Source organism: Ammospiza caudacuta, chromosome 3 (assembly GCF_027887145.1).
Source record: "Ammospiza caudacuta isolate bAmmCau1 chromosome 3, bAmmCau1.pri, whole genome shotgun sequence".
Taxonomy (NCBI): Eukaryota; Metazoa; Chordata; class Aves; order Passeriformes; family Passerellidae; genus Ammospiza; species Ammospiza caudacuta.
Genome location: NC_080595.1, coordinates 45,272,214 through 45,416,392, shown reverse-complemented (window position 1 = coordinate 45,416,392; position 144,179 = coordinate 45,272,214). Strand labels below are relative to the sequence as shown.

The 144,179-nt window shown below is 41.3% G+C and overlaps 5 protein-coding genes across 5 annotated transcripts; 2 read left to right on the top strand and 3 right to left on the bottom strand.

Moving 5' to 3' along the window:
• The first annotated feature begins 8,281 nt into the window (after positions 1 to 8,281).
• CAPN9 (calpain 9) lies at positions 8,282 to 31,858 on the top strand. Its single transcript, XM_058800867.1, is given in 20 exon segments — positions 8,282 to 8,494; positions 13,324 to 13,393; positions 13,811 to 13,929; positions 14,513 to 14,646; positions 14,999 to 15,167; positions 15,670 to 15,753; positions 15,994 to 16,079; positions 17,824 to 17,901; positions 20,253 to 20,413; positions 21,222 to 21,379; positions 22,000 to 22,208; positions 22,861 to 22,897; positions 23,998 to 24,078; positions 24,585 to 24,647; positions 25,219 to 25,278; positions 27,488 to 27,556; positions 28,931 to 29,009; positions 29,649 to 29,765; positions 30,815 to 30,873; positions 31,661 to 31,858. Coding segments are annotated over 20 exon segments (2,073 nt in total). The 3' UTR covers positions 31,688 to 31,858.
• Positions 31,859 to 48,597: 16,739 nt separating this feature from the next.
• Positions 48,598 to 69,834, bottom strand: C3H1orf198 (chromosome 3 C1orf198 homolog). Its single transcript, XM_058801829.1, has 4 exons — positions 69,422 to 69,834; positions 62,203 to 62,253; positions 52,955 to 53,506; positions 48,598 to 51,045 (listed from the first exon to the last, which is right to left on the bottom strand). The coding sequence occupies exons 1-4, from the start codon at positions 69,767 to 69,769 to the stop codon at positions 50,989 to 50,991; spliced, it is 1,008 nt and encodes a 335-aa protein (XP_058657812.1). The 5' UTR covers positions 69,770 to 69,834; the 3' UTR covers positions 48,598 to 50,988.
• Positions 69,835 to 71,995: 2,161 nt separating this feature from the next.
• On the bottom strand, positions 71,996 to 111,724 carry TTC13 (tetratricopeptide repeat domain 13). The gene is made up of 23 exons (XM_058801780.1): positions 111,517 to 111,724; positions 107,833 to 107,927; positions 104,984 to 105,059; positions 102,157 to 102,227; positions 99,826 to 99,891; positions 98,246 to 98,338; positions 97,076 to 97,192; positions 96,133 to 96,243; positions 93,649 to 93,731; positions 92,399 to 92,540; positions 90,994 to 91,168; positions 90,418 to 90,574; positions 90,016 to 90,146; positions 89,580 to 89,712; positions 89,002 to 89,094; positions 84,795 to 84,878; positions 83,282 to 83,366; positions 80,881 to 80,987; positions 79,416 to 79,551; positions 78,658 to 78,737; positions 77,462 to 77,540; positions 75,870 to 75,949; positions 71,996 to 72,706 (listed from the first exon to the last, which is right to left on the bottom strand). The coding sequence occupies exons 1-23, from the start codon at positions 111,722 to 111,724 to the stop codon at positions 72,583 to 72,585; spliced, it is 2,526 nt and encodes an 841-aa protein (XP_058657763.1). The 3' UTR covers positions 71,996 to 72,582.
• A 190-nt stretch (positions 111,725 to 111,914) lies between these two features.
• Positions 111,915 to 126,718, top strand: ARV1 (ARV1 homolog, fatty acid homeostasis modulator). Its single transcript, XM_058802005.1, has 5 exons — positions 111,915 to 112,061; positions 121,149 to 121,268; positions 122,897 to 123,050; positions 124,235 to 124,459; positions 124,941 to 126,718. The coding sequence occupies exons 1-5, from the start codon at positions 111,963 to 111,965 to the stop codon at positions 125,045 to 125,047; spliced, it is 705 nt and encodes a 234-aa protein (XP_058657988.1). The 5' UTR covers positions 111,915 to 111,962; the 3' UTR covers positions 125,048 to 126,718.
• Positions 126,719 to 137,613: 10,895 nt separating this feature from the next.
• Positions 137,614 to 143,795, bottom strand: FAM89A (family with sequence similarity 89 member A). Its single transcript, XM_058802425.1, has 2 exons — positions 143,541 to 143,795; positions 137,614 to 139,574 (listed from the first exon to the last, which is right to left on the bottom strand). The coding sequence occupies exons 1-2, from the start codon at positions 143,793 to 143,795 to the stop codon at positions 139,416 to 139,418; spliced, it is 414 nt and encodes a 137-aa protein (XP_058658408.1). The 3' UTR covers positions 137,614 to 139,415.
• Positions 143,796 to 144,179: the final 384 nt, after the last annotated feature.

The window sequence follows — 144,179 nt, the reverse complement described above, 5'->3', positions numbered from 1 at the left end:
AAAATGCACATGATGAGTGGGCAGCCTGAGAGGTGACTCAGGTGGAAGGGCTGGTGTGGCACGGTGCTCCCTCTCCATGTGAGAGGTGCCCTGGCTGAGCCAGCTGCCTGGCATGCCCTCACCCTGGCAGTGCCACAGATCCTCCCTGCTGGAGGAGAGAGCATCACCATCTTGCCATCTCTTCCAGCTTCCCAGGAAAACTTGTATTAACACTGGTACAATCAGCCTAAAATTTCATTTGGTTTGTCACAGCTTGTGTTTGCATGGCCTGAGAGTAAAGATGGCTTCGAATTTTTGTAGCCCTATTTTTTTTATCTGTCCCAGTGAAAGTCGCAGTTTTTAGAATGGTCTGTGCACAGCTTGCACATGCACACAGAGGCATGACAGTGGGCCCACTCTGTGTGTGGGCAGAGGAAACCTCCTTTCCTGAGAATCTTAAAATACTTTTCAGTCTAACAGTTACATCAGCAACCTATAATTGATTTGGGTCCTTTCCTCTGGCACAGGCTGTGCCTGTGAGGAGCAAGAGACAATCCCAGACCAAAGCAGCCAGGACAGAGCAGCCTGTCCTGAGAGTGAAAGTGGACACAAAAAGGTGACATGAATCACCTCCAGTCATGCAACAGGTTGGCACCATCTCAAGGACAAACAGCCAGGTTTCTCTACTCCCAGCCCAGTGTGTTTACCTTTTTGATCTCACTCTATCTTCATACAGTCCTGTGAATAAGGCAGAGCAGCAGGGATGGCAGCACCAGCACAGCAAAATGCCTGCCTGAAAGAGCTGGTGCCAGCTTTGTTATCAGAACTCTGGCAGATGCCTTTGTGTCAGGGAGGGATTTTCCATTGTGCCAATATTTGCCAGCTGGGTCAGCCACTGAGGTCTTCAAGCTATTACCCAAGTTGAACAAGGGAAGCAGCCAGGTGACCACTGTCTGGGAAATGCCACAAAATTCACTCCAAAAGCCTCCAGCACCAAACATCTGGCTGCCCTCAGTATTGCAAATATGCTGCAATAAGATCAGTAGTGATTTACTCCCCGGGGATCTCCTAAGTGATATGTCTGGTGGCTGATCTTTTCTGCCACTACTGAGGTTTTGAAAGTCTGGTTGTAATTTTTGTACCCCAGCCAAATTGTCCACAGGGCACTATGAACAATAGTTGTTGTCTCCTAGAGAAAGACCTTTAGAAGATGGGATATCCATGCTGCCTGCACAAACTTATGCTGCCCTTTATCTTTTGCCAAGCCTCTCTCAAAATACCTCCACCCTTCCTCCTGCTCCTCTGCCTGGATGGGCAAATAGTTGCAACCAGCAGGACTCCGCAATTTTGGACACTGTGTGGTGTTCCTCTGAGCAGACTGTCTGTGGTGGTCTCCTGCCTCACTCGAGGGCTGTTTCTAATGATATGCAGTTTGTGCAGTTCACTAGTGAGAAACAGACTGGCTCCTTCCTCACTGCAGGCATTATGGGACTCTTCCATCTTCTGGAGCTGTAGCAGCTCCCACTCAGCCAGCTACAGGGGCAAAACTGAAACTCTCTTGGGACAGCAGCCGCAATTTTCAGTGCTCCAAACACAATCTACAGACCCTTTTGCAACCCGAGATGAGGGCAGGGCTGTCAGGTTGGCGTTAATTTGAGGGGTGCACAACTAATGAGTGTTTGGCTATGCTGGACTCTTCCCTTCCCTTCCCTTCCCTTCCCTTCCCTTCCCTTCCCTTCCCTTCCCTTCCCTTCCCTTCCCTTCCCTTCCCTTCCCTTCCCTTCCCTTCCCTTCCCTTCCCTTCCCTTCCCTTCCCTTCCCTTCCCTTCCCTTCCCTTCCCTTCCCTTCCCTTCCCTTCCCTTCCCTTCCCTTCCCTTCCCTTCCCTTCCCTTCCCTTCCCGTCTCCTTAGCCGAAGCTGCCGCCGTGCGGAGGCTCCGCCACATCGCTGCTCCCGGCGCGGCTGTCTCGGCCAGGGACATCTGGAAATGCTATTACCGTACTGCCTTTTGGTAAACCAGTAATTCTGGAAGCAAGAGGAGGGGAAAGTTAAATTTGTATTCAGTAATTTTTTTTTTTTTTCTACAGGAAATAATGAAAGAGCTCATAACTTAAAGTTTCTGGGGTTTCAGTAGAGCGGCAAAAGTCAATCTCCAGGCAGATCAGAACTTCCTGCTCTTTTGTTTTTGCTGGATATTTCTTAAGCAAAGGCTTACATGCTGCAGTTTTGGGTTCATTTTTATTTTTACTTTTCCTTATTTTTCTACTTTTTCTGTTTTAATTGTAAAAACGTGAAATAACAATTCAGCTTACTGCTTGAGGGATAAATCAGAGCAACACTATTACTGAGCCCAGAATATTCATGATGAAAAAAGGATTAACATTGCCTTCTGGCAACATACCCTGATGAAAGCCTTTGAAAACCATAACTCCTGACATTAAAAAAAAAAAAAAGTGAGTGCTCTTGCAGCTATTCTGTTAGTCCCAGGAAAAGCTGAGGTCCCTTAGGGACTGCCTCTGACTCAGGGAGCTGAAGACATACTGCAACTTGGCTCCTCTCCCACACTGCCACTTGGTGTTTCACAGTCTTAAGAAAAAGAATAAAAATAATCTTAAAAGCCCTCTTTTGTTTGCAAAGCTGCCGCTCCCCCAAAGTGATGAATTAATGCAGCATTGTGTGCTTAGCTCTGACAAAAGCCTGGAACAACAGCTCAGAAAGCTGTGCTGTTTGGCTGGGTAAAGCACTTAGATGGCTGTCTAATGATGATATTTCAGCTGCCAGCACAGATAATGTTGTCCTTACTTATCCAAGCATACAAAAAGATGTTTCACATTTCTGGGTGTGTAAAAGGGGTGGCAGCCCATCAGAGGGGCCGAGCACAAAGGGAGCAGGCAGAGCAGAGCTGCCTTCTGGCACTGCAGCGCTGTCGGCGTCAGGGCAAGCTGGGCAAGGTGGGCTGTGATGGGGGAGCCACCCATGGTGACAGCTCAGTGCCCCCTGCCCTCAGCCCTGCAGCGTGGCTGGGCCACACCAGCATCTCTCAGCCAGCCACAGCAGTGGGCAGTGACAGCAAAGCTCAGGTGGTGTGAGCACACATGAATCCTAAGACCACCTCTGAGACTGATGCCTCTTTAGGAGAACCTACTGCTTTTGCACAGCACAGTGAAAGCAACCAGACTTCTTACATTCACTGTTATTTTAGGATCCTCCCTTGAATGAGATTTTGATATCCTGCAATTCCTCAAAGGTATTTCTTTTCCGCTTAATTTGCCAGATTTTTAAAGGGCACTTCTTAAACACCCTCCCTTTGATTTTCTGTACCCTTTTTCTCATTGCTGTCTAGCCTTTTTCACTAGGTTGTCCACAACATTTTGTAGGGTTGTCCAGTCCTCAGATCAGAACCCCTAAAGCTGTCCTTTCTCATCTTCCTTCCCTCTGCTTCACTTCTGCCTGGAAATGAAGAAGAGGAGGATACTCCAGCCCCTCTGTAGCAAGCTATGTCTTCTCCAGAGAAAGTATTACTTTACTTCCAGAAGACAACACACATTTCCTTAAAAAAACAGCCCCAAGCTGGGCTTAATTTTAGCTGGTCTCTGCTGTTGTTGGAGCAATAGAAGATGTCCCCAGTTAGCAAAGATGTCTGCAGGAGCATATGTGAAGCCTGCCAGGCTACTGGGCAAAAGTCCATGCACTGCACTGAGGCAAAGTAATGGAAAGTATCAGAAACAGCGTGGTTTCATGTGACTGTGACTGTGGCATTTGGATTCAAATCAAGGCCAGGATCAGAGGATGCCAAGCAGTATGAAGTGAGACTAATCTCAGAGACAGAACAAAGATGTTTTATGTAACTTCATACAGATCTGGAGGAGGAAGGACAGTTAGCTGCTGAGTTTCACAGGTGGTACCTCAGTCCATAAAACATCTCCCCTTAAACCTTTGCAAATATAAGGAGAACAATATAGAGACCTAGACAAAACCAGTTGTATCTCTCAAACACTGTCCTGGTTTAGGGAGACCTAAAGAGTCTGGAGAAAGAGTACAAAAATGAAATATTCTAGCCTAAACCAGTCCTTAGAGAAGGTCAGATGACATTAAAGGGGCTTAGCCAGCAGGTAACAAGCACTGGAGGACATGGGATCAGTCAGGCCAAAGGCTATGGATAAATCCTCCAATGTTAAACTGTTGACAGGGCAGGAAGTGTAATGACAACAGGGTTATGAAAGACTTTAAGTTGCTGTCATTTGAATAACCAACTTTATATCCTGAATGACCAGTCTACCTGATGTTAATGGGGAAAGAATTACATAAGTGTGACTCAGAAAAAGCATGTGCCAAATGCTGAACAGCAGAGGATGAAAGCCAGAGCTATAGCATGATACTAAGCAAGGAGGCCAAGAAATGGAAACCATAGTTTCCTACATCAAGCCTTTGTGTCACTTTCTATCCCATGAATTATGCTGGAAAGTGAATAAGGGTCTCTTCTAGAGAAAAAAATTACTCTATAAAAAAATAATAAATTACTCTGTTCCTGTTAGCAGTAAGTGTGCCTCTGCTCTTGGCAGAGGATGCGCACCCTCTGCCAGAGCACTGCTTCTTCTGCACAATGCCCATCTGGCCCCCTCTCTTGGTGTCATGGCATGAGCAGTGTCTTGGCAGGAGGGCAGTGCCTGGGGGCAGCTGCAATTGCACTGGTGTTCACACTCCCTGAGTGCTTTGCTCCCATGGCTGAAGGTAATGGATAAAACTCCTTATGTCTCAGGAACAGGCATTGAATGATGGTACCCAGAAGAAAATGGTGCTCAGCTTTAACATATGTTGCCAGCCTGTGCATCACTCATGCTGTCATGCTGTCACCTTGAAATCTTGCCTGGTCATGTGGCTTGTAGAGAGATCTCTGCAGTCTGCAGGAGCCTAATGGTGTCCAGAGCAGTCCCACTAGGAATTAATTGCATTCAATCTGACAGCTCCGTGTCTGCCAGCAGCACTTTCACACGCTGGCAGGCTCTCACTCACTGCCTGCACAGGCCAAGGACAGACCAGCTCCATCCCCCTGCTGGGACAGCCCGGTGGGCTGCAGACCCACAGCTCCTGAGGCAGTGGAATCCTGGAGGAAGGACTTTATTACTCAGTGTGACAAGTATCAGTACTGTCTTGTATTGTTTAAATGTCACAATATGTCTGCTGGGACTGCGTCCCAAATGGAAATGTACACAGGCTGGTGTCACAGCCTCTCGCTGTCTGTGTTCACCTGCTGCTCCAGGGAGTGTTAAAATACACCCTGCTTTTACCCACTGAGCCAGCACACCAAGGAGCAAAGGTGCTCCAGGTCAGTGGCTCAAGTCCTGCTGACCACTCCCCTGAGCAAGTAGGATTGTGCTGCTGGTGTCTGTCCATAAGAGACCATCACAGGACGTGTTGAATTTCCCTCCCAGACTGAATATCTGCAGAGAGCACCAAGTGGCAGGAATAACAAGTCATCTACGGGGAAAAATGCTCTCCCACTGCTTCCAAAAGGAGATTTCATGGCAAAAGAGCAAAACTGCCCAGTCCTTGTAAAACTCTGGAGTGGGGTAAGCATGTAGGTGATACATAGATTTGTTTGTTTCCGCCCTTCAAGAGAGGAGCCTGTGATTCTTAACATATGTCAGGCAACGTATTGTATTTTCATAAAAACTGAGACATTTTATAAGTGTTTTCTGCTCGCTCCTCTTTTTTCCACCCACACTCCCCAGACACCATCTCTCCTGTGCACTTTTAGTGCCTTGACACCAAGGCTGAAATCTCAGAGACATGAATTTTCCTGCAGTGCCATGACATGAAGCAGCAGGGCAAGGAGAGGGAAAGGCTGTCCCTGCCCTCTGGGAGAAAGGCTACAGCATGAAAAAATTTCTTATTGCACACCAGAATGTTCGCATAGGAGAAAATCTGCATGCACTCCCCTGCAGCAGGACAAGCCCCTGTAGAGCTTAGCCCACACATTTTCATCTGCAACTGAACTCTGAAAGGAAGAAATTTCCTGAGGTGATACATGATTACCCTCCTTGGGACACAGCACGTGTGCAGTCTGTGTGTCTAGGGAGGTCTAGAGGAGGAAGGTCTCCTTCCCCACTAAACATGTTACTCTGGTGTATGAGAATGTGCCTTGCCCCACACAGAGGTGTTGTGGATAAAGTTCCTGGTTTTGCTGATGGTTGAGTATGAGATTTTGGGTATTTCACATCCCTGGGCTTGTGTTGGCACTAAAATGCCTTTTACCTGCCTTAACCTATTATCTGGTATTCCTCTCACTTGACTCAGTGCATTTGATATAGGCATCTACCCTGAGCTACCCCCCATGAGGGTCTGTCTAGAGGCAAATGAAGGACACAGCCATGTCCAGAGGGATCTCAAGGTTGAGTACACAGTGAGTCACTTTCTGGAGGTTTTGGTCTTCTCAATGGCTGTGGAAAAAGCTCACATGAGTAACTTGGACTCTATTCTGCAAACCTAAAGTTTGGTCAAATGACGGCCAAGTTTGGAGCACCAGGCCTGCCTCTTCTCACAAATTTGGACTGTATCCACATATTTGCACAATGGGAACTTGGTCTCAGCAGGAGTCTGCAGATATCAACAATGGATGCAATTATGGGGAATAAACATGGGAATATATGTTCTGAAAAAGAAAGCTTTCCTCCCAGCACTGCTGTGAAAAATAGCAGAACAGAGAGGAACTAATTCTGTTTCACCTAATTGCTCTCCATAAATCATCTCTTGGCAGCAGGCTAAACCAGTCCACCAAAGGGCCAATTAAAGCAAAGGGAGGCAGAGTGCTGTTTGTACTCAGGGGTGTGTTTTATACTACAGGAACTGCAATTTGTTCCAAGAGGGTGGCATCTCCTCCCTTTCCAAGCAGAGAGGAATGTCTATGTCTGGCTCTGAGTGTTATTTCTTCAGTGCATCCACGGTGCATTGTCTGGCATTCTCTCCAGCCAGTGTTTTAGTGTCCAATGTGAGATACAATGGTGCAGGTGAATGCTGGTAGGCAGAAAAATCACAAAATCATTTAGATTTGAAAGGACTAATAAGATCATTGAGTCCAACCACCAACCAAGCACTGCCAAGTGCTAAACCACTTCCCTGAGCACACATCTGCACATCTTTTAAATATTCCAGAGGATGGTGACACCACCACTTCCATGGGCAGCCTGTTCCAATGCTTGACAACAATTTCCATGAAGAAATTTTTACTCAGTATGTAATATAAACCACCCCTGGTGCAGCTTGAGGCCATTTCCTCTTGCTCTACTGCTTGTTACCTGGGACAGGAGCCTCACCTGGCTACACCCTCCTTCCAGGTGGTTGTAGAGAGCAATAAGGCCCTTCTGACCTTCCTCTTGTCCAAACTAAACAACCCCAGCTCCCTCAGCTGCTCCTCATAAGACTTGTGCTCCAAAACGTTCAGATGAACAAGATCATGAAACCTGGAAATCAGTGACAATCAGTATTTATTTTAAAATCACACCATACAGTGCACACTCCTTCAGTGTGCAGCGCATCAGAATCCCTCCTCAGGGATTTTCTAATGCTCTTGCTGTGTACGCCCAGGATGTATCCTGCTCCAAGTCCTCCCCGCTAGCTTTGCACACTCCTCTTGTGCACACCCAGCCCTTGCTCTGCACCCTGCCAGCAGAGCGGCCACGGCCACGGCATCTCTTGTCGCTGCTGTCCCTCCTGCATGACGTCCCCCGGGATCAACACCTGCCCGCCAAGGCAGCCGGGCCACAGGCAGCCCAGGCCGCTCTCCCGCCCGGGAGAGAGAGCCAGGCAAGCTCGCAGCCCGCCGTGGGCTCTGGTTTCCCTCCCAAGCCCAGCCCAATGGCCCAGGCTGAGCTCTGCATACCTCGGAGCCACCCCGGGCCGTGGCAGCCTCCCGCGGGCCGTGCCGGGCCGGGAGCGGTGCCAGGGCCGCGCACACCCCTCACACCCCTCCGGGCCCGGCAGCCGCGGGAAGGAAGGAAGGAAGGAAGGACAGGGCAGCCCGGGCCGCTCCCTGGGTGTCCGGGACCGGCCGCCTTCCCTCCCTGTTTGCTTTCAGGGTGTTTGTCTCTGGTGCTGTGCAGGTCAGTCTCGCTCAGCAGCAGCAGCTCAAGGAGGTGACACGGAGGAGGCTGGAGGATACTGCCGGCTCCCCCACCACAGAGCCCTTCCCAGCCCCTCGTCCTTCACAAGGCACGTGAGGCATGCTCGCTCCCCTCTCTTTTCCTATCCGTTCTGTCCCCACCAGCGGCTAAGCCTTGTCTCTCGGGGCAGGTGGGAGGCAGACATGCCCTACCTGCACCAGGACTCGAAGCCGCGGCCGGCTGCGCATCCCGGCGGTGCCCGAGGCACGCACAGCTCGGGAAAGGGCTACGAGCAGCTGAAGCAGGAGTGCCTGCGCAGGGGTGTCCTCTTCGAGGACCCCGACTTCCCCGCCTGCAATTCATCTCTCTTCTTCAGTGAAAACCCAGCCATTCCCTTCGTCTGGAAGAGGCCTGGGGTGAGTATGCCCTTGTATTAGCGCCTCCCGTCCCGCCCGAGGTCAGGCAGCTGGGCTGCGGAGGGCACCAAGCACCCCCTGTTCAGGGAGATGTGGAGATGAAGTGTGGGAGTATGGAGGGGCTTGACAGCTAGCCTGCAAGCAAAGCTGAGTTAATAGAAAAAATAACAATTGATGATTTTCGGGTGTATCTATAGCAAAGGAGAAGAGAAAGCTGTCAACATGTAAACTGATTAGAAAAGATACATGAAAATTTTGTAAGCTAGACTACATGCTTAAGTAGATGTGTATCTGTAAAACTTTTGCCAATTATATTGACGTTAATTGCTTTACACCAATGAATATAATAAGTTATTGTAATGTAGTTAATGAGTTAAGATCACGCTTTGTTAAGAGTATATAAGCTAGATAACACGCAGAATAAAAACTTTTTTCTTCTTAGACCCTGATCATGTGTGTGTATATCATGTCCAATCTATCAGTGACATGGGGAGAAACCCTTCCCACCTCAGGAGCAGTGGCTCAGGATTGGGATGCCCCCCACAAAGAGCTCAAGCTCCAGGATGAAAGGGCTGGAAGGCTTCACCCCATGTTTCAGGTGTAGCTCATTGTACAGTCACACTTATGCATGTGTATTTATGTGCATGCATAAAGGACTTGTAATCAGCTTCTCTCTTACACTATTGCCAGACAAAAGATGAAAGTAAGAGGGCACGCAGGGAATTAAGGGTAAAATACATTATGATAATGTTCTAACTGTGTAAAATTGAGTGTTGTTAATGTAGGAAATTCATAAGTGAGATCAACTTCAAAAATTCAAACCTTTTAACTTTGACTGTACTAGAGTCTTACTCTTACCTGCTCACTTCCATCAGTGAACACTGAGAGATTACAATTGCATGCCGTGGTTACTGAGCCATTCAGCAGTAGCCAAGGGCTCAGTGAGTTTCTCTTAATGCATCTTGCATAACAGCCATTAATAACACAGTGGGAGCCTGAAGCTGTACCAGTCATATGCTCTCAGATCATAAACCCAGCATCACTCCAGGTTCCTTGTTCTCACTTCACCCTGTAACTAATAACCACAGAAAAAATGTGGCAACATTTCATTTCTTTGGTAAGGACTGATGTTTATTCTGGGTTTTCTTCATAATCTGGGAGCTGCTTCCTTTATAAAAAACTTTTCTTTGGTGATAGTGATACCAAGGGAGAGAAAGAACAAAGTAAGCTTAAAGAAGGGCTTAAATTATCTTAATTCCCAGTGATAAGCATTCAGTGCCTCAGCATCTGATAGTTAACATAGTGCTGATACAGAGCAGAATTAAAGCTGTTACTCCTGGACAAGTTTCAGTTGTGAAAAAAATTGGAGATCCCAACACATGCCAAGTGCAGCCCCCACAGGCACTGCTGCCTATGTGTGCTCCAGAAAGCCAGGTGTTCTGTGGGGCTCTCTCCCAGCACAGGAGAGGCTGTGAGGCTGAGATGCTTCGGGTGTGGTGACACTAGAGTGCTGAGAGACATCAAAAATGGACACTAAATCTTAAAGAATGGTTTTACTTTGCCCAGCTCTCAGGTGCTAGTTTGTCTTTTCAGGGCTCAGAATAGTTAAATCTGGTGTAACATGTGACCAGGAGTGGTTGAGAGTTTGTGTGCCCTTGTGTACAGTACGCAGAGGCAGTGGAGAATGGTCTGTTTTCTTCAGGATCTTTGTGTGCTGAACTGGAAGCATTTCCAGGATGAGTAAGTTACCTCAAATGGCATCTGCCTTCACTCCAGTTCCCCCCACGCACTTTTGTGAGCTGCACAGCGAGAAATAAAACTCAGGGGAGGCTGAGAGGATGTGTAAGGACAGGGTATTAGTTATGCTCTGCTCTGGCTCCTCACCATTTAAACTAAATCAGTTTCATTTCTATTATCCATCAGGAGCAGCAGCAAAATAGAGGTGGTGTAACAATTTCAATTTAACACATTTTACTTTGCAAAGGGAACATTGGCCTGGAGAATGTGCCAGGTGAGTTGCCACAGCTGGAGAGGCTGAGCACAAAATCATGGCCTCTGTGCAGGGTATCTGTATTCCAGCTTCTTTCATGGTGACTGGTTTTTACTGCATCTCCCACCAGTATTTTACAGGAGCTTGGTTGAAGTGTAGCACAGTACATGAGGGTGATTGCAGGGACAAATAATCTAAATCTTCTGATTTACAATCTTTAGTAATGAGAGTAGAGAGTTTAATCTTTAGTAATGAGAGTAGAGAAGGCTTTCTCATTACTTTGACATGCATATATCTGCATATATACATGTTTGTAGCAGCATGAACAAGACCTTCAACTAGCACTACTCTGTAAATCTCCCACTGCAATCAGTGAGCTACCTGGATCTGCATCAGAAGAATATCTGACTTTCTACATAAGTGAAGTGCTCCCAGATTCAGACAGGTAGTGATTTTGTTTAGCAATCCTTTTAAATCCTTTTTAATTACAAATTCAAACTGCCCTTTATCAAAATTTTAGAACAATCTGAAGAACATAAGACTCTTTTCTCACTATATTTCCTTTCCTTAATTCAACAGTTCAGTGTCTGGGTAAGTAGACATATGAATTGAAGAAAGAGAAAAACCCAACCCATAAAAGGGAAGACAAAAGGGTTTTACCAATTTCAGATGAGTCTATGGTCTACAGGAGGAAGTAAGAAAGAAATATTCCTAATATGAACAGCCATGGACAACCAGTATGACAGGTTGGGACCAGGCAGAGAAATGTAATCACAGGAATCACCTAAACAATCTCACTCCCAATGTGCTTTAGGTCTCTATGCATCCCCTCTACCAGTGCAAGACAGGCACTGGGATGCAATTTGTTTTCTTTTGGGTTTAAAGAAACATAGCTTTAATGCAGCATCAGGACAGTCACAGGTCACTGTGTTTCATCTCTCTGAAGACTGCATGTTCCTACTTTCAGGCAAAGTCTTTGTGCAGGTGAAGCCTTAAATTACTGCATGCTGTGTGTGAATGCTGGGTTTTGTCCTTTAACATGCCAAAAGTCCTGATACATTATTATACCATCTGAAAGTCCTTTTAAAATTAACATTATTTTTGCAACACCCACTCAAAAACTATAGTGTGTTTTCTTTTGTTCCGCAGAGAATGTGGCACAAGTCCAGTCAACACCCTTTCAATTCCTTTTTATTGATTTTTTTTAAAAATTATTTTTGGTTTCTCCAGACACAGGAGATTGAAAACATTTTTCCATGTATGAGTTACAGAGATGTGTTACAAACAATGAGTCACAAATCAAAGCCATGTCAGTGGAAAGGATTTTTATCCTGTCCCTTGCTAACACACAGGGCTTCTTGGTAACAGCTAAATGCTTTAGTTGCAATGAGAATTACATCTCCTGAGAGCAATGGAGATAAAACAGTGTGTTGTTGAACATCAGCTACTTTATCAGCCATTGCTATATCAATGTCTCAAGGCAATGAGCTGTGGTTTTATTGTTCATGCCCAGCCCCAACGAGACTGAGTGTATTTAACTAGCAGGCGGGCCAGGTGAGGAGGAGCTGTTGTTTGCTTCCCTTTGCTCCACACTCTGGGGACATGGTGTGCTGCGGTACCTCCTCCCCAGGCACCTGTGCCCGAGGCACAACCTGGCCACCACCTCCTCCCCAGCAAAGGCAAACAAAGATTATGCAAACCAGTTTCCTCCGGGATGTTGCCTCTGCAGGGGGAGCTCCACAGCAGCGGTGCTGCTTCACTGAGGGGAGTGCCCTGGCTCCAGCAGCAGGTGCTTCAGCAATAAGTGCAGGAAGCTGAACAAAGCTATCAATATTCTGCCCTATGGTCTGAAAAAATGCAGTGATATGAACGCAAAGCAGCTCAATTTAATCTAGGCAAAGGCAGGGATTAAATGACTGAATGTGCTCCTCTATTTCCCCCGCCCTCCCCATTAATTTGTTTCATTTGCCACTTAGGCAGAAGGATCTGCTTCATGCCACAGGGTCTGCAAGAATGTATCAGGGCAGGCTGATTAACAGCAGGCATATTCCTCCAGTAATATATTAGATATTTTCCTCTCCCCTTTTCCATTCAGTTCAATCAATTTCATTCAATATACAGTTCATGGGAAAATGGAGAAGAATTCCTGCCACATTAATTGGTTTATCACTATAATTTTTCTATCCAACCATGGTACTAGTAATTGAACTAAACCAGTCTAATGAATGCTTGGGAACTGCTGTAATGGCACCATGAGCACCATTCCCTCTGACCTCTGACCCCATGGGGTGGGTAGTGTTAGCTCCTCCTAAAAATTAGCAGGACTGAAGCTGTCCTTGTTGTTTGCTTTTTTGAGGAGGAAGTTGTCTCATGGTTGTCAGACACTGTAGGTTCCAGGTATTACATGCAAGTAAATAAAAGGCTTACTAGTTCAGTTAAAAGTAAATTGCCAATTTTATTGTTTTCAGCCATTGGAGGAAAGCAAGCTAACAAAAAGCCTTGTTAACCAGGGCTGCAGCCTGACATCAATCTTCTGGATGAGTTTGTGCTATGATATTTTAACAATTGCCTACAGATGAATAAAGAATGCCAGCCTTTCATTAGCAGCCAACTAATTATGAAAAGTATGAGGATAGTTGATTCTTTAATTGCTCTACACTGTAATTAATTAGCAAGGATTCCCCATCTTGTTTTGTGGTGGCAACACTGCTGCAGGATAGTACAGCTCGTGTGGCACACAGGGTTTGTAAGCCCTGCTGGAAGTCTGGTTCAAAGTGATGGTGATATTTTCCTATTTTCCTTAGAAATTCTAAGTAATTTCTCTGTTTCACTGTTGCAGGACATTGTCAAAGACCCCAAGTTTATTGTTGGAGGAGCCACCAGAACTGACATTTGTCAAGGGGATCTTGGTGAGTGATTTCCCCTGGCTGGATGTGTTTGTGTGGAGCAGCAGCAGCAGTGTCCTCACAGAGGAGGGGATGTTGTCCCTCTGGAGCTGGTGGCAGCAGTGGAGCTGGAGGTCCTGCCCAGGCTTGCCTGGCCCACGGCTGCTTCTTGGATAGATCCCACCCATCCATGCCAGGGGCCATCTTGGTGCAGTGGGATTCAGGGTCAGGGAAGGGTCTTCACTTGGTGCTACTGTGACCCCAAGGGAGTCTTCTGTCTATCAGCTCCTCCAGACTGAAGCACAGTCTGCCCTGGCCAGGCAGGGACAGCCTCTCTGGGGACATGCAAGCTGTCTTTTGAATTTCAGGGGAAGTGGCAGCTAACTGTCTAACATCTTCTCTGGCCCCTTTTCCTCCTCTTTCCCCTTTCTCAATCCACAGGTGACTGCTGGCTTTTAGCAGCCATAGCTTCTCTCACACTGAATGAAAAAACACTAGCAAGAGTGGTGCCACTGGATCAAAATTTTGGGCCAGATTACGCTGGAATATTTCACTTCCAGGTAAGGTAAACATCTGTCACAGAATGAACCCATCTCTGTCATTACATTTCATGGTCTATTTTGCAGTGAGGCTGACAGGTACTGCAGAGGAGACACCAAAAAAAGTAGGATTTACGAGTTTACAGTGTTGTTCATGTTTTGAGAAACAAACTAGAAGGCTACATCAGGCTCATACAGGCACAAACACAGCCACTCTTGTTATGTGAACAGATACATAGCTTTAGAAATAATTTCATATTTTCCTGGGCACACACACCTCACTTAGGATATAAATCCTTAAAGGAGTTGAACTGGTACCTGTAACACACATATGTCCTGAAGGAGTTTTGAATTATGTGGTAAACACTGGTGTGATTGACATAATCCAGGCAAGGAGCTACAGTACAGGTCTACACATTTAGCCTTGGTGTTTTCCTAAGACAGATCACCCTTCCTAGAGAGCAGCTTTGCAGAGCAGAGCAGAAACAGATGGTTTACAAGTCATCTAATCAAGCCTTACCATTAGAAATGCTGGGACACCAGAATCTTGCTCTCAAGAAATGCTGTGCTGTCAGCAAACTCATGCACCATCCTTTCTAAACAGTTTTGGCAGCACAACGAGTGGCTGGATGTTGTGATTGATGACCGATTGCCCACCTTCAAGGGCCGGCTGGTTTTCCTGCACTCAGCTGAACTCAATGAATTTTGGAGTGCCTTACTAGAGAAAGCCTATGCCAAGTAAGTCCCACTGCACATATATAATTTGCTACTTGTACATACATTATTCACAGTTTGTTCATATGGTATTCACAATTCTAGTGAGCAGCTTCTGGCATTTGCTGCTGCCCTTGCCAGCCTGACAACTGGCACTAAAGAGAGAACACCCCCAGGCCATAAAGATACAGAGAAATGAATTAATTAAAAATACAACTAAAAATGAAAGCAGAAAATCCCCAATACTACTGCTTGGGTACACTCTGGGGTGCTTGTTTTTGACTTCAGTGCTATTGCTGCAATTCTACACACATGTGAGAAAGCTCTCAGACCCATGTCTGAAAAGCAGTCCTCACAGTCAGTGTGTGTTTTCCAGGTTGAATGGCAGCTACGAGTCTCTGAAGGGTGGCAGTACAATAGAGGCCATGGAGGATTTCACTGGGGGCATAGGAGAAACATATGATGTTAAGGAGGCTCCTGACAATTTCTATGAAATCCTAGGAAAAGCCCTGAAAAGATGCTCAATGGTGGGCTGTTCTATTGATGTAAGTAAGAAATGGGGTCTCAATTTCTTGGTGCCCTCAGCTTTGGACTTCAGTGTTTTCTGGTTTGAGTTTCACGTTTCCTCCTGATGAAGTTTGCTGCTTGCAAAGACTAGTTAAAATTTTATTGAACTAGGCAGTGTGATACTCAGCTGGCTGATGGCACCCTTCACCACCATCGCTGTCCATCAAAGCCTTTTTACAAGAAATGAGACAGTCTGAACACCTGATCTCAGTCTGGAAATGTAGATGGTGCTGAAACAAAATCAAAGGGCAGAGAAGGAATTCCACCCTGGAATAACCTCATTTGAAACAATGTTTAAAACCTTCCATATTTTTTCCCAAAAGGGGACCACTGCACCATGGCTGAGCAGAAAGACAAGTTCCCTGTTTGTAGTATGGGTTAGCCACTGGTTAGCCTGGTGCTTAATAGAGACCAGGTGGCACCATTTGTGATCTCACTCTGAAGAGAGAGGTTAATTCACATTTTTTCCCCCTATTCCAGACCAGCAGTGCTGCCGAGTCAGAAGCCCGAACCCCGTTTGGCCTTGTGAAAGGCCATGCGTACTCTGTTACTGGCATTGAGGAGGTATGTCCAGCAGCATGGGGCAAGGAGACACCTGGGGAAAAGATAAGGGAGTGTCCCCTCAGCCTTAGGAGGAGGTTATCCTGGGGAAGGTATCCAGATTCCAATCCAACTCTCCCTCCCACACCTCCAGTGGCACTCTGCACCTTTTGCCCAGCTGTTAACACCAGCCTCTGCACACTGGGGAAGCCTTGCTCCCTAGATCCTGGCACTTGATATTTTCTGCATTTCCTTTTTCCCCAGGTGAGCTACAGGGGCCAGCAAGTGCAGCTCATCAGGGTAAGGAACCCGTGGGGACAGGTGGAGTGGAACGGCCCTTGGAGTGACAAGTGAGTGCACTGTCCCTTACACACTGGCCTTGCAAAGGCCACATCCCAGCTTCTGCTCCATAGCTGGCTTCCTGCAGCCCCAGCTGCTCCATGGGAAATCAAACCAAGAGTTTGCATGTGCCTAACAGTATTTCTGCCCCACAGCATCTCCCCCTCAGCACATTCAAAGCAGCACAATGCAGGGACACTGTCAAGGTTGTTTAGCCCCCAAAACCTAGAATCAGCAGAAATAATGCATGAATATAAATGAGATAAGTTAATATTAATACACTCCCAATTGTAAAAGTTACACATTTTATTGATTAAATATTTACAAGCCTGTTGCTGTAGTACTTGAAACACAACATCCATAGTTTGTCCTACTACAGATAAGCTGAAACTGATAATGTATTACCCCTTTGAATAGCTTGCATCTCTCTGTTTATTGTTTGGGGTTTCTTAAACACATCAGAAGTAATACCTTAATAATAATAAATGGCCATTATAGTTGTGGAAGGACCCCAAAATACAGCAGGGTTGGTCTGAAAACCAGTCAGGTTTTACTACTAATGGTAAACAAAGTGCAAACAATACAAAATGACAAAAATACGTGGTTAAAATTCAACACTATGTTCCTCTCCAGCACACACTTTTAAGTATATTTTTTCACATATTCATTGTTTCATTTTTGTTTCACTTTTTCTACTGAGGTTTTTTTTAATTCACATAGATGCAGAGGAGAGGAACCATAACCTGCCTGGCCCTTTAATATTGCTGAGACATGTAACTAACCATTTGTAGGACTACTTCAAATTTCCCTGTCCTTATCATGGCTCAGAAGTAAATTAAATATGTCCACATCAGCTCAGATCCTTTATCTTGAAGAAAAACATGGATAATTGACGTGTATAATGAGTTCTTAAGTCTGAAAAAGATGGAGAGGTTATGATCAGGACAGGCATCTGGCAGTTTATGCTGTTCATCAAAAAGACTGTCTCTGCAAAGCAGAGCTCTGACTCTGCACTTGGGAAGCTCTCTGGAACTCAGGGTGCAGAGGGGCTTGCAGGTCAATACAGGAGCCTGTATTAACATATTGCAGTGGTTGCTGGAATTAAAAACCACAACACAAGGGGTCTTCTACTCCTTAAGTTTGTTATGTCAAATTGGAAATACATTAGTGCACTTCCACATTTCCTGAAAAGATTTATCAGGTTTTTGTTTGGTTTTGATATGCCACAGCTGGAGTCGAAGGGGTGCATGTAAAGGAGGCAAAGGCTTAACCTGGAGCCACAGTTACTCCACTGAATCTCTCTGTGCAGTCAGTTCCCACTGACTCAATTTTGAAAAAAACATCTGGCCCTAAATTAGCAACAAGAGTGAAAAAGATGCTGGTGCTACAGATGGAATACAGGTTTAAGGAGAGTGTTTACTTACCAACATCTTGAGGTTTACCAATAGCCTTACTGTCTCCAACCCAAACACCTGAGACCAGTCCCAATGTCAATAACTCATATTAAGACCACTCTGGAGCAGCTTTGGGATTTTTGGCCTGATGCTGCTTTTGGCTGCATTAATTGGGTCTCTGCAACCATGAGTGCCAGCAGGACCAGGAAACCTCTTAAATGCAACAGTGTTTGTGTAAGCTGCACAAATAAGACACATGTGAGAGAAGAGCAGCCTGGTGCTATGTCCTGCCAGTCATTCTGAGACAGGGAAAATGGATTGCCACATGCCTGTAGTAAAGCTTGGTCTTGTTTTCCTGCAGCTCTGCAGAGTGGCGCTCAGTCAGCCCATCGGAGCAGAGACGCCTGTCTCAGGCAGCACGGGATGATGGAGAGTTCTGGTAAGACACAGGTTCTTAAAGTCTGGGACTCTAATCAGAAATCAAGGTGCAAGTGGCCAAAACAAGCAAAAAGGAAGAAACCTTTGCATGATGAAATTCTCAGCTTCTACCTGCCTAAGAGAGGACAGGTAGAACGCTCCCTTTGTTTTCTGTGTTTTCTATGTGCCTATACCTGTTTTAATAACAAAAGCCCTCAAAAATCAGTTTAGTTAATGGCGTTGGTATTTCAAATACTGTGTGTCTCCCATGAATGTAACACCCTTTAAATCCTTCCCATGAACAAAGGCAGGATATACAAAAGGGAGCATTGTATGGCACTGTATCAGCTAGAAGATTCATTCTGGGCATGCACTGGGAGAAGAATGAGTCCTGAGAAACCATTCTACTAGTTGCATAAAGTAAAGGAGCACCAAGATATATGTGAAATTGTGGAAAATTTGAAGAAAAGATGGAATGGAATGGAATGGAATGGAATGGAATGGAATGGAATGGAATGGAATGGAATGGGGAAAAAAAAAAGAAACCAACATGGTGGAAATTGCTTTAGAAGTGTAAAGTGTTCTTCATGCCAAATTCATGATCTGAGACAGAGCAGATGGCTGACTTGCACATGATCCTCCCCCACACCTTATATTGATCGTGACTGTGTTGGGTCACATCTTCTAGGGCCAGATGCTCAATTCTTTTACACATAGGTAAATCTAGAGACGTATGCAATGGAGCTGTTCCAGGTTTTGCCTGTGAGTTAAACCAAAGTTCAGCTTCAGGCCTGAGAAGTTATTTGAGATAGACAGTGCAGCACATTAAGTCACACAAGATGTTTTATCACAAATTTTGATAGCTGGAGGGAAGTAGGTCCAGTGGCTGTTCCGTTACTGTATTTTAACATAAGATATTTTGAGTGATTTTCTATTGACATAGCAAATGCTTTAGGGCATTTGCAGCTTTTTCAAAAAGCTTTTGTGTTTGTTTGGGCTTTGGGTTTGGTGGGATTTTTTTGTCTGTTTTTGACTTGTTTACAGCTGTAGTTTATATGGTGAGTGTAAAGGAGACAAAGAGTTTACATGGAACCCAAGTAACTCCAGCAAGTATCTCAATACAGGGCAGAACTTAAGCCCTGACCATGTGATGGAGGTAAAAGTGTGCAAGTAGGCATCAAATAAACTGTGAAATTAATGGAAAAAAATCCCTTTTTAAACCCTTTTGTCCTTTGGACTTGTGAGAACTGAAGAAAATCTTCATGGTGACAGGCTGAGGACATTTTGACCTCATTAACTACCTCAAAGATGTTTTAGCTACGTATTAGCATTTTAGATTGGTCTTGTCCAGGTGCTTCTAATAGATGCAAAGGGGCATCTTGTGATTGGCTAAGGAATCAGCTTCTTAGTCCTAGTCCCTTCCCTCCTATGACCAGAGGGTCAGAATCTTCCTCTCCCTTCATAAGTACAAACCCAGAACAGCTCTAGGGAAATCAGAACAGGTGTTTTACCTCCTTGAAGTCAAATCTATAAAGGGCAACCCCTTCCTCTGCTTTGCAGCACATTTCCAAAGAGCCCAAAATTGCATTGTGTGGCCAGGAAACCAAGCCATTTAGAGACAGATTTTGCTACGCTGCTCCTGCTTTAGTGTCCTGAGCATCAGAGTGAGAATAAGCAGTGCCTAGGGCTAGCAATATCTGGGAATAGCTGACAAGAAAGGGCAGAACTCAGCAAAGTAAACCCTGCTGTTTCTTTTCACACCAAAACCAAGTTGTAAAATGGCCCACAGCAAGTGTAAATTAATACCACCACAGATATCTATTTGTTATGAGGAAGAAAAATTGAACTAGCTCTGTTGGATGAGGCACATTGGAGGCTTGCTGGATCCTGTCTGCCTCTGCCACAGATAAACTTGCATCTTGGAGGGCTTTTGCTCTCCTGCTACTCCATTTTGTTGTTAGGCATCTGCCACAGGAGGAAAAGGATAGTTACAGAAGTTATCCATTTCTGTGGATGTCCATTTATGTGGATGAGGAGATCCATTTCTGTGTGTTATTTCTCTGGTCCAGGGAGAAAGGGAGGCTCTTCCAGACAGCAGTTCAGAGCAGAGAACAAATCTAGATGTCAAATTACCCTCATGAAGGCCTAATGCATCAGCTCTTTTACAGAGGGAAGTTCAGACTACCAAGGCTACCCTCAGGCTTAGAGTATAAGTGAGGGAAAGCTAGTTGCTCTCCTGCTGACATATATCCATGGTCACCAAAACTACTCTGCATGAACTGGTGATCTGGCCCTGGGGGGGATAAATACTTCTGCTGGGCATCCTTCACAAAGATGGATGGCTGCCTGTTCCTTACCACTTCTTTTGCTCAGGATGAAGTTTGAAGACTTCAAAGTGCATTTTGACAAAGTTGAGATCTGCAACCTGACTCCAGATGCCCTGGAAGACAGCGCTGCCCACAAATGGGAAGTGGCCATCCACCAAGGAAGCTGGGTCCGGGGAGCCACCGCAGGAGGATGTAGGAATTTCCTAGGTAAGTAAATACCAGTTTGAAAATGAGAAGCAGACAGTGAAATCTTTACCTGCCCTCAGCTATAGCTCTTCAGAGAAGGAGCTCTGTCGCCAGAGCTGTGGGTGCAAGGCAGTGCAGCTGACAGGAACCAGCTAAAGGGACAAATGAGGAAACTCAAACCACTGTGTGGTTTAAGAGTGCTGTACTTTAATGATAAGGCCTTTCTGTGACTGGCTTTTTCGAATGAACAAACCAGCAATGAACAAAATGATAAATGTTCATATAGTCCCACTTGAGACTTTGTGGTGAAAGACTTTGCTTATTTTGCTCTCAGGTTCATTGGATCTGATTTACCTGTTAATGACATTTGTGTGAGCAGCACAAAGTTCAAATTAGCCAGTTAAACTGCAGCAGCAAGTTTAAAATGAGACAAAAAGCCCAGATCAGCCAACATGTTTATGTGCCTCTGAAGCTGTGTCGTGGGTCTGAACTCTGTTAGTGTAGAATGGCACCAGAACTATAGGATCATTGCAGCTATGAAATTTTAACAAAATTTCATCTCACAACTTCATTTGAATTATAGTAACTTAATTAATTTTAGGCCCCAGGCCTAAAATCTTTCCTACACCTAGTTCCATGAAGGACTTTTGGATTTGGCTTATTTTTTGCAATGCTTAGTGGAAAGAAGTATAACGATTAATGGAAAAACTAAGTTTGAGTGAAACCTCATCTTTATTGTCTTTTTTGGTTTGTGGGGGTATTTTTGTAGTAGTAGTGGAGATTTATTATTCTGAATCAAGAAACTCTCTGGTGTTCTTTACATTGGCAGAGACTTTCTGGACAAATCCACAAATCAAACTGCATTTGACAGAGAAGGATGATGGACAAGATGGATGCACATTCATAGCAGCACTGATGCAAAAGGGTCGCCGTAAGCTCAAGAAGCTTGGAGCTGAAATGCTGACCATTGGCTACTCTATTTATGAGGTACTCCTTTGCTGCTGCAGCACAGGAGCTGCACTACTGCTATTTGGAACTTTCCCCTGCCCCATTTTTGGGGCCCTTGCACCTAAAATAACCTTTAGTGAGTAACCTAACAGTTATATCACAGCCTGTGGAGGATGGAGTCCTCTCAGAGGAGAATTTAGGAGTCCCCACAGGGCTATGGGTTCCTTGAACAGACACCTCAGCCATTCTGTTACCCTCTGCCTGGCTCAGGGAGAGGGAATATTGCTTCTTCTGAGCATCCTGGGGCACATCACACGCTGATGCCTGTCCCCGAGTGAGGTTGAGGTTGGTGAATCTGTTGTCACTGCTCTGTGACACCCTATCTGGGATGGTGGTGTTTAATGGCAGGGCATGTTTAAGTAGGAAGACAACATCCCAGAGTACTCTGAGACTGCCTTCTGGGTGAGAAAGGACAGTGGTAGTGGGTCCTTGCCATAAGTACCTTACTGTAAGTACCTGGGAGAGGGAATGACAGTCAGGATCACAGCCTGGGTTGACACTTATGCCAGGCAGAATTTGTCTCTGTGATTAGGAAGGGGGTGAGTATGGCTTTCAGCACACCCTGGCCTGTGCAGCACTGCCTGTTTTTCCCCTCCTAGAGCCCTGGCACAGATGGACACTTGGGCAAAGACTTCTTCAGGTACCACGCCTCCAAGGCCAGGAGCAAAACCTACATCAATTTAAGGGAAGTATCCCACCGATTCAAGCTGCCACCGGGTGATTACATTCTCATTCCAACCACATTTGAGCCACACCAGGAGGCAGATTTCTGCCTGAGGATCTTCTCTGAGAAGAAGGCCATCACTGAGTAAGTCAGCAGCAAGCTTTGGGCCCTCCAGTGCTCCCCTGCACATGGGGTTGTTGGCTGCTGGGGAGAGTGTGGCTGCCAGGCACCCAGCCCTACAGCAGAGACCCAGCATGGCAAGCTCTTGATCATTTGGGGGTTTTTGTTTGTACTTGCCCATTTTTGCTAAACCCAACCTTATTTTGAGAGGAGTTGAGAAGGTGGGAAAATAGGGTGTGCCATGATGAATCTGCTGGATGTTTGACAGGGAAGAGTTGCTAGCTGGCACTGTCTGGGTCTCTGTGAATACAGCAGTGTTTGCTTCCTGTTTGTTTCCTCCCAAAGTTTGTCCAAAAGACAATTTTATGTTAAAAAAGCATACTGAGGAAAAAATGTGTTCACAATGAATAATGAACAAAGAATAAGATTAATTCTTTAGCAGATGACATGCACAGCTGTGTCCTCCCTGAATCCTGCCTAATGTCTGTTCTAACGGCTTATACCAAAATTTAAACAGTGTAAAACTCTGCTTGTTTGATGAATTTTAGCTAAGCATAACCTGTTATGTTAAAAAACCCATTTTATCATTCACCTGGGGAAAAGGTAATTATCAAGCTTCCACCCCAAGCAGATGTTGAATACCTTCAGATACCAAATAAGGTTTTGTTTTCTCCAGGGATCTAGATGAAAACGTTGCCATTGATCTTCCTGAGGTAAGTCTACAGAGTTAAAGTAGCAGGGGAATAGCTCAGCAGAAGCTGGCACTCATTGCTTTTGCTGTCTTTGGCTAAACCATGTTCATTTCACAGGAATGTTACACTACTGCCAGCTTTGTGTATGTCACTGAAATGCTAAGCTCTGCTTAAAAGAGCTGTAACAATCAAAATCATAATTGTTATGCCTCCCATCCCCTTGAAGGCAGTCAGTGCCAGCCAGCACGAGAGGTGGCGTCAGCCACCGCACGTGCAGTGAAAGCACCACCCATTAGCACTGGGAGCCACACGGCTGTTCACATCTTTTAGCATTTTATTTACTGTGAAAAATAAGGAGCAAGAGAATGTCCAATAGACCTGAATTAATTTTGCATACAAATATCTTTATTTTACTTCTCAGTATCCACAGGACTTGAGAGGGAATGCTTACACATGCACATGCCTACTGAAATGATTGAATTCTTTTTGCTTTTCAATGGCTTGGTCTGCCTGCTGAGCACTAATTGCAGCTGGGTCTGAGTCAGCTCCTGCTTAAATGTATCCCTGCAAATAAGCCATTAATTGTGGTGTGCCTTTCTATGGAAACAAGCTAAGCCAAGATCTAATTTGTCCCTCTTTAGTAAAACTCTTCTCCAGGGACCCAGCAAACAACGACATCTTCATTTCCGTGATCTCAGGGCCATATTCTGTAGCAATATAAATCTGTGCTGGGTAACATGCTGAAGTGAGCCACCTCTGGCTGCTGCTCTCATCATCTCAGAATGATGCCATGAGAGAGAGCTCAACAGTGCTGTGGTTGTTGGAGGTCTGAGGAAACAGAATGGTGCAGGGTGGGATGAGAGGAGAGAGAGGTGTTTTGCTCTCTTGGTGCTCTTGGTTTTTACCAAGGCAATGGCACACTGTACTCTTGCCCAGGTGAAGGAAATGAGAGGGTGGGGACTCCCCTTGGGCAGAGAGGTGGCTGGAAGGCCTCAGATCTGGCAGAGTTCAGAAGCATGTGTACCCTTATTTTAAGATGTACATTGGTCCGGGGTGCACATTTGCAGGAGAAATGTCATGTTTTACAATTCTTATAAGGACTTGTGTGGTTGGTGTTGCAGCCTCTACATCCAACTCCAAGCTCACAAGAAACTGAAGAAGAAAAACAATTTCGGGCACTGTTTGAGCAGATTTCAGGAAAGGTGAGTGCAAAACACTTCGGGTCAGAGCAAGATGTAAAAAGAAGGGAAATACTTCTGCTCCTCTACAAGGCCGGGGATACTTGTAGCAAAATATTTGGGAGTATGCTTAGTTGTAGTGTGTTGTTTGGGCACCAGATGTCACCATGCCTTATGGCTCGATGGATAAGGGTGCAGTCCCTGGTGAGCGAGCAGGAGGACCAAAGCTAGAACTCAAGCTCTGAAGAAGCCTGCCTGGTTTAGTGTTCAGTTGCAGTTGAGTTTTCTTTGAATCAACAGCTCCCACTTGAGATCTCGTTCAGGCAGACTTATGCACAGCAGCACTCCTGTATTTACCTAGCCCTTACATTTTTTAGCTTTTTCTGGGTTTTGTATGGTTCTCTTTTGTTGAGTTGCAATAAAGTACAAATTAATGATGTTTGTATTTTCTGGGGTTTTTGGTAGATCTGATTACAGAAACATTAAAGTAATAGATGCTTCACTTTCTTTTTTTTTTTTTTTTTCTGCAGGACCTGGCGATATCTGCAGAAGAGCTTGAATATGTTCTGAATGCTGTATTAAAAAAAAAGTAAGTGCTGACAACTTCTAAGTTAAGGGTTGTATATAACTTTATAAAATCTGCCATTTAATTCATTCACATATAGAAAATTCAGGGCTGTCCTATGACCCCAGCTTGGTGTTCTTGAGCCAGAGAGGGCAGAGCCAGGAAAGCATGTGGTGCATGATCTAACCAGGAGTTTGCTCTGCCTCCAGCATGATCCATGTGAGCTCAGTGAGGCCAGCTCTCTATTGCACTGCCACTCTGCTGTGGAAGGACAAGCCCTAGAATGGGACTTTTAAGACCTGGATGTAGCTCATGATCCTGCTATGAGCCCTTTGTACAGTGGAAAACATGTCACTCCCCGAACCTCATCTTCTGATTTACAAATCAAGGGCATTATTTCATGTCTCCAGTAATTTCATCTTCTGTCTGGACTGACTTCTCTGTGGTGAGAGTTGCCTTCATCTTCCAGTTGACAGCCCTCCCACAATGAGGACTAAGAGTCAGCTATCTCTGTTCATGAGTCCTATTTTCTCCTTTCTGCTTATAAAAGACAGCTTTGCCCATGATTTCTTTCTTATTATTGTTCTTTTTCAGCAAAGAATATAAAATTCAAGAACTTAAGTCTCATTTCATGCCGAAATATCATTTCTCTTATGGATGTATCCTTTCAAATAAGTGCCTGTGAGGCTAAATGAAGAATGAATATAATTGTCCATAACATTATATGTCGTGGATGTCAGAAATGGATTTGGTAATGTCATGGCAGGTCACTACCCAAAGAATAGAAAAATACGTGACTGTTTTATTCTGATTTTTATTTTAGAAATTTAAGGTTAAGAGTTTCAGCACAAGCTATTTTATATTGCAGACTTAGAGGCAGATGCTTTAATGCTGACCACCTTTAGAAGTAAATCTTAAGCTACTTCTGAATAGAACAGTGCATTTCTCAAGCTGTTGTTTATTTGAAAGAGACCTAGAAAATTTAACTCAAGAAAAGTCTGTTGTCTGGAAGGCTAAATTCACCAGGCAGAGTTGTACATCCAAGTTATGGGTCAGAAATTAAGGATCAGCAGCGGTGAAAATTGCTGATATCAAAGCTCTTTTTTGACAGTCAGTTTAAAAACTGGAAAATCTGGTCTTTCAGCTAGCTGCTGGGACTCCAGGAAACAGACATGTGGGTGAGAGTTGTCTGTCCAAATTTAGGCATTTGTGGTGTAGGTGTCTACATCTAAGCCAGCTTTCTAGACTTCTTTTGTAGATAGCAAAAGGGGTGGTGTAATTAATTTTTCTGGCTGTACCTAACTGAGGGGTGATAAATGACTGCTCAGGCACCAGGTGAGGTGAATCACAGCCCTGGTGCTTCCCCACCAGATTTGTCCTTTGCAGAGTTCTGGTTCCTGCTGAGTTTGCTGAGCATGGCTTCTCCACAGATAGAGCTGCTTTTGCAGTATGCTTTCCCAATAAACAGTTTTGTTACACATAAGACAAAACAGTCCTACCAAGGCAAGTATCTAATATTTGGCAAGTATCTAATATTAAAACTCAGTGCAGATTAATCACTCTACACATGCAATGAGAAATGGGACCAGTCCTAAATTTCCTTGCTTAAAAACCAAGGCTCAGTAGGGAGCTGGTCCATGTTCACATCTCATCCTTACATGGTATTGGCACAGAGCCAGGGCCTGTGCCTGACCCTGGAGCATGGCAGCAGTTCTAAGTTTGCTATTTAGGATACAACTGAATAGTTTCCATGATTTGCAATGCTTCCAAGCAAATCTCTGCATAGTTTTGAATAAATGGGGAGGAGACATCTCTTCCTCTGCTTTGGAAGCACAAGGAATGCAGACACAATCATCCCACTCTGGCCATGCTATTTGGAGCACAATGGAAGAGCAAAACCATAAAAACGAAAATCCAAGTCAATGCTGGCACAGTCTCCTCTGTGTCACATGCTACTGAATTCCCTGGCAACTGTCACCATGGGGTGGTGAGGAGCAAGGACGGAGTTCTACATGATCCTGGGAAGAAGAACCTGGCTGGGTAAAAAAACCCTTTGCAGAAGTGAGAATGTCCTTGGGATCTGTGGGTGCCCTCAATAATGTCACCAGCTCAAATAACAGCAGGTGATAGCCAGACCCCGTTTGGCATGTTTTGGCCTTTGTGAATGCTCACTGAGCCAGTGTCCATCTGAGCAAGGGCTTTGTCCTGGCAAGATGGAAAAAGGAAGGAGAATGGGACCATTCCTTATTTAGCATTTCAGAACAGGTGCCTCATCCTCAAAATGAACTGTGCTCAGTTCATCAGTAACTCAGTGAAATAAGTCCCTCGCTTCAGGCAGAGGAAAGGCCAGGCAGATCTAATCATTGCCTCCTAGAACTGCTATACAGGCACTTATTTCAGACCACAAGGACCAGATTTTGCCAGTCTCACCCCACTACTCCCATGAATTTTTCGTTGAGCCATTGCAACAGAGCCTGGTCTCTAGATAAAAATACTGAAGAGCACATTGATTGACTAACTCCTTTGGGTACAGTAGCAATTTGTTTTAATCAGGTAATTTAATTCTCTGAGTCATTTATATCCCATTTACATCCAAAACTGTTCTTGCCTTAGAATAATCTTTCTTCCTCATGTAGTGCCTGAATTGCTCAGCTGTGTTTTTATATCACATAATGTTCCTCCAGTATCACAGCCACAGGCATGACTGTAACTGCTGGAGCTCTACCTTTTGAGAAATTCCAAAGCCAGTTTCAGCAGCACCATAGGCTTTCCAGTCAACATTTTCTTCTTAAGGGACCTACTCTGATAAGTTCAGACTGAATCTGGACTTTCATATAACAAGTCCTTTTCCTTAGTTCATATTACCAGACCAATGGCTATGGGAAACTGGAATTCAGTGAGTTCAAGGTTTTCTGGGAAAAACTGAAGAAATGGATAGTAGGTGACATTATCCACTGTAATTTTTCCCCTATTTCATTAGCTACTTCCCAAACAGTTTATTAGATAAAAGCAGACAAAAATGGAGACAGGAGTGTGTTCAAGCCATGAATTTTAACACAAAACAAATGTTTTAAAAGCATGGGGTTTGTTTTGGATAGTCAGAGCTTTCCATGATGATAAACCATAATGGTTTTCTGGAAATAACTGAGATTTTTGTAAACGAATCAACTATGTTTGGGATAAAGAATGCAGTGGGCACTAAAAAGCAAGCCATTCAAAAGGAAACTTAAGGAGTTTACATAACTGCTGTTGTACAGAAGAAAGTGATGATTCATGACTAGTAGGAAACAATCATTTCCTAAGCCCCTGCATTTTCATTACTGATCTCTCAGGAGTCAACTGTTCTGAAGTCTGGGAAAATGCTGATTCTAATTTTAAACATATTTTTCTGCCACTGTATATGGCAGTAAGACTAAGTAGGCTTGCAGAATCAATCACAGACTGAATATTCAAATAAAAGACATTATAATTGTTTCCTTATGGCCATTAATAGGTTTTTCTGAATTCGCGCTTCACCAAAGCATTCAAAATATGCAGTTGTTTGCTTCTCATCTGGCCCATCAAAAATGGCCAACACTTTTTCTGGTTACTAATGCCACATCTCTTTTAACAAAGGACACATTGTGTTTCAGTAAGGGGCTTGAGAAATCATTGTATCCTGTAGGAAGATTTGCACATATATTTGCTGGAAAATTTTAAGCTGAATGTGACGACAGCTCCAAATAACTCATATTCCAAAGGAGAGTTGTATTTGTCGTCTCAATAAAAGGAGGGAATTTAACTCCAGCTTGAAAACTGCTTAATATATAGGTCAAACCTCAAACTGTTTGACCAGTTCTCTTGGTTGTACCATGAATGTGGCTATTCAGCTCTTTTATACTTAAAAGCAAATGAGTAAGTGAGAATATTAACATCATGTTAAAATTTGTCTCTAGTGTTCATAACTATGGAGAAAAACATTAAAGAAGATTAAGAGAATGTGTCAGTTAAGAGTTAAAAGACAGAGAACAATACATCTTTCCAGTTAAAATTACTTTTTTTTTTTTAAATCACGACATTTTTAATCAAGAGCAACTCATTATTTTTTAATGCCTGCATTTGGCAGTACTTTTTAAAGTCACAACAACCTGTTATATGACAAGAGAATTGGTACCAAGATTTGCTCCTCCTTTACAAAATCAGACTGGATCTAGACCAAAGTCTTATCACCTTTCTTAAATGCTTATGCTGTGCAGTTGGAGATAAACACCTTGCATTCCTATCCCTTTCATATGCCAGTACTGAGCTTTCTGTGTGCTCCTTTCATAACAGAGTATCTTCCTTCAATTTGACTTTGATAAATCTGGCTCCATGTCCTCTTATGAGCTTCGTGGTGCTCTTAAAGCTGCAGGTAAGACAAGCACTGCACTTTATTTGGGAAAGCTGTTGGGCCAATCAGTGTGAGTGAAGAGGACAATCAATCACAGGCCAGGTGCTCCTGAAAAGGAAGGAGGAGAACCTGGGCACATTGAATAGGGAAATTTTGCCCCAGTTACCCCCAGTCCTGAAAGGCAGTCAGTCAGAATAATCTCTGTATTTTCTTGAGCTCTGTTAAACTCAGCAGGGCTGCACATGTGTAGTGTTAGACCTTGAAACAGACCACTTCAGAGTCAATCTACATTCAAGAGTTAAAGGAATAGCAAGTAAGCTGCCATGAAGAGAGATCACTGCATTAGTATTTCATCACAACTTATTTTTATCAAAGCAGAATAATTTTACAGAAATCCCTCCGAATTCAAGAAGACAGAATGGTCTGTCATACATCATAGTGTGCATGGACTAGAAACTGCAGTGCCTGAAAAGTTTCTTGTTCAGAGTTTGCTATTCATTGCAGACTTAAGGAACTTTGTGGTTAGATCTCTTTCTGGACGGATGTGTGCCACCGAGTATCCTCCCATTAAGTGGCTTTCAAGATTATTTAATAGAGATCTGTAGATTCCCCCTGACATGTGAGGTTGCTCACCTTTTCTTTATGTGTGTCTTTGGGAAGGATACCAGCTCAACAATTACCTGCTGCAACTGATTGTCCTCCGATACTCTGATGAGCAGTTCCAGATTGAATTTGATGATTTTCTGAACTGCCTAATACGCCTGGAGAATGCGAGTCGTGAGTATCTCCTTCCTCTGGAATTTCATCCCCTTTGAGAAAGAAATTGTTCTGCTTTTGGCTGTTGAGCATGTTGCACAATATCTGAGATGGAGTACAAGGCTAACAGAAAGGAGCTGTGTTTAGCATTTGCATTTAGGGTGGCTTTTCTCCGGTAACATGAAAAATGTTCTGCTGCCAATGGAAAATTTCCCCATGTGAATACAGCTTGCTACATAAACTCTGCAGCAATGTTGAAGGCATGTGAAGAATGCTGGTAAAGTCCATGTTGTAACCCTTCTTGTGGCTCACCCAGGAGCTTTATTTGGGATCACACAAGTTCAAGGTTCAAATATTACTTGTGCCTCATGGAAAGAGAAAATTGACATGTGCTTGGGCAGGTATCTCCTGTACCTTTTACACAACATGTTCCCTTTTAGTTTCAGATGTGGTTCCCTGTACATCAAGGCACCCAAGGTCTCAGTTCACTTCTGGCACAGGGTCACTCTCATTACAAAGCAGCAGTAGTAGAGATTGGTGAAAAGGCTGGATAAATGGCTGCATAAAGTGACCACTAGTGTGGCTGAGAATTCAAATAAAACCCAATTCACTCTATGAGAAGAAAAATCAACTTTCTTCAGTGATTTTTTTTTTGTTTTGTTCTTCTCTTTACTTTCTGGCTTGACTGTAGCAATAGAATTATTAAATTCTATTGCTAGAGAGATAGAAGTTAAATAAGATTTTTAAAGGAATGCAAATTGCTTGGCTTGATTTCAGAGTATACTCCAAATCTGACTGTTTAGCAGAATCAGGACACCTCTTCCAGACAAGTCCTGAAGTGACCCTTGCCTAAACGCCTTCAGTCAGCAAGACATTTCATCTTGCAAGGACTTTGCTTTGTCAGAGGAGCTACCACCACCAAGCAATCCTAAGCAATCTGCCTTTGCACCAGGCCTTCCCTCTCCCTGGCATGGCCACTCGTCCGTCTGTCCGTGGTTGTGGGTGGGAGAGCTCGTGTATGAATATGAATGAGGTGTATTTATAGCACTGCTGTCCCTCTCTCATTGCAGGAGTATTCCAAGCACTGAGTGTGAAAAACAAGGACTTCATTAACCTGAATATAGGCGAGGTATGAGCACAGATTCATAAACACTGACAAAATGATGGGCTTTCTCTAGAGCTTTGTCCTCTTTTAAGAACTGGAGGATTTCTGCATGGCACTTCAGGTGTCCATGAGAGAGCAGGGGGTATCTGCTATAGGTTTCACCACAGCTGGAATTTTACAGCCCACTACAGCCCACTCACTGATTAAATCTCCTCCATGCTATTTCTTTCCTTCCTTGCCCTGTGGCATATTGACAGCTTTCCATGCCCCTTTCTCTGCTTTTATTCCATCCTTGGGTGCCGGGTTTCAGTGGGGAAAGAGGAAGGAGCAGATGGGGATGGGGCGGTCTTTCACTCCCCCCTGGGTCCCCCAGAAATTCAGATCAGCCTCGCCTGTGCATGTCTATCATTTGCTTCTCACAATCCTCAGCACAGGTTTCTTATTTTATTGTGCTCTCCTTGTCTCCCTGTTGCTGTGAGCTGTCTCTCATTTCACACTAAGCCAAAGCTTCCTGGGGTGAGGCACAATGAATTCCCAGGGAAAGGAAATGTGGGAACAAATGTAGACGGCTGGGATGCAAATAAAGTAACTGCTGCTTTCAGCATCTAGTGCTTTGCCTTATTCCTTCCTGCTGGCTGAGGTCTCTCCTTAATGACAGGATGTAAAAGCCAAGTGAGCAAAGGTCCTTTCCCTGCCTGGGGTCAACTCAGAGCAAAGCACTGCTTTGGAAAGGCTCTCGTTTGGGAAAGACATGGGGAGGGAGAAGGGCCTGAAATACTTAATAATAAAGTTGACCTTTTTCTGATACTAGTTTATCAGCCTGGGAATGAGCATCTGAAGAAATCTGATTTGGATGCCAGGAGTTTCTTGCAACTCTGCTGCTGAGACTTTTGCCCCAGGAGCTGAGGTCCCCTTCACATGCAAACTTCACCAGGATATTTCCTGCAGAGAAACATGCATGCTACCTCCACTTTCTGTTCTCCAGCCCTGTGGATGAGTTCAATGTGAGATCATGTGGTTTTGGTAGAGCCTAAAACTGGATTTGGCACTGAGCATTTGGAGGGGGAACACATGCCTCTCAAGCAGGCTGAAACTGTTGTTCCTGAATGACCACAGGTTTTTATGAAATAGGATTGTGTTTAGTTTCAGCATAGCACAGACTACAGTGATTAAAAGTCTTTATTGATGCTTGGCTCCTGATTACTGTAAGGTGCTTTTGAAAATACAAGGTTGCATAAAACTTGCTCAGTTTGGAATTTATTTCCGGGCATAATAGCTGTGGACAAAGAAACACTAGGGACTGTATGGATGAAAATTCACTTCTTAATAGTTGTGGTCCTTCCCTTGGAAGCATGGTTAAGCTAAGGTTTGACATTCATCACTGGTATACTTTAGGGAAGAATTATTGCACCTTACATTTTCTTAGTCCTTCCTCTGCTACCAGCAAAGTTCCTCTGCTTCACATTTTGCTCTGTAGCCAAAGAGTGTCCCACAGGCCCATGTCTGCAGAGTTGCACACAGTTTATCACCATCTTCAGAGAAACACCTGACCTCTGAGACAGTGACAAATTGCATGGGGCCATTTTCCTCCAGGCAGTCTGAGATTGTGTCCCACACCAGCCATGCTCCAGAAGAATAATTATAATCATTTTAGATTAACTAAATGTACCCATTGGTAAGGTCCTGATCTCTGCAGATGCTGTTTTGCATCTGTGACTTACACAGTATTTCTCATGTGATGTGGGTAGCCAGTGCTGACTTAAAAAGTAACAGTAATAGCAGCCAGGGACTTAAGAGGTCTTCACAGGATTTGTTTCCATGATAATCTTCATAACTTGTGTCTATTTTATAATGAATCAACTGTCTGGCTTTGTTTCCTAAAACCTTCCTTGTAGTGTAACAGATGGCCCTAGGCTAGCCTTGCATTCCCTACTGTCTGGGATCACTGAGACAGACAGGGCTTTGTTTTCTCTAGATTTAGACCTAATGAAAAATTCAGGAAAGAAAATCAAGCTGCAGTAAAGGTGAAGCTCAAACAGTGAAAAAACGTACAGATCATGGTGTTTAAAATACCAACTTTCCTTTTTTCTAGCAGTTACAAACTTGTAACTATGCAAAAAATACTCTGGAGCTAGCTGGAAGCCAAGCAAAAGCTGATGGTTGCAGTATTTGATTAACTGAGGTACTCAGCCCCATGATGTGTATTGATTTTCAGATGTGCTGATTGTATGCTCTTTTACAGCACCAGAGACAGCTGTCTAAATTTGTGAAAGTTTGGATTAAAATCTAGACTGTCCTATGAACATTCAGCCACACACTCGAAACATAAAAGAAACAATCCACAGATCTTTCACTGGTTCACTATACAAACTTAGATGTGGATACAAATTTGTTGTAATATACCATTGTTCACATGCCATGCAGAAGAAAAGAGATATCTCAATACCTGGCAGTATCAGTGTAGCTTTCTGTTGCTCTCCACAGAGCTGATGTTGTCTAGAGAAATCAGGATTGCTGTACAAAAATTTTAAGTAAAGATGGGAGCAATGAGGTACAGGCAAAAATCTCTTTGGATTTAAAAACAAAATTAATTCATTTAAGAAAAACACCACCTGAGGAGTTTTCTGCCCACTCGGAGCAGTTGTCTGCTGACGGCACCACAAGGAACTTGGGAGGTAACACCTGAGTTCCTTTGGAATCAGCCTCTTTCTTGGGCAGCCAGCTCTGCAGAGAGCCCAGTCCCAGTCCTGCCTTGGGGCTTACACAGCACCCCAGCCACAGCAGAGGGAGTTAAGCACAAGAGAACTTGCAGGTACAGCTGGGCCGGTCCATGGCCACTCAGACTCTGTAGCAGCACAGCTCCTGTCTCACCACTTTGGCTGTAAGGATGTTACAGATGCCTGTGCTGAAAGCCTTGCCAATATCAAGGTGAAGAACAGTAATTGTTTGTCCTATGTGCTAGACCTGTTCCTTTCTGCGCTGGAGCAAGGCCCACCTTAAAAAGGGAAGAGTAGCTCTGGCAGTAACTTTTGCAGCATGAAGAGAGAATCCCTGGTGAGGAGGGGGTTTTGTGTGCTATTAGCCTATTTGTGTGAGTGAGTGAGTGAGTGAGTGAGTGAGTGAGTGAGTGAGTGAGTGAGTGAGTGAGTGAGTGAGATGTTTGATTTCACAGCCCCACCTGAACACGACTGTCCTTCCCACCCACCTGGTGTTAGAGCAGGAGGGTGACTTTGCCCAGAAGCAGGAGTTTGGGCTTGCTTCTGATTCTTTTAATCAGAACCTTGAAGCTAGATCTCTCTGCCTTCTCTGACATGAGATGAGATGCAGATGTATTTGGCTCTGTACCATTACAGGAGCTATGGCAAATCCCTTCCAGTGCTGGGAAAGCTGGGAGTGGTCCACTCCCTAATGTGGTGCACACAGACCTTGTTAGCAAGAATGGCTCATGCTGGGAAGCCCTGCCTTGTCTGCTAATAGCAACATTAATGGGGAACATGAGAGTCATTTTTCATAATTATGTGAGTGGAAAAAACTAAGAATCACTTAGCTACAGGGTTGCAATCTGAGCATGCTTTCCCACTAGCTAAGCAAATGGAAATCTCTCCCTCAACCTGCTGCTAAAGCCTTAGGTTAGAGTTAGCAGGGGCTGGCTGCTGCCCTGGAGCTGATTGTCTCTCCTCTGCTCCCCTGTGCCCTCTCAGCCACCTTGGTGCCCCAAGATGTTGGGCAGTGCTCTGAGACATGGCACATTTCTGAGTTTAAAGGAACAGCATCGGCTCAAGGCACAAACCTTTGGTGAGGGTATTCACTTGTGGTTTGCCCCAAGCTCCACCACTTCAACCACCATGATGCTGGATTTGGCAATGGCATTTACTACCATGAAAAACTGCCTTAAAAAAATAAAAAATCTGAAAAACTGTGAAATTGTGCTCTGCCTTTTCTCCATACAAACAGAGACAGAAACCACCAGTAAACATTGTGGGCACAAGGGTGGCCAGAAGTATCCCATGCTTCTTCAGAAAGCTCCCGAGGAGTGGCTCAGCAATGCTGCATGTTTGTTTTGGTTTGGGTGGTTTTGTTTGGTTATTTTGTTTCGGGTTTTGGTTGTTTTTTTTTTGGTCGGTGTTTTGGGTTTGTTTGTTTGTTTGTTTGTGTTTTCTTTTGGTTTTGTTACAGACCTATTTAAGTCCCACTAGGTCTTTTGGGAGCCTACAAACTCATGTGTCAGCACAGGTGGTGCACGAGACATTGCAGAGGGAGTGAGGGGAAAAAAAAAAAGTAAAATCTGGCCATCCCACTGCTGGCAAATCCTCCATATTGTGGTGCTGTGATATCAGGTAGGAGAAATGCTAGAAGTGATGTGGCAGCTCACCCCATTTATAACAGTTGTGGTTGCTTCCAGTCATGAAAATTAAATATTTGTGGATAGAGATGAGTTATCTAAATAATTTAAATTTGAACTGCATTATCTCTCCACAAGTCCCCCACTTTCCCCCTGAAATATGTGAGCCTTTGTGCTCTTTGACTTGTGGCAGCATGTGTTTTGAAAGAACATCAGAGTGCTGAGGGCAGTTTGCAATGTTCCCAGCAAGGCTGGAACTTCAGACTTTTAAAAATTAATTATAAATACTTGCTGATTGAGGTAAACACACGAGATGTCAGCAATTGCCAGCAACTATCTTCTGCATGACAGGCACTTATAAGGGCAAGTGTGTTATAAATTGCTCTCCTAAAATCTCTTATTTTCATCCTTTGTCCTTTGCATGACTCTTCAAAGGAAGTGAGCTCCACTGAGCAGGATTTGGCCTCCTGGGCAACCTGGACACCTCTTTGAGTATTATCCACAGAGGCAGAGGACTCAAACAGAGCAAAGATAGCAGCAGGCATTAGATACATGCCTGCTCTTCTTCTGGCCCAAGGAATATATAACTATCACTCTTAATTGCTATTTTATTTTTTTTTTTTAGATAAAAAGCTCAAACCAAAGTAAGATGGTGTATTCATCTCTCCCATGTATACAGCAGAAATGGTGAATAATTTCCTTTTCAGGTACTTCACTACTACACTTGCAGTGTGCTTTTTTTCCTGGTCCTTCAGAGAGGAAAAAGCATTTATCCCAGATCCAAAAAGTGTCCATGTTTCATTTGCCCCCAGGGGCAGATGGAGCTGCCTACACACCTTACCTGCAGTGCAGTGTTTGCCATGCATGAGGGCCAAATTCCCTCACACCTTGGCAGAGGCCCCCCAGGAAAACAAGGACAGGCATGGGGGTCTCCTCATGAGCGTTGTGTGGCCACCTCGCTGGCAGACAGCCCCCCCAGGCACTGCCCTGGTGTGGGGGCAATGCCAGCATTTTGTGACAATTTTATCCAGTTGCTAAGCAGCTGGGTCCCAGGGACACAAATAAAGTGAAAACAAAGTGTCCCGGGGGAGAGCAGGCACGTTGCTCTGGGAGGGCCCTCAGAGCCATGGCTTCCTCTGCCCTCCTGCGCCAGGCCTGAGGGAGGGCATGGCCGGTGCAGGGCTTTGGGAAGGGGCTCTGGCAGCCAGGCTCCAGGCTGGGCTGGCTTCTCTTCTCGGTGGTTTGGGAGCCCATACCTACCTGCAGAAGGCTGGCTGAGGGTGCACAGCTGGCTGTCCCACCCCCAGCTCCAGCTGCGCCTGTGCAGGGCACTGAGCACTGCTGGGGCCAGGGAGAGAGTCTGTGTCCAGCTCTTCAGCCCAGCACTCAGGGCACCAGTGCTGGGATGCAGTGTCTGTGCCCCTAGACAGCTAAGTGTTTTATGGCAAGCATTCTCCTTGTCTGACCAGCAGATCATACTTTTCATTGCTTGCACACTCCCTCCATCCCTGGCCTCTCAAAGAACTGCCCCATTTCACTGCAAAGCAGAGTAGCTCCAGCACAGGGAGCTGAGAAGATCCCAATCACCACAGTCTGGTGTCTCATATCCCAGTGATGGGGGCTGCAATAGGAGATCTGGGCTCAAAACCCCTGAGTAATTCAAATAGCACTTACCTCTCTCCAGTCTCCTCTGGTTGTTAGACACAGCTTTTCTGCATCAGTTTAACACCCAAATTCAAGGCTGTCATTCATTCAGGAAATAGTCTGTGGGACCTTATTTCTCAAAGAAATTGTGGAGTCTCCCTCACTGGAGAAGTCTAAGAACTGCCTGGACACAATCCTGTGCCAGGGGCTCCAGGATGTCCCTGCTTGAGCAGGGAGGCTGCACAAGATGACCTCCCCTGGTCCCTTCCCGCCTGACCCATTCTCTGATGTATCAGCAGGCCATTTTAGGACACAATACCATGCAGCAGAACCATTTATTGTACAAAGGGGAGCCAACACAGGTCTTCAGGGGTGCAATCACATTGCACCACAGCCCCCTTGGTCACCCAGCAGCAGGCTGCCAGTATGGGCACCTCAGCATCTGCTCCAGCTTGAAAGCAGATTATTTGGTGCCAGAGAAAATGGATTTATCATGACTGATCCCATTCATTTCCTAGAGGACATGCCAAGTGTCTGAAATAGAAATGGGGTCAGCAATTAATAGGGTTGCTCTCAGCCACTGTCACCATATGTTGATATGATGATGGCTGGTTTATCTATTTACCTGATAAATAGCTTATGAAAGTTCTATCAGGACATGGGTCAAGGAGAGTGGAGACAAAACTCAAGGGGGCTGTTGTACAGACACTGACATCCTCATAGATTTCTTCTCCAGCATTGAAACTTGCATAAATATTTCTGCCATTTCGGGGAGGGTTTCTTCATGTCCCTGGGGAAAGGGGACTGGATGAGTCACAATCAGCTGCAGCATCAGCTTAATTTTCTGTCCTACCAGGTTCAGCTGGAGACTGACTGACTTTATTCCTTACAGGGACATAATATATTATGTATTTTCTTGAACTGGGGTAGGAAAACTTTTGAGCACAAGAAACAGAGATTGAGAAGTCTCTTAATAAATGTGCCATGTCACAAGGGCAGCAGGCCAAGCTGTGGCTTATGCTGTTGTAGCCAGGAGCTCTGAGACATCTTCAGTCCTGCCATGACAGAGGCTGTTTCAGTTTCTGATCCTTGTAATAAGTCCAGCTTTCTCTGCAGCTCATGGGTAATACCTTTCCAACAGAACCCACAGAGCTCTTTTAGAGAGATGTTATTCTTTCCTGAGGCAGGAAATTTCAAGCTTGTCAAAGCACTTTTCTGAGCCAACAAGAGCTACAGTAGAAAAATTTTTATCAAAAACAGGTGCACAGGCTGGCTGGGAGGCTGAAAAAGAGTCACTGTGCAGTTTGCACAACCCCTGGGGAAAAGATATGTAACTCAGTGTGAGGAGAGGAAAATGAGTTCTGGGCTGAGTGCGGGATGGGGAACCTGCACGGAGCTGGAGGGGGACTGCTCCCTCAGCAGCTCACACTGCAGTCTGCAAACAGTTCACTGCAAGTCTGGCTTAGCTGGGGGGCATTGCAGCTTGCCTGGCCCACTAGGGAGCAAATGTCCTGCTCCCTTCTTCCAGGATGATGAAAGAGTGTAAGACCATAAAAGCCACAATTATCATCGGTTAAAGTCTTGGGAACCAGAAGGAAAGGCTCCATCACCACCCCAAAAGTTCTGAGGAGACAAGACCCATATGTCAGGGGCTGAGTGTCTGATAGAGCTCATTGATGTTGGGGAATGATGTATGGGGCAAATCCTTCTCAGTGAAGAGGCTGCCTGAATACAGTTTTTGGGGACAGGACACTTTTTTCATTATTTTAGCCTATAGAGACATCCAGTAAAACCCTTTAATCTGATTAATTCAACAGCTATGGCACTGGAAGGAAATTTTCCCAGCTGTGTGCAGAGTTTGCATTTAAACTGCCCTCATGCTCCTCAAGGCACATCCTCAAGGACAGCTGCCTAACTTCTGCATTTCCTAAAAACAGATGCCAATTTTTGAGTATAGAAATCTCCACAATGTCAAAGCCCATTTGAAGAACTGCTCACACAGAGCAGCTTTGCTGCCAGGATGCAGCCCCCCTGATGAGGATGGTGTGGGGGGCTGGGCAGGCAGCAGCTGGAGCCCACTGCTGTGGCTGGCTGCAGGGATGTTCCCACAACACCCAAAGCACAGGGACAATTCCCCTGCTCAAGGCAAAGACAGCCCTGTCTTTGTGTCCCTCCACAGACCACAGCAAATTTCTCTACTACCACACCACACGTGGACCTGAGATGGCCCCAGACATGGTTCTTCTGCCCTGCTGATGGCAGAAAGACACAACCCATGGTTTGGGATAACTGAGAAGATGCTCTTTGCCTCATGTGGGGTGGAAATCTGCTCACAATTTCAGTCTGGATTAGAAAGGCGCCTTCCTTGCTGGCAGCCTGTGCAGTTGTGCTGTCAGTGCCATAGAATTTCATTTACTCCAGAAACCTCTGAGAAAGTGAGAATTTTCAGGATTTTTACTGGAAGTTTCAGCTTTTATGATTACCAAGAATATTTCTAAAATGGCATTAGAGCAAGTCTTAAAGCTTCAGAAAACTGAATACAAATAAAGATTAATCCAAATTTATTATTTGTGAAGTCTAAACCCTGTTGATCATTTCAGTGGCCCTAACTCATGGTTTGTATATTTCTTTACATATGGTTTGTACATTTCTTTTCTTTTTGTATATTTCTTTTCTTTCTTTTTGTGTTGTTACTGCTCCTGACATGAAATAACCCTACACTGGCTTTGTTTACAGGCAAGGATTTCCTTCCCCAATGAATGATTGAAAGTGTTGTCAATTAACTCTCCAGAGTCATTAATTTAGTAGTTTCCTGATCACTGACAACCAGTTCTTGAAAAGCATTAACACCAAACTACCCCAAGAGTGGAAATCTGTGGTTTGGACCTATGAAGCCCTAACATCAGTTTTCTAATGCTACATTGCTTGACTGAGGAGCATTCCTTTCCTCTCCAGTCTCTTTGCTCTCAGGCATCTCTCAGATGGGGAGATATGGAAGGGAGATATGGAGATCTACTGCTCCAAAAGCATATTAATATTTATGTTAAGGTAGGCTTATATACTTAATATAAAATATGTAATATAAATTATTATTTTCATATAGAGATATACATGTGTTTTAGGTGCATGTGGCACAGCTTGTGTACAAGGCTTCAGTCACAACTGCCCGTAGCAAGGCAGCTGGTCCCCTGAAGATACTGACAGCCAACTTTGGGTCCACCATCCATGGATTATTCAATTTCACAATTAACTGGGAAAGAGTACCAAAGCCCTGCACAGAAAATTGCCTGTAATCATGGACTCCCCTCTGTCCCAAGGGCAAAATTCTGTTTCTCCAGTTACTTATTAATGTGGAACCCAAAAAAATCTCCCTTATGTTTCATGGACCTCTGAAGGGAAGACATAGGAATGTGCATGTGTATCCATGTGGGAACAGGCTGTGGTGCTGTAAGGAGGAGACCCCTGTGGCCAGTGCAACAAACCTTGTCATGATCAAGGCCTGTCAATCAATCCTGCACCACTTTTTTTGTTTCTAAACGGGAGCCGGACTTCAAAACTCTAAATATTGTCCAAGTGGCAGGGCCAAGCAGGCAACAGAATGCTGAACTCACTGTAAAATGCCTTTTTTTCCCAGCTGGTCCCTTTGCTGTGTAGGTTGTAGAAGCCTCTATAATGTGATTGGTCTCCTTGAAACAAGGAATCAGCTGTCCCTCATGTCCAGCCACAGACCTGAAAGATATTCATCACCCTGCAGGTATTTTCTCCTTATTTCCATGCCTCTAGCTTTCACCCTGCATATACATTGCATACACAGATTTCTTCTCAGTCAAGGTTGCATGAGAAAGCAAAACAAAAATATGCCAGGCATTTTTGCCTTTTCTTCATGCCTCACTTGGTTCACAGTCCCTACAAGCCTCAGAAGCCCTGGGTAATTCCTGAAGGCAGAAACATTCAGCTCCAGTCAAAATGATGTTTAACACTCAGCACTTGGCCTTTCCCATCTGAAAGCAGTATTGACTTTAGTGATTTACCAAGGTATGTGGCAGCTCCAGAGGGCTTTCAGGGCTCCAGGGGCTAAAATTAGATGTGGCAGCTCCATCCTGGCATTGGCACCACACGATGCCCTCCCCTGCTCCAGCTGGCCCTGCTGGCTATCACTCTGGGGCGCAATGCTCCACAGTGGGGTGCCCACCAGAGCTGAGCAGTGTCCCCCTGACCCAAGGGGGGCTGTGAAAGCTGAAAAAGTGGCCTTCAGTGGGACATCCTTAGTGGAGAGACCTCGTTACTGCCTCTTGGCGAAGGGCAGGATGTTTAGCTGTGTTTGCAAAGCAGGTGGAAAAGAAACAAAAAGCTCTGGATCCATGAGTAGAAAGTGCATCCAGCAGCAGCTCCAAAGCTGGCCCCAACGTGCAGCGTGGCAGGCATTGGGGAGGTGCTGTCTCTCTTTCTGTCAGCATGAGCATCGGTGAAATTCTGGCTCTGCTTTCCCCTGGAAGCACAATAAGGCCCTGTTATCCAAGCAGGAAAACTTTTCCATTTCAGGGCAACAACTGCCTGCCAGAAACACAGCACACAGAGATGCGAGGTGAGCACTCTTGCTGAGAACTGGGAACTCTCTAAGAAAGGGCCACCAGCTACACACAGCTGGGATGTGCCAGTTCCTGTCCTACTTTGTGTGAGTGTCCTTTAACACCCATGAGTTATTGAAAGCTGTTTCTCAGGCATGTTTGGCAGCCTTTTCTGTTTGTAAGTGTATTTTGAATTTAAAGTTTCAAAACTTCAATTCTGATTGTAAGCTCTAAATAAACTCTACTGCTTCAGCAAAGGCTTGTCTTTGTGGCATACCAGTGGGTGCCACCTCTGCAGGACACCTCAGTGTGGGAAATTATTTGGGGCTGCTGGTGATAGACTGGCCAGCCACAATTTCATCCCACAGCAGCATTCCTGTGCAGCTCCCAGCATGGAGCCTGTCTTAATGTGGGGACATTTACTCCATCAGCAGCCTGTGTCTCAGCTAGCACCCAGAAAGGCATCTTTGCCACCATCTCAAGTGACTTACAAAGGTTTATTTCTTGTCCTTCCCACCATGAGGCTGCTTCCAAGTGACTTCAGCTGATGCTTTTTGCAGCTTTTCAGGAGTTTAAAATGATGCTTTGAGCTGTGTTCTGGCATTCAGCCAGAGGTGATGCCAGGATCAGAGCCCACTGCTTTACTGGAAGTCTCTGAATGGGAGTCTTGATGTTCTTGCATCATCAAGAGAATACCCAAGGGATTTCAGTGCAGAAAAGTTCTTTGGAATAACTTCAACACTGGAAAAAATGATGTCCTGTAATAACAGAATTAGCATGTTCACTCATTGGGCTACATCTCATGCAGTCAGCTGAGGCAGGGGCATCCTCTTGGCTCTCCACAGAGAAGAACTGTGGGCTGTGGATAATTTGGGAAGGAGAACACTGCCATCCACCACTGGTCTCACTGAGGCTGAGACAGGCCAGGAGAGACATGAGCATTGTCTTTACCATGGTTATTAGCAACTGCTCTGGCAGGAGGTTTTCATATTCTATTTCTATTTCCATTTTCTATTTTATATGTAAAAAACCTAATCCACAGGCCCCCATGCCCTTCATCTCGCCAGTCCTCAAAAGATGACAACAAATGTCAGCGTTGCTGTCCTTGGGCTTGGATGCGCTTTACACACACACATGAGCAGCATCCCTGCAGGACAGCCTGGAGGTGAAGTGAGGGATCTGAGAGCATGCCGAGTTTGCAGGCAAAGACTCCAGTGGAGGTGTCCTGCAGCAATGCCCCCATCACTGCAGCCTGGCTGTCCATGGCTTCCATCCCAGGCCATCCCTTCGGCACCAGAGCAGGAGGAGGCGCTTTGGGGTGGAGGCCCAGCTCTGCTGCCAAAAGGGACAGCAAAGAGCTGGGCTGTGCCACAATCTGCTCTGGAAACAACTCGACAGATGGAGCTGAGTCTGATCCTTGGAGTTTTGCTGAGAGCAGAACCCCTGGCAGATTTTCAGTGTTTCAGTTGCTGTTACAAAGAGTGAGCATTTCTAAGCCCCAGTTTCTTGAGTTTAAAAATATATGTATAACCTTGTTTGTATCCTGTTGACACTCAGTGTCCTTCAGGAGTGTGAATGCCCCTTCCCTACAACCACCACTGGTTTGGAGTCTCCTGCAATGACTGGGCATGGAAAGAGAACATGAGCTGCCCAAAACTGGATCAGCTGTTTGCAAGAGGTCGTGAACTGACCACATTTTGTAGGTAGCTGGTTGCAAGTGCTGAGGCTGCTAAACTCAAAAGCTAAACTCATTTTAAATGTGGCAAGAGTAACTTGAAGCTTATGAATTTTTAAACAGCCAAGCTCTGGATCAATTAAAAATCTTTCAGTGCACCTCTCCAGTATTAATTTGTTTGTGTGCCATGTGCTTTCCCTCTCTCTGTAATTGGGTTATAATCACTCTCTTTACAAAGCTCTATGTGGTGCACACACTTGTTGGGCTTGCCTGCTCTTTTTGAGCCAGTCTGACAGCCGGCATTTGGTCCTCTCATCTCAGGAGGCACATTGCCTCACCAAGGTGGGTTTGGAGCCTCTCAGCCCTGAACAGCTGCAAGAGCAGAGAAGAGACTGAGCCACATCACCTGTGTGCCAGGAGGATGCTGGAACTGTTGGTCCTTTTTATTTCATTTAAACTATGAAGAACCTCAGCCCTCTCCTGAGGCAGTGGGAAGCTCTGAAATGTTGGATTGTCCCCTTTCATGGAGCAGGAAGCTGTTTTGCTCCCCCACCGGTTGCAGTGCCCAACTTTTGTCTCTCCAGGGTGAGTGAGGACATGGGGTGTGTGCTGGTCTGGAAGCTGAGACTCCACAGGTGCTGGCAATCTCCTCTCAGAGTCCTGTTGGAGCCACTGGCAAATGCAGCTTCCCTGGAGCCCGTGTGTTTCAGCTGGGTTGGTTCAGGTTGGGCTGAGCAGCTGCTCCAGAGTCTCCCTGTGATGGACACACAGGGAAGCTGCTGCGGAAACACTGCGTGCAATGCATCCTGCAAAAACAGCTTTTTCACTGCAAGTTTAATGATTTCTTCTCTAAGTATTTCTACTGCCTGGCCAAAGTAAAAGTGTCTCAAATTAGCTTCCCCAGATAAAGACATTTTTGTCATATTTGGTGCATTCCTATCCGAGCACTGAGAGCCAGCTGTTTGGGCAGGGTTACAGAGAGCACTCTGTTTGTAACTGTACCGATCTGGCATTTCTAGCCCTGGAATTAATAGCTTTTTTATCTTTCTACATCCTAGGTTCATTTTTTCCATGCTAAGAGAGCGCCAGAAGAAGCATTATAAACGCTATATAATTAAAACCAGAAGTGCCTCACAGTGAACCTAATTGTAAATGCTAATGGCATTTCTAGCAAAAGTAATACCCTGGGGGACCCATTGCAAATTAACTAAGAAGAACTCAGTGATGTTGCTTCTATGGATTTTAACTGAAACTGTGTAGTTAAAAGGAATCAGAAGATGGATCTTTTTCCATGTCAATTGAAATCCTTATAACTGGGGTCACTGAGTACTGGGTAAAACCTGTGAGACCAGATTCAGAAGCCACCCCTGAGTCTGTTTTTTATTGTCATGTAACTTCCCTTACCAGGACATACAACCCAGTTTTTCCATCTGCTCTTCTGGCTCTACACTGGTGAAAGTCATTTGGCTTCAGAGAGTGGTGCTGGAGAGAGAAAAGAGCTGGGCTCCAGTGTGAGGAAAGAGCAGGGGTGAGGCCGCAGACGTGGTGGTTGGGCTGATGCCAGCAGAGGGACCATGGCTGGCTCTGTACATCTCAGGGCTCTGCTCCCTTTAGTGCAGAAAAAAAAAAATTGATAGAAAAAAAAAGCACATTTAAAGAATGCCCACAAAAATCCAGCGGTCTCTTAATGGCCGTGCTTCGCGAATACTTCTATGCTGATTTTCTGGGCATGTGTGAGATGCTGGCCCAGGGTTTTTTAAACAAAGTGCTTTAGCAGACTTTGCTGTAGCTGGTGAAGCCTTCCTGTGGCCTCTCCACCGAGATGCTTGCAGGGCTGGGGGCTTTGGCAGGATGGCAGAAGACTGGAGAGTGAATAACAGCTCAAGATGAAAGTTTTTTCTGTGCTGAGGGTCATGAGGACTTATGGGCTGCAATGGGCTCTGGTGCCTGGCTTGTGAGCTACTGGTGGTCAAATGCCTCCAAGGGAAATTTTCCCATCCTGGCACGGGGCCCTTTGCTAAGCTGCTGCTGCAGCAACAATCCCTGCTGCTGAGGGCAAGTCCGGGGGGGAAAAACTCCCTTTGAAAGGGCAAGCCCAGGGCTGGAGCAGGCTGGACTGGAGGCTGACAGGCTCATCAGCAAGTGCCCACCTTGCCAGCTCCTGGTTCTAGCTCCATCCATCCACAGCAACCCACGCCCTGAGCCCTGGAGAGCCATGACAGCCCAGACCAGGGACAGGGCAGGGAGAGGCCTCCATCACTGGCTGCAGGCCTGAGGGGCCTGGCTCCATGTCTTGGCACATTCATGCCATGCTGGGAAGAGGGGATTGAGTGTCATTCCTGGTGGACACATCAGTGACAAGGAACTGAGAAGTTAGTTCAAAGCCATAAGCAAGATTTGCTTGTTCCCAGCCAGGCTGGTTTTGAACCAGTTGGTGAAAAGAACATCCAGGAGGGTGCTTTGCTTTTTGCTAAGCTTGTTCCTAGTCACCAGTGCTCCTGAAATGTGACTTGTGAGACCTCAGCGATGAGAGGCTTCCCTGGGACTTTTGTGAGATTTCCACGGTCAGATGATTTGATGCCAAAGTTAGCTGGTTGACTCAGAGCTTGGGTCAAAGCTAGTGGTAGAGACATGGTTCAACTTGTCCTAAAATTGGGCATTCAAAATTATTTTATCTGCGATTTTTTTTCCCTTTCTCAACTTCTTTTAGTGGTTTCTGGAGGAAAAGCAGTTAAGGTCTGCATGAAATTTAACATGCCAAGTGTGCCTCAGTGAAAGCAGATTCCTGATGCCTTGCTATGTTATTAACATGTCTTGCAACTTTACATTTTCTCCCTAATAAGGCTCTGCATGGCTCTCAGTGACTGCTAAACCACTCTCCTGGTGAGATGGGAGACAGGATGGACAGAGGGCAAGCACAAAGCAGTACTCCTGTGCTGGCAGGATGGTGGGCCCAGAAGCTCTCATCTGCCGGTCCTTTAGCAGGGACTTTGGCCAGACAGAGTTTCTGGAGCTCAGTGTGTCAGACTCAGGCCGTGGGCTGTGCTGAGGGCTCAGAGGCAGTGGCACAGCCCCGAGCAGCAGCTGCAGCACCTCAGTGCCTGCAGCAGTCACTGCCCGCTCTGCTGCCAGCCTGGTGGGAGCTCAGAGGTGCCCTCCTACGTGCTCTGCATCACTGGCAGCAGCAGCTCAGTTTCTCCAGGACAGAGAAGTTATGAAGAAAGGCTTTAATTACCAGCCACAAACATTTGCAGTATTCTTGCCCTGGAGCAACTGAGCTGCAGCCAAACGGGTGGAACCCAAAGGGATCAGGGCAACACTCAGGCCAGAGCAGGGTTTCTTAAACACAAGCTTATAGGCACACACCAGAAGTTTCTTTCTTGGCAGATGTAAGGCCTGAAAAATGTGTCACGGAAAGCAGGATGTTCAGTTAGAACTTTAATTACAAACAGCTGTAATAAAGCCCAGGCTTCCTACAAGTCAAAATAAATTTTGCCACCAAGTTAAGTGGAGCCAATGCTCCAGCTCACACAGCTTGGAAATGTCAGGGTAAAGAGGACCCATGTGCTGAATTTTCTCCTCCCAGCAGAACTCTGGTTTTTCTTCCATCACATTTTCTTCTTCTCCCATCTCCATTGGGATGCCACTGCATCTTTTCGTAGCAGCCAGCACTTCACAGCAACAAAAACATTTCTCCTGAGATAATTTGCACCTTGTGAAAGTGGGACATTTTCAAACACTGCCTTCAACTCTGGTTACTGGACTTCAGAGAACAAACTCAGGAGACAAATGACTCATTGAACTTCAGGGTCACTGGCACTCGACACTTTTGGTAAGAAGAGAAGCCAGGGCTCAGGTCAGGCCCTTGTGTAAACCTCTGTTTGGTCACTGAAGTCAAACCATCCAAAAAGCACAGAATTCTCTTTCCTTCCCCCGTGCATTTCATTTTTTTTTTCATTCCCTTGTTCGTTTTGGAGACAAGCACTATAGGAAAAGTACAGTAAGCTATTTTCAGGACAGCTAAATATTTTTTGATTTGTTGGCATCCCAGTCGAATCCTGACTTGCCAAGGGCATTTAGCCCTACATCTTGATCCTGCATAAGGTCCAAGTTTCACAGTCATGTGCCCAGCCACCCTTTGGGGGAAGAACTTTTTTCTAATATCCAACCTAAACCTCCCCTGACACAACTTCAAGCCATTTCCTCAGGCCCTGTCACTGGTCACCACATTATGGTTTTGATCTCACAGTAATATGCAGTAACATACTGATTCAAGTGGGTGATGGGCAAACTTGGACAGCAAAACCCAGGGGTCTGTCTGTAAATAATGCCTACAGAGTTGGGTTTGTCTCCCAGGGACATGGTTTGCAAGCTCTTTGGGGGATGCAGTTGTTGAATGACCAGCAGGACACTGCCAGCTGGGTGCTGCACCAGCACCCACAACCACGACCTCAAAGGTTGTCCCAACCTCAGCAAATACCACCAAAGTCACCACTAAATCAATCAATCAATCAATCAATCAGTCAGTCAGTCAATCACCATTCTTCAGCCACAGCATCTTTTCTACTCTGCCTTTTCAAGTCTTCACTCATACATCAGACCTGCTGGCTCCTTGTGCTGAGACAGTGCCCAGAGGCTGTGGATTTGTCTTTAGTAGAGAACTTTTAAAAGTTGAGAAGAAGCTTAGACAAGATTGAAGCAAATTATATGTAGGCCAAATCCTAAATATAGTTGGAATACCACCCTTAGTTGGCTGTGGAGTCTTTCCAAACCCAATTCTTCTTCAAATGCCTTTTTAGCTGCTGGAAATCCAGCCTGAGTACAAACCAAATTGTTTTTCCAAATACATTTCTGGAAGAAGTAGATGTGAGCATGCAGAAGAAAAACTATCCTTGTGGCTGCACATTTGATTCTCTTACACTTTGGGAGCTTGCTGCACATCACAAAAGGCAGGCAGTGAGACTGCCCAGTGGCCTCTGCTAGCACCTTCCTTTCCATGAGATGCTTTTAAAGCCCACTCATAACCCATTCTCTCCCCCATCCTGCCTGGGTGAAGTGAGGGAACAGCTGTGTGGTGTTTCATTGACAGCTGGGGCTAAGCCACACCATGCAGTTTTCAAATTGCTTCTGCAATAATGATCCAGATACTGCTTTGGATTACCTGGAGATACTGGTGGGAGAGTGTTTGTGTTAGGTTTAAGTCTATTACAATGAAGTACAAATAGATTTTAGTCTTCCCAAATCTCATCCTGCCCCCAGTTGTCAGATCACATGATAAAGCAAGGATACCTCCCCAAACAGATTCACTCAAAGGCTTGAAAAAACACAAAGTAATGAAAAAACAGCTGAAGTGTGTTTATTTTTTTTCCCCGATATAAAAAATTTTGTTTCTAAATTCTGAATCAAATCATCTTTGGCTGTCTCTCAGGCAGATTCAAGATGCCCCAAACAACTCCAATGGCACCAAGGAAAGCAGAGTATCAAGGACAACATACAAAGCAGCACAAAAACCTTGACAGTTCTATTTAAAGTGACTTTATTAAAACATTGTTAATATAAAATGTGACCAAATACAATTTCGTTTTTGTAAGAATGTTTAATAAAAACATATTCAAGAAAGAAGGAGCATCAACTCTTGCCAAAGCACAGGAAAAACCTACCAGGATAAGTAAAAAGTTCTGCAGCATGTTCTACCAGCTGGTCCCAATGTGTATTAGGGTTGAGTTAGCCATGGAAGAGACAGGCAGCCCTGGTTCTTCCCTAAGAAGCTTTAAGGTATTACCAGAGATTTAAAGTAACCCTCCTTGACAGTAGGAGACTTTTGTTTTCAGATCTCCCCAAATCAGAATAAGATTAGAATGTGCATCTTCATTTTGGATTTACTACTTTTCAGCAGCTGAATGTACAGAAAATCAGATTCACTGGTAACTGTAAACCCCAAGATTAACATTTGCTAGCTTTAAAAGGAAGGTGCAAGTCGATGTCAATAATACACCTAAAGAATTTGTGTTAAAGTTCTACTAAGCTGTATTAACTCTGGATGCTTGTAGCAAATGCTATGAAAGAAAAAAACAGTGGTGAAGTCCACGATGGTAACAACAAATATTTTCTGAACTGCTGAATGCAGAGATAACATCCAAGAACTACAGGAGTCTGTACATCTCAGGAACAATGGAAAAAAGCTTTCAGAAGCCTATAAATAAGACTATGCTATACAATGACTTTTACTCCATGGTGATCTTACCATTTAGCTAAGGAACCTTTTAAGAAAACACTAGAAAAAGTGGAGATTTTGGCCTTGGTGTTTTGGGGTTTTTTGGGGTTCTTTTGGTGGGGTGTGGGGGCAAGAAAGGGGGGATATGCTTACAGCATTTTCCTTGTCCAACAAGTAAATTTTAATGCTCTATCAGCACACTCTGCTTGTTCAGAGCAAGCAGCACACCAATTAGAGGCAAGGATTCTTCCAGGACATTGCAAACTCTTCCTGTAACAAGCAGAAAAAAATCCTGCTGCATCCAATTCTGCACATTTAACTGCCCCTGGCACTGAACCAAATGTCAAGTGCTAATCCATGAGAAGCCTAGCACAACTATGGCTTAGGAGATGGTGACCTTCTTACAGCCTTGGCTGGGACCCATGAGAGCCCTGTGTTTTGCCTTCTACCCCAAACAAATGCTATGGGACTATTGCTGAGGTAAAGGGAAAAGTCAAACCTTTGGCATTGGAGCAGACCAGTCACTGGCTGTGCGTGGGGGAATTAAGGCTTCAAGGTGAGGTAAACACAGTGAGAATCAGGGTGTAAATCATGCTGCATTTCAGAGACAACAGATCCAAACGACAGCTACTCTTGCTCTCTACATTTTAAACACCAAAGATCATTCAAAAGCAGAACTGGAGGCAACACTGCCAAGGGCCACCTTGAGATGCCTCTCGGCACCTTAGGAATAAATGTAAGCCAGATGTTGAACACTAAAGAGGATGAACCCACGAGGAGGAAAAAGCACCAAAGTTGATGAGTCCTTGAGACGATAAGCTGCTTAAAAAACAAAAAAGCCTCACACTGCTGTGGCCTCCCATAAACATAGTGGTTTACTGACACAAGGTAATCTACACTCCAGAAACTCTCAGTGCTGTAGTTCCAGCACCAGTATTACGAAGAGTTATGCTCTAGTAAGGAGGCAGTGAAATTGTGTTCCCTGAAGAATTTCTCCAATTCATTAGGTGTTGTCCCACTCCCTTCTACCCACCCCCAGGTCTTCAATCCAAACACCAGAAACACCATTTCCCCAGGTCATTTTTCTAAAACTCTTAACTTATTTTAGCAGATTTGTAGGGTACAAACACAGTGCTTTTTTGGATCCATCATTTTGGCAACGCCTTTGCCTTCTCCAGAAGAAAAAGTGTCTTCAGTAAGTGGTACAAAAGATACTTTCAAAGGAAACAAAATCTACAAATCAATGCAATTCGGGATGCTTGCCTTTCACACTGTTTTTTGCTAGCTATCTGAATATGCTTGAAACCACTGCACGTGCAACACAATTTCTTACAAGTCACGCAAGCAAGGTTTCCACTGAAAACTGCAACCTGGTCCTGTAGGTTCCATTTCTAGGATACAGAGACTCTCATTTGTGTTTCTTTAACATGTGTACAGTAACTTCTCCCATCCTCTCAATACAGTAGCTACTAAAAATTTCAACAGATATTAAAAAAATATCCAAATGAAACCACACTTCTATCACTGTTTAAAAAACAAAAACGCATACAGTATTACAAAAGTTTATACAAAGGCAACATTTAAGAGTTTGAAAGTTACTTCTAGAAAAAGACACAAATGCTAGTAAATTAACATACAAGGAGAAAGGTGCTCCACTCCTTCCCCAAAATTGGTTTGATCTGTTTTGAAGTATCTTTTACCAGTTGTCTAGAAAATCAAAGCCAGTCTTCAAGATAACATTGCTTGTACTAGTCTGCAAGGTAAAAAAAAAAAGGAAATAAGATTTAGTTGCTAATTATGTTTTTGCAAACTCAATATTTGACTGCCTATCTAAAAACTGAAGCTTAAAATGTTGTCTGACAATATTTCAAGATCTTTACCATGCTCTAGGATACCTAAGTACCTACACCATAAAATGCTAAACATGACAAGGAAAAATACTCATAATGCCCAAAAAGGCAATTCCAGATAAAAGTAAAATTATCCTTGTGGTCTGCAGGCAAAATGTTTTGGTTTTTTCATCATGGAAAAAATTAATGAAGATCAATTTTTCAGACTACATTGGGAATTACAGAGAATGAAACCAACACAGAAGGCAAGCATCATTAATTCAACAGATTGTCTGTTGCAATTAGAGTCAGTTGTTTGCAGAAAACTACATAGATTAAACTTTGATGACAAGTTATTTACTACTCTACCCAGAACATACTCACTCCTGCAGGGTTAGCCTTGACATTTAAGGTGATTCTAATGTTTAGGAAGAGTATTCAAGAGGCACAGCTGAGTCTCTGGATTCTCTTCCTAGAGCATGGCTTCCCAGAACAGGGAAGATAATCCAGAAAAGAAGAAAGGAAGAAATTCTTATAATACATGAAGTTGTCTGCTCCTCTGTTCCCATTTTCACATGGGAGGGTTGTTTCTCCACAGAGAGAAAAAACAGGTTTTTCAAACAATTTCAGTTATCTTGAAAACATTCAGAAAGGAACTGAAACTGTTAATTTGTAAGAAAACATGATAAAGCCTTTAACTCAAATTAAAGGAGAACCATGTTCACAAATTGTAGCTAGGCAGCTCAGGAAGCATTATCCCTCAGCTTCAGAAAATGGTAACTGAACAAAGGGCTTCAAATACTGGAGTGGCTTCAGTATGGCTCTCTCCTAAGTGCTGCCACTCTCCTAAGTGCACTTCTCTTGCAACCAGTTACCTCACCCTGCATCTTTCTGACTTTACATCATCTCATTTGGAATTTGAACAATCACAGTTGGGAAAACAGAAAAAGCTGTGTGAAGTGCTGAAGGTGTACAGCAATGTGTCAGGCTACTGCCAGAGTGCTGCCACAGATTTCAAACAGAACTGCACAACTCTGCTTGAAGTACCACTCCTCTTCTCTACTTGACAGTTTTCAAGCTTTTGATCTCTTTCTTTTTTTTTCCCTCCCTGTATCATATCCTGCTGTTTCCTTTCTTTTCTCACAGATCAGCATCTGCTTTTTAAAATAGCTTCAATTGGCTATTGAGCTGCTTAAGGTTATTTTTTGTTGTTGGGCTGTTTGGGTTTTTTCATTAAAAAAAACATTGAGAAGGCTAATTCTGGAAGCTCATTCTATTTCTATTCTGGACTTTAAGAGAAAACACATTTGAAAGCAGCACAGCTGCCTGGGACCAAGCACTGGGAAGTGGCTGTCAGGCTACTGCTTGGAACAGCTGAGAACCAGTTCACCATTCACCACTATGCTGTGTGTACCAAAAAAGTGTGCTAGACCCTAGTTCACCTACTTCTCAAGTTAAAAAGCTCATTCTTTCCATTAAGTGTTTTGCTTTTGCAAATAAAACCCCCAAACCCCACAACCTCTTTTATGTGGTACAGCAACTTGCTAGGTTGCTGTCAATGAGCTACTTGGTGCCTTGTCAGCATTTCTGGTGTTAGATTTAAATTGTGCCTTTATCCTGTGTGTTAAAAAGCACTTAATTGAAGTTAACACGTCAAACAGACTGTTAAATAACAGATGAAATAGACTTCTTCACATTTGAAAGACAAAAAAGCCATCAAGCTGAGCTATGGCTTAGTGATTTTTGGAGTCCCTAATCTTCCAGTGGCCTTGCCAGATTTTAATGCGCTGTACAGTTCTTAAATATAAAGGTAGTGGGTATAGCAGTACTCACCTGTCCAGGCATTTGTGGGTCTGTAAGTATAGTACCATCAGTATCCTCCTTGTTTGTCCTAGAAGATGCCAGATCCTGTGGTGGATCAGGAAGAAAGAAGTCATCTAGAGAACTAGTGGGGAGCTGGGTGGGTCGAGTTTTCTCCCACTCGAGAGACACAGAGGGTGTGCTGGGGGCAGCGGGCTTCTCTGCTTTAGTTGTGCTGGGCTTCTCAGCTTTGGGCATCTCCTTTGGAGCAGACTCCTGTCTGTAAAAAGAGGGAAGGGGCTTCTCTCCTTTCTCCATGGACTTGATCTGGCTGGGGGTCAGGGACTGGAACTCAGACTTGTCTCCTTCGAACTTGGAGCGCTCTGCGTTTATCTTCCAGAAGGACGACTCCTCTTCCTTCCTGGGTGCCAGCAACCCCTCAGGGCCAGGGGGTTTATTGGCCTGAGAGGATTTAGGGACCTGGGCACCGGGCGCTGCTTTAGCAGGCTGCCTCTGCTCGCTCTGCAGCTGGGCACCACCTTGCTCTTGGATGGAGAGAGATGCGACGCTGAACTCCATCTGGCTCTGTTCAGGGACACAAAAACAGCATTTCAAAGAGCTTCACACACAGACAGTTCTGACTTTCTGACCCTGGTGCACACAGATAGCACCTCAGCCCACTCCAAGACAGCTCTCAGACAACAGATACCACAGCAAAGCTAACTTAATTCCTCCATAAATGTCTATCTTTGTGGTTTCATAAAAATAATGATTTTTAAAAGCCTGAACTGCAAGCAAACATAAAAGTGTCCCAGACCTGCTGCAGAGGAGACAGAGAAAGGAATTGTATTGGAGTTACTCAGTGCCATCTAGGGCAGCAGTGCACAGCATGCACAGCACTGAAACATTAGAATAGCAGCACTAAAACAGCTGCAGATGCATTTTGAAAGTCAGAGATGTTTTACATGAAAATTTTAAGCAAAAAAAGCTTTAGAATGTAGCTCAAAAGGCAATCTTCCATTATAGTCTTTGAAATAGCTGGCTACAGGTCCATCTGCTTCCAAGATAAAGGATTAGATGTAATGGGTATGCATAGGTAAATAGTTTTATAATTCTAATGCCCCTCTGAAGGAAGAGAAATAACTCCAGCAGAACCATTCTTCACCTATTCCTCAGCCCTGGTTTGTTTTCACTTGCAGTGCTGAGATAGCTGTACTCGCTTCTGAGAGGTAACACTGGGCCAAGGAAGCAAGTGACCACAGTTAATGCATGAAAAACATCTTACAAGTCACAGAAAAATGAACAGTACTTCCAAATGTTTGCTTGACTTACCACCACCTCAGTAAAATGATTCTCAACTAGCTAGAGAATCATTCTCAACACTCTTCAGACTAATAAAAGTGAAGCTTATTACCCTCTGAGAAACATGTAAGCATATGTGCCAGGAAAGAACAACCTAATACACAGACTTGTGTTTGTAAAAAGGAACAAATAATGTAAGGAAAAAAAAAAACTTTTACTGTTAAAGTGTGGTGTTGTCATTATGGGCCTGATTGGGTTTGAAAAAAACACAAGAGGACTTGTAGCTTTTGCTACAAATGGTTGAAAGACACTTTGAAAGTTCATTACAAATTTGTGATGTTTTTTCACCATTCTACTTCATTACGCAGCCTTTCCCAAATAAAACTGCAATAGCATCTATGGGCTTCAGTCTAAAACAAGTCCTAGTTGCATATCATTTTCACTGAAGTGTTTGATCTTGAGTCCTACATTATTGTGCATGTGAAGTTCAAAGGGGCTCTAGATCTAGCAGGACTCACAAGCCTGGTAGTTAATATCCAGAAACTTCTCATCAAAGAACAACTGTTAACCCAGCAACTGATTATTTATAAAACAATTTTTTTTAAACAGTCAGCAGCTGACTACACATAATTTGATTCATGGACTTAGATCTGACCTTTCTAAAGAATTAGATGCATGGTTTTTCCAAGGCTGTAGGCAAGAGGGCACCAAGCTCCGTGTTCTCATGAAGAATATACTGTGCTATCAAAAGATGCAGAACATAAACAAGCTGCAAGTAATCATAGCTCAGCTAGAATAAGATGAGGGCAAGGATACACACAAGTCTTACCAAACAACTCAACACCCCACCCTGCCTGCAAAAAAAACTATGGAGAAAAACCTTAGTGCTCTGATTTATTTTTTTTTAAACAAGCCATGACATAAAATTAAGAGCAGGATATTTATTCACAGATAAATTTTGAATAAACGAACCATGGATGCAATGGTGTTGAGGATTATTTACAGTGACTGCCATTCTCCATATTAAAATATAGGGATTTATTTCCCTAAGCTCATTTGGCAGTACTACTGAATAGTGATTTACCACCCTGAAGTTAAGATGCTTTAAGACTTTAGAACTGATAAAATCCCAGCTTAAAAAAACCCACAACACAATATCAAATAGACCTGCAATTCCCCAGTAGCCGAGCGAAAAAAACAAAAGGCAGATTCTAAAAATCAAAGACAGGTTAAAAACAAATCTATCTTGGAAGACTTAAGTCATGTAGGAATTAAAGCAGTGCTACTTTTTGTCCTGCAGCAGTCTGCTGTCTGCTGAACAGCCTGTCCTGGGGCTCCCACTGGGGATGACAGTAGCTAAAGGCCACCACAGCAGCAGTCACTTTCAGCAGGATGATTCCTTCACCCCCCAGCCCAAGGGAGAGGCAAGATCAGTGCCCAGAGTGCAGAGCAGCCACCACAGCCCCCAGCTCCACCAGGGCAGCGCTGGAAATAAAATCCAGAAAAAACACCCATGGAAGGGAAGTATGGGTGTGTTAAAATAAAAATCAGGGAAGAAGTAAAGCAACAAGATGGCTCTGCATTTCAACAGCAGCTAGCCAGACAAGCTGAGCCAGGCCTTCTGAGAAGTTCTCAGGCTGTGGAGCTACAGCCACTGACTGTGGTGATATTTAATGTTCTTTTTATGGAGCAAAACATCCCTATCTTTTTATGGGGCAAAACTCAGAGAGGTGGTTTGGAAGTGGCACATCGCTCCTAGTGTAGAGAAGAGCATGGCACTGCAGCAGCACCTCAGGCAGTGCCTTTCCAGCTTCAGTGCCTTTCCTTTCCAACCTGCCCACGGATGCATGTTCTGGAGAGGATGTCCTCTCTGCCCTTTTGTGCAGAGAACACGGGGTGCACCATTTCAGAAGACGGGACCACCTGACACTTGAGATTGCATATCTGTCTCACAGAATGCTCTGGAGATCAAACAGCTCATAGCCTGACACAGAATAATCCAAATGAAAATACTTCAGGAGTTCTCCTTCTCCCACAAGGAAGGCAGAGAAGACAAGACTACCCCGACAGGTTCTGAAAGCACCGTGTCTCAGCATGATGTAAATACAGCTCGGAGAGGTCACAGGGAGAATTCTGCTTCTAGCATTTAATTCCAGAAGCCAAGAACTTCTGTGGACCAGTCACAAGATATTCTGTTTCCCCTGAAATATATAATGCTTCTCTTTGACTTCTGAGGTTATTTAACACATCTAAACCCCTAAGAAATGTAGCTGACGAAAGAAAATGATTAATTGGCAATAAAACACCCTCCCCCGCAAGGAAAAAACAAACAACAGAGCAGCAGCCTAAGTAGGAAGATAATTTCACAGAGATAGAAAAGGCCCATGTGTGAAACACCCTATGCTGATATCTAAGTAATGACTAGTACTGTACACTCTAATGAGTCACTAGACCCTACAAATGTGATTTTAATTAGAGTTCTTCTCTCAATTTCTTACATCAGATTGCAAATTGGCAATTGGTTGCGTCAGCAGGAGAAGGAAGGAAACTATATTTAAAAGACAGCAACCTCCCCCTCCCTCCCTCCGTCCCAAAAACGCCCTTTTCCTTTAGGTTTGCCAGCCATGGGAATATCTTGATGGGGCACATCTCTCCTGGCCCCAGCCAAACTGAGGGTGGCAGCTCACCTGTAAAGGTTTCCCTCCCCAGGCTGGGCAGAGCTGCTGTGAGCTGCCCGTGCCCATGCAGGGCTCAGGAGCAGAACTGCACCTGTGGCACTCCGCCACCCTGGGGAGGCAAACACTCAGCAGTGGGGTGTGATTTCATGGCCACAAGCAAATTGTCTTTCAGGCACAGTTTGGGATTCCAGAGAGAGGGCTTCAGTTCCCCGCTGCTTTCATTGATTTTTGTATTACTTTACACGAGCTGCAGTTTCTGTACATATAAATCCCCATCTGAGGAATAAAATAAAAATATTTTCTTTTTCCTGCCATCTGTCCAAATGGTATTTCTGGGAATTGTTCTGCCCAGAAAGTCTCAAGAGTTTACAGACAGACTAGTACAGTCCCAACTGTAATTTCTAGAAATTATTGGAATTCAAATAAAAGCTATTAACAGCAGTAGTATTTTCAAGATATTGCCTGAGCAAGTCTTTCTCAACATATTAAGAGAGAGGGGGTAGAGATTGCATATGAAAGCATGCACAAAGAAGTATTTTGAGGTAAAGCAAATCTAGAAGTCTGTGTTCTTTTCAGTCTTATCCCTCTGGTCCCAAACCACTGCAAGGGTTTAAATAAAGAGTGTCCTGTCTTGATCATTTTTCTGTATCGTAAATATAAATAATATGATAAATTGCAGGTTTTAGCAGGCTGTATGTCCATCTTTCCTTAAAAAGACCAATGAAGGTATTTAGGAATTTTGTTTACTGGATTAAAGAATTTAAACCAAACTTCAGTCTCAAGGCATCAATAATCCACTAAATTGCAATAGTGGCTGTATATACTCCTGGGAAACAATGTATGCTGAAAGAGAGGCACCAGGGGCACTGAGAATGTCATGACTTAATTACACTGTATGAAATCAGGTCTCAGTTCATAAGTACATATTAAAAACAAGATGACCACAAAGAATCCAGGAACTTTTAAAGCTTCTTATTCACTCATCAGGAATGTGTAGTATTTTACTAAGCAGTCACGCAAATACAGCCAAAACAAATTGTTTTGCTTGGCAGGCTGAAAAATCCAAATTGTTGAGACAAAGACTACAGAAACACTGTCAAAAGCAACTTGTTTTAAGCACAGCCTGATAAATGCAGAGGTAAGAAAGCAAATTTTAAAAGATTTAGAAGATGACTTTGCTTTGCTGAATGGACAAAACCAAAATAAATACAGGGCTCAAAGCAGCTGCAGTTTTTGCTTTGTTTCCTGAACACACGGTGGGTGTTTTCAGGATCTTTTCAGAGTCAGAAAGAAATCCTTAGGTCAGCAGAGGCAAATTGCAAGGGCAAAAAATAGAGCAAAGCACTCAAAACCAATCTAAGTAATTTTAGTCCATACAGAAGTCAATGCCAATGTTATATAGCATGGACCTTTGGAGGAAATTCCATTCTATACTCTGCAGATATGAACTGAATGCAGCCAGCCACTGTTTCTGGCTAGCTTGAGCAAGCTGGTACAGTGCCTGGTTTTATGCTCAAAACCAACAAAGATTGATGCAGGTAACTGAATTCTTACACTTGGCCATACAGACTAAAATAAACCTTGAACACAGCTTCTATTACCACAGGTTGGGTTTGGTGGAGGTTTTTTTGCTCAGGAACAGAAGTTTTACAGCACTGTGTTTTAAACACATGTAGTCTGAATCAAAAAGGGAAGGCTAATCTCCAAAGCTCAGGGATCACTCTCCTTCCAAGGAAGTGCTGCCATTTACACCAGCTTGGTAAAAATAATAACACCAAATTACAGGTTGTAACAAACAATTATAATATCATGCTGCTAAGGAAGGAAGGAAAAAATTCTCTTCTGCCACTGTGTTCCTATTTAAAACAAAACACCAACTAGGGCTTGTACAAAGAAGGATACTGAAGACTGCCTCAATTTTAGATAAAGGAAGCAGTTGGTAAAGCATGTTCATTACAAGTGGAACATAGCTGTTTTCTCCCTAAATCATTGCTAGGATTAGATCACTTCTGTAGCAATATAATTAGGGAATTCAGACAGGGAGGCAGCAACTAGATTATTGAAGGGATTGAAGCCTGTCACTTCTTCATTTTGCTTTTTGTTGGTTTGTTTATTTTAAACACATCTCAGAGGCTTCTCTTTTCAACAAATACCTGAGGGCCTGTGGAAAACAGAAGAGAATCGGCAACTATTCTACCTGTATCAAGAAAAAGAAAACGTTAGATATGCAGATATGCATGTGTCAATTTAAAGTCTTTGGAATAAAACCTATTTTCATTAATAGCATGATTGCAATTTATTCCCATGCTGTTCAGTACATTCTGAGGTGGCAAACCGCAATATTTTCTGCCCATTACTAAATTAATTAAGTCCTCCCCTGCCCCTGCCCAAATCTAAAATCACAAAATCCACAAAGTTCTGAGTTCAGGAAGAGTTGCAGGGAAATTTTACTTCCAAGTTCAGGCATGATTCTTGTTTTCCATTTATATCTTGAGGTCTGTGCTGAGTTTCACTGAATTTTTACTTCAAACAAACCAAGAAACCTCAAAGGCTAAACTCAGCCAAAATGTCATCTTTCATCTCAGGTAAACCTGAAGCCATAAATAGAATGCCCTGAATTCATAAACCTGGGTAGAGCTCCAGTAAAAAATGTAACCCACATTTCAAGACCTGGTATGTCCATGAGGGCTCCACCCATGAACCAAATCACTCCCTCCAATTCAAACTTTAGTTTTAAAATGTCAGCCCTTTTGCAGTGCCAAGAGAACTCACTGCTTCCCAAGTTTTCCTTCTGAGAAGTGTTATCGTTATCTACTAAAAATATTATTTTAAATGCTGTCTAACAGCTAACTCGGCAATTTACACTGTAGTTCTACTTTGTTTGCCTTGTGTGAGGATTTAAAAATAAAAAGGTGAGACAAGAAATACTCATCTAAAAATAGTGGAGATATTCAGGCAAGTGTTTGTTGTGATATGAACAACTGCAGCCCTATCTCACATTTGTGTTTAAAATGAGAATACAGAAAGTTTATTTGTGACACAAAAGAAGTCACCAAGCCCTTCAACAAGGTTCTGAACAGAATGACAGCAATTCAGTACACTCTTCTCTGGGTAAGTTTGACTGCATGGAAGTAGGGAATCCATGGCTCTAGCTACAGTGAGAAACATTTGTCCATACCTTATCAACTAGAATGCCCACTGGCATCCCTGTTACAGTGAGAGCTTCAGCCTGGGAGAATACATGCCCTCCCCTCTTCCCTACACTTCTCACTACCCCTCGCAGTTTCCCTCATGTTAGTTACAGAAAATACTCATTTTTCTGCTTTGTTTTCCTTTCTCAGTGTTAAAAAGAAAAAAGGTCCTATTGGTTTTACTGATTTACATCTCTACTTTCTTCTGCTCTGCAAAGCCACATTCCTTACCCTTCCTTGGGTAAGACAGAGCATATTTGTGCACATTAAGGCAATAGCATCCTAAAAACCCAAACCAAACAAAAAGCTCTGCATTAAAGGGAGATCAAGGAGAAGAGTACTGTGGAAAGAACAACCCATCCTGCGGAGAGCTCATGGAATGGAAAGAGCCTGAAAGCCTTAAATAACAGTGGGATCAGGTCTGGCTCACAGGACATTGAACAATGCATTACAACACACCAACCTTCCTGAACAGCTCATTCAGGTTTCCTCACATGGCACCACTTGAGTAAGGCTACTTTTTCCTCAGCCAGTGCCTCATTAAAAATTGCCTCCCAGTATTACCTCATAAAAGTTAGGGAAGATTAAAGAGTAAGCACAAAGCAAGATCTCCACTTTTGAAAAGGAAGACTCAGCAGTGGAAGGATTTGGTTGAAAGATTGATCCACTGGGGAAAAAACCAAAAGGAAGAATCCACGGGAACCAACCAAACCATACCCCATAAATCCAGACAAAATGGATTCTCTAGACTTTTGCTAAAGAAAAATATCATGCAACTTTTCAGCCCACAGCTGTGGCACAGCTTTTATTTCTTTTTATTTTATTTCTTGTCAGCAAGGAGGGAGAGGGGAAAGAGGGAAACACAGAAAATCCTCCACTGGTTCCTGAACCATCACAGCTTTTAAGGGAGTTTTAATGCAAGTGAAGACTGGCATTGGTTTCCCTCAAACTGCAGCACTGCAGGCTGCCAGGACCCAGGAGTCACACCAAGTTATAGGTTAATCAGCTTCTGCACAGCACAGATGGGGCGCAGCTACAGGCGGCAGTGACCTTGAGCAGGGAGGGCTAAGTCTCAGGTCAACTGGATTAATTTAGTATTCGCTGGCATTTCCAAATAATTACTCTGCATTAGGCTAAGATTATATTCATAAGGTCATACATGATTATCTACATAGTTCAAGGGCAAAAAAAAAAAAAAAAAAAAAGAAAGAAACAGGGAACAGGGCAGTAGCAGCTTTCTCTGGCAGATAAGGGCAGAAAACACAAAGTCTGAAATGTGTGATTAAATTAACATGCCTGCCATACCCAGTTGAGGAGGACAATGAGCTGTGGTTTTGCTCCCAGAATTTTTCCAACAAGAAGAATTAAACTCGATTTCCCACCACAAATGTGGCACAACTGTGTTTCCTCACACTGCAGCCTCAGAAAGATGGAGAACTCTGTCTCTGTGTTAGCCATATGAGAATCCCATCATAAATAATGCTTTAACAAAATACCAGCAATAAAGTGAGGTGTAAAAGAAACTCTCCAAACCAACTCACCACAGAAAAATATGCTGGTTTTTTTAAGGAGCCTTTTGAAAAGGAAATAACATAGAGCTTCTAGCATGGCCCCAGGTTAACAAGTTTCACTACATTTGTCCTAAGACAACATTCTAGTTCATAATAAAAAGATGAAGTACTAGACAGGCTTCCAGAAAGAATCCAGTGAAGTTAAGAGATAGCTGCACATTTCTCACACCATCTTCTAGCTACTTTACTCCTGACCGAAAAGTGAAATGCAGCTATGTTTATACAGTATCTGAGACAAGGGTCTTACTAAACATGGAAAGTTGATTAAAAAGCTTGCAACAAAAAATAAAATTGTAATGATTTGGTTTTACATCTGCACTCAAAGCCAGAACATTAGTTCATGAAGTACATTTTGAGTTTCTCCTAATGTAAATCAAAGCATACCAGTTCTGTTTGATTTGCAGCATGGTCACTTCATACCACTTGCATAGAATAAAGGTGACATTAATCTATCAAGCTAACAAAATGAAGACAATAAATGCAGTAGGAACAGTATAAAATGGCAAAGCAACATAAAAAATAAAAAGTTGTTTAATTACCTTCGTTTCCCAGGAGAACGGAGCTGAGTGTTCATCTTGCCAAGTTATGTCCTGAAATAAAATTGAAGAATGACTAAAAATCAGAAGAGTAGCTTCATCTTCTCAGAAGCATCACACAGATGACATTATGTTACACTGCTGGAACTATAACAACCACTGCTACAGAACTGACTAAAAAGTGAAAGCACTACTTAAAGATGGCATTGATTACATTTTAAGACTGATTGAAAGCAGGTCCTCTAAAGGGAACGTTATCAATACTGTACCAATTTAATCTACAAAATATATGAAGGTTTAGCCTGGTCTCAATCCACTGAAATGGTTTTTCCACAAACAGCTTTAAAATGTATTATATTTCCAGTCTTCTACTAGGTGTTTCTTTGGTAGCCACTAGCAACACCCAGGGACAGAAACAACAAAAGGAGAAGGGGATTCAGGGAAATCAAGTCCCAATTCCTCCCTCAGGCAGACCAAAGAGCACATGCACAGCCAGGCAGTCATGGGGCAGTGAAACAGCTGTGTGGCCAAGGCACAGCTGGATCCAGCCCCAACAGGATACATCATTGCACCATGGCAGTGAGGGCACTCTGAAATAAATGTTCAGAGGTGGTGAAGGAGCCACACAGCACCCACAGCACCAAATCTCAAATCCACTATTTGAAGATGCTGTATTTCTGAAAATGATCCCAAACAGAGAAATTTAAATAATCTCTTAATACATGGCATGCTCTCCAGAAATACATGCAGCCCCACACTGAAAAAAGAAAGGGTAGAAAATAATTTGAAAAATGATTGTTGTTCATATTTGTTGAAGAATTATAACAACATGATTGCATTTCTATTCCTAGGACTCACTGGTACATTGGATGGTCCCACAAGGTACAGGAGTGGGAACACCGTATGGAAAGGGAAAGGCCAGGAGTAACCATGCAGGATTTTCACACTCCTGCTGTTCAGAGAATAGCAGAACTCAACCATGTTTTAACACAACACAGGAACCCCACATTTCTCTGTGGCTGCTTTTTTCTTCTTATTCCTGGTCTCTGCCTTTCTAGGAATACATTTTTCAGACATCTGATAACATTCTCCTGATCTGCCCTCTCTTATTTCACCGTAGGCAGATTTTTTTGGCCTAGAGCTATGAGATCATGATTAGAAGTGTCTAAAACCATCTCCTAAACATGAAAACATGGCATACTCCAACTATTACTCATCTGTGAAATACAGAGTTTCTAGCAGCAAGGTATTTGTGGTATATATGAGGGTGATCCCACGCTCTTAGAAAGCACTGGCCTGGTAGAGCTCATCTAAGAGAAAAGGCCTGGGCTCTTCTCAATCACATATTGTGGCCAAAAGGAAATTTGGTGTAGGACATTTTTGCCAAGAACACAAATGTAATTCAGGTTCTCTCAATCCAGGAAACAGATTCTCAGATGTTTTAACATTTAAAGGAAAAAAGGAGCAGAAGTCTGCTTTTTGGTATCTCTCAGCATTGGCACTGCAGTGTGCTGCTGTCTGCATGGGAATGCCACACCACTCAATGTGTGACACCTCACAGAAGGTGTGTCTAATTATTTCAAACTCCTTCTAGAACAATGTCCTTTGCTTCTGAAATGGAGTTGCTCATTTCTGAACAACTGGAGTTCATAATTTCTGAAGCATGCCTGAGAGAGGAATCACGGCCCAGATGGGAAGAGAGATGGGAGAACCATTGGATTGAGCATCACACAAGCAGGACTACAACACTTCTGTCTGCATGGGGTCTGGACAAATCAGGGCTTGACTTCAAACATAGCAGTACAGGACAGAACTGAAGTCCAGAGAACACTGTAACACTGCCACAGGCAGTCACAGCACCTTAAAGCTCCAGATGTGTAGGCATAGGTGCCACTGGGTTTTATCTAAAGAGTTTAAAGGAAGCTCTGTCTTCTTGCTATTTACAGGACAAGCAAACCAGCCAGGGACCAGTTTTAAACTTGGCAGTAAGCCATCCTCATGCTGGATCCAAGACATCCAGTTCTTTATTTTGCTGTATTTGAGGCAAGAGAAGACAGCACTGGCAGGGACAACTCTTCACCCAACTCTCCCTGCACACCCTGAACTCAGCCGTGACACCGCTGCTGTGAGCGAGCCCTGAGGACAAAAGGCTGACCACAGAGGGATGGAAAAGCAGCATGGGCAAGGCAGAGAGAAGGTATGAGGCTGTCATGCAGCAGAATACATCATTCCCTGCAGGACAGAGCAAATCAGCCTCCCACTTCATGGAAGCTGATGTCTCCTCGAGCATCATTGTCCTTGTTGGCACCGCAGCTTGTAACCTCAACCTCCAGCATGGGCAAGCAAAAAGTTCCTGGAATGAATTAATTTTGGTAACAGCTGTTAAAAGTTCTGGTCAGGGATAGAATCTAAGAGTTTCACCGATTATTTGGTTTTTTTACTTAAATAATGGCTCATTGTTTCTTGGGCTGCACAGCGCAGCCCTCCTCAGAGCCAGTAACTCTGAGGAGCTCTGACCACATTCAAAAGATGTTCTGTGGGATATGGCAAAGAATAAAATAGGATAAGACATGGCTGGAGGACACAAAACTTCAAGCAATTGATGTCTGTGGCTATTTGAAGTGTACTTGGGGCTAGGATGAAGGAGACAGTTGACAAGTTCTGCCCTTTGTCAGGGAAGGAAAGGAAGCTTGTGGCTTCAACCTCATGTGTCCTCACACAGAGAACATGCAGAGGACCAAGTGAAAAGACAGGACACTGTTGAACCATGTTCTGCTATCTGAACTGCCTGATTCATGTTTATTTCCAACCAAATATGAGAAGGAACTTAGGTTTTTTGTAGAATAAACAAGTTTTTATATGCTTGAAGAAACTGGCAGCAAAAGAATCAACTGTTTCAATAATAACAAAAGAGAATTATGACTGGAAATTCTAGGGGAAAAGGATTCAAGGCCATTTATCATCAACATAGATGAGAAAAAAATCCATATCTGATCAGCTTTTGTTTTCAGCACACAACAATGTCTTCTTCCAGCAAGAAGGCAAATAAATAAACTTTTGTTCACCAGGGTTAAAAAAAAGAACCTATTTGTAAGAAATGGGGCCTCACGCAACATATTTCAAAGCTGAAAAAGATGAGTGAGAAAGAGGCAAAAATCTGGTCATACACTTGACTTCAACAACCAGCAGCAAAATACATAAAAAATAACCACAAATTACATTTGCTATATGTAGGCAGCTTGCTGCAAAACAACATCTGAATTTCAAAATGGAAGGCACTGGTAGAAGTGTGCCTGTGTATCTGACATGAGCATTGTTCACCACAGCTGACAGTAGCTGGGCAAGACACAAACCCCCCAATAAATGCTTCTCAGAAGTGTTATTAGAACAGGACTTGCTGGTTACTGAGGTTTTACTGCACTCAAACAGTGCCTTTCATTTTTGGGTGTTTAAAAAGCACAAATCTCTAACAGGCCAAACTTAAAAAAGTTTTTGCTATATTGATTATTTGTTGCTTTAAAGCAATTTTAAGTAGGGGGGTAAAAGGGTTGATTCTTTGTTTGGTGCCAAAGTTCTTAAGGCTAAGCAAAACAAACAGCATCTCTGCTGAAGGCAGGTAAATCAAGCTTCCCTCTTAAAACACAATGAATGAAGCTAACCAAACTCTCTCACCTGCCTTTCCTCCACATAAAATGTTTACCACTTCCAAAAGCATATGGCATTTTTTCCAATGAAAAGTTAATTCTTTCACATCCAACTCTTTTACCGCTCAAATACTTAATATCCATTAAAAAAACAAAAAACAACTAAAAACCAAAGGAAAAGTCAGACCTTGATTCCATGTCTATGTCACATGATTATGCATTAAGAGGGATGGTATTAAGAGAACAGTGAGAACTTGCTGTAAACTGAGTATCTAAATTATCTTTTACTGAACCAGAGAGAACTCAGTGGCATCAACTGACACCAAAACAACTACATTACCAAAGGCTGACCACCTCAGCATGCAAAGGGTTGTAGCCTCTCAATACTGCTGGTTTTCCTCCTATTCCCTCATGGTTTACAGCATATTTCAAAAATAATCAATCTATATTACATTCATGCTCAATCTCAGCTTGCATTTCCAGATTTCTGCCTGCTCAGTTGATCTCCATTTCTACCGCTATGGGCATTAGAATGAAGTAATTATAAATGGAGAAATGCCAGCAATTGGAGGCTTGTTGGAAAGAGGAAGCTCTGTTGCAGCATCCCAAAGCCCCTGGACAGGAGGCCTGGGCTGTCTAGACACAGAAAATTATGGAGAAGCAACAAATAGCCTCCTGTGCTGGGCTCATGTGCGATGATAGGAAGTCAATCTTCAGCAAACAGGACAAAACTTATTTCACTTATTTCAGGGGTGTGAAATGCCCCTGTTAGCCTAATTCTCTTTTGAAACTGTGCTCACGGTGCATGCAGGGTTTCTGCTACCAGCTCCACGACTGGTGATGCCGCAATGAGGATAAGATGGAAGGGAAGGAGCAGTGACTCCAGGCATTTGCTAAGAGTCCCACATGGTGCTGCAGTGCTCTAGCATTATAAAATGACTGGATCATGGCTACAGGATGCCACGGTCCTGTTACTGCACGTCTATTTTCTATAACACCCTTCCCACACAGCCAACAGTCAAAGGTGTTTTGAAAACGTAAGCGATGTTTATAGTTTGAGAACTTACAGTCCTGGGCTACAAGTTCAGAAGATAAATTTGGTGTTAGAAGAAATATACAGGAAATGGTGGGGATGAGAAAGAGGGAAGCAACTGTCCAGAAATACAAGACCACTACATATATCCTCTGGAACACCTTATCATAATGGTCATATGCATGAAAACGGGACTGAAACAATGAGAGACCGAACCAGCAAATCAGTATCTTCAGTATTCATCCTTGGTTTGCTTTCTAGCACGTCTTCCAAAGAACATGAGGTCAGAGAGATCAAATTTCCGTGCTTAAGCAAGCCCAGGTAGATCACTACAGATTTCAACATCAGTTAACAGGGAAGATGAGCTGTGGCTGGAAACATGAAACTTTTGGACCAGGTGTATCAGCAAGAACATCATCAGGCCAAAACACTCTCACTGAAAGCGCTGCAGCATCCACAAGTGATTCTGAGGCGTGCGGGCTATTCCCTGTTTCCTTGCCTTAGGATACCACACACAATAGGCAACCCACTCGTCCTGAGCAAGGGCTGGGTGCCCACGGCGCATGAGTGTCACACAGGCTCAGGGGCACAGCTCCCTGAGCAGGACACACAGACAGCAGAGCCCTGCAGGCCAAGCGTTGGCCAGCCTGGGAAGCAGAACTGAACCGGCGAGGGACCGGCACGGCGCTGGCTCTGCCACAGCAGGACAAGGAGGGACAATTTGTCAGCCAGGGCAAACGTCCAGCAATCAGGTCAAATGCCAGCAAGGGAGCCAGGAGAGAGGAAGCTATCAGATGAAGAGCCAGGAAAGGCTCCAAGGCTCAGTAGTACAGTTGGAAGAACTAAAATGGAAATGGCAAATGCCAAAATGAGTGGAATCTCTTTTCTTCAGAGAAACAATTTATATTAACTTCTGCTTAGAAGTCAAAGAGGAAGTCAATTGAGGCAGATGCTTCCAAAATTAAACACTTTGTATCAAGTATTTGGAGGAACCTTGCCTTCTTTGGTTAATGGCTACAGAAACATTACCATTATGCATATTGTAATTGTATTTGGGGAGAAGAGGGGAAAGAAAACTATTTGCCCAGTTTCAGATGGACTCTCTAGATGATTAGGAAATTATTATTTCCATACAGTGCAGCACAACAGCCTACAAACATGCTTGCTTTCCTTCCAGATCCACATAACTCAAAGCAGAAAGCACAGCAGAGCTCTCCAAGTCTGAGAAAACTGAACATATTTATTTTCCACACTCTTTAAAATTCTTTCACTACTAACTTCAGATTTAAGTTACTTTTCAAAGGTTGTTTGCACAACCAAATTTGTTGTCATGTGTCCTTCTTCTACACCTCTTTTTGGCCATTACTATCAAATATTTATCTAGAATTTTGGGTATCATGAACTAGACAAGCCTGAGCTACATCCTGCGCTCTCTAGCTTTAGATATGATGTGTGTGCAGCACAGCATCACACCCTCCTGACAGGGGAGACACAGGCAGCAGTCTTCTGGCACAAAGCTGGTTGGGAACCACGATGCCCAGTATCAGTGTGCCCCACATGCTTCTCAGAAATCCCATTGCAAGGGATATTGGAGAGGAGCCTAAAAGTAGCCCTGCTCTCTTTAAATTGGATTCATGATTACAAACGGAGAAGCGGATTTTTTTCTTTCTCTGGTAGAAGGCACATAACTAGCAATGGGTCACTTAAAGTTATTATATGGACATAGCGAAAGAAACTGGCTCTGTAACCATACGAGAATAAAAGAATATAACAGAAATGTAAAAGAATAGAAAACAAAGGGAATCAATACACCGGATAAGAGACACAGTATCCGAAGAGTACTGTCAGGTTGCTTCAAGCATTGTTAGACCTTCCTCTTCAAGGGCTCACACTGGGTAACACGACCCACTGCTCCAGACCGGGTACTCTTTTTACTGTGGATTTCCAGAGGGGCTGCCACGCTTCACCACTGCATAGATGGCTCTCAGAAGGTTCAAAATCCATACTTTTTGCCATCTATCTTTCCACACCCTTGTTTTTCCTGGCATGTGACATGGAACAGGCTGCATTTTTTTTAAGGTGTCAAACATGCCAAGAGCTGGAATGTTTTCAGCGTTGTATTTTTAACCGTGTCTAAAACTAGAAACGAAAAGGAAGAGATTTAATTCAGTGTAAACATTCCCTACAGCCCATTTTCAGTAAGAGACTATGTCCAGCGCCATGCCCCGCCGTCGGGGGAACTGGTACCGTCCAAGTCCTTCTGCAAAACCCACTTCAGCGCTATCGCTGCCGGCGCCTTCCGTGCCTTTACGGGCGGCGAACATCCCGCCCCCAGCACAGCCAGGCAGCGGGGAAAGGAACCCAGCTCATCACCGGGGCAACTCGCCCGGCTGCCGACGGCGCGGAGCGCCCGCGACCCCGAGCCCGGCGCGGCGGCACCGCAGCCCGGGGATGAGGCGGCGGCCGCACCCCGCCCGTGCCGGGGCTGGGCAGCGCCGCTCCGCCCGGACGCCGGCGCCCCTTCCCCTTCCCCCGAGCCCCGTACCTCGTCTCCGAAGCGCACCACCTTCTGCCCGGTGTTGAGGCGCAGGCTGGGGTAGGAGGCGGGCTGCGCGGGCGGGCGGGCGGTGCCGCGGTGCGCGGCGTAGCGGGCCTGGACGTGCGGCTCCACCAGGCACTTGTCGATGATCTCGTCCTGCTGCCGGGGCGGCAGCCGCTCCCACTCGGGCCCGTAGCGCTCGCGGATCCGCTCCTTCTCCGCCATGATCTTGCGCGCCATGGGGCTCAGCGAGGAGAAGTAACTGAACCGCTTGCGCTCCCGCTCGTCCAGCGGCCGGTTCCCGTTCATCACCGCCGTGCGGGAAGCGGCGATCGCCGCCGCCATGGAGGCCATGGCCACCCCGCCGCCGCCAGCCCCGCACTCGCACAGCGGGATTGGGGATGGCACCGGGAAGAGAACCGCCTCCTCCGCTCCCCTCCCGCAGACGCCGCCTCCCTCGCTCCCTATAAAGCCGGGCGGCCGCCGCCCCGCGCTGCCCGCCCCCCGCACGCCCTGCCCGCCTCCCCGCGGCGCCGCCCGCTCCCGCCGCACCGAGCCGGCCTTTCTCCTTTTCTCCTCGGGCCGCCCACAGGGAGGGGAGCGGGGACACCGCCTCCCGGGCGTGCTTCGGTCTCGGTACCGTCGATAGCGTGGGGCTGAGCGCGCCCCGCCGCCCTAAGCGCTGCTGCCCGTAGCGCTCGTCTCCCGCGGCCCTTCCCTTTTGCCGAGGAGCTAAGCTGTAGTATTCCCACGCTGCCCGGGCCAGGAGCACCAGGAAAGGACTTGCCTCAGCTGGCAGAAGAGAACCGTGCCCAAGAACCTGCCTTTCCTAGCTCCTAAATAAGTCGTACGTGTTTCTTAACACGATAGAAGGTGCAGCAGCTGCTGTCAGAAGAGAGAGGATGCCGGGCACAGGCGCTTCTGTCCAACTCCACGGACTAGGGTTCAACATGGTCTGAAGCCTCCGTATTAATTTGATAGTACAGCTGAAGCCTAAGTGTAACAAGTCTATGCAGTAGGCATTAGTTACATTAGTAAAACAGATTTCTAAAGGCTGAAATAATTAGGCTTTCTGGTCTCTTCATTTGCTGTACAAATGCTCCTTTCCGGCAACAAGTCCTTATTTTGGCAAAAGATTCACTGAGGTCCCACACACACATTCCCAAAAGATGACCAGTCTCCTGGGGTGGGGTGGAGGAAGCATAGTTCCTTTCCTCAAAACAAACAAACAACAACAAAAAAAACCAAGCTTACCTAACATAGGCAACTATATCAGAAGATTTATGTGAGACTAAATCTATTTTGACTTTTTGGCCTAGGCAGTTACAAGGAATTTTTATTATCTTCAAAACATATTTCAAAGTAGCACAAATATTGAGGTTCAGATTAATGGTTTTTCATTGCTTAGCCTATTTTTTCCCCTCAGTCTGCTTTCTTTAGTATCATTCTTAATAGATAAATGACTGGGGCAATACATTAATGTTCCCATTTAAGAGTTCAAATGGTATCGCTAGACCAGCTGTCTAAGATGACACAGAAGAGGATGGAAAATGATAATTAGATTTCTCCACATACTTGGTTCTTTGGAGGTAATTACAGTTCCCCAAGTCATCACATACCAGCCCAGTTATATAATCCTGTTTTGTTTGTTAAACTTGTTTGAGAGCACTTGACTTGAGCTCGCTTTCTTTCTTAGTCATCTGCCTCACGCCCAGAGAAAGAAGCCTCTGAAACACGTTTGCAGGCACACACACACACACACACACACTCTCCTAAGAGGTGTAACACACATTACCCCAACCTTCCCGGGATCTCCCATTAATCTCTTTTGTCTGCCACCAGGGGGTGGGGACGAAGTCAGTCACAGGAGTAAGAAATGAGGACAAGGAAACCCAGACAACTGTACATGGTTTGTTTGTCCAGGAAGGTTTTTCCTTCCCCTTCTCCACTCCCTCTGGTCTAAACCCCAAAACAAAACCCCTCCTTTTTATAGTACCCAAGACAGTCTGATCAAATGCCAATATAATTCCCCTTTCTCAATGAATAATACAGGGCATAACAAAACTTAGAAGAGGCTTAGAAGATCATATTAGAACACAATCAAGGTAAAAAGTTAGGCATGTTTTTCCAGGAAAATAATAATTCCTTTCCTCCTTAATGAAGTGTAGTAGAGGCTTCTTAAACTTCTAGACTTTTAAACAGAGGAAGCAAACAGAGCTTATTGCTAGTGAGATAGAAGAAGGTACTTAGGAACAGAATGTTGGGAATACCTGTGTCACAAATGGACAGCATCCCAATTCCTTTAATGAAAACTTACACACCTTCTTTATCCTTACTTGCAAAAAAATACCTACTTTTGCCCTTTACAGAAATTCTGATCAATAAAGTTTAGAATTCACATTCATTAGTACTAAACAGACAGGTGGTCAAATTTACCTTTATTAAGGTTTGGTTAAGGAAACCTGCCTTTCCAGAAAGCTGCCAAGTCTGTCCAACAAAAAACAACTCAAGGAACATTAGCTAGCGCTCCCAATATACTTCAATCCTGTCAATCTGTTAATAACTTTTGCCAACCATCACCAATGGGTACTTGGAAAGGGAGGTTGTTGTGTTTCTGACATTTGCTCACCAAGAGCGTAACTCCAAATAAGTAATTGGTTTGGTTTTGTTTCCTAATGATGCATCCCTGAACCTCATTCTTTTAAGCTGACATCTGTTCCTTCACTGGGCTGCACTACATGAAATGCCTGTGTATTCTCCAGTTACACATGGGAGAGCTCTAAGTTTTCTGTGCAGAGGTTTGGAAAAAAACAATGAGAAGTAGTATAGCATTATTTCCAATGAAGATCACTTTCCTTTTTTTATTAAATAAATTTTCACCTGCAGTCTGTTCAGTTTGTAACTGATCAAGTTTCTTACTGCTCTTCAGTTTGGCCCCTGAATAACTATTTCTGTTAGAGTGTGTCTTAATATGAAAAAGTAGTTGCTCTACTTCTTTTTTCCTCTTTAATATTACTGGTCACAGGAAGATTTCTTTTACTGGTGATAAACAGTCAATTAAGTTTGTTCTATTAAAAAAACCAAAATAAAATCAAACCATTTTGATCATAATTTGTCATTCAAAATAATTTACAAAGCAGTACCTCTTGGCCTTTTATTTGTATAAATTATACAACAACTATAGTTTTTTTTAGACAATGAGATGAGTCTGTATTTAGTACTTCAATCATTGTTCTCAGAGTTGGAAAAGTCTCTGATACCGATGGCAGGCTCTTGTAAGAAGGTGAAATACTGAAAGAGAAAAAAAAAAGTTATTTTTTAATGAGTTTTATAATTTACCTGCAAGTTAACACATTAACTTAGTTAACTAAGACTTTTTTCTTATCACCTTCTCCAACAAATTTGGGACCTGTGTCAAGAATTAACTCCGTGCAGGCTTGGAGCAGAGTGGCTGAAAGCTGTTGGCAGAGAAGGACCTGTGGGTGCTGGCTGGCAGCAGCTGAACATGAGCCAGCAGTGGGGCCAGTGGCATCCTGGCCTCTGTCAGCAATGGCGTGGCCAGCAGGAGCAGGGCATTGAGGGTCCCCCTGTACTCAGCACTGGTGAGGCCATACCTCAAGTCCTGTGCTCAGTTTTGGACCCCTCACTGCAAAAAGGGCACTGAGGTGCTGGAGTGAGTCCAGAGAAGGGCTGGAGCTGGTGAAGGGCCTGCAGCACAAGTCTAAGGAGAAGCAGCTGAAGGAGCTGGGGTTGTTTAGCCTGAAGAAAAGGAGGCTCAGGGATGACCTTATTACTCTCTACAACCATTCACCAAGGAGGGTGTAGCCACATGGGGTTGGTCTCTTCTCTTAGGTTAACAAGGGACAAGACCAGAGGAAATTAGCTCAAGTTGTGCCAGGGAAGGTTTAGATTGGATATTAGGAAATACTTCTTCATGGGAAGGATGAAGACATTGGAATAAGCTACCCAGGGAAATGGTGCAACCACCATTCCTGGAAGTCATCAAAAGTGTGTGGATGCAGCACTTGGGGACACAGTTTAGTGGTGAACACAGTGCTGCATGAGCAGTTGGACTCAATGATCTTAAAGTTGTTTCCCAACCTTAATGATTCAATGATTCTCAGAATCTGCTGTTCACAAACAGCTCATGCTTTTCATGACTACTCCATCACCATACAGAATGAAAACAATGTCTACATAGAAGAGCTTTCCAAAGCAGCAGAATTTAAAGAAAAAATGTATTGCTTTAAGTCTTCCAGCCTTATTTACCACATCCACTATTATTTGTCTACCACAGACAAATAAGCCACTCAGGCTAATTACCTTCATATTACTACATCAAGTCCTTTGGGCTGTAGTTCTTCAGATTTCTTTTTTCTTTTTCCTCAAAGGCAACTTTAGCATTTTCTCCACTCTGGCACATTTCCTCACCTATTATATATACATCTCTAATTTGACCCAGCAATTTCCTAGGTTCTACTGTACTACAAAATGGTATTGGTTAAAAATAAATTGTTTTGGCAAGGTTATTTTTAACACAAATGACTTCCCTGATCTGGTTTGACATGGATTCCCATAAGTTTCAACAGTACAGCTAAGGGAGTCAGAACCACATGGGTAGCACCAAAATGTCTTAAGCTGACTTTACTCCCAAGAAGGAAGATATGTCTTTAGAAAAAACCAAACAAAACCCACAAAACGAAAACCAGCATGAACAGAGGATTAATAAAGAAGAGTATATAACTGAGAGAATTACAGAAAAAAATTGTGGGAACCATAAATAATTTCATATTTCCAAGACAAGTATGTCTCAATATTTGTGCAGACTACTTCTAATAAAATCCACAACTTGCTACACCTGTAGTTTAGAAATGTCCCTCCTTAATGAATACTGAATTTTACTCATTCACAAGTAGATTTTTAGCCTGAGTTTGACAAAGATGTCCTTGAATCTTATTAGCCTTCTTCCTTTAGGAAGGGATTTTCTAGTGAAAAAGGACAGTCTAGTGAAATTTACCAGGCTCAGGACCCCTGATAATAAAGTTAAGTAACACACATCAGTGTGAGATGTTTGGCACTAAGAGCAGCTGCAGAGTTCTACAGACTCTAGGATGTTGGACCAGACCTCAGGAGGTATGGGATCTAAGATCCTGTTCAAAGCAAGGTAAACCGAGAAGTCAAATCAAGGTGTCAGGGCTTTATCCTGCCAAGTCTAGAAAATCTCCAAGGGTGGAGACTGCACAGCCTCTTTGGGCAGTCTGCTGATGAAAAGATTAGGCCAAGTCTAAATGTTGTTTCAGCTCATGCACATGGCTTTTTGTCTTCTCACCAAACACTCATAGGTCGTGCAGAGCTGCTCTTAGATCAAAGCCTGATCTCCATGAGGCTGAACAAGCCCAGCTCTCTCCTGTTAAGACATGTGCTCCAGACCATTGGCCATAGTGGTGGCTCTACACCGAATTTGTTCTGGTTTATTATGGTCTCTACTGCAGCTGAATGCAGTATTTTAGGTGTGGTCCAAAGTGCTGAGTACCCCCTAAATTTGGTTATCCAAACATCATCTTAATCCATCTAGTTGTCCTTTTGTCCAGACTATAATGTGCTATCTTGATATGAGAGTACTGTGGGACCCTTGCTGAAGTAAATATAAACAAACAATGTTGATTGTTCCCATCATCCCCAAAAGTCAGTTTTTACCACAGAGAACCATCATTGGGTCACAGAATGTTTGGTAAGCCCACATGGATTGTTTTCTGCGACTTTTTCCTCCATATCAACTGAAATGCTTTCCTAGAGGACTCACTTCATGGCTTCCCCAGGGATCAAAATGAGGCTGACCAGCCTACAGTTTCTCTGGGTTTCCTTTTGGCTTTCTTGAAGAGGAACTCAAGATTTCCTTGCCTGCAGTAACCAAGAATGTCCCCTGATGTGCACCATGTTTCCAAGATTATAGATGGCCCTGTAAGGACCTTGGCCAATTCTCTCAGAACCCTTAAAGTGTCTTGACCCTTGTCGGTTTCTCGGCTGTTTAGGTGGCCTGGAGAGGCCCAGGGATGGCCTTGAAGAGCCGACGCTTCAAAGGATGAGAAGAGACTTAACTAACTAATAACTAACTAACTAACTAAGAGACTAATTAACTCAGGCTAATCCATAATATAAAAAGACAAATATAACCCACTGGATAAAATGAAGAAAACATTAACCCAAACAACTTCCTCAGAGAGTTTACTCACATAACTGGATGTCTAGACTATTAACTACTCTGTTAGACTAGAAATACATTAATGTGTCTGTAAATGCAAATCTCATCAATTCCTAAACAGTGTTAAAATATACACTGAATCCTTTACTAAACTCATAATTTCTAAGTAACATTTCTTAGTATAGGTTTGAATTTTACATATAGTCTTTCATATTTTATTTCCCCAGTCCCCATCTGAACAAAAGGATTTACCTTTTTAGATTCATCCAGCTCCTTGCTATTTTGGTAAACGCTTCAGACCCTGGTGCTGTCATGGCTTCAAAATCAACCAGCTGAAAATTCAAGAAAACAAAAGAAATATTAAGAAATTACAGAATTTTTAAGTTCTCTAACTTCAGGAAGGGCTTTGAGGGCTTTGCTACCTATATTCTTGGTAAGACAGGAGTAAGTTTACAAACCAGTCTGTGCCCTCACTACTTTGTCTCTCACCATCTGTTTGAAACATTCAAGCCAGACACTAAAATCCTCTGTGGGTTTGCACAGCCCAAAACAACCAATACTGGGAGCTACACTGGCCATGGCTACTGAACGACTTGCCAGGCAACAACAGGACTCTTGGCTACTGTGCACCTTTGACTTCAGACAAATGAACTTTCAGCCTGAAAATCCACATTGTCATACCTCTGGGACCAGATTAGCCCTTCTAACAACTCAGGCAAAAAAACAAACTTCAGTTTCATTCCACAATTTCTTCCATGTCATGAAAGGTTTTCTAAAAAACAAGTTTATTTGTATTCAGGCACACTGTTTGAGGAAAAACCCTCAAATGTAAAGATGTCTCCAGTGATCCTGTAAGTCAGAAATCCTGCTTAGTAGTAATCCTGAAACTCAGTTTGCCTGCATAAAAATCAGTCAGCAAAATACTACTCTATCAAGTTCTAACAAAATACTTAAAAACCCCACAGAAGTGTTCTACCTTCATTTGAACTCCCACAGAATGGGGAAGACACCAGCTTAATGATGTACTGAAAAGAAGTTTTTTTGCTGCTAAGCAAATGCTGTTTGCTCTTAAAAGTTCACTGCACTCAAAGGAGTACATTGTTTTCAAGGCTTTCTAGAACAAAAGAGAAAATCACCCTTTCTTCAGTTATCCATGCAGGGTATTTTCTTCAACAACTTAGATTCTTATTGGAATTTTACTGATTCTTTTGATAATATATTAAAGAGACAGAGGTGTTCTCACTCCTGTCATGCTGAAAAGGGAATACAGCTAACAACCTCAAAGTGCTGAAAAAAAGGAAATCCTTTATTAAACAAGGTGGCATAATACTCAAATGGAGTCACTTAAAAACCAGGACTTAGTTTGACTTCACCAGAATACAGAGGGGAAGGAGAAATCAAGAGAAGTTGCAAATCCACTTCTACTAACCAAGCCCTAAAGCTCTACAATACATAGGAGTACAGGCAGAAAATTACTGCTGTGCATCAGAAGAATCACTAATTCTGCCCCAGTATTCTCAGAACCCTTAAAGCAAGCTGAAAAGAGCAGCTCAGCACACTGGAAATGCTTCAGTAACAGATTTGTAATTCCTTTTGGACCAAACTGCTACAATTTGATTAATCCACATTACTGCACATGCCATCTCCAAATTCACCAGCTGTCAGAACAGCAATGGAATTTTCAATACTCTCTCAGGCTGCAAGACATCATGGCATGCACATGACCCATCTCCAGCAAATAAGCATACAACTTCTGTTCATTCTTCCAGCTCTTTCCCCACATTTACAAGTATTATCTCCTCCATCAAGACTGAGCTAATGCACTTTGATATTTTGATACTTGCCTTTCCTTTAGGGATTTTTCCTGATACTTCTTTTCCACTTGCCATTAGTGCTCCCATGATCACTGAATAGGCTATCACACTAAAAAAAATAAAATTAAAAGCAACAAATGGAGTAAAGTCTTTCCATAATGCTATTTTAGACTACAAAAGAAATGGAGCATAGTATTGTTTCATAGAAGGCTAGTAAAGATTACTGTGCCAGTTATTTGAGAAGGAAAAAGCAAGCACAAAACACTTAAAAAGTGAAATCCTTGTAATTATCCAACATCACTAGAATGAAAGTTAGGAACCTATGGAGTTTTACTACTGTTTCTACATTAGTCAGAACCATATTTTTAGACTTTGGAGCTCTTAAGACTCTACAGGGCTAAAAACAAAGCAGACTCCTGTTCCCAAGATCAGCTGTAGCCCAGAAGAGTTTATTAACTCTACTCCAATAGAGCTAGAGGCACTGTAAAGCTATTCAGTTATTTCATTTTTAACAATTTTTTGAACTGTGAATCTCAGACAGAATGTCCCCTAATTTTTACAATCAATAAGATAAATGCAAAATCTGATTAAAAATCCCAAAATCTCAGGTTTTTTCTTCATACTGAACTGTATCTAGAAGTAAGATTAAAGATGTTAAGTGCTTTGTAGAACAGAGATTCAGAATAGTCTTACATGTAAGCAGGTTTGCATTAAACTAGAATTCCAGTTGAAGAGTTCTGTGATATATGCAACTTTATCCTACAGTTTCATCTGGTGACGTTAACAGCTGCAACAATTTACTAAAATAATATTTTAGTGTATATTTCATTGAAGTAAGTTATGCCAAAGTATATCTCATTTTAAGTACACATTTTAGAAAAACTTCCTAAGTGAAATTACAGTGGTGTAACACAATATGGATTAGAAAACCAAGCATTAAAATTTAAAAATAACAATTCTCAATGTGTGAGCTGAGACTACTCATAATTTTAAACATACATGCAGCTACGAATAGTTACCATTAGCAATTACAAACTAGCATTTTAAACAGTACCAAGTCAGTTCCCATTGTCACAGCAGCACAAAAGGAAAAGCTGTGCAGGGCACACAGCTCTATTAAAAATAATATTAATATTAAAATTTAAAAATACATTAAGATACTGCAAGGCATGGACATTGTACAGCAGGCAACAAAGGTAACAGAGGTGATGAATACCAACACTAACCTAGATCCTCTTGAAAGTGGCATTAAATTATAGAAGTAATAAACTAGTGACAGGATCAAGTTGCAAACAGCATCTACTTCCTAAGAGAAGAAAAAAGCGTGAATTAAAGATAATTTAATAGCTGGGTAATACCTTACAAAGGTATACATTGCAAAGTCATACATTACCACAAGTATTTTTAAGAACCATTTTAAGAACCATTTTCCAATGTGAAAATGTCAAATAATGAAACTGAAGTCTGATTAACAGAAGTTTGAACAAACTACCTTGTTGTATCTCTAACATTTAGGTGAAACACAGTTCATCTATACACATATTAAAGGATGAAAAAGAAAAAGCTCAAATGTAGTCAGACTGTCCTAGCAAATCAAATCAACACAAACCCAATTCTAGAGCTTCTCTCAAATTTGTGTTAGTCATCTTATATGTAACCACTGTGAGCCAACCCTAAACAGCACTTACAGGGATGATGGCAAAGGTGAACACAGGCCCACGAGAAAAATAAGAAACAACCAGAACACACTGCAATACTGAGACCTTGCCTGGACACTCTCTAGTACTGCAGGCAAAGCCCAGAAAATTTTAAAACGACAGACAGAATGATAGCAACTTCTTATGGTACTTGTCATAACTGGGTTTAAGTAACTTTATTACCTATGAACTCTGTCAAAAACTGTTACAACTGGGACTATTAAACAGAGAGTATAAAAACATAAAAGGCTTTTTTAAGGAATTAATAATTGCTTGAACAGCCTTACCCCCAGCTCTGCAGACAGAATTAGAATTTTTCCTTTAGCTGTTAGATCCTTATATAGTGCATCTATTTCTGCATGATACAGCTGTGTTCTCTCTTCTGTTGTCTGAGTTTCTACTGAAAATAGTATGTTCCCCACTCTGTTAAGCAAATGAAAAAGAAAAGGAGGTAAGACATTTTTTGAACAGAACTTGATGCACATGCAGGGTAAATTACAAATCTACTACAGTTACACATCACCTTTTCCCCATCATCTTCCTTAAGCATGTGCATTACTTCCCATTCAATTAAAAATCCCCAAAAATCACTGAATTAAAAATGCTACATCAATCCTAAGTTTTAAAGAATGCATAAAGACTGCCACCTAATCACAGATGAAGTATTTACATTGAAGAACATCTGACAAGCATTAGTGTTCCACTTAAATTGTGGGTAAAAAAAAAAAAAAAATGAAATTTTAAAATATCTTCACGGAGTTTGGATTTTTGTATAGAATGCTGAATGTAGTTTTCTTCATTTCTAAGAGGATTGTTTTGGTATAAGGCAGTTACCAACTATGGATCAAAACAGACTGAATGACACTGAACAAAGTTTGTCTGGAACAAAGGCTATTTACTGACACCAAAAAGTTTCCCTCAAAATAGTGAGACCATATATTCAATGCCCTTTCATCATACATAAGCCTGTGATTTAGAATGTAAAATAAAAAAACAAGAGATACATTAATATTTAGTAGGGAAGTTTGGATTCCATGCCACTCATTGAAAGCACACAAATTCTGGGAAAAATCCCAATGCATAAAATTTTAACTTTTTTAAATTAAAGTTTTAATTTAATAGTTTGACAGTGTTTCTGAGCTTCAATTTGCTCACTTTCAGAAAGACAAGGAATCAGAATCAATAAAGTGAGACATTTACTATCTCATCCAGAGAGTGACCCAAAGCCTCCTGTTGTATTGTCAGACATTCAGGTACTACTTAAATTTTCACTTGCAGATAGAAGGTCTGCAAGCATCTCAAACATAAAAAAAAGTCAAAATCTCAAATAGAAGACCGTGTCTTCTATTCTTAGATCACAGAAATTTCCCTTCCATTCAGGACTCCTCAGTAAACACAAAAGACAAGGTCTCACAAGAAGAAATGCATTTTGATATGTATAAAGACTGAGGTAGTTGATATTTTCTCCTTTAGGCATTTTATAGTCTAAGCTGAAAAACAAGGTCTCTTATCACTTCTGTGCTCTATGTTTGAGAATCCACTCAGTTCCACCAGTGTTATCCAAATTCCCTTTTTGTTGAAAACACAGCAGGAATCAAGCCCTCAAATGAATAAACTTTAGTTATTTACAAAAATGCCACTAGTGAAAAACAAAACCCACTTTATGTGAACAGAAATGGCATTTCAGACAATTAATTGCTAATAGTTCATCACTGCTTAATGTACCCTAACCCTTGAAAACAGTGAACATACTTATCTCCCGTTATTGTAATTGTGAATCCATCATATTCTTTCCCTTGATCCTTCAGGCTGGGGACTTTTGTGTTCACAGTGAACCCATCTCTGGTTTTACTGTTAAAACTGCTTTCAAAAGAAAAAAAAGTAATATTAGAGGTAGCAGAGGCTGCCTACCTATTGCTTTGAAGCACATAAAAACATGGAGTAGAAATGAATGTGGACAACTTACAGAACAGAACAAAGTTACTGTCAGTGACATTATTTCATTCATCCTTTATTTCCTTCTGAATGGAAACCATAAATTCTGAATGAGACACAGCGGCATTTAACTTCATAACTAAATAGTGAATAAAATGTGCTGTTTATGAAAAGCCACTGTACAAAGCAGTTCAAGTTGTACAGATTTGTCCCCAAGTTGCATGCTGATGGTGACCTTTTGGTGCAACCATGTAAATGGAAAAGCAGGAATTTGAGACCCCATTTTATGTTTACACTAAGAAGTGGTTGCATTAGTCCAAGTGTGAATTCCAGAATAAAACTCAAAGCAACAGTTTCTTAATTGTGATCCAGTTTCAAGTGATGTTTATTCTCATCAGAAGGAAAATATCTCTATGTTTAAGAACTTTACAAAGCTACATTGTGTAAGAGTAACACTGTAGCCATAGAGTTGTATAAAACCAGGCAGAACTGCATTTAAGTAAAGCCAAAATCCCAGCTTTCCACATAGAGCATTTGCCAGCTACCCAAATAACCAAATTACATCACTATCAGAAAGACATTCATTTTATACAGGCACTAATGAAACTAGTATGCACTAGTGTTTACTCATGCAGCCATTTATATTAACCCAAACCTGTGTTCCAGGGTGTTTTGTTTCAAGAGAATCTGCATTTATTTTAAAGGAACAAAAAGTCTCTAATGAGACAGCATTCCACTTTGATACAGTCTGGAATGGGATGCAGGAGACTCAAACCAGACCAAAATGTACAGGTATGGAAACCTCTGCCAGCTGAGACATTTACTTTGAAATAATTATACAGTCCACAGTGTTTATATATTTTCATCACTTTCTTGGAGTAACCTGTATTTTTAAAATCCACTGGTAGCATTTTTTCTAGCCTACAATTCAAAAGTAACAAGATTAGATGCCCTACAGGGTCCTACTTGCACATGTGAGTGTCAGGAGGGAACACTTAGCTGCCCACCCCAGCATCTACTACCTCTTCAGGGAAAGCTTTTGTTAAGGTTCAGTTTGTATCCACTTGGCTTCATGTTTCAAAGCCAAGAACAAGACAGTAATATAAAAAGGGGCTCTGAAATTGGGGTGTCTTCAAAGAACATATATTCACAACACATTTTAAAACCCAGAGAAAAATGTAATGCTTAAGCCACGTAGCTCCTGCAAAGATAATTGCAGTGCATGAGTGAGCACTAGTATCAAGAACTCATCCAAACCCAGACAGTCTGTCAGGAGTAGCAGCAAGGCAGCTTCAGAGACTTCTGCTCTATGGCAACCCAGCTGCTTTGCTTAGATACAAAATTCCAGTGTGGACACACAAGATAAGAAAGAATTTGTCTCTATTTAGCATAATGGTTTCTTCCCAAATTTTATTCTGCTCTGATTAAAATCCTGTACAATCCTTTAAAAAGACATACTTTGTAATTTTGTTTCCCCAACCCCAAATACTTACACACTCCTCACCCCCAGATTAATTTGGAGGGGGGGGGGGGGGGGGGGGGAAGGGGGAACAACTTTTACTTAAATCCAGCTCAAGACTTACTACTCAAGTTAAGATAGGAGTATAAATCATTTTGCAGGTCATATATCCAAAGTCTTTCTACAAATACCACCAGCAGGAGGAGTAAAACCTGCAGGTTTCCCACTCCCTTTTTTGGCAAGTCTTCCAAAGCTCAAAAATATTATCCAGGATTTCATTTTAGCTGTCAGTCGCAAAGAACAACTACTCCCCCACTTCCCCATGCCAACTCCACCACATACTGAGCTGCACCAATGAACCTAAAAGTAAAAAGAGCTTCTATATTCCTAATCTTACATGCACATCAATCAATTTTTCTCCTTCCTATTGTACAGGCACAGAGTGAGCCCACTATGGCAGATCTGACCAAAAATGCTCTTGGGTTGAGAAGGTTGGCTTCCAAGAATTACATTTAACATTCTGGTTTCCCATTATTTTGTTACCAGTCCACCGTTAGGCAAAGGATTTCAAATATACATCACCCATTCACACATATCAAAGGGAAGATCCAATCCTATATCCAGATTTGGAGTAACCTGAGCTAGAATTTCCAGTTATTTTTTTCAAGCTTATACAATGGTTTTATTTTGAGGAACTGAATATCTCCCAGAACACATTTCATGATTTTTACCATATATTGAAGTTTTTCTGTAATTTACCTTCATTATGGGGAGAAGATCTTCTACTTTATGTACCTTTTCCAAAGCTTCTCGAACCTCTAGCAGCCCTTTTGGATTATTAGCACTGGAAAAAATTAAATATGAAATACAACAGTTGAACACATGTAGTATTTCTGGAAATACACATACCTTTAATCTAATCAGCCATAGTTAAGTAAGTTGTTGAAAATTAATTATTTATGTTCTGAAAATAAGTTCCCTTATACTTGTCTACCTGCTCTCCTATATTTCAAAAAGTAATTTTCTCTTGTATCAGCTCAGCTTATTTTTTTCAGCTTCAAACCTCAATTTCAGTACTCAGATTTATCTTATTCTAATCGACCACTCTGTCTTACTCTTGCTGTTGACCACTCTAAAGCATCAAACAGTGTTTGCATGAGTGTGTGTGGGCAGGGAGTTCTAGGTAAGGAAAGATGGAAGTAGGACACAGTTAAAATTAGAAATATTCTTCACAAAATACGCACCTGGGTAGCCTCAAAGGCAAGTAAATACTTCAGATGCAGGTACAGTGGGATCATGAAGAAACCTGTTGAATTACTGCTCTAATCATTATTAATTACACTGTACCAGATTTTAAGAACATAATTCTCTCAGAAATCACACCACAAATTGGTCTGGTTTAAGGTCAAATGCTACTGGGCTTACTGTGAACAAAATTCCTAGCAACAGAGGACAGAGTGCCAGCTACATATTTTCAACAACTATCATAAATTTCTAAAACTTGAACATTTTCAACTGTTACAAGGATTTTCTGCACTTTCATTTTTTGATATTTAAGTAGAACAATGAGATTGAAAAACAGAACTCAGTATTTAATAAAAGTTACCAGGCCAGAGGAAAATTAGAGGGCTTAAAGCTAAAAGAGTTTTTCGTTTTTTATGTTATCAGAATACTGTACAGTATTCAGGACAGATGGCAACATCAATTTTCATGTTACCTTTAGTCATATTATTTCATTCAAGACTCTACAACTCTCTTCAGTTCCAGGGCAGCATCTACCAACCCATCTATGCAACAGATAGTAAAGATTCTCTGCTCATTTAAAGCTCCTTGTCAAATACTTGTTCAATGACAATTACCTTCCATATCTTTGTTTCTCTTTTTTTCTCCTCACTTCTTAATAAATTTATATCAATAGTCAGAGTAACTGTACTTGATTCTACCAGGAGGAACCTCAACATCATTAATAAATCATATGCTTAGAAAGAATAGAGATCCTATCATGACAGAAGCATGGCTACAAATTCCAAGCAGTTATTACTTTCAAGGTATACTATAATTGACAGGGATTTTTTCCCTATTAAGTTCCTTTGTGTGGCAATGAATACAATTTTCCATTTCCAGCAGGAATTAAAACAATTATATATGCTAAGGAAACCAGAACTTACTAAGCTAAGAAAAAAGTCTTTTGGACTTTGTAAAATGAATATTTTGTAAAATTCAGATCACTATTACCAGGGAACAAAGGAGGGGGCAAAAAATTGTAATTTACCCATGATAAACAAGGATCCTGTCTTTGATAAAATGAAGAATTTTCTCAAAGTATTCCAGGTACCGCATGTTAATGACCTGTCCCCTACAAAGAAAAGAAAGGGTTTTTTGAAGTCTTGTTTTTCAACCCAACATTTCAGGACACAAATATTACTCAATATTTGACACAATTTTTTTCACAATTGCTCTGTAAATTAAAGGAATGAAGCATGTAGGATTTATCTACATGGTAAATTGCCAATCTCCCATTTTAAATATAGATTACATAGTGAACTTGCTCAAATTCATGTATCATTAGAATTGGTGTTCTCTGATAAACTACATTCCATGGATATTTCTCCATTTTTAGTGTGCCTGATTCCAGCAAATCTTATCTATATATAATAATTATGAATTTGTACAAGATATATTCTTCCCTAGACATATAGATACAACACAACTAGAAAAGAATTCTCAATTTTCACATATAGATAACAACATGCTCCAGTTTTCATATTTGGCAATATACATGTTGATCTGCTCTGACTGTCCACATATATGTTTCTTTATTCACCTATGTTCCTTTATATTGAACTATTTTTGCTTTTAATCCCAAGAATTACAAGTAGTAACTGAAAAACAAAAACATTAAATGTGTTGCTTTTTCCCTTGGACTTCTAAGTAAAAAAAATTAAAAATCAATATTAAGATGTGGTAGAAACCTGTTGGGATTACAACCACTCTGAGAGGAAAAATTACATACCATTTACTGCATTTGTAGGAGTCCTTTCTCTTCTCCCAGTCTACAAAACAAGATTTTATAAAGCAAGCGTTATCGCTCTCTGAGGAAGCAAAACCACTGTCAATCACAGGAAGCTGTGTGCACCTAGCTTTTTCTTTCCACTTTAGGGGATTTTTGTCAGCTCAAGTCCCTGTCTAATGTCTCACTTGACAGTCTCTCACCTTAGGAGGCCTAGTCTCAGAAAACCAGCAGAATCAGTCCTCAAAAACTGAACAGAACACATACACATGTCTGCACATAGGAAAGGGAGGCAGGGAAAGTGGAAGGATGAAGACAAACCTAATATACAGAATTTGCCCTTGTTGTACGTCCCATCCTTTTCCATCTGTATTAAAAAATATCTGTACAACAGGCAGTAGTGTGTCAGTATAAGGAAGTGGGTTCTCCTTTAGTGTCATCTTGGAAAATACATCCAAAGCAGACCTCTCCTCTATAAGGCCATCGAGAAGCTGTTGTACCAAGAAAGAATTTTGGTGGGTGGTCAGAAGTGATTTGTGTTTATTCCCACTCTTTCTTCTTGTTTAGCAAACATTACCACCAAGAATTCAAAAGCTGCAGTGTTCCAGAGTGCCTCTTTTTCCCATAAGAACATTAAGCATATCATTAATGTTTAGCTGATCACAAATCCTTGCTTTGTCTATGAAAACAGCTAAAGCTTTCCAAAACATTTTCTCTACTTTAAATCAAACTTACTAGCTTTCATCATTTAAGCCAGAAAGGAGATAAGCCAAATTCACCCTTGTCTATGGACCAACAGAGAGACAGCTGACTGACACTTGCATCTTAAGATCTGAAATCCTATGAAAAATTGTGAAATGCAAGATGTTTCTTATATATCTTTTTAAAAAGGTCCCCAAATTGACACAAAACAAACAAAAAAGGTTTTTATTTTCTGACACACTCCAAACATTTTGCCATTCTGGAAAAGAAAAAAAATTAATTTAGCAGACACTGAATGCTAATGCCTCCATGACAAGACTCATTTGACAGGAATCACTGAATAATACTGGACTTCCAATGAAAAGAACTTGACTAAAGAAAAAGACAAGTAATCCAAGTATTTCTGCCCGCAGAAATTCTTGGTGTGCAATTCAGATGAAATAAAACCTAGAGACAGCTTGAGCTCAGCATGACTAGATCTTTTACAAATGCTGGAAGAACACCCAACTGCTGTTGCTACATTTCTTGTTTGACTGAACAGCTTTTATCTTAATATACATAACAACCATGCAAACTGCTATTTGTCAGCCTAAATCTACTGTTACACCTGGCTGTCAGGTAGCCATGCTGTTTTAGAAAGAATTCAGCCTTAGTCATATGGGTATGAGAATAACTTTCAAACCATAACCTAACTATAAAACAAAGTATATGTTCCTGAAAGACAGTCAAAAGACCATAAAGCCATCTCAGTTACCAAGAAAAGGGTATTAGCTCTGTGCCCTATCAGTCTTTTCAATCAGCAGCCATTTTACAAGCTGAATAATGTAAAAATGAAATGATACAAATCTGCATAATTATTTAAGAAGAAATTGTCATTTATAAATTTGTGAACTAGAAGATGCTTCAAAACTGTGAAAAAACAACTATTAATGTTTAATATGTTCATTTATTTAATCCCTCACATCACATGAAATAATCAGGATGGAGCCAAAAGCAGACACAAATAAGAGAAAGCTGATCAAACAAAGAGGTTATTACTTAAGGCTGGAGAATCACCAAACTAGACCAGGTTTCCAGAGTCAAAAAGAACGCAATCACCATCTAGTACTAAAGCACAAGAAACTCTTAAGACAGTGTATTTAGGCTGCTTCAAATCTATTTCTTCAAAACAGGCAGCAAACCAGTATTTTTCAGCGAACCACTACTTAGCTATCAAACAAGCACAACCAAAATGCTAATGGCATCCCCAAAAGCCAAGGCTGAGCAAAACCAAAAAGGTTAGAATTAGGTTCACTGTGGGCCTACAATTCTGAAGCTTACTTCAGACTTCTATAAAATGACCAAAACAGCTGTGACAGTACATCTTCGGTTTTGCCAGCATTCTCTGATGAAAGGAAAACAAGTACCTTGGTCACCGCAAAACCAGAGTTCCTGACACAGAGATTCTGTACAAGGACATATCTCCGCAGATTAAATGTTCAGTATTAGTTTCAGGACGTTAATTAAGTGTTGTTACATGAATGTCTTTCTGCCAACTCAGGTCACCTAGAAGTTAGGCTTTTACTCTCCTATTTAGAAATAAAACCATGAAGAAACAGGTGAAGTATGGAATGCATCTCTGTCTCCAAGGACAGATGGCTGTGGTTTCTGCTGCACTGTACATACCACAAGAGAGAAATGCAGCAAAGATGGAAACAGCTTGGAGCCCAAATGTAACCCTTGGCTTAGGTGAAGAGAGAAGCCTGAGCACAAGACTGTTTAAAAAGCAGCATATCTTGCAAAGTAAATGATCTGCACTGGAGTTTAATGCAGCATTAACCACTCCAAGTAAAGGAGAGGCTGCTAGGGTCCATTCCACAGACTGAAAGGAAGAGTGAGGACAAATCCTCATGAGCCTCTGCATATGAACATCAGAACATCACTATTCTTCTCTGCCTGAAATAATTCTTGAGAAGGCTTTGTTTCCCTCATTCTTCTTTTTCAGTACAGCTTCTCAAAGAACAAAGAGATAGACACACATAAAAGCAGAATGACAGATCAAAGATTCAGTATTTCTTAGGAGGGGGTGGATTAAGATGAAACCTGGCTACATATTTACTTACACAAACACACTGCTCCTGTGATTGACAGTGATGTTGCCACATCGAGTCTGTCACACTTGTACCACTTCAAAGGGGGTAGCACTGTCATGACTACAAAGTTTTGCAGCATGGGAGAAGATGGAACGTACAACAGTGGTTGAATCTTTTAAATTTTATCTTTATTTGGAAGTGCAACCGTTACATTTCACAGGTTACTTATTTCATGATTTTTGCTTTACTTTGGCCTGCCTTGAAAACAAGTATGAGAACCGTTTTCCCTCTCCATTGTAAATCACTATTAAAACTAATAGAACAGCATTGTTTCAATCTGCCTTTGAGAAGCAGGATTGACAAAAATTACAACTATGATAAACTTAATAAAATTTTTACACTTAAGGTTACTTGGGAATTAAAAATAGCATGTGAAAATATGTATATTCTGGATCCTTTTTACACACTGCTACAACTCAGTAATACAACTGCAATTCAGGAAAAAGAGGAAATGTCGTAAGGGAAAACTGTGCACAAATCCCAAATGTTCCATCAGGAATCATAAAATGAATATTAAAGTAAAACAGTAAGCACATACACATTCAACCTCGTAAAATGCTGTTTCACAAAGAGCTGGCAATTCTGGTGCAATCCCTTAGAGTGTGTGGGAATGCTGTTTGGTAAAACTCTCATACCTGATTAAGTTAATGTGATTATTGAAACCTCTGCTAAGGCTGCGGGCAGGCATTTGGTCCAACCAAAGCACAGGCTGGTCAGGGTCAGCTATCCTACAAAGACAAAGGACATCAACACTGGCACACAGTTCAATCCATGCAATATTTCTAATAAAGCTTTTTTCACAGACAAAAAAAATTTAGGCAAAAACTAGAATTCAGAGATTACAGAATTTTTCCCAAAACACAGTTTTTTTTCTTATAAAAACCATACAACTCAAACATTTGATGTTTCTGGAGTTGAAACTGTTAGTTTTTATTTGCCTTAGCTGCAATGGATCCTATGGTCTCATAGCTTTGCTTCAACTGGAAAATGCTATACCTTTTTTCCCCTCCTTTATAGAAGAAAAAAAATGGAGTATTTTCAGAAGTGTACTCCTTTTCTTTTATCAGAACTACACCCATCCTTTTATCAGAACTTTTCTAGTTATAGAGCGGCAGCTAGTGTTCATTTTCTTGTCCATGACTGCAGCCCTTTGGTTACCTGGAGCACTGATCATCATGACAACCAGTCCAGGCTTGCCCTCTGTGACCATTACCTTCTCCACTTCACAGCAATATCAAACATATCTCTCCACTGCATCAGCCTGGTCTTCCCATTCATCCGAACTTTGGAGTTTGCCCAAGTCCGCTGCACAGCCTGCATTACTTCTAGAGTGGCCAATCCCATTGCTGAGGTGAGGCATGAGGACACGGGTACCAACAGCAGAAACAGAAAACCAATTAGAGCCAAATACTCAGTGCTGCACAGACAGGAAACTGAAGTGGGAAAGCAATATATTTACAGGAATAGAATGGACAACATCAAAAAGTCTGGGAGATCCTGATTTCCAGTGCTCAGCTAGGTCAATCATTATTGTAAAGTTTCTATCTGATTTGAAAGAAACCTAATTTGCAGACAGAAAAGATACAGCATTCAATTATCACACTGACTCCCCTGCCCCCTCTCAAATTTACAGAACATTTTCAGTATACCTCTATGTATCCTTTTATTGGGAAGAAATCCTGGTGTCTCATACTGCATCATGGAACCCAGATGATCAGCTACACATATGAGCTCTTGCACATCAGGCTTATAGCTTTCGAAATTCTGAAATAACACATCTCTTACAGAGGAGAAAAACATGCATCAGACATAGCTTGGTTATAAAAGTCCTGAAAGCATTTGGCAAACAAATCTGTGTTTTACAAATCAATACCATTTGTGTGAGAAACATTTTAAAGGACAAAGAACACTCACTCCTCCTCCAGCCCACTGAACATACATAGTATGCTGCAGTTACATGCAATATCTCAAATTAATTCAGTCTTACTGAATTCAATGGCAGATTTCCCCCCCCCCCATTTAAAATAAGTTTTAAAAATAAAAATTCTCACTTTATATGTGGCTGTAACCCTGGCTGTTCTTCATAATTTTCTATAAGAAAAGGAAGATTTTTGGCCCAGTGATCCTTGAAATTTCCAGGAAGATCTGTATCAGTATTATACTCTGTAAGAGGGGTATCCAAATGTGCATGCAAATACCTAGAATACTCTGAAGGAAAGAAATAAAATTAATACTGTTTGCATAATCAGTTTACTTATGCCATTACACAAAAACAGTAACCAGGTTATATGCTTGGCAGTTAAACAACATGACTTAAATAGTCATTATTTTTAGACAATATCATTTTTCTATTAGCCAATTTCCAAGACAGAAATAAGTACTTTCCAACCAAGTATCCCAACAGTCTACATTTATATAAAAATGTATATTCCATTTCTAGATCTAGTTTTTACATGTATGAACAATACGAATCAGTGTCTCTTTTTCTTAACATCCATAGTGAACAGTGCTCATGAGAATGTACACTGTTTTCTCTAGAATGACCATAATTACAAGCAAGCTTACACTTTTAGCGTCCTTGAAGCATTTAAGAAAATTTTTTACAAACCCAAATAATTCCAGCTTACCTCGGAGATATTTCACTTTCAGATATTCTGGACTGGCCTTCTGTCCTGGTAGAGGATCATTTAACATAACTTTGGTCTGAGCTTTTATGCCTTCATAAAACTGTCCCATTGCAACATGGCTGAGACCCTTCATGTACTGGCACACCTCATTGTATGGTTCTAGCTGAAGACATCTCTAGGAGATTAAAGGAACAAAGCACCCATAAAGCAAGAGACAGAAAGACCATCTTCAAATAATCCAACCTGTCTGGCCACAAGACATGTGAAAAGACTTATTGATTATTAAGATCCACTTCCATCATCATTTTCTTTCAAATGCTGCTGAGCACTTAAATTGCTAGCAAATTTAAGAAAAAATATTTTCAGCTTTATAAAAAGGGAAAAAAACTGAAACCCAAACCTTGTCAATGCAAATATGTCTTTGCATACTTTGCTCTAACAATATTAGCTCAATGTAAGCTGGGTGAAATTAGGCAAAATATACTGACAATATTGCAAATTATTTTGGGTTAAGTATATAGATACACATCTCTTCTGTCATTTCCCCCATTCGTCTCTTCACTACTTCATGCATTAGTACACTTCTATGTTAGTCAGCTATTTACTGTATGTTAAACACACAGCAAATTCCCGTTTATGATTCAGAAATGAATGCTCCAATTCTTCTAGTAATTACATGTTTTTAGAAGAGCTTCTCCATCTCAGAAGTTGAAGTACCTTTTCAATTACATCACTATCTACAAACTGGGTTATAGAAGGTGAATATGTAATGATGCACATAAAGTGTTCTCCCTGGGATAAGCACAGACTCATTTGGAAAGGGATCTTATTTCATTCCTTGTTTTAAGAATATGGGCATACAAATAACATCTGCCTTTTTTGTTCTGTCTCCAAATAAGGCAATTATTTAATGCCAGTAGAGATAGGCAAGATTTTGGCAATATGAAAATTTCTGCAAGCACAATGAATCACAACATATGCTGAATTTTTCAGAAGAAAATACTCTAGAAAAGTTAGATAAACATTGTAAATTATTTTCAGCTGAAAATTACAGACTAGTACATTTTACCTTTACCAATATGAAAAAACTTTAAGTTTCAAGTCAAAGTATCAGCAAGAACACAATTACCAGTTTAAAAAGAAAAATAAAATATTTCAGTTAGCGCTTGGCTTTACAAACACAGAAAACAGTTAAAGAAGCCACTTTAGTTTTACCAAGATCACATTCTTAATTACAAACTGTTAAGTTTTATCTTTTAAGACAGATTCAGAAAAGAATACTTCTAGTTCAGATGCACACACACTCAGAATGAAAAACTTTTAAATTTTCCCGTTTTATTGCACTTGTTGAATACAAGACCTTGTTAAAACATGTAAATTTTGTGTTTACTTAGGGCCTGCTTACCTTAAAATTCTTTAGTGCTTCATCTAAGCTACCATGATGATAAAGCATCATTCCCTTGAGCTGTAATGTCTGAACATGATTTTGATTCAGCAGTAATGCCTTCTGGAAGCTCTCTGTAGCAGCATCAAAGTTGCCAAGCTCTCTAGGTGATTCCAGAAGACAGAAAGTGAAAAATACAGAAGGCAAAAGTGACAAAAAAAAAAATTGTTAAAGGTGATTTTAACGTGTCCAAAGGGGATATCATTGAAGAGAAACAAAGTACTAAAGCAAAATTTCTATAACAAAAGCAGAAATTTTGCAACCATTCTCCTGTGGCAATGAAAGAACAGCTGCACAGTTTGTTACTTCCAGAAATATGTACTCTGATATACAACCCCACAAGAGCACAGATCTTCAAAATCCTCAGCAGACACTAAAACTATAAAAACACATACCTAAGGCATTTCTTCAGAAACTAAAAATAGTAAATAAAACTTCCACACAAAGCATTCTTGGAAAAAAATTATCTTTGAGAGGACTTTTTAACTTTTAAAATACAAAAATGTTATTAAAAATTTACCAACTACTTAAATGTTGAGTAAGAAGAAAGCATATGGTGTTTGAAAACTGAAACTAACTAAAAATTTACTGACTGGAATTATTCCATGTGTAGGACAGCTGTACATGTCAGCAGACAGTAAAAACAGTCACAGAGAAACTGTCATGAGAAAATTAAAATAGAAATAGTATACAATTTAGTTTATCATAGTTTTTTAGTTCAGTAATTCAAAAAAGAGCAAGTCAAGAAAAACAAACAAGATTTACTAGTTTTAAATACATTTGCCAAGAAGAATTTTTAGCAGAATAGTGATTAACCACAGCTCTTTACTTTCAAATAAATGCATGAACACCAAAGCCACTACATTTGAAGCAGGATTTTATCAGCTATAGCTCATGTTATATTAACCCTTTCTATCATTTTAAAATCATTTAGCATACTTAAAACACATCTTACTGAAAACTGCCATTTAGCTAACCATTGTGTCTGGGAGACTCAAAGAGCTCCCAGGGACTAAATTAAAAATACAAAGCAAACATAGAAATTATTTATATTGAACATATCCTGACATAGCCATACCAACTGCTGGAGCTACCAAATATCACATTTGGTTCTGCACAACTTTGTAATAAATGTATAAAACTTCGAGTGCATTTTAAAGAACACAACCAGATGAAAAAATGACTTTACAACTACTTCAGAATATGAGTACCTGTAGGCTTGTCCAAGACTTTTATATGCATCTATGAAGTCTGCTTTCTGCTTCAGAGCTTCTTTGAAGGATTCAATGGCTTCCTACAGAAAGGAATCAACAGAAAAATCTGTAACTTACTACATTCATTAAGTTTCAGCATCCTCAGCAGTTATTAGCTATGGAATTTATGGTTATATATCACAAGCTTTGGAAGGAACAAACGAGGCACGAATTTATTACAAAATCTATAGAGTAAAAATTATTACATAATAAATGAAATACCAAAACATCCTTTACAGTACTGACAGATTTAGCTGAAATTCCTTTGTCTAATATGCAGTGGGAATGAGCAATTCTTTTAGCATTTTAATAGAGTTCAGAAATGAAATCCCTTCAGAGTTGCTTTCAAAGCACAGTCTGCTCCCAAAAGCAAAGCAGTCTCTCCTTACAGCCTTCTTTCTTCATTCATAATACACCTCTTAAGTTTTGGAGGCCAAAAGACTCCTTCAAATCTGCACTCTGCCTTTAATTGTCTTATTGCATTCTTTGTTATTGTCTCAGTTGGAAACATTCTCTTTAGGGATTACAGAGTAAGTGATCATCTTCACACAACAGCGTGTAGTGTTGCTATCACTGCTATTGCTGTTGTAAGGAATACAATGTAATACAAACAAAAGCTAACAATATAAGCATGTGGTTAAAGAAATATTCCTCTTCAAAGAATCTGATTAAGAACTCAGCTTTTTTAACTAGAGTGGCTACACAAACTGGAATATTCAATACTGAGACTTAGAATTAAGGATGGAATAATCAACTACTTTATATTACAAAGGAATGCCTGGAAAGTATCTTGAAGTCTTCAATGCAATAAATTTGATGCAGTAAGTAAAGAATTACTGGTATCTTTAGTCACTTTAGAAATTCTTGTTTAAAAAAACTATCAAATATATTCTGAGCACTACAATGTGCACAAAAATACCCGCTGAACAAAAATGTAGGACAATCACCTACAACTATAGAGAGGCTCATATCCTATAGATAAGTTTTAAAATCAAGATTATTATTCCAAAAACCAGTGATTCAAACAAATCTCTTTTCACCCAAAAATGAACAAATCCACCCTCAACCCCAATCTTCAATTTTCAGCAAGCCTTATAAAACCTAACACATGGCATAGCTTTCCTTTAAAAGGCAGCCTGAATCTGACTGGAAGCTAAGGTGTACCTGGGAATGAAAAACCAGTCAGTGATAATCTCCGAACATGAACATCAGAGAGGGAAAATGCTTCCTTTGAGAAAAGAAACTGGGGAGAAGGATGTGGCAATACAGAAATGTATTGACCTGTGTATCAGAAAGAAGAAAACTTTGCTTCTATTCTGCTAACTGAGACAGCACTTATTTTTGTCAACTTTCCAGTCAGCTTTTGATTTTCACCATCACTTTTTGGGGTCTCTGTTGCCTACAACGAAAATCAGAAATCCAGACTATTATTTGTAAGTGTCTCTTCTTACTGCAAGAAGACACAGACAATAAAAGTTCAATGACAGTCTGATGTTCTCACAGCATACAGTGAGACTGTGGAAAAAATACCTGCTTGGGTACTAAAAAAGTGAGGAAGTGGACTGCAAAAAAAAATAGAGATTAAAAAAATAGTGCTTGCCTATGAAAGATAGTGGGCTGAAACTCAAGACTCCTGGGTTGCCTCCAGATTCTGCATACAACCCTTAATGAACCCCAAGCTGTTATCAGAGGTTAAACAAAAAAGACAGCTTCCACTACTGAATTCAGGAATCACACCATTGCATCTTAATTTTTCCAACTGAGGATTTCAGATAACTTGTCTAATTACTCTCTCCTCTGGAAAATGGCAGCAACACCTCTAAATACTTTACAAACAAGAAACCGGCAATATTACTGCACCTAAAAGAGAGAGAAGTTTTGAGTTAGAAATGGTGAAAACTTGAAGACATGGGATGAACTTACTTCCCTGCTGATTTTAGAAACTGAAGGAGCAAGTATGTTCCCTCAAGTTAAAAATCAGCCTTCCAGAAACAACATAGGATTGAAATAAACATGCATAAATGCAAGGCTTTACCAGCACTTTCCTTTATTACTCCCTAGCTCATTCAAGAAAGAGTTTAAAATTAATTTCTTCTTCATCCCTCTTCCCTTCCTAAAACTTAGGAAATCTCTACTTAATTTTGAAATTTTTGAACATAATCATACAAATACTAGCAGAGGTGCTAAGTACAAATATCTTTCAAAGCATTATCCTTGAACATGCCTATTATCACTGACCTAATGAGATTCAACAAGACCTGCAGTATTTACAAATCATATAATGGAATCTTTTTGTTTTGCTTGCACTCGCTTACCTTAAAAATCTTCCTTATGTGAGAGAAAATAGATATATCAACACCAATGACATTTCTACTGTTTTATGGAAATAATTTCAAATAAAGGGCATTGTTCCACATGAAGTATTGTTTAATATAGCTTTACCTTCAGAAGTCCTCTGTGAAAGAAGGTTAAGCCTTTATAAAGCATAGCTATAGGCTGATTTTTGTTCAGTTCCAGTGAGCGCTGAAAATCTTCATGGGCTGTTGCATAATCCTATGATAAAGAAGGTTTCAGATGACACAGAAAACACCATACAAATAAAGAGGAATATGCATTTTTATTTCCATAAAAGTAAACTACAGAATTTTGTTTAATATATGAAGTCAGTCTCATGGCTAAGCAGCAATGATTATCAATTACCAATCAGAACATTAAAGAATGCACAACACACTTCCAACTTTTACAGAAAGTACTGTATAAAACATAGTAAAGTAAATGGAAAAATAGCTGGAGGCAAACAGTAAAATCAAAAGAATCAAGCAGGAAATCAGCTATCTAGTATTCACACAATCTTTGAAGATAAAGCTACTTGTTCTACATTAAAGCTTTAAGAACACCACACACAGATCACATAGCAAAATGGGATGTTAGCATTTTTGTAGGGTTTTTTTGTTTATTGTGAGAAGTGTTTTTTTAAGTATATAAAAGACTTACTGCCTTGGCCGTAAGTATTTTCCTTCTTAGACTGGTGTTTATCAATACTAATTAACTCCAGGTTTATAAATCAAGTCAAAGTCTTTATCTACTTCCTACTCCTCAAACACAAAAGTATCTGAGGTGTGCATGCAAGGTACTTGTCCTCTGATTCTCAGCATTAAATAGATTTGTCAATGAAATACTTCGTGAATACTCGTGAAAACTTCATGAACTGTCAGAAAGCAGCTACAGGAGAAGCAGGGCTTTTGTTATTAGATTGGTTTGGGTTTTTTTAACTAAATAGGAAAGAAGTTCTAGAACAAAATTAAGAACTAGAACAGAAGTCAACAAAATCATGAACAACATCCAAAACAACCAAAGCCAAAGAGAATCCCCAAACTCCACTAACCTCAGATATGAAGTAAAGGGTACCTCTGTGCCTGTAGAGCCTTGCTGATGGTTGTAGCTGAATAGCTTTGGTGAGATCTGATAATGCTTCACTGATTCGTCCTAGTGGGGACAATATCTAAGAGTACAAAACCAAAATACAGTTTAGAGCAGACAGACTGAATGGACTTGTTTTAGAAATAGAAGATTATTCTTTTCCGTGTTCAGCTTTAACAGAGTAATTGTATTTGCTAGAACAGGCTGGAAAGTTCCACTGTAAATGTCAGTAATTATGGCTTTTAAATCCCTATGAAAGAGTAAATCTGGAAGAATTTTTCTCAAAACTATCAGTGTACATGAACATCACCACATATTCAGAAATCCTGTATTCCAAACCAAAAACAAGTCGATCAAAGTAAAATACTCAATTTCAAGTCATTTCACTATATTTAAACGAAAATGTAATTAAAGTATCCTCCACAACCTAATTTGAAAAAAACATTCCCCCAATGGAAAATGGTCCATTTCCAATTATTTTAATGTCCTTCACATTTTTAGATCAAGGTTCACAAATGTGCTAAGAGATCACTAAAAACATTAAAACTCTGAATATTATGGCAGCTATCACTATACAGTGATAGCTATATACTGTAATATAATATTTATACTTTTGGTTTGTCTACAAAGCTGCTTCTTAAAACTCTTAACATTTTCTGTAACGTAGTTAGTAAAACAAAACTTGATTTTTAAAATAAAAAATACATGTGGGTTGGAATGATTTTTAAATTACATGCAGAAATATAAACCCAGAACATTAAATTTTTTAAAAATTTGGTATTTTAACAATTAGTATTCACTGCAGATTTACTAAGGTGACAAAAGGTGCAAACAGTAAGGTTCAAGTGATATTTTCATTAATTTCATAAAAAAACTTAAACACAAATGATCATGTTATATAGTATGTCAACATAATACATGCAGTTCCATTGGCTAAAATAACTCTATATGGTCTGTGTCTTATTTTAAAACTAAATATTCCACAAATTACACTGTTTGAGAGGAAATGTGTATATTTTAAAAGAAAGGAGAACAGAACACCAAGCTTTAGGCATTAAGTCAGTTAAGATATGACTGGAAACACAGTATAATTGCAACTTCTCCTAAAGTCTGAGAAGACACAAAAAATGCTCACTTCTGCTCGCTGTTCAAATACTTCAGGATGATCTGGTTCTAGACTAATCACCCTGCTGAGCTCAAACAGGGCAAGTTCAGCATTTTTCATATCCTGGAAATTAGAAAAATAAACAAGGTGAACAACTGTGCACACTTAGACTGATATATTCTCAAGATGAAGCACAACTAGATTGGCTAAGTGTTTGAAAGTGTAACAGTTGATATTAAAAGCTCTTCACATCTTTGGTAAAAACATCAAGATGCATTATTCTGCAAATAGCTGGAAAAAACCACGTCTGCTACAAACAATGAAACTGAACTTTGTTTCTACACATAATCTTTATGTTGTACCTCTAATAATTTATTAAGTAACTCTGTGAATAAATATTAGATTTATAGCTCCAGAGTTACTTTGCTTGGCAGCAAAGCTGGTTCAAGCTCCCACATGAATTCCAACACACAGGAACACTCATACCCACCAGTGCTGTCATCAGCACTGTCTGCAACTTAAGCCAAGTAGTACTGATGAATGGGATGATGCCAACAGCATCCTGCCTATCTAAAATTATAAACTGTCCTCAATTAAGTAGTTAATCAATAGGATGGAAGTAATTACTTCATTGGAAAAAAATTCTAAGTAATTATACAGCACATTCTAGATTAGATTCCATTGATTTTTTTTTCTCAAAGCAAAGAAATTTTGTGCTTAGTATCATCTTTGTATCTTGAAGGTGTCACTCAAAAACTTTTACCAAGTGAAACTGTATCAGCACCTAGCTAAACCAAGAAAACAAACTCACATTTATGTTAAAAACAAGCAAATATGAGGGACCTCAAGCTCTTGACAGTATCCCTAGATAATTAAACACTCTGAAAAAGAAAATTTTCAAGGAGTTATTAAATTATTCATTCTTCTAGAACTCTAGCAACTATTCAACCATGATTCAACTGGCCGCAAATTCCTACAGGGACCAGCGTCTACTCATAAATTTCTCAAATTTCTCTCGGATCAAGAAGTTATTCGAGCATTAAGTATTGCAACCAAGTAATTTTGATTTTTTTTCACAAATTCAAAGTGGTATACTTATCATGAGGCATAAGCAACCAAAAAGCAATGCAAAGTCCACTGTATTGGATGAACTGACAATGTTTCCAGGCTGCAAAAGACTTTTTCATTTCCAAATACAGCTGAGGTACGGAGATTAATTCAGTGGGACTTCATAGATTTCTCTCAGAGGCAAAATACTGCCTGTTATCTTAATAGGCAACTCTTTCAAGAAGCTGTGGCTCACAGCCTTACTATCTAGCACTCACAACAGTGCCCAATCTCCTCCTTTGGCACACTTACGTTGTGCAGCTTTACTTCCACAGTCTCACAAAGCAAACGCACCCATGGCTTGACAGCATGATCTGCTAGATCCCTCCATGTCATACAGTGCACCAGCCAAGGGACAGACTCCTCATGAAACAGAGGAGCACAAAGACTTTGGGGTGTACTTAACACATTCTCATCAGTCTAGTTATTCCTATTACAGGCTTTCTGATAGTTCAGACTCAAATAATTCAATCAGATATTAATTTAAAAAATTATCTACTCACATGCAGTCCTTTTTTTCCATATGCTATCCCTCGTCCATAAATTGCACTAACCAGCTCTGGTTCTTCCTGTTAAACAAATAAAATATTAATTTGTGGTGTGGGTTTTTTGGTTTTTCAATATGTATTTAATTTTAGCTGATCTAAAGTAGTAAGCAATGAACAATCACAGCTACCAGGCAAAGAAATTTATTGTATTACAGTCCATACTTTCATGTGCTCACAACTTCCAATTCAATTTAATGGAATTGTTCTGGAGTATTTCTCTGATAAAAAAGCCAAACAGAGAGCAGTTATCATGCCACCTACCAAAACTATTACCCTGTGTACATTAGACTAGATTACAATACACAGTATTCATTAGAATACTCTGTTACCCATTGCAATAGTTGTAACCTTAGTGGTAATTATGTAACTTCTGTCTCATGTCACTGAACTGATAAAAAACATACAATTCGGCAACTCAAAGCTTATTTTCCATGCAATTTAAATTTGAGATTTAAAATTTGGGAGCAAGATATTATGACATCCTGATGAAATTTATATTCAGACAGCAGCTAAAACCAGAGGTATTCTACTAAAATAGTTCTGTAAAATTCAAACCAACTTTTGTGACTTTCCTACTTGGGCACTTACTACGTAAGGATGCACCCTACGTAGTAAATCTACTTCTTGTTTGATGTCATTTACTCCAACCACAGTTTCCCATACAAGTTTCAAGAACTATACAGCAAAACTGTTTTGTCAACACAACAATACCTATACAGCAAAGTTTCCCTGAAAACCAGGCAGGAATCACCACCTTCACACCTGCAAGGAACACAGCTGTCCTACAAAGTCTGTAGCACAGGCCTGGTCTTTTTTAACTGGGACATCTGCCAAGAAACAAACTGTTTCCTAAGAAACAAACTGCTCTGGACAAAACAACAGAATACGTGGCATATCAGTGCTGGCAGCTTGCCAGACTCCAACTTATTCCAAGTTTATGCTTGGCTACATCAACAGTAGGTATAGCTTCCTACTCTTAATACTATGGCTAAGCAAGGCTGGTTTATTCAGTTAAATGTTTTAATGCTCACTTTATATGTATTTAAAATTGCATTGTGGAAAACTGAGTGAACAATCATGATTACTTTACAGCCTTTCAGGCATACCATAAGTATGATATTAAAGCAGACTTTAAACTGAGATGTGGGCACTGCAGAAGAACTCTAGCACATAAATGCTTCTCCCAGAATCTTTCTACAGTTGGTGTATCTTGCTTATCTTCACCTTTTAAGTATTAAGTTTCCTTCAAATAAACACAGGAAACAATATGTAAATCCAGTGGTGTTGAAAGCAGGATTTCTCATTAGGGTACAAAAAAATCCTCACATTAAAGCAAATCAAAGACAGATATCACTAAAAACCTTTATTTGGTTTATTTGCTATCAACCAAATAAAAATAAAAGCACACAAAACCCCCAAACATTCTTGTCCTCAGATAAATTCCCTGGAATAATTCCATTAAATTGCCACACTTCCAGTCAATTTAAGAACAAGCCATGTGACACTTAAAAGAAATACATGCCATTATTTGCAATATTGCTTCCAGCTTGCATTTGTGTACTTTAAACAGTTTAAATGAAAAAGTATGTCCATGCTTCTGAATGTTCCAGGGTTTTAGCCATAAAAATGCAGTATTTTTAAAATCATCTTTAGTTGAAGCTTATAATATTGTTGGGGCTGATTTTGTTTTAAATGTGACTACCTCCTACTTGATTAACTGTAGAAGATTCTGAATTCTTTATTTCGGTCAGGAAAAACACTCGTAAGTATTAGTTATGTTTTATTTATATATTAAACTAATTAAATTCTTACCATTGAAAAAGGACAAAGGCAGCATACAAAATCATTTATCACTGTGAAAGCAATGTGTTACTTGCCACTAGCAATAAATTATCTCTATCAGGGCTTTTTTTCTCATGTTATTGGCACCATGCTGTCACCCAAAAAAAGTCTACTTTAAAATATCTCATCCTACACAACAAGCAGACAATCTAAGAAACTTCAGCTCTGCAGAGGTCAGGCCTCTGAAAACATGTGCTTTTTATGGTCTAAGTGCCATAAAAACTTTATGCCTACAGATGAGAAAAATACTCACCAAATAAGCAAGATACTGATCACCCAGTTCTAACAGTATGCTTACGTTTGGATGGAAAAGAAAATGAACAAACAGTAGAATAATTACTCTCATTTTAAAATCCTTAATTTAATATTTGTTTTATTAAAAGCCACATGTGGCAATGGATATTTTCATTAAGTTATTTTTTGGGGTCCAAGCAGAAAACTTACCTGCAGCATTGTTGAAAAATGTCGTATAGCTTCATCATACAAGCCATTGCCAATCAACACGTATGCAATTGCTAAGAAAACATTAAAAATGTAAATAACACAGAAAAAAATCACTTTTTAAAGCTATTAAATACTACCAAATTGTAAAATGTTTAAGTTGCTACATGGCAGTGAAGATTATTTTAATCAGAGGATTCCTGAATGGCCACCAAAATGACATGACTTCCCTCAGCCATTACCTAGCATTCATGAATTACTCAATTCATACTGTGCTCTTCAGAGCTCTTTTGGGATTTTGTGATCTACTTGTGGGCTTTTTCTCTCCTTTTTACAAGTCCTTTAGGAAAGGACCCATGTTTGCTTCTCAAATACTTAGGATCAGAAAAGGCACTATGATCCCAATACAACAGTTCTGGATGCTTTCTCAGAAGTGTCACCTGGCTAAGTTTTTTTGACAATTTGATTAGGGAACTTCTACTTGTTTGTGCACATATTAATAAACTTTATTAGTTCACAATAAGATTTTCCTTCATTTGAATTACCTAGAAATACTTCAACTAATCTGATTTCACTATTTATAAAACAGAAACTGAAAAACAACTGAATCTTCAGCTATGTTATAATTATGAAAAGCTTTCAAGTTCTTGTGTATCCCCTCATTTTGAAGTAGAAGCCAAGTGTTTGAAAAAGAAACAGACCATTAGAAATACATTCCTGTAACCTCCACAAGATATAAAAACACAGTCAAATCACAAGACTGGAAAGCTGTAGTTTTGCTTGCATGACTGAAGTTCAGTTCTGACAGCTGAATATCTCAAGATTGTTTCATTTTGCATGTTTTAATCTCTCACAATTCTTAACTCTGGACTAAGCTCTATCTACACTGCCAACAAAACCCAGTACCTTGAAGACCACAGCTATGAAAGTTAGAGAGAACTTTTCCCCAGGCAGTTTGTTCAAACAGCTGGCAGTGGAACTACAAGCAGATTTCACCTTTCCCCACTTACAGTGAATTTAGCAACAGAAGAGGCACCTCTTAGCTTAATTATTTATTCAAACATGAGAAGAGACAAGTAAGTCATTTAAAGCAAAGGCATTATTAACAGGACACAGACATCTTTCAGGCAGGCAGAGCCACATTGTTTTGGCAGTGCAATGAAAAAGAAATAAGAAGTGTATTTAATCCAGAGCTTGTCTCATACTCAGAGCACTTCTATTATGAAGAAGGAAATATTTGTGTGCAATATAAGCTTTCTCCTCAATACATAAAAAGCTTCACTCGGCACAAATACACAGGATTACCAAAAAAGGGAAAAAAATGGCCAGGGGGAAGGACAGGATGAAGAGCTCTTGAATTTTCCTCATTTCATTCTTCTTCAAGACTATACAGTTATTACTATCATCTTTAGGCTTCGAATCCCAGAACACAGAAAAAGTGGAACATAAAATAAAGTCAACTCAACCATTTCAGGGTTAAGAAAAAATCTGGAGGACACAAGATAACCAAGACTTACATTGTCACTCAGTTGCTTTACTGATAACAACTGTATTCAGTTTATACAAGATACTTGGCAAAATGCCACACTGAACTGTGAACTGTCTGCAAAACTCTGGCAAGTGGCTGACAGCTAGTACTTGATACAGTACCAACTTCTTTTAAACAGTATCCTCTTGATTTTTTAATCTTTAATATTACAAAACTACAAGTACTTCATTATGAAAAAATCTAATGGTTAACAATGGCCCATTAGCCAAAGTATTTCAGTCTCAACATTCCTTCAGAAGGCCCCATACATTCTGTGTTACTTCTCCTCAGAACAGTTAAAAACAACATGCAAAAACAAGAAGGACCAAACCAGGCTCCTCACACCACAACATCCTTGGACTAAAGTGGGTAGATAGGTGCCAGCCTACATGCCAAACATGAGGAAAGAGACCTTCTAGCAGACTATTCCAAGTCTACAGAACAGATGCTAGAAGTACCAGATATTTTCATCTAAATAGAAGCTTAGTATTCTTTGCAGGATTCTATGAACATAGAGCTAGGTAGTCTAGGAATATTAAAAAAGATTAAGCCCCCAGATTTTCCTGGATAAATTAATGAAGGTAGAAACTAAGCCAGAAAAAAACCTTCTTAATTATTTTAAATTCATTAGAGGGGATTAAAATCTCTCTTTGCTGTTACACAAAAGATGGTCTGCTGCCTTCCTTGACACACATCCTCAACAATCTCTCGGCTACCTTGTAATACCTCTATTTGAAGAAGCATCGCAACTCCATTTTTGAGTCCCCTGAGGAAAGTATTTCCTGCTCATTTATTAGAAATGCTCCCATTTCTTTGTGCCGAGTGTGCTTTGAAAAAACTTCAAGTAGCAGCCTAGGACATAATTCAGAAAGTCTTCCTGCTGCACATAAGTTTTGATGGGCGGAGTGTGGAGACAGGAAACAGATCCAAGATCTATACTTCATAGAAAGCATATTGCATTGGTAGCATTTTCTGGATGTTTGAACAGTTTTAGTCATCAATAATCACAGAAAAATGGAAACAGGAAGTAGCTGAGCATATTAAAAAGGATTTAATCAGCATTCTTTTTGAACATCTGCTTAAGCAGACATGGTGAAGAATTCTAGTGAAGAAAGCAGGAAAGGTTTTTAGCAACAGAGATAAGTATTTGCTTTATAAGACCAGAGGAAACTTGCTGAATTTCCAGACTTATTATGATCAATTTGAAGTTAATGCATCACTTCAATCATCAATTTTTAAAACATTTAGTGCTAATAATTAGCACATCAATCACCTGCACAAACCTTATATAAAACATCTTACCCAGTTCTTCATTTGTGTTGTCATTATCAGTAGCAAATGGAAATCGTTTTTGTTCTGCAAGCAACTTTGCTTGACTCTGTAAAATATCATATTTTCAAGTGTTCAGCAAACAACAACACAGAATTTAACAGAAAATCCACGTCTTAAATCCTTAAGAGAATGCCTTAAAACACAAAGTCAAAATGAATGTGATTTCACTAAGGTAACTGAAATCAAGTTCATTCCTAGTCTTCCACAGGGAGAAAAGCTTCTCTTCAGTCAGATGCTGCTGTTTTCTGCTCTAACATAAGGGTAATCAAACCTCAGAAAGAACATTGTCAGAATTTTACCAGGGACTGATGCTTCTGAATGGCTTTTGCTTAAGGTGAAGTTTTGTGGCCTTTTAAAGACACCTTACTTCTTATGAAAGTTTATACTGTTTGCCCTATAATTATTCCTTTGTCTCCTGCAAGAGAAGAGTACTGCAGAAGAGTAAAACACTGAAAATAAACACTGAAAAGAGCATCACTCCATCAATATAGAACAGCTAAACTTCACAATGCCATACTAAAGAGGCTGTCCTTTCAACAATAACATTCTATCAGTTCTACACTTTGTTCAAACTGTAGTCTTATCTAGGATGTCTGTTCCCTAAAAATGCACCTATAGAAACCAACAGTGTCAAAGACAACTCCCTCAGAAATGCAGAAATATTCAGCTCTATTTATTTCCACAAATACTTTTCATAGACAGCTGTAAGCCTACCAGAGTAGTTTATGTTAGAAAAATACAAAATGTTCATTTAAATCAATTGGTCTTTCAAACTGTTTTAGGAAACAAGAAGGGGAAAAAATAACATCTCTCTCCATTCAGTTTTCTTTCAATTCAACTAAACAGTTTGTTTCCACTACTGTTCTCCTTTAAGGTTGTTTTGCCTGTCCAATCAAAAGTAGTCACATTAACTGTGTCCCCAACACAGACATTTAATTTACCTAAAAAATGCAAAAGTTAAATGGCCAGATTCCATTGCACAGTTTTTGCCCTGTGTGTCTAATAACGAGGAGAACATTTGGTCTGCTCTAAGAATTTAGTGTTTTGGAAAACAAGAATGATTAGCAAATGGATTTTACAAACTTTTTATTTTTTACTGCAATTAAAGGTCATGTATGAGCTCTACATTACACTATACCACTGAAAATTGTTACTCTGCCTATATCTGCACCTCTACACTAACAGAGTATGGCAGTTATTTCCCCTATAGAGAAAAACCATTAATAAAACAGCACAAAAAATGAGCAGGGTTCAACAGATGTAACAATAAAAAAAAACGAAATCTCCATTGCAATGCATATGCATTTACCAATGCAACACTTTCATATCACCAATGGCCGTCGTGCAATATTCAGAAAATGACCCTTAACACTTAACTCTACAAAACATTATTCTTCTATAATTGTCTTTAATATTAGGAAAAACAGCACAACATTTTTATGAAGGACAATCTCTTCCTTGATGGATTTACATAAACAGATCTACACATCTTTGTCTGCAAAGATCTAGCCAGATCCCACACTGGTGTTGGAAAATAAGCCCCAAGCAGAAGGATCTCACAATACATTAGAATTATTTCCTAGGGATTACTGAGCTGCATGTGACAGCAAGAGAAGTACCACTACTTCATCTGTTTTGACATTACAGAGTAACAGAACCGTTGTGGTGGCAGAGAAAGTGGTTTCACACTTCCTCAACAAACTCTGATTTCAGGTACAGGTTAAACATCCTGCAACTCTACACACAAAAAAAAATGTCAGTCACTCTGTCCTCAAGAAACAGGAGAATTTTCATCATAGCAGCAGGGATTGATAGGCAACAGCACCATATCCCAACAGGTTTAATTCTTGCTCTCTTTAAAACAAATCTTTTGGGTTTTTTTAACAGGGAAATTTCTTTCTAACAAACATACATTTCACTGTTAGAAAAAATTGTTGGTACTGTTGGACTAGACAGGAAAGATCTTCTGACCAATATATGATGAAGTCTAAGGAGAATATTCAAGTCAAACAATTGGCTTAGTGGATTTGCAGAATAGTAGTTTTAATTCCAAGTACCACCTCTGGAGAAGTTGTTTCCAGTTAAAATATTGTTTACACATTCCCTCAGCCAATAATTTCTAAAAATTTGCCAAAGCTACTTTGCTTATTCACATGGAAATAATTTGAAAATTTTCAACACCTGTATTCTACTGGACTGAAGATGGAACATCAAACCTTTGTTCTCAAAAGGCTAAGAGTAGCGTTGCAAGAAAACCCAAATTCCAAACTAGTCCTCTTGAGGTCTCTCTACCAAAAAATACTCTTCTTTTGTCAGAATATTCTTCACATGCCAGGTCAGTATCACATTTAGTGAAATACAGTCTGAAGTCTCTAACTCTCATCTTTGCACAGTGTTACTTCTGTAGAAACTAGAAGTTATTACGCTTACTTCTACATGCATTTTTCAGTAAACCTCAGGAAGCTAATCTGGGAAAAAGCTAATGCACCTCTCCCCTTTTCAGGCATAGCCCTGCACCCCCAAAACCAAAAAATAAATTGGTTAAATAATTGAGTTGAAGGTTAGCTCTCAGTGACAACATCTGCTTCAATTAGTTGACAACCCTAAAGACTCATGACAGATACCTACAAATTAATACTTCTATGAGCAACTTGAGTTTATTCATACTGAAGCCTTTTGGGCAGCAATGCCTACTGATTAACAGATCTATTTGCATTTATTTCCCTGAACTTCATTCTAACTGGTTATGCAGCTGAAGTAGTCTGCAACTTCAACAATCTAGTAAAATTATTGTGTACATTATATTCTTGATAACATACCAGAATTTTTTCTGTATTCAAGGAAAGTATAGATTCACAGGACGATGATCCTCCTATGTCACAATCCGATTCATGGAAGTGCAAAAATGATGAATCTGGGAGAAGAGAGAGAAAATACTTTTAGGAACTCATAGAGTATATGTTCTATTATCTCATCTCACATTTCCTCATGTTTGGCTGAACAGCTTCCCCACAGGGCATCCCACAGGGCAGAACTTTCATGAAGTGCTCTCTACCCATAGCACCCACAGAGCCAGGGAAGCAATAGCTGACATGAAAGCTTCATCTAATTAGTTTTATCCCTACTTATGTTTATGCTTCTGGTTATGAATAGATTAATAAAAAGAAGTGCTAAAAAAATGGGGCAGAGGTGAAAAAGGAGGAAGCTAGAAGCAAATAACAAGGGCTTGGAGTAGGCATGTCTTCTTTCAGCATTATGATTTCATTCTCTCATCCAAAAAGTAGCAGATAAAATTCATTCCAATCCCAGAGAAGGAAATAAATGGAATGGACCACAAAGACATAGGGGAAAGCTGCAGAAAACAGAGGTATAAAGACTGTAAAAAGCAGATAGAATAATGAACTCTAATTGACCAAACATATACAAAGGTAAGCTACTAAGAATGTCATTTCAAAAAGCATAAGGCTGATTCATTTCTCCTAAAAGTCAAACACAGCTTGTTGGCATAGCAGAGAAAAAGTTTAAGATATCAAACAAATAAAGAAGTAACAATAATAATCAACTACTCCCTCAGATTGATAGGCAACAGAAACCACTCCTTCCTCTATGTCATGCTTTTAATTGCTATTCCAATAGAACTGTTAACTTTCAAACCTTTGGAACCTAGAGCTTCTATCATCTTTAAATATTTCAAGAATAAACAAGAAAAAGAAAATATACTGCATTATCTCCTTGAAACCATGTCACAAATACCAAATTTTATCATCTCCCTTGATGTTTGTAAATCTAAACGATGCTAAGTTTGAAAGGCTGGGGGGCAGGGTGTGCTCTTATATTTTGACTTCTTAAGGACTGTAGTAATTAATTCCCTATCTCTCATAAGCACAGAGCTAAAAAAGCAAAAGAAACAGTCTTCTTGTAAAGAGAAATAAAGGAAGCATCTAAAATCATTCTCTGTAAACAGGAACTTGGATCTACATTGAGCCATAAATGATAACCAGTGGGAGAAGTTTTACAACAAAAGCAAGGGTAGTAAAAAGCAGAAGTTCAAAGTTTAAAGTCAATCCTGTGAGAACAGTGGCAAACCACTCACAGTTTCCAAAAAGAGTGCTGCCAGCATGACGTTTCATCACTGCCCTTTGTTCTTCACATTGGTCAAACACTCCTGTGCTACGCCAGCGCTATTAACACCTTACTTGTTCCTGTTGGTGCTTGTGATTCAATAACTTCAGAGTTTTGGCTGCAGACTCAACAAGAAACTTTTGCTTCAGACATCAAAACAAAGAGGTGCAGGCACGGCCTACCTCTGGAATAATTTTCTTCACAACAGCAAGGATTTACTGAAATAATTTAATTTTTTGTAAGGTGGTAGGGAATTAGACAGCCAAGCCACAAGCTTGATACAAGCTACAGCAGGGAAAGACTCCCTCAAATCCTGCAGTTCTTGGGGAAACAAACTGCTTTACTCTTATGGAGAAATGGATCTGCCTTTGTCTGCAAGTTAGACACAATCAAAACTGAACCACATTAACAACTTCATGAAAATGAAGTTTTCTTCATTTTCAGAAACACCAACCAGAGAAAGTACTTTGGACCTTGTAGTAGGCTACAGGGAAAACTATTTGAGACCAAAAAAAATCTCAGCTTCTGTGCAAGTTGTACTAAAACAAAGACTGAGAGCTCAAGGAATTTTTCAATTAGCAATTCATTTAGTCCTAGCACGTAAACAGCAAGGAGTGAATTGGTATAGAGCTATTTGAAAGTAAGTTAGTTGTTCTGTAAGTAAGGCCTATCTTACTCCCAGTGCATGCAAGGTACCTGAGACACCTGATGATTCAAGCAGAACTCTTTGTACCAATCCCAGCTACACCGGTTTCTTTAAAACAACATCCGCCGTTAAATCAGAATCTAATCTTCCAATTCCACCTCTGAAGGAGTGCCTTGAGTCAATTGTTCGCGTCAGGTCTAGTAACAGATGTAATCAAGTGCTTTGCCATTTATTAACTTGTAGGGCGTACAGATTTTTATCTCAACACTGGGTGAGTCTTCTTGTTTTATGCTTAAGCTTGAATAATTTGTAGCAACAGTTACCTGAGATAACTTTCAAGATCTGGTTTCACCTTTAGGTACTATGGCTCTCAGCCACTGCAGCCACACACACACAAAGGTGATAAAAACTAACCAAAGAACTTTATAGTGTGAAGACAAAAGCACATACAGAAGGGAGGGGAGAAAGCAAAAACCCAGGTGCAGGAAACTCATAAGAAGTTATTTCCACTAAGTCTGTTATTCGAGTGGATTATATTAGTTTTATATTAGTTGTTAGGGACCATGGAATTGCTGATATGAGCATAGGCTTTATGAAATAAAGGGCAGGGGAAAAAATCACAAAACCATGCTGACAGTTAGGATGTTACGACACATCACTGTTTATTCTCTTATACATAATTTAGTATCACATTCCAAGCAATTGATAGACCTTTTTCTTCATCTGCATTGTGTGCACATTGCGATTCAGACTGGCATGTTTGTATGGCTCATTCACACCATGCTCAAGATCAACAATCACAACACATTAAACCACATGATCCAGATACAAAAGATACTCAAGCAGATAAAAACAGTTTTAACTATGCCTGCATTACAAGACATCAATTAACTTGAAAAATAGCAGAAGATCTGCTACTCAAACTTGGTACTCATAAGAGAAGCATCCAAGTCACCAGTAAAATAGATGTAATGTAGCTGAAATGAAAACGAGCCACACCTCACTCACTGAAACAAAGAACTGATATGGTTGGAAGAGACCTATGGAGATCATCCAGTCCAACCCTCCTGCAGGGTCACCTTGAGCAGGTGACACAAGAACACATTCAGGTAGGTTTTGAACGTCTCCAGATAGAGAAACTCTGCAAGCTCCTTGGGCAGCCTGTTCCAAGTCCTCCGACACCCTCATACAAAGCGGTTCTCCCCCAAGTTGAACTGGAACTTGTATTTAAGTTTATGGTCACTGCTCCTCCTCCTGTCTCTGGGCATCACTAAAAAGTCTGGATTCCCTCTCAGTCTTCTTTCCTTTAGACTAAACATGCCCAGCTCCCAGAGTCTCTCTTCGTGAGAGACGCTCCAGACCGCTGGACCCTCTCCGGCAGCTCCTTGTACTGAGAAACGCAGTAACACAAGCAGGGAGTACAGGCATATCCCCAAACTACTGAGCGCGGGAATGAAAAAGCAGCAGAGTCCAGCAGCCGGGCTCGGAGGTGAACGGGCAGCAGGGATCCTGCGTGTGGTACCTAAGGCTCGCCCGCCCAGGGGTGAGAGGTTTTCCCGGGCTCGCTGCCACAGCCCCTGCGGCTCCGCGCCACACACGGGCGCGGCGGGCACGGCGCTGCCGCTCACTCTCGGGCAGCCTCGCTGTGCGCCAGCCGAGGGCAGCGGCGGCACAGCCCGGGGCCCGCGGGCACCCCGCACCGCGGGCGGCCACCGCGGCGACGTCCCTGACTCACCGCACTCGGCCGAGTACTGCTCCGCCCACTCCCCCGCCGGGCCGTGGCGCTGCCGGTGCCGCTCCTGCTGGAACAGGGACAGCGCCGGGTAGCGCTCGGTGAGGGCGAGCGCGGCCGGGGCCAGCGGGGCCAGCAGGGCCAGCACGGCCAGCAGCACCCACGGACCCCGCGCCAGCCCGCCAGCAGGTGCCATCTTCACGGCGCGCATGTGCGCCGCCTCGCCCGGGAACACGGGGTGTCCCCGCCGCCCCTCCCACGGGGCCGCACTCGCACTGCCCCCTGGGACATGGAGTTCTCCACGGGCGCAGCCGGGCGTGCGGCAGCGGTAGGAAAACCACAGCTCCCGGGATGCAGCGCGGCTCGGTCTGGCTCGGCCGCGCTCCCGAACGCGGAAACGAGGAGGCGGTGTGGAAGCGCTGACAGGGCTGGGCGTGCTCCCGCGCGCCATGGCGGCGCTCGGCGCCTACCGCTGTATCGAGTGCAACGGGGAGGCGACGGAGCTGTACCGGGACTACCAGCGCGGGGTGCTCCGTATCTCCATCTGCGTGAGTCGGGGCGGCGAGCAGTGCGCGGGGGAGGCCAGGAATGCACGTGGGAAGCTCTGACGTCAGCAGGCGGCGGCGCGCGGCACGTGGTAGTGGGCCCCGTGGCACGCGGGCGGCTGAGCCCGTTGGAGCGCCCCCTGCTGCCGGGCCGGAGCCGCGCCCGCGCGTTGGAACCGCTTTCCCTGAGTCCTGGTGTCCTGTGGGGAAACGCTGAGAGAGTTGGGCCTGCTCAGCCTCGAGGAGAGACGGCTGAGAGCGGGACTCATCAATTGTATAAATAGCTAAAGGGAGGGTGTCTCATCCAGGAGTATAAATATCTAAAGGGAGGGTGTCATGAGGATGGAGCCAGACTCTTCTCGGTGGCCAAGCAATAGACAAGGGGCAATGGGCAGATACTGATGTACAGGAAGTTCCGCTTGGATATGAGGAAGAACTTCTTTACTGTGCAGGTGACTGAGCACTGGAACAGATTGTCCTGAGAGGTTGTGGAGTCTCCCTCACTGGAGATGTTCAAGAACCATCTGGACACAGCCCTGTGACACATGCTCTTGGATGGCCTTGCCTGAGCAGGGAGGTTGGACCAGATGACCCCGTGTGGTCCCTTCCAACCTGACCCATTCTGTGATTCTGCAGGTTTTCTGTCTGCTCTGCTTCCCAGTGTCATTGTCTCCTGTTCCTTGAGTGCACCTGTGTGCTGGAGCTGTCCTGACTGGCACTGCAATGTGTCTGCTGCTGTGTGTGCTTGCCCTGGCTCTTGCTGAAGGGCAGATCTGAGCGTGGCTCCATGGCTGAACACAGCTCCCGTGCCACTGGACCTGAATGCCAGGGTCTGAGTGATGATGATTTAAAGGGATTTGGAGTCCTGGTCAGTGGCAAGTTGAACATGAGCCAGCAGTGCCCTGGCAGCCAGGAGAGCCAACCCTGGCCTGGGGGCATCAGAGACAGCATCACCAGCCAGGCAAGAGAGGGGATTGTCTTGCTCTGCTCTGCACTGGGGCAGCCTCACCTCGAGTTGTTGGGGCAGTTTTGGGCAAAGCAGAGTGAGAAAAATGTAAAGCTGTTGTAGAGCATCTAAAGGAGGACACAAAGCTGATGAAGGATGTAGAGGGGAAGCTGTGTGAGGAGCAGCTGAGGTCACTTGGCATATCCAGCCTAGAGAAGGGGAGGCTGAAGGGATACCTCATTGAAATCTACAACTTCCTCTGGTTTATTAATCCAATGCTGATAAACAGATTTAAGGCAGCCTGGGAGCCAGTAGATGGCACTCATTCCCCTTGGCATTTAACCATTTGAGGACCAAAGATCCTGGTCTGTTGCAGCTGTGGCATGCCATGTAGAATCAAAAGACTTAAGTCCCAGTTGCTATATTCATCACAAATGTTAAACTCATATATAAAGAGTAATGAATTGAGTAAAAGAAAGAGCAAAGAATCACATATTCCTAGCAATCTGGAATTGTGTCCACCTTTCTCCATGCAGCCCCAGATCTGTACCATTTTTCACTGACTTGTACCAGTCTGTTTGCTCTGGCTCTGTTGTGAGTCCTCATGGTTCAGGTTCAGTTCTAGCTGCTCTTACGTGGCACATGTCATATTACCACAAAGCTTTCCCTCAATTTCTGGCCACCCAGGCAGTGCTGAGAGCAGGAGACATGTTAGCTCATGGCACATTAAGTGGAGATGAGAATGTTGAAAGGTTGCCAAGATCAAAAGATTCTTTCAGTTGAACTGATGTGACTTTGGGCAGGAAAGCCCTACTGTTGTCTCCAGCTACCAAGGCCCCATGGTTTCCAATAGAGCAGTGCTTGGTTTACTTCTTCTTTTTAATCTGCAAGGATGGTTTTGTCACTGTACCAACTCTCTGCAGGCATTCTATTCCATGCAGGCAAGGCTGTGCTCTGGCCAGAGACCTGGAAAGTTGTTCATCATCATGCTGCTGACAATGAAAAATAGTCAAGTACTGAGTGTCCTTTGATACCCTTCACAGACTTTCATGAGTAGGGATATGAGTGTGTCTGTGTTATGAATCTTCTTGATGATCAAACCTGAAAATAATGATAGCTTAGAAGTCTTCAATTAAAAATATATGAAGACCCCACTTAACAGTATGAAACATCATTTATATCAGTTATATATAAAACTTAGAGTGTAGGCCTCTAAAAACTTAAGGAAAGCTGAAGGTATTTAAGAAAAATTGAAGGTCTGAGGTGAGATTAGAAGGTGTGATCACTCAGCCTGAGAACATTTTTCATCTGTCTTCATGGAGTGAGAGCATTGAGTACTGCTACTCCACTGTAGCATTAAGAGAGAAGAAGTAAAAAATTCATAAAAAGATTGTATGTTGATACTCAAAGTGAGGCTAATGGGCATAATCTAGATGATTTTTTTTTTTTTTGTTAAAAGCACTTGTATTTCATTCCTATTTTCAAGTAGTACCTGGAAATATTGACACCTTAAGAAAAAAAAAAAACAAACAACCCAACACTTGTTCTATATGGTAAATAAAATAGAAGGCCCCAGAAAATTGGGAACAAGCAGAACATTGTCAAGATCATCACTGTTTCATACTGACCTACCGACTTTCCTCAATACTGTTTTAAAGTCATCCTTGATACATTAAGAAATCTGCATCTAACAGGTATTTGCCATTCTCAGGACAACCCTGTCATTCAACACATTTTGGAACATTATCTAAATTCTCCCAACAGCAACTTCTATCTAGCCCTACATTTATTTTAGGATGTGTTTAACCTGATCTGGATGTGATTTTGAGGTGGAAGATTTAAATTTGAATGCCTAAGCAAAATACCATGATTTTCTATTCTGTTATTAATTTGTTGAAGAGAAGAATGAATTTTTTTCCAGAGGCAAATACTAAAAGCTTTCATTAAAGAACATGTGTTTCCAGCCCACAATATTAGAGTACAATTTTGGAAATTCAGCCTAATGTTGCTTTAGTTTAGTTACTGCTCTTAATATAATTAAAAGTTTCTTTGAACTCCATATTGTAATTTTAATGTGGGCAAGCATTAAAGACCTCACAAGTGTTATTATCCACTCTGGGAATAAATTTGTAATAGATGCTGAAGGAACTAAAGAAACTTTCTTCTATACAACATAGAAGTCCACACAGTACACTTGGGTTGGAAGGGTCGTGTCTTTTCTTAATAACTCTGCAAGGTGGCTAACTGCCACAAATTCCTCAAGTTCTGTAACTTCTTTTTAAGTCTGTTTTGTTTAATTAAGGCCATTTTCAGCTGAAGCCTAGCCCAGACCTCTGGCATTGCACATTTAGTGGATGAACCATTTTCTCATCCTGGATGTACTTAGCTGTGGAAGTAGACACCTCTTCAATATGGCTTTTGTTCAGTGTGATAACTGAGGGGTAGCAGGGGAGGCTGTGGAATCTGTGGGCATGTTAGGATGGGCATGTTGGCACTCACTTTGCATCTCCTGGGTCTGGGTTTAGTCCTAATCTGTGAATTACAGATTTGGTCCCTATTCCCAGCAAGAAGTTATGGTAAAGGTAGGCCTAGGTGGCTCTCCTTCTAGAGAAGGCTTTTTGCTAATTATTTTGAGACTCTTAAAATTTAATTAATTGGTAAATAATACAGCAAATCTTCACTGAATATATTACAAAGCAACCATTAAGAACAATAAGGAAAAAATACTGTTCAAATAACACTGCTACTACAGTAATAATTCTGGGGCATGGGGTGGGAACACGATTACCTAACCTGAAATAAACTGTGAAGTGCAATGAATACAGAAAGAAATTAGCAAACTTCAGTTATTCAGAAATGGAAGGAAAAGCATGCAAACATTTCTAAAATTTGGTTTTCAATTTCATATATGTTGTTATGTTTAAAAATAAAATGTTAAAAATGTTTCAGACCATAACAAAGGAAAATAAATTACTTATTGCAATATATAGAGCACAGTCAGGATCCCCCTTGTGTTTTGTAATAAGAAAGCCAAATTGCCTGAGCAGTGCACACTTCATTTAGCTTTTCTGCAATTAAAAAATAATTGAAAAGCTCTTTTTTTTTTGCAGCAAGGCAGAGAGACCTTGCTTTGAATGCAAAGCATTTATGTGGTATGGTAAAGAATCTGTCAAGAGTACAAAGATCATCCTGGAAAATAACATATGCTAATTGTACATAACTGTTTGCAGACCAACTCACTACTGGAAAAAAAATAAATTAATTTGTTTTCTGAAACTGGGCTGTTTTATTTTTCAGTCTACTGTGACACTTGGCTGCGTCCCTAATAAAGAATCCATTCCTGAAAGCAGCACAGCTAATGTGTTTTATTATTTAAGGGTGCAATTGGGATTAAGGGCACTCTCACAAGAGTCTTTAATTTGCCTATGAACCTATGCAAATGGACCTCTGTTCATGTAGAAGCTATGTAAATGTTGTTACAATTTGCTGTATGCGTAGTCCAGCAAAAATTGTAGCTTAATTTTGCCAAACTCCAAACCCTGGAGAAAGGAATGCTATAATAAGACTGTTTCATTGATATTTCTAATGCCCAGAGATTTGCAAATGTATTCCTGGTGTGGTTTTCATGGTGATTTTAGATCAGGATGAAGCTTTGTTCTTCACTGTATATTTTTACTTTTTGTCATGTCCTATGGCTTCCTCTTCAAGAATTCTTTTACTTTCCACAAACCCCATCCCAAAATATTTTTATTTAAAAATAAGTAATGTTTTAAAACTAGAGAGATGAATCCAAAAAAGTCATGCTCATATACTTTAGAAGCTTTATCCTTCAGAGACAGAAGGTGTTTTCTCAAATATTTGTTTACTGTACTGTATTGGGCACACATTTTTTCCAAGCTGAGTATTTTTGATGAACAAAGCAAGGGTTATGTCTTTTGAGTAGTGATTTATAAAAGCCTGATAGACATGAAGTTTGAATTAACTTATCAGTATTTTTTTTTTTTGGTCATATTTAATACAACTGAGACTTTAAATTGTATGTTACTTTCCTTAAATGTTTTGGATTGCTTTGATCAAAAAGAATCTCATATATTACACTATGAAGAAGATGATTGTACTGGCTTTTGAAGTTTTGTTTTTTCTTTAATTTGCCTTTGATAATTGGTTTTAATTTTTTTAAGATGACTAAGCAAACTTCTAAGTTATGAAAATGGAAGATTTTTTTTCAAACAACAAACAAGCATAGTCAGATTATTCTAAATATTTGATTAATCAAACAGTTCTTAAAGTAATAGCCATTTAAATTTGCTAGAATATTGATATACTTTTAACATCCTTTTTTAGGAGAGCACAGTATCTGTTGGACTTTTGTATGTCACTATCAAACACTCATAATGTTTCTTAAATTTACCAAATCAGAAGAAGATGTGTAAATAGAATTTATGGTGTGAAGCTTGACTTTTCTTCTGACATGTAATCTGAAAGTACCTTTTAATCAAAGTAGTGTCTATTTTTTCAAGAAAAAATACCAGTTACTTGTTTCTGATGCCAATTACATATTTAAGGCAGAAGTTGGGAAATGGCTAAAAGCATGGAGAAATCCAGTTACCTCTTTTTACTGCTTTTGTGATAACTGAGGCACATCTTTGAGAAAGTCCAAAGAGGATTAGAAAGCTCAGTATGTTAAAGATGTGCCCTCTTCACTCATGCTGCCCAGGCCACTGACTACAGCTGTGCAGAACAAGACATGAGCGCCAGGATTGGAGTTAAACTGCCTGACTAAAATCTTAAAGTAAGTCTGCAAGTAGTTCTCCATAGCTGAGCTGCTCATACCAATCTTCTCTCAAAGTGTGATTATCAGTGTCCCCAAAGTTACATCCCTTTAACTAGCTGAAACCATCTAGTGAAACATATGTGTATTAAACTGCATCAGTCCTTGCTTGCACTGATTTTGCTGAAGTCAGGCTTCACTCACAGGTTTCCTTCCTAGGCATTTGAAATTGGTGTCAGATGTTTTAGTTGTGCAGCTGGAAAAAATAATGAAATAGCCAGGTACGGAAAAAATTCTTCCTAGAGGGCATTTTAGTTCTGTAGTGTACTAATGATACATCAGCCATCATCCAGTTAGTCTGTAGCAGTGCACACACAAGTCTTTGCAGCAAAGGTGGTTTGTAGGTCTCACAAATCCCTGGGTGAACTCACGCTGGCTAGGTCACTGGCTGGGTAAGCACAGAGGACTTTTCCTTCTGGCAGCAGAGACTCAGAAATAAAGTATCTTAGGAATGTAATGTATATTAAGAATAGGGCTCTCATCTAGTTCTAGAAGACAGAAATACTAAATTGAACATAATTTTCACAGCTGCAGAGAAGGTTTGGTATTTGGCTGCCAGAAGCTGTGGGGCAGAAGACGCCACTATTTGTGTATTCATTTGTAGCAGTCTCCATATATATCTACAGTAAATTTCTGAATTGTTGGTTTTGCCTGGATGGTTGGTCTGATAAATTTTCATTGTCTAAAATTCATGTCAGCTGTCAGTGAAAATTTTTCAATACCTCTTAACTGCAAATTTTTTTATTAGTGCTTGATTGGGATGCTCCAGTTGAAAATACCATTCTTTACTCAGAAAGATTTTGGGTCCTGGTCAGAAAATGTTCTGTTGTAGGAGAATTTGAGAGCATCATAAAACTGGGTGTGCGTAGGATACCCTTCATCTAACCTTTATGACACCCATTGTGTTGAATAATCTTACTTTGAATGGACTTGTCCAGTGCTTGTGTGAATAAACCTATTTAAAAAATTGCACTTGTCCAATGCTACATCAACCCAGAGATTTGACATATGCAAATTATCATCTGTAAGAATATCTGTTTATGATTTCCCAGTAGAAAGAAATGAAGCAAGACACCGCTTCTAATTAAAGTAGCAATTTCTTTTTCACTTTATTAAATCCTTTATTTATATTAAATCCTTTATTTATATTAAATCCTGTGGTCTTGTGTTATGTCCTTTTTCCATCTAATTCACTTTATCTGTAGATTTCTCAAACTCTTGGTTAGTTGAGGGAGTTCTTTAATTCATTACGTCCAACCTGTGTACTGTCATACACAGTGTTGTCTTATTGAAATTAGTTTTTTCCTTAAGCTGGACAAAGAAACATTGATTATAGGTTGCAGCATTCTCTAGACACTCTGTTCAGTTTATGCTTTTGTTCAGATGCTTTCCTTGACATTGATGTTGGACTTCTGAGTCAATTGGCTGGTGAAATTCTGCATTCTAAGATGCTACAAAAATAATTCTGTTAAACAGCAAAGCAGTGTTAACTTTGGACACTGTCCTAGTTTTGGCTGGTTTAATTTTATGCCTAGCAGCCAATAGAGTGCTGTGTTTTGGATTCAGAATGAGAATAATGTTGATAACACACTGATGTTTTAGTTGTTGCTGTTAGTGCTCACCCCCAGCCAAGGACTTTTCAGTTTCCCGTGCTCTGCCAGCCAGCAGGTGCACGAGGAGCTGGGAGGGAGCACAGCCAGGACAGCTGACCCAGACTGGCTAAAGGGACACTCCATAGCCCAGAGAGTGTCCTGCCCAGTAAATGAACTGGGAGAGTTGGCCAGGAGGGGCTGATCACTGCTCAGGGATGGAATGGGCATTGGGCAGTGAGAAATCATGTTGTGCAGCTCTTGTTTCTCCTGGGCATTATCTCCCTCTTATTATCTTCCATTTCAATACTATTATTATTTTTATATTTTGCTTTATTTCAATTATGAAACTATTCTTTTAACCACCCATGGGTTTTACCTTCTTCTGAGCCTCCTCCTCATCCTATTGCAGGGTAAGTGAGCAGCAGTGTAATACTCAGTTGGTCTTTGTATGACAGAAAAATAAAAGTTGAAAAACCTCTATGTTCTGTCCTGGGAGTTTGTCTGTAGATGTGTGTTGTCTGATGCTCCTTTTTTAATGTTCCAGCAATTCAGAAAGTGGTATGCCAACATTTTTCTTCGGGCAGTGCACCACCATGCACTCTTTAAAATGGAAATAAAGATAATTTCTGTGACTGTTGTGTTCTCAGCATGACAGCTAATGTGAAGGCCTGGGGGACCAAGATTAGCTAAGGACAGCTTGGAGGAAACAAGCAGTCAGACCAGAGGATGAGCAGCAGGAGAAAGCACTTGTCTGAGCTGAAGTGGTGGCTGCTGCTGCTCTGCTGCTCCTCAGCTCTCTGCTAGAAGTTACTTCCCCCTTAGGTCTGCTAGATGAGCCATTTGTGAGATTATTTAACCCCCCTGCTCACAGTATAACAGCCTTTTATTAGCCCTAGCTCAAATCAAGGAGTGATCAGGCAGGCAGGTAAGTCAATGAAGCTGGAGGGGATTGATGGCAAGCAGCTCCCAGTGGTCTGGGTGAAAAAACCTCTCTAGCAGAACAGCAGATATGTTGGAGAAGTGATGGTTTAGTGTCCCACCGCTGCTTAGAGGCAGCTGACTCTTTGGCTGTGGATCTGTGTGAAAACTACATTATCAGTATTCTGAATGTATTGCTGTTTGCTTAATGATGGAAAACTGGTTGAAATATCCAGACAATTTAACAGTATGGAAGAACAATGCAACAGCAAAAAACATTTACTGTCTCCTTGAAAGGAAGAAAAAGGTAGGATAGGAGGATAAAGCATCTCTGAAAATAAACAAGTGATAGAAGAAATTAATTTTATTTCTAAAAATACCCAAAATAACACCAAATATGCAGATAAGCCATGATCAGTTAACCTTTAGCATGACACTGGTGCATTTCTTGAGTCTTAGGGAAGTAATTTAGTTTTTTGCATCTGTGGAGCACAAAATGATAACTAAGTCTATTCCTGCATATTTCATTATTGATCTTAATCCAAAGCCTGCAAAAATCAATCAATAATAAATCATTCTACTTTATAAGGGAATTCTTCGTGTCAAGTGAAGTGTCAAGGGAGAAGAAGCAATTTTTCTGGATGGATTAAAACTGTATTGAAAATGAAGATGACATTAGGGAAAAACTACTTATAATTGAATTGCTAATTTGTGTTTATCCAGTTGTACTAAGATCAGAGGAAAATTTTATAAACTCTTCCTTTCCTTTTTTCCCCTAATTCTTCTTATTTTGTGATTTTCAGAAATCCTGCCAGAAACCTGTGGATAAATACATTGAGTATGATCCTGTTATCATCTTGATTAATGCTGTTTTATGCAAAGCACAAGCATACAGGCACATTCTTTTCAACACAAAGATAAATGTAAGTTGCTATGTCCCTGCCTTGTGGCTTTTTTCTTTTTGTTAAAAATATATTTAGGTTTGGTAAGTTTGTTGTATTAGTTATAAAACTTTAGACTATTCATCTCCTGCCCCTCCACAGATTTCAGCAAGCTGAACCAGTTACATGATGAATAGAACACATGGAATCTCAAACTCCCACTGTTACTAAGACAGCTTCTGTCTTTACAGCAGTGATGCTGCAGTACCAGCAAATACAAAGTCATCTTACATATTGAAGAGAAGGAACTGCAAAGAACTGTTCATGCAGTTTCCTACTTAACCTATCATGTTAATTGATGCTAAAAGGATGATGTGCTAAATTCCATTGTAAGAGAAAGACCTAATTGCAGATTAATTTTCAAATTGAATTTCTGTTGCAAACAATTCTTTTTCAAATGAGCAATAGTAGTATAAAATACCAAATTAACAATCCTGTGCCAGTTAAACATACTGTACTAATTTCTCACAAGTCTCTCACTGTGTAATTAACCATGTCCTCAAAGCCAGAGCAAAAGTTGGTGGCTTTCACTTGAATTGTGGTTGATGCAGAATTATGTAGTTGGGCTGGCCAGGTCTGGAGGTGCAGTGTTTTGGTATTACATATTTTTACTGTAAGGACTGATTTCCCAGGAGAGGGAAGCTAATCTAGAGCAAAATCTCTAAGCATAAGTATGTGCTGTGTTCATGTTGGTACCTCTTAGCCAGTGTAGATAAATACACTCGCTTCATCTTTCAAGCATAAATCTATCTAAACATTTGTAATTAATTCGGTGCTTCTGGACACTTGTAATGTTTCCTGTGAGGCTTCTGCAAGGACTGTTTGTGAAAAGTTCATCTATCAAAATTATTTGAGTTGAATTTTAAACTGGCAAAGCCTATGCATCTATGTATAACTATTTCCTCCAACAGAAAAAGTAGAATCCAGCACAGAAATTGTTATGGCTTGTTTAAATCTTGTTTTAAACCAGAAATCACCTCATATATGCGCTGGCTTACAGACTGTATAATGTGGAAACATGCTAACTGTTGGCCCTCACAACATAATTTTTGATGTCACTTCAGAAGATATTTTAAATAGCTTTGTTTGGTTATATTGCTGCCCTTTATTTTTGGTGCCTCACTCTTAGATGAGGTAAGAAATATTTTGGTATAACTACACTACCAGTTTCTTCTAATGGAGATTGTCCCAGGGAAAAAGAGAAACAAGGCTAATTAAACCAGTTTGCTGAATAGAGTAGTTGCCCTTAAACAGAAATTTTAGATAGTATAATTCTATGCTAGCAATGGTACAATTTTGGTTTTTCATTCCTAGCTGAATAGCCTTCCCAATCAGGCCTTAACCACAGTTATATACCTTCTTCTGTACAGAACTGTTGATGCAATTTTGTGCATGTTATAATTTGACTATCATGTTAGCAGATATTAAAAGGATGATGGGATAAATTAGTGGCTCAGCAGAAGTAATTTTGCTTATATGCTAAAGAGAAGTAATACACCTACCGAGTTTGTGTGGAGGTGTTTAAATGTTTTTTAAATGCTGATTTCTTACTAATGCTTTAATTTATGCTGATTTAATAGTACTCCTTTTATTATTCTTTCATTTACCAGATTCATGGGAAGCTCTGTGTGTTTTGTTTGCTCTGTGAAGCTTATATCAGGTGGTTGCAACTACAGGATTCAAGCCAAAATACAGATCCTGATGACTTAATCAGATATGCCAAAGAATGGGATTTTTATAGAATGTTTGGCATAGCTTCTTTAGGTAAGATTGGTGATTTGTATTATATACTCTTTAAGCATTGAAGAACTTCAAGCCCATACTGCAAAAATTGATAGAGAATGGATGTGATGTCCAACCCAGTATGGTTAAACAATTACACACATACTCTCTAATTTGCCTGCATTTAATGGAAATACCTGTTCTGATTACAGTTCAGACTGATATGATCAGCATTAGATATGAAGAGACTGAAAAGTGGCAATATTCAGAAATCTTTGCCTGATATCTCTTGACATAGTTTGAAGATCAGTGTAAAGCTCAGCCTTATTCCACGTTTCATGTTGACTTCAAGGTTTATTATTCATTCAGGTGATACAACCTTACTAAAGTAAAAAATTGGGAAAAGTTGTATCTGTTCGGGGTTGTTTTTTTAAACAAATACACTAAAATACAGAGCAGTGTATTCTAAGACTGTACTTGAAGGCAGGGAAGTGGTTTTGTTCTCTGCTGGTTAAAACATTTTTTCTCATACTTTTTCAGATGATAGTGTTTAAGTCAAACTTGCACACTAAAACTAGTATTTTTCTTACACATTCAGAGCTTAAATTAAGTCCTTTATTGTCTAATATTGTTTTAAGTAGGTTTTTATAATATGTCAGTAAAAATATTGAACTGATTTTTCAGTAGTGACTCATCTATTACAATTATTGTGGGAGTTTCTTTGACATCTGCATTAAATGCTAGCATATCACAGGAGCAGTGTCAAAAAAAGTCTGGTAGCTCAAAGGTATTTTCACCTTGGTGTTCTTTCTCATGCTGGATGAAAAGGGTTCATTGTGGGTGACCCTTTGCAAAGGAGGATTGATTTTGTTTTTTTGTTTTACAGCCTAACAGACAGTTGGAAAAAAAACCCTCTCATTGCTAAAAAGTGAAAGTGAAGAGGTTTTGTGCTTAACTTCTTGCCCTAAATGGAGTCAGAAGTCACAAATATGATAATCCTACAGATAGAATCCTGTGATAGAATTATTCTGAATGTCATTTAAGGAATATTTGGCTATTAAAATGAACACAGGAGATAGAACATTTGTATTTGCCTGTGGCTTTTAAAAAGTGACTTTAAAAAGTGACTGCATTTGGGACATGCCATTTTACTGAAATTCATTCAGATCTGGACTTGATTTTTGGCACTTTGTTCTCTCTTTCCAACGCCTCTTATTTCCTTTCAGAACAAACTTCATTTTTCATTGGTATTTTCATTACCTTGTGGTGGATGACACCTGAGATGCTGAAAACAAAGTCTGACTTCATCTTACTTCTCAAAGCACTGCTGTTGTCCACCTATGGAAAGCTCCTGCTAATTCCAGCTGTTATTTGGGAGCACGACTACACGCCTTTGTGCCTTGCATTTATAAAAGTGTTTGTCTTGATATCAAACTCTCAGGCAATTAGAGGTACATTTTTGCATTTATTACACTGCATTATGTGTATAGAATATGTGTGAGAGACTGCTGATGTTACAGAAGTCACTATTATTGTTATCATTTTAATCTATATCAGATACCTGACTGAAATAGCTCTGGTTTAAAACTGTGTTCCTTAAATTTTAATAGAAAGTGATTGAAGCAAAAAAAAATTAAAAAGGAAGAAAAAAAGTACCTCTTGTCTCACCATCATCTCTTTGTTTATATAGTATTATATCCACCAGATCCATCTATTACAATTTGAGGCAATTCATGGATCATTGAAACATAGATTTTTTTTGAGTTTCTGAAAAATTAAAATTTCATATTAATTTTATTCATGTCTTTGGAATGCAGACTTTTAACAAATTTGTGTTATTTCTAATACACACAAATTAATGTGAATTCTCATATGATTTCTGTGATCTTCTTAAATGGTACATGATAAATTTGTTCTGTTTTTTTTTTGCAGTTACATTGAACTTGAACCGAATACTCCCTTGGTTTGCCATCTTCTTTGGATTAATTTTGGAAAATGGTGTGGTCTGCTTGTTCCAGAAAATGGGATGGGATGTTTGAAGTGTCAGCCCAATGAAGAAATACCAACAACGTGATGACAATTTTCTCAGAATGATCTCTGCCAGCAGGCTCCAAAAGCACTGTTTTCATAGGGATAAAGAAGGTGATAGATAACAAAAAAGCATTAGAAGTTTGGCTATTTCCTGTGCTGAGCCATAAAACGTCAGCCTTAGGTTGTTTATTTTCCCAATAAAAATATGAATGTCTCACTATCCTAACAGTTTTATAAATCTGGCTGCATAGCTGTGGCTCTAAGAAGAAAGGTACACTAAAAAAACCCAGCCCTGCTACCAATCAGTGCATTTTGGCAGAGAGGAGCATGAATTGTTCCCTTAAGAGGAAGGGAGTCAGTGGAAAAATGTAAAAGCCAAAATTTATATTTCCGTAAAACCAGATTTTCAAAGAGAAAAGTGAACATTTGCAAAGAGTTTATTAGAGAAAAGGCAAGTATTCCAGAGTGAAACTACAGTGGGAAAGCCAAGCTGCATTCTCTGGAATGTTTATGTTAACAATCCAAAATAAGAAAATATCTAGTTCTAGAGTAATCTCTAGGAATGATAGTTTTAAACTGGCTAGACATTTTAGGTGATCTCATAAGTACTTGAAATTTTATGTGATCTCATAAATGCTGCTTTCTTCTGAAAGATGAAGAGAGAGTGAAAGGACTGACCCCCAACATGCAGGGCTGTTCAGGATACTGCTTCTTCTGAATTTAAGTCACATCCCCCACACCCAGTCTTCATCTGGCTGCACATTTTGTGGAAGCAAAAATTGAAACATGAGGCCATTCACCAATCGAGTAGTAGTTAAAAAATAATAAACAAAAATGTTCAGGCCTAAATTAATGAAAAACATTTCTAGAAGTTCTGCACTTTTTTCCTCAGCAGGCAAAAGGAGAGCTAAGTGGCCCACAAAGGAACGGACAGAATCAATTTCCACAAGACAGTAAAAAGAGCACAAACCCACTTTTGTGCAGGCCAGTTTCTATTCATCCCATCCAATATTTAACTCTCCTGCTTGAGTTCTGGAAGGCTGTACTGTCCATAGGGATTACTTCCATTCTTTGTTTTCCTCAGATGCTGTCTCATGTCTGTGTTTTCCAGAATGAATCAAAAAACATTTTGCAACATCTTCAAGTTAATTCCCAACAGGTTTAGAGTAAGTCTAGATTATGACCACAAAATACATCAAACATGTTTTTCTGATGGAACTGCCCATGCTATGCAAGTTATTTGATCAGAAAAGCAAATGGTTGCTGATTCTCTTTTATTAAATCAAAGGCTGACAGCAATTTTGTTGTTTGTGTTACACTTCGCAACTTCCTGAGCATGTCAGAGAAAGCAAGAAACCCCAATTGCAACATTTTTAAATATGGGAGACTCTTAATTTGATTGGTAATGGATTAATTTCCCCAAGTTGAGTCTGTTTTGTCCATGACAGTAACAGGTGACTAAACTCTCCCCATCCTTATCTCAGCCCATGAGCCCTTCCTTTTGTTTTGTCTCCAGTGCCTAGCGTGGGAGTGACAGAGCAGCTTTGGTGAGCATCTGACATCCAGACTGGCACTGGCAGTGGATTCAGTCTAGAGGCTGAGTGGAGCCCATTTCAGTGTAACTAATTTAGGTTGTTATATGTAAACATGATGCTGTCAGCAGCAAAATTGTAAATACAATGTAAATAAATTTTATTTGAGAACAGTCTTCTTAAATTAAACTTGATTTTGAATTTTTAAAAACTGATTTCAGGTATTTTTTGAGTTTTTTTCCAGAACACCTAGAATGGACACTAACACATTCTGAAAGAAGCAGTGTTTACCTATTGTGCCACATACACTGATAATGCATCAGTTATGCACTCTGTAACGCTGCCAGGAGCCACCACTGCCCTTACACAATTTTGAAGCAAGAGAGGACAATTAAAAGCTACAGAGGTGTGGAACAAAAGCAGGTGTGGTACAGGTTCTCAGTCTTCAGAGGCATCATTAGTAATGTAGGGCATTCAGCATTATTTGGTGTTAAAGTTACTCCTTTACTGAAATAACATGACAAATACACTAATATTTCATAAATCTAGGGGGAGCTTAAGGACACCCACTGGGGGAGGGGAGGGAGATGAGTGCATTTTTTATGCTTTGAAAGCATATAGTGCTTCAGAGACAACCAAGACTCTTTTAAGTTTCTGCCTGTTTAAAACTGTCACATCTCTCTTGCTTTTACTCTTTTTTGTCAACATTTTGTAATGAAACAGTTACCTATGCTGGAATATGGATGGCAAATAGCCCTTTCTATGTATCATAATCTGTTTCATTAAGTTACAGGAGAGGATTTATTTGAGTTAAAAATCCAGCAGCCTGGAAGTGAACCTATAGAAACTTTTGAGTTTTGCTTGGAATCAGAAGGGGTATTGTGGCCTATGGAGCAAATTCAAAACTGTGTTGTATGAAATGCACAGAAAAACCAGGGCTGTTACTGAGACTGGGGTTGAGCAATGACTCAGTGATTGCGCAGTGGGAGCTGGGAACTCCTGCAGGTCCACAGGCCATGTAGCAAGTATTTAGAAATTAGCATATGCAAAATTGGAGAATTGGAGTAAAGGCTAAGGAGGGTTAAAAGAGAAGATAGGAGTCTGGCAGACTTCTACAAAATTAAGATGGCAGTAAAAACTAAGGAGATAGCATCTCAAGAAAAATATGTAAGGAAATACTCAGTATAGATGTTTATGAGTATCATGAAGCAAATATAAAAACATCCTACTACCAAGTTTACAAATTATGAACATGAAAGAAGAGTAGTATTAATTGCAAACATTTTTGTAATAGTCTAAGTGACAACATGACATAGCAAAAGATGTTTTCCAAGCAGTAAATTCTGTGGGTTTCCCTAGAAAAGATCCCCGTAACCTCGTTATTTCAATGGTTTGCACTACAGCCTTGAAAATACACTTTTATAAGGCAGAATTAGCAATTGTACAGTGATAGAACTAGTCAGTGAACAGGAAGAGCTGTGCAACAGCAGAGCTTCTCCCTCCATTCTGCATTACTGTGCTGCATTAGGCTTTGCTGGTGCAAGGGCTACCACCCTTGTGCCCTCCTGCACATACAGACAAGGGAGCCCTTTCTTCCACACAAACCCCATCTCAGAGGCATATAAGCTGCCATTTGTTACTCCAGTCTTCACCAAACTGAAAGTAAAGCAGGACATCTGTACTGGAAAACTATGAGCTGATTTCTCACAAAACAAGCAGGCCCTTGTTTCTCAGGGGCTTGGTTGCTTTTGCATTCCTTGGGCACTCCCCAGCCGAGTGGTGTTGAGCACTGCAGGGCCAATCTGGAGTTGATGAGGAAACACTGTTGATTTCAAAACTGGAAGGAACATACAGACACTCTTACATATGTGTTCTTTGATTAATTTTTGTTTTTTTAAAATCACAAATCCAAGCTTTTAAAAATGAATATCCATCTTCAGTTTGGATAAATGTGAGAATGAAATTAGTGATGACAAACAGATCGCAAAATATTTGTTTTGGTGACTTGGTATCAAGGTCAGTTCAAGATACAACCACAAAAGCTATAAAATTCAAATTATTTTAGGATGACATCTTTTAAAAATCTAAGTAGTCCCACAAGCTGGGATTATTCTAAATCTTGTTGAGCTCTGCAAAAATTCATGTGGCAAGAGAGAGAATGAATACATTCCTCCACTGCTAAAAATCAATAGGATTTTTGTTTATGAATTATTTGAGACTCATGTTTCTGCAGTTAAAATTTGCAAGAAGGTGTATATAACAAGATTCCCATTTTCTCTCCTGCCTCTTAGCTGTTCTGACTTTCTTAGTCTTTCCAGTAATGCTTACTATATTACTGAGGTGGCAAGAAAGAAGATATGAACATAAGGAGCTTCACAAAATCTTGGTCTGCTGTCCTAAATTTGTAAAGCTTTTTTTGAGCTCTCTGTAGACAAATGACAGGTCTGCAAAGCAACTAGGGAATACTGCTAATGATGTTTTAATTGCTTTTCATTAGAATAATAGCTATTGTTTGGGTTTGTTTGGGTTTTTTTCCCTGGGTAAAAATGTGGTTTAAATTCCTTTACATAGGAGCATAAGAGTGTGAACTTAAGAGATATTACATGTGCTGGCTGCTGCTGAAATAAATCCAGATGATCCCCTTGATTTCTTCCAATCTCTGACTGTAATTCTGAGGACATTTTTAGGCAGAAGAACTGTTTTGCTGCACAGAAGTGCAGCACAGGACTGGGGACCTGAATTAAGACCTGAATCCTAATCCTGGCTCTAAGACCGAGCAGTGCTATGACCTTGAACAAGTCATACGTGTGGCTCCATAAAATGATTATATCTCCACCATCACAGGATTTGGGGCAGGATTAATTTTTTCATGTCTGCTTAGAAAGATGAAAAGCATTAAGTCCTTTCAGCTGCAGGTTGTTAGGAGTCAGTCAACACTGTGAATGTCAGATATGAAACAGACATGCCAGGAGCCAGAGAATGTGAATATTAAAGGTGACGTGTTTAAAGTCTTTGTTATACTAAGGGGAGCTTTAATTCTGACCCTTGCTGGCATGCAGTTCTGGAACATACACATCTGAAGACTTTAAGGAGTATATACAGCAAATCACTGATCCCTTATTATGATTTGAAGTTATTGCAGCTGTTGTGTGCCAAAATAAATCTAAAATTAGTTTAAAAATGAGCAAAGGGAGCTTGCACGTTAGCTGATCTTACTTTCAGCAATCTAAAAAAAAAAAAAGATACTTTGACAGTTTGAGACTTTGAGGTAGAAAGCACTGGTACATTTTCCAGAAAAATATTTCTTAAAAAAATACTACAAACCATTGGTATCTTTTCAGTAAACAAATTCAATAACATTGCACAGATTTAAACAAGACCTCAACAACATATAAGCACTTCTACTCACCTTGCACTCCTTCCTCAGAACTGCTTATCCACTCTGTAAGCATCTGTGGGTATTACCTTTATAGTGATTCCCTGCGAGGCAAGCTGCAGCCCATCTGATACTGTCATACATGCATCACTCCTTAACTTTGATCCTTTCTTTGGTCTCTCACTTCTCTTCCAGAATAAAGCTTTGGTTCTAACCATCAAAGCCACACATGTATCATGTCTTGGCTACAGTAGAAATAGTCTCTCTTTTTCTCAGTAGGGCTACAGCGTTCTTTTGATCACTGAAAATCAAAAGCCAACAGAAGTGTAATAATAACTAGGAAGAAAACATTTCCCATTGAGAACATGCACTGGATAATAACATGCCACATACCAGCACCAGAAAAAATGTCTTGGATTTTGCAGGATAGGGACCAAAAGAGAATGTATTACATTGAGCATACACCTCATAAATTTGTTCAAAGCAGGAATCTGTTTCTGTCTAAGGACATTTATCCTACTTAGTAGTGTGAAAATGGCAGATGGGTTGCATGGCAAGGAAAGCACAATCCATTCTCTTACTCATTTTATCGTGGGAGGGAGCAAAATGAAAATAAACACTGATGACTCATGAAGAATTTTTTCAGGAATGATGGACATAATTTGAACCCTTTTCTTTAGAGAAGCAAATTAACTTTGCTGTGGACGAGCACAATGGCAGGTATTCATTTCTTTACACAACCACATGACAAGACTTAATTTGTACTAGAACTGCCATCTTTTCAAATGGATTTTGCACTTCTGTAAGTGGATTTTTCCCTAAAATACTTTTCTGCTCAACTGCACTATGCAATTTATGTAAACAATGTGTGTGTGCGTGTAGATGGAAGGAGAGGGAAGGTCAAACCAGTTCCTACAGCCTGTGCATTTTCTGCCTTATCTATGTATGAAATGGTGCACCTTCTGTCTGTTTTAAGGTCCTACATTGAAAGAAAATGCCAACAGCAAGAAAGGCACCTTCCTACCACAACAGTTTGAGTATTGTGCAACATAACAGATTGTATCAGTTTTAAAAAAAGTCATGTCCCTGACAAAACAGTATCAGAAGCATGCAGAGATTATGTCTCCCTTCTCTCATTGTTACTCAGCCACTTTTATGTAACAAAATGCCAGCATGGTGATTCTAATCTAATTCAGCTGCACAAGCACTTTGATTGAAAGTTCAGAGAGGTGTTTTTAATCCTCTCCAACACAACCTAATAGAGGATGGCAAAACAGGAAGCCCTCGTGTGCAGATCCTTCCTCCCCATAATGGCAGGGTGGAAGGTGCCATCTGTCATTTCATGCCATTATATTGGAAAGTGCTGTCTCCTCTAAACTCCTTGCAGCAGCTGCTCCTGAAGGCTCAGCTCTTTGTCCTGAGCAGGCAGCTGCCTCTGCCACCCCCTTGGGAACAGTTTTGTTTTCACAGAATCAGACAGGGCTAGAAGTGATATCTCAGAGGTCATTGGTCCTTCCGCCAGCCGCTGGGATGGATAGGCACTCCTGACAGATGTTCTCCCTGGCAGGCAGAGATTCTGCTCTCAGAGACCAAACCTGAGCTGCCTTTCCCAAATTAGGAGACCTATCAGCTCCTACTGCATGCAGCAGCAGTCTGATGCCCAGCTGTTTTTCAACTATGACCATTTATTCAAGTAATATGATTTTGTGAAAATACAAGATTTTACTTGAGTAATCCATTGTGAAGATGGTGGCTAGGTCTTTTAGAAAGTTTCTGTCCTTCAATTTTATTCTTCAGGTTGCCTGCTTCCTATTCCCCTACCCCCTGCTTAGCCTTGCTAAGCCAGTGACATGAAAATCCATCAAATTCCTTGGCTGCAGGACCACAAAGCATTGGAGATTTGATTTTAAATGAACAAGGCAGCCTGCACCTCTTCGGATCTACTACAGACTTTTTGTAAAGACACGGGCACTGGATAACACACCATTAAGCTGAAACAAAAATACAATCAGTGCCTACAAATGAAAGCAATTCAGAGAATGAGAGAATGGGCATGGGGCATTGAGATCTCTGTTCCTGGAGAATAAATGCATCCCAGCAAACTCTCTCCTGATTTGCAAAAGAAATTGTAGTGTAAATTTTCATTAGTGGGCACAGATTTTAGCAGATGCTTATACAAATGAATGCCTGCAGTAATATATATATTGATATATATATATACTTCTCTATATATATATAGAGAAGCCAGATATACTTGGCTTCTCTAACACTGATTGATGCATTCTGCCTGTACACACCTGCACTCAAAAGCACAGAAAAGAGTATTATTCTCTATGAGAAGAAGGAACATTGAAAGCTTCAAACAGTCCGGCATTTGCAACAGAAACAGAAAGGACTTTTTGAATGACTGGCTAGTGATAAGTGAAAAGTCCTATTGTATAGCCACACAAAGCACTGGAGACAAGACAAACCTATTTACATATGAGAACACAGACCTCAAGCTAACCCTATAAGAAAGGACGTGAGACAGGATAAAATATATGCAAAAACTAGAATTCCTTTTCCCCCACAGAGATTACTGCAAATTTCTACTGCTCTCATTTATCCGTAATCCTGTATGCAAGCAACTGTATGCAAACATGTGCAATGATGTTCTCCAAAAATATACTAGAACTCTGGTCATAAATGTCTTTCCTCTTCTAAAAATGCACACAAATTATACATTGAATAGGTGCTATATATTCCATGCTCTCTACAGGTCATATGAATGATACAAGGTATTTAAGGAAATGCTTCTCCAGTTTGAGCATCATGACTAAGTATCAGTCAGAAAGAGCAAGGTTATTTTAAAGATACAAGATTGTTCATACAGGACAAAATTCACATAGTAACAGAGCTTTGATATTCTAATACTATGAGAAATTAATTTTCTCTCTGATTTTATGTACTATTTTTTTCAGCTGATTCTGATAAAATGTCCTTCCCCTATACCAAACTGTTTTAATATTTTAGTTGTTTACCTTTAGTGCAACATAGCATATAAGAAGTTATTTTATTCCACAATACAGCCTTTGATGTTGTTTAGGAGTAATGGAAGAGGTAATATGTGGTCCTGTTTAAGCTTGTATTTTACCTTCTCAAAACTTCACTTGTCAGGTCACCTCTGCAGGCAGTGTTAGAATTTTCCATCATCCATGAGGCCTTTCAGTACAAATAATTAGTGCTTTGTTAAAATTAAGATTCAGGTAACCAAAGACACTGTAAAGAGTTGAGAGAGGAAAAAAACCCAACAAAATGTACTGTCCCTGTCATGCAGGTGCTTTCATAACTGAAGAAACGACCTTATTACACTGCCTGCTTGTAAATGATTTAAAAGGTTTTGCTGTTTGACGAGTCAGAAGAGTTTAAGCAAGAGCTGGTAGGGCTCAGACAGGTGACTTTATTGTTTGTGACAGCAGCTGGTATCCTGAGCCAAAAAGAGCTCACAAACTCTTACTCATGTGTCTACCCAGATAATCACAGGGACATTTCTGACCTGTGGAAGAAATGCTTGTGATTTCTGAAAGTGAGTAGTTAGCACTGCAAGGAGGATTGAACTGCTAACATGAATTTAAGGCCGCGGTTTGACATAGAACTGAACTCTCTATGCACTAACAATTCCAAACAATCTGCTTCAGCCATTAAATTCTAACAATCCATTATTTTCATGGGATTTCTCCTCACATATTAAACTTGAGGAATTGTGAAAGATTACATTCTCTTGAAGACATTATCTTAATAAAGTCTTAGCATAAGTGCATTTATAATCTGTGGCAAAAGTTCAGAGAAGAGGCAAAATAGTCACAAGTCTGTGTATTTCAGTAGCAGATAGCTTTGTCTTTTTAACTTGCATACCAACCTTATCTGAAAAATGTAAATTCTACTGCTAAAAGCACATTCCTCTGAAATCATATGTTGGCTTCATTACTTAGGGCTGGTTGTTTCCACAATCATTTAATTAAGTTTTGCGACTAGAACAGATGAAAGAGAAGGGGCCAAAAACCTAAGGGAAAGAGACTTTTGCAGTGAGTATTCATCCCCTCCAAAGTTCCTCTGTCATTTAAAACCAAATAGCCAAACTCGCTGCTGAGTGAGTCATCTCAGTGAGAGCCCCCTGCTAATCCTCTTCATTCCTCACAAGATGCAATTGCCCCACAAGCTGCAGGTGCCAGCCCAGCACACATCCAGCCCTACCTCAGCTTTAATCCCTAGAGCACATCTGGGGTCTGTGCAGCCACCTCAGCTCAGGAGAGTGTCCCTGTGCACAGATCCCCCAGGCTCTTTCAGCCGTGGCAGAACCCAGTCCTCACAGCAGACCCTGGGTGTTTGCAAAGCTGCCTGCAGAGCTGGAGAGCCCAGGTTCACAGAATAAGCAGTTAAGAGGCTTTACACATAGGGAGCTTGGAAACTCACAGAAAATGTTAAAATCAATAGAAGATGACTTTGGAAATAGGAGAAATCTTTTAACTACTTTGCTAAGAAAACAAACAAGTTATTTCCTTAGGTCATGCAGCATTGTCCAGAGTTAAATGTAGTAACTTCAAATAAACCAAAGATAATAGATGGAAAAATCTACTTCTGAGGAGTTATTTTCTGAGAAAATGCATGTCATATATGAAAAGGAATATGAACCTCAAACTGCTGTGGTAATGTATCCTGTACAGGCAGGCTTCACAAAAACAGAGTAAATTCTTTCAAAGTGGCTGAAGGTCACAGAGCTGTACATTGGAGAAAAGACCTGTTGTTAGGGTTCCCTTTGGCACATACCTGCTTAATCCATTTCACATTTCTCCCCAGCAGCCAGCTGAACAGCAGAGTGGGGGAATTAGTTTCCTTTGCCTTCAGAGCAATCTAATTCCTCAAGGAAAATGGATGGCTTTAGCTAGGCAGCTAAATAAAGTCAAAGAAAACATGTTCTTTTCAGTTAAGCAAAAATGCATACCTGCAACAAATGACTGCCTCATTAAAAATACACAAGTAGTGGAACCCCAGCCTCTAAACAGGTCAAAAAAGAACATGAAAAATCCCCCAAGGTGTCAGCAGCAGAACTAATCAAACACGTAACTTTAAAGAACTCGTGTCCCAGGACCTCAGCACCTCTTCCAAACTGTGCCAAGCTCTCACCTCCAGAAACTCTTAACATTCCTCCCCACTGCTCTTCCCTTCTAGCATCCCACTGAAGGCAGCCCCTCGATGTGTATGCAGTTTTCATCCTCACTCCCTAAAAGATGTGCTGAGACTCACCTCCTTCCCACTGCCCCCCGGGCACCCAGCACTGTAGAGCTGCCAGCAGCTGTGTGACCACACAGCTTTTGCCTTCTGGCAGCAGGGTGGCCTAACAGAAGCCAAAAGGGGAATTATAACTGTGATCCTGTCCAAGGAAGAAGCAGTCAAACCTCTCTCTGCTCCTCCAACTCCAAATTCTTACAAGCTTTCTAAGAACAGACCAACTTCTGTCCTATCAGCTCTAGTTCATAGCAAGCTGGCTGATGGAAAATGCCTGGACAAATTTACTGCATATGTTTTGTTTCCTTAGGATGAAGGTGACACAAAACCTTAGGCTTGTAAATAAGTACTAAGTGGATCAATTATAAAGCACTGTGGGGGCTTTGCTACTCTCTTCATTGCATTTAAAATTTGCAAACTGTCTTATTTACAAGAAATTGTAAACATAACTTTAAAAAAATCAACTTATTTTAGAAGCCACATAAAATGACTGGTTACCTATGATTAGGAACTAAATTAATTACAAATACTATAGTAATTTCTGCCTAATTCTCCTAGTCTTCCAATCTCATGACTACACCAAATACTGTACTAAAGCCTCAACTTTAACAAGCATCTAAACTATGCATAAACTGAGTGCAGATTTGCCCCATCTTTATTGGAAAACTCCTTCTTTGAAGCAACTTTCATGCTTTTTACAAATTATTCTAATGATTGCCTACTGCATTTCAGTGCATTAATGCAATACCTTTTAGTAATACATTTGTCCTGTGTATTTGAGTATCTCCTTTATCTAAGTATGCAGCTGTTCCACAGTCTTGGAAATAACAAACAGCAATTCTGATTTTAGAAGATCCCTGCTTTGAAGTCAATCTACACTAAAGTCAATAGCACTGACAGTGACTTCACCAGGAGCTGAAGCTGAACCTAAATGCTCATCTGTTATATTAGCCTTAGTATCAGTCACCCATTACTTTTTGGCACCCACTTTCTCCAAAGCAGAGCACTCCTTCCAGACTCTTCTCTTTTTGTAGACTAAGGAAATTTCCAGGGAACTAAACTGTAATGTAATTATGACAGTATGACTCTGCAGTTGTCATAGCAATGGAATGAGGGTGATATGCTGTGAAGTAAAAATAAAACTTCAAGTACAGCTAGTGGAGAACTAACAATTATTTCTAACTGCTTTACCACATTTACAGGCCCTTTGGAGAAAGGCCATTGAAGTCACACAGCATAGACTGCCTTCTGAACTGCTGTACTCAAGAGTTTTCCACCTCTGGGCAGCAGGAGCCTGACTGTTCTTGCTTCCTTGTAAACCTGGCTTTTCCTGGGCCTGCTCATTATTGCCCGTGCTACGTGGGACTGGAAAAGTTCCGCAGTGTTCGCTGGGTAGAGAAGATTCCAAGGGTTTCTTTCATTGTATCCTCAAAATATACAATGTTATCCTTAAAAACTTAGGAGTTGACCCGGGGTTATGGAGTCAAAATGGGAAAGCTGTGTTGGGATGAGGTTCGGACCATGGGTAGGAAGCTTCTGTAGTAACATGACTCCGTTCTGTTGTGTGCACACCAAACTCAGACTGAAGCTGCCTGCAGCAACTACTCAGTATTTAAAGCTACACTTTCATACCAAGCACCTCTTTCAGAGCAATTTCATGCTGTAATAATGTGGTAAAGAGATACAGCTCAAAACTGCAACACCAGGCATAGAAATCAGCCTCTGAAACAACGGCTTATTGCTTAGTTTTAAAACCTTTTTCTTTCTGCCCTTGTGGCATTTGGGTTTTCCTTAGGAACACAGACTATAACTTCTCTCCCATGCAAGATGGTGTTATTAAAAGGGGCAGGGTGCTGAAAATTTAGCAAGTTCTTATAATCCATCCTGTTTTTTAGTCCAAATTTTGTGGAGTAGTGCTTCAGGACATTTGTTCTTCCCTTGGTAGAGGGAATACCAGCCAAATGTTCCAGGTTGCCTAAATCATGAGCAGGATTAGAAATATAAATCACTTTGCTTTTTAATTTATGTAAGGGAAAGTACTGTGAATTTTGCTCAAGTCCATTCTCATCACCAAGACTATTAAGGAATGGCTGTCTAAAGATCTGTAAAACAGAATTATTAGTTTTAGTAGTAGAAACAGGATTTTCTCCAGAATTCAAAACCAAATAAAATCCAATTAAGACAGAGAAGCAGGAAATTCCATTCCAAATAGAGGTAGGTGGAACTTTTTCCAATTTAATTCAAAAATTGCTTTCTTCAGTCCAGGGTGATGACTAGTCCTAGTTTTCTTATGGGAGGGTTGGGAAGGGGGGTAGGGTTTGTATTCACTGAAAAGGTAAATTAAAATACACACAACATTAGAAAGGTATGCTAAACATCATGCTTTTTATTTTTGGGGAAAGAGCAAGAAAATAGCAGTACTTCAACAGACTAGAAAAAGCCTCATGTAAATACTAAAAGCACAGCAAATTATACTAAAAGCTTATACATTCTTAAGTCAAAGCAGAAAGTTGCATGTAAATATGTGTGTGTATATATACTTATACATGTATACACACATAGGCACACAACTTTTAAGTACAGATATAACTATCTGAATTATCTGTTTTCCTTATCATTCAGTGTAGTTTGGGGTGAGTGAAGCAATTAGACCAGAATTAACATTAAAAAAATTATCCAACCACTGCCACAGAACTAGATTAAGAACTTACACACATACACAATCACAGCACAGTCTTTACTCTCGTGGCCTTTGAATTCCACTAAAATAAGCCAGTTTTAGAGGGAATGCACCCTGGAAGTCTCTTGGCTTTTATCACTGAAACATCCTAGCCTTTGTTAAAAACTAACAGAGGGGCTACCCCAGAATGTGATCTCCAATTCTTCCTGCAAACTGCATGCATGCCAGACATGAACCATGCAAAAACTCTTTGAGGTTTAAGCCCTTAATTATTACCTTGTGTCAAGATTCAGGCACTGTGCTTTACAGCAATCTTCAGAATTAAATTTAAGAAACTAAAATCGCATTGGGAATTGATTTTACTTAAAATAGAGAAGGGTGAAAACTCAGATAGTTGGCAACTCTCAGCTGATTAAGCATTTCACACAATGAATTAATAAAAACTTAACCAAGTGCTTTAGTAAGTTCTGAAAACAAAAATAAGTTATATTTCAAAGAACAAGTTAGTATAAAAAGTTTTAACATATGCAAAGTATGTGCTCAAAATACTTGTTTCGCATTTTTAAAAAGAGCTGTCATCTACCTTACAGCAACAAAGTTCACCCAGTATAAAATATTGCAATTTGTCCCATTGTGTCATATGAGAGGTTTCCTTATTCTTCATATGATCAAGAACACTTGCACAAGAGTTCATGTTATTCCAAGCCACATAGTGGCAGACAGACTATGTTTGAAAACGTGCTTTTACTATGCAGTGCAGTAAAAGCTGAGCAAACCATTTCAGAGCAGCGTTTAGCAGGTCGAAGAGCTATGTTGATGCAAGAAATCCAGAGAAGAGTATAAAAGTTAATGCCAAGTGGCAGTACCAAGAAAGTGAATTAGATCAACAGAAAAAAAAACCCTGCTGATAACATTCACTATCACATGTACAGCTTGTAAGCTAGGAATAAATTAGCTTAAGGAGAAAAAAAAATTCACTGTGTAAACAATTCACCCAGTACAAAACTGGATGCAGGCGGTAAGAGCAGAACTAGCTTAGTAGTGCTGAGGATGTGCGTGCATCCAGATGCCTGTTCAAAATGCATTTATCAATGCCACTGACCCCCCAAAAATCACCTAGAGCTATTTACACCACAGCAGAGGCTTCCCTCCCCCCTTATGAAGTTATTACAACTCAGGAAGTCGCTGCTGTCTACTACGATTAGAATTCCAGTTATAAGCTACCGATGTTTGTAAGATGAAAACACCCACCTTCCAAATTAAATTGAAAACTCTTGTCAAGCATGTCTGAAGACTCTTCAAAAGTTAAAGTACAGCACTTTGCTCAAGTGGTATTTGCATGAGTAACTTGTACTGACAGCCTGTTAAAATAAGAGAATTTAACACAACTCGGGGTAGCTGGGTGTTCCTCCTCAGGAAGAGGGATCCATACAAATTCCAGTCGTTCTTGTTGAGGTGTGTTAGAGGGAGAGAAGGACCAAAGAACCTCAGTCCAGTCAGCCTCGAGGGGAATCTTCCTGCTTCTAGAAGTATTCCTCCTCTTCATCAAAAAATCCGTTTTCCATGGTGTATGAGCAGTCTGCGTTAGAGTCAGCTTGGCAGGCACCTTTGTACTCTTGAATGGACTCGTACAGGGAGTAAAGCTGACACAGCAATGACATATCCAGCTGCCGAAGGCCAACCTGGAGGGGCAACAATTCAAACCATCATTACTGCAAGTGTCTTTCTATGGCAGTATAGTGCTATATATCTTTTGTTGCTAAACAGGAGGTTCAAGCTTCCTTCCACCTTGAATATTTACGAAAAGTGAAAGTAAAATTCATTTTCTAAGGTGGCAGATGCCCCATGGGATAAACTGAACAAAAGAACAAGGAATGATGTGATGCAATAGTACAGAACAAATGCAAAGTGTTCTTCCAAATGCTGTATTACAATGATGGGCCTAACTTCCAATAAGCAGTGCACTGCTGTCGGAGCCATGGCAGATAAATTCATGAAGTCTATATTCCTCATTATGCAAGGGAGATATTTTTCCAGAAACACCGTGTGTCTTTCACACATCTTTCTCTGACACCATCACAAGGTGCTCTGCTTTTGTCTGAAACAGCCTGGAGTAAAAGTTTTAAATGGGACTCTGACTGGTTTTCCCATTTCCCAGCTAAGTATTTCTACTCTAATTTTCTTTTCAATGTTGATGTACATAGGCATCTGGCAAAGCCAGGTATGTCCAGCACAATACAGCACACTACTTCCAGGCAGCAAAACTAAAGCAGAAGTGACACAAGGACAAACTTCATCTCTTACAAATCTTCAGAGTACTTTCATGTGCCACTCAAGCACAGGCTTGATTATAATTAAGCACCTAATATTTTGGTCCTTAAGATTCTCAAATATTCCAGAGCAAATTAAAGATTTAAAAACATTTAAAAAAAAGGCTGCATCTTTATGTCAGGTACAAAACCAGTATGTTGCACTGCAAAATGAAATCATGCTACTCATTTAACTCAATTCAGTCTCTCTCTCTGGCAACAAAATGGAGAGTTTACTTGACATTGTCACCTATCCAAGTCAGATCAAATTAAAACTAGGTTTTGCCTTGCAGCCAATTTAAACCACCACTCAATTAGTGATTCTAGAGAAACAGCCATTTCAGCCTTATTTTTCAACAAAGTGTTAAGCCAACAGACTGCTCCTAGTGAGCCTCAGTTTCATCAAATAAAAAGTTTTTGCCACAACTCATGTCAAGAGGAAATAAATAAATAAATAAATAAATAATGTTAGCAGCCTTTACTGCAACCTGAACACCAGGCTGTATTTTACTCATAATGAGAACTCTAACCTCTCCTTATGCCTCTAAATTCTCAGGACAAAACACTCAGCACACAAGAAAACCACAACAAACTAGCATGAAGATCTTACTTTGACATTGCTGAGCTATTCTACCAGCAGCTCTTTCTGAAAGTGGGGAGAAAAAAAAAAAATCATACACCACAATGCCACTGAGAAAAACAGGATACAGCATCTTTCAAGAACAACACAAATTACCTGGTGACATCATGAAGCCAAAAGATGAAGTCTTGCACAGGCTAAATGTGAAGACTTTAGGACAAGACATGGAGCACTGTGCTAGCTGCCAGGATATTACAGGTAAGTCTTTCCACACCTCAGATCTATGCTACTTTCCTCATCGATTTTCCTTTATAACTTAAACTGCTCACCTCAGGTAAGAAAGAATGCTGTGAAGTTGGACTTAATGCTCTGACATACAAACATGAGATCCACCTGGCAGACCTGCATGAGAGCTAAATGTTTGAGGGACAAGACTGCAGTCCAGAGCTGTTCAAAAAGCAATCAGGAGTGAGTCGAGGCAAAAAAGTCAACAGAGAGACCAGCAACCTTTGTCTCCCAAGGAAAGTGGGAGCATTTTCACCAGCAGCTCTCCTGTTTCAGCTCCATAAAAGACTTGAGCACTTTCTGTGAAGTTCAATCCTACTGACTGCCAAGCACAAACTTCAAGATTTGCCCAGCAGAATTAACATAATAGGTCTTTAAACCAAATGGTTATGTTTAATATCTTATTTTTCTGTTGTTGTCATTAATATCAAACAATCAAACAGGAAGTCTACTGAGAAAAATGCAGCCTCTTTAAAACTTTCAAGCATGATCCCTGAGGTAAGAAAAGCCTGAAGAAATGTCCAACATTGATAGCATTAGCACAGTTTTTAATGCCAGCCAAGCTGTGTTTGACTCTTGATAAGACAACCTATAGTGCACAATTCCATGTGATAATTCTGTTCCTCACAATCACAGTTCTGAAATGACCTCTCCTTTCCTCCCTCTCTCTCTCCAAAGCATCCAAGTTCATCACTTTCTCAGCTTTAGAAACTTACATACATACACACAGTAGCTTGCCTGATCATGCAGGAAAAGATGCTCTGTGCATTTCTTCCTCATTCACTATGGAAAATTTAAATCAAGCCTATTACTCAATAAAAATATCTTTGATTGCTGCAAGAAAGAGTGTTCAATATCAGTAATAAAGCCCTTTAATCTTCTTGATGAAAGACACCCTATTGGTACACAAGAGTCTCTCTAATTTGTACAGGCCACAAAAAAGTACATCTGCAACCAAGGACCCTGTTGCTTGAAAGTCTTTGATGTGTTTAGAAGTATCTTTTTCTTCAGAAGTATTTTATCAAATTATCATCAAGGCTAACAGAGTATTAAAGGAAAGTTTAAAGGGGAAGTCTAGTTAACAAATGACTTTGAGAAGTATCTCATTTGATTTCCCATTAGGAAAAAAAATAGATTAGACTTGCCTAATGAGTTCTCTTTGCTTTTTTGGAAAGGCTTAAGACGACTAAGACCATATGTCCTTGTTTCCTTTTACAGCATTGCAGAAGAAAGCCCCGGCAGTCCATAGACACCCATCCTTCCTGAGCCTTAATGCAAACTGGCAATTCTAATACACAGTTTTAAGAATTATCTCTAACTGTTGAAACACTGGTGGCAGACTAGGATTTCAGCACACTACACTGTTCTTCTAAATCCACAGAAAGACCTTACAAAAGAGCTTTTTGTCCTCAAGCACATTTTTAGCCTGAGAAAAAGTCTTTAACTTGGCAGATTTTCAGCAATACCATATTTTATATGCTCCACAGTGCTATTAGAGATGAAAGACACCTCTGGAGATCATACAGCGCAAAGCTCCTGCCAAAGCAGGGTCACCTCAAGCTGGTGACACACAAACGTGTCCTGGTGGGTTTTGAATGTCTCTAGACAGGCAGACTCCACAAGCTCCCTGGGCAGCCTGTTCCAGTGGTCTGCTGCCCTCAATGGAAAGAAGTTTTCCTCATGCTGAGGTGAAACTCGTTGTGTTTCAGTTTATGGCCATTACTCTTCATGCTGTCGCTGGGCACCACCAGAAAGAGTCTGGCACCATCCTCTTGAGACTCACCTTTCAGATATTTATATATATTAATGAGATTCCCTTTCAGTCCTCTTTTCTCTAGACTAAACAGGTCCATCTCCTGCAGTCCCTCTTCATAAGAAAGATGCTCCAAGACCGCTAATTATCCTTGTGGCCCTCCGCTGGACCCTCTCCAGCATCTCCCTGTCTTTCTTGCACTGATTCTACAGAACCCTCAGCGGGCGAGGCTTAGGCTATTATTAGTCACTACAGCTGCAGCTTGCACCAGCACAGCACCAACACCCAATTAGTGTTTAATCAAAAGGTGCGCCAGGTCGCCCGGAAGAATTTCGCTATAACAACGCCGCGCTACAGGATCAAAACAGAGTCCTGGAGAGAACCACGCCGAACCATAGCCACCTGGGCTGCACGAATCGCCGCCGACACTGGGGGATTTTTGACCGCCAGCCTTTCAGCGTGGCTGCCGGGTCCCGGGGGTGCCGCAGGGCGCGGTAAGCGGCTCCCCATCCACATCCGCGGCAGCCCCGCCGCCACCGGCCCCGGCCCTCCCCCGCCGCCGGCACCGGCACCGCGCCGGGTTACGGGGGCTGCACCGGCCTGCCTGCGCCCACCCGGGGCCGGAGCCGGGGCGCCGTTCTGGCCCCCGGGAGGTGGCGGCGCCCCCGCCGCCGCTCGCCACGTCCGCCGCCCCCGCCGAGCCCCGGCCCGCCCCGCTCACCATCTCCTTGCGGAGCAGGGCCAGCGCCGCGTCCAGGTTGGGAGGCTTGGGCGGGCGCGGCGAGCCCCGGCCGCCGCCGCTCAGCTCGTCCTGGATGCGGGACTTCTGCGCGTAGAGGCGCTCCAGGTCCCGCCAGCGCCCGCCCTGGCCGCCGCCGCCGCCAGAGGACGAGGAGTTCAGCAGCCCGCTCAGGCTCTTGGGCAGCGGCGGCAGCCCCGCGCCGCCGCCGGGCCCCGGCAGCCCCGGCCCGCTCATGCTGCAGCCGCGGCCACCGACGGAAGGAGCCGCCTCGGCCCCGCCGCGGGAGGCGCCGCCCGGAGCCCGCCCCGCCTCCGGGCCGGGCGGGGGTGGGGAAGCCGTGCGGGGCCGGCCGAGGGAAGGGAGGCAGGGGAGGTGGTCGGGTGGCGGAGGGGCCGCGCCGCAGGTGCCCCGGTTCTGCGCCGGGGCTGCCTTGTGTGAGGCGCGGTGAGACCCTGCGGGCGCGGCCTCAGCCCGTGCCCCACAGAAACAGCCCCGCGGCAGCGCTCGGTCCCCGGGCACGGCCGGCAGAAGGGCCCTGCGGCAGCGGGGCTGAGCCTCCGGGCTCGGCCCCGGGGCTGGGGGAGGGATGAAGCGCAGTGAAAGCAGGCATGAAAGCAG

What these genes read in the sequence shown, in the direction of transcription:
- C3H1orf198 (XM_058801829.1), bottom strand. Translation starts at nt 69,769, where the DNA reads ATGGCCTCCATGGCGGCGGCGATCGCCGCTTCCCGCACGGCGGTGATG. An exon ending in TGGTGCGCTTCGGAGACGAG is followed by an intron (nt 62,254 to 69,421) that starts GTACGGGGCTCG and finishes ATTTTATTTCAG; the next exon opens with GACATAACTTGGCAAGATGA. An exon ending in CGTTCTCCTGGGAAACGAAG is followed by an intron (nt 53,507 to 62,202) that starts GTAATTAAACAA and finishes GTCCCTGAACAG; the next exon opens with AGCCAGATGGAGTTCAGCGT.
- TTC13 (XM_058801780.1), bottom strand. Translation starts at nt 111,724, where the DNA reads ATGCGCGCCGTGAAGATGGCACCTGCTGGCGGGCTGGCGCGGGGTCCG. An exon ending in CCCTTTACTTCATATCTGAG is followed by an intron (nt 96,244 to 97,075) that starts GTTAGTGGAGTT and finishes TCTTTATCATAG; the next exon opens with GATTATGCAACAGCCCATGA. An exon ending in TTCTGTCTGCAGAGCTGGGG is followed by an intron (nt 78,738 to 79,415) that starts GTAAGGCTGTTC and finishes TTCTTCTCTTAG; the next exon opens with GAAGTAGATGCTGTTTGCAA.
- ARV1 (XM_058802005.1), top strand. Translation starts at nt 111,963, where the DNA reads ATGGCGGCGCTCGGCGCCTACCGCTGTATCGAGTGCAACGGGGAGGCG. An exon ending in TGCTCCGTATCTCCATCTGC is followed by an intron (nt 112,062 to 121,148) that starts GTGAGTCGGGGC and finishes TGTGATTTTCAG; the next exon opens with AAATCCTGCCAGAAACCTGT. An exon ending in TTTTCAACACAAAGATAAAT is followed by an intron (nt 121,269 to 122,896) that starts GTAAGTTGCTAT and finishes TTCATTTACCAG; the next exon opens with ATTCATGGGAAGCTCTGTGT.
- FAM89A (XM_058802425.1), bottom strand. Translation starts at nt 143,795, where the DNA reads ATGAGCGGGCCGGGGCTGCCGGGGCCCGGCGGCGGCGCGGGGCTGCCG. An exon ending in CCCTGCTCCGCAAGGAGATG is followed by an intron (nt 139,575 to 143,540) that starts GTGAGCGGGGCG and finishes TTGCCCCTCCAG; the next exon opens with GTTGGCCTTCGGCAGCTGGA.